Genomic DNA, 128,850 nt, shown 5'->3' with positions numbered 1-128,850 from the left:
ATACGCTCCAGTTTCTCAAGCATAAGATCAAAACGTAGTAGTATGAAATTTTTATATAAATTTGGAATCATCATATTCTTCCATAATTTGTGTGATGCTCCCGTTTCTTCTCCTTCCTTATTACTACAAACAATTTTGTCATCACTAATTGTGGAACTATTCCTGTCACTGTCAAAACTTTTTTGCAGGTTAACTTCACTAACCCTGCCAGAATCACCAGTTTAGTTATAGCACAATTATTCTCCGGTCAGGCGTTTTTATATATTCGAACAATGCGTCTTCCGCGCTACTTCCAGAATACAACTTAAGCAATTGCTAACTGGGGACTGTGCAACTGGCCCTTACTAATGTAGCGATCTGACCAAAAATTTGTCAACATTTCATTTTCTTGGTTACATCGAGGAGATAATACGTAATCTTTCTTACCTGTTAGACGTTCATTTCCACTCTGGTAGTTTGAATCTACAGATTTCGCTAGTAATTATAACAACACTGGTCACTCGCAAATCCAATCAACCACATACTCAGTCAGTGATTGGCATTCACCTGTTTGGCTTTACTCCGCTCGGCTCGTATAGCCCCATCCCCTTCTGCCTGCAGGAAAGTTTATATCTAGATACGACGAGGATTCCCCTGAGATAGACATCACGTACACTATGCACACATTCAAAAATCAACTTATGATTCAATCAAAAATCGGCTTAGAATGTGTTCAAAAACCAACAGGGATGTGTTTCAAAATCATATGAATAATCGATAGCGATAGACCAACGTGCGCTGGACGCTTTATGAAACAAGGTTTTTTTTCTTCAAGAATATTAATTGTGCTGTGACTGCTTACACAGCCAACCACCACATTTCTGTAGTCCCAAGTGGGAGAAGGTGCTACTCACCTGGGACTCAACTGCGCATGTGCATGAGCCCACTCGTAACAGCTAAAACGAATCTAAATGTAAACAGTTGTGATGTCAAGCTCATTGGAAGCAATTTGTTGTTATGAAGCATTGCATAGTCTCCCTAATGGTCCAGTGAAAATGTCAGAAAAAAAGCCTGTACCTTGCAAAAGGTGGGGTAGAAGATTTTATTTTTTTAACTCGTTCATATTGTTGGAAAGGTTACAAAACCAAGTTTTGCCAACAAAATTTCTCTTGGGAAAACTTTCTGCAGTCAAAAAGCTTAGAAAATTTCGGACTTTTTCAGTTTTTTCAAAATATCTCAGTTTCATTTGCTCCTATCACTTTAACGTCTATTTTCTTTTTTAAAGAGCACAAAATTCTCTACAAATTTGATTCTTACAATTTTTTTCTATTCCCAGTATCTAAGGCACTGCAGCGCGTCAAAAAATGCCAATTTTTCAAATTTCGAGCAAAGTGGTAAATTACCTAATTTTTGAACTCTGTTATTTCAGTTTATATTTGTGTAGTATAAACATATTACTCATCATGTTATTCATTGGAATTTACCATCTCACTCTGCTGCAGGGCCAGGACAAACAGCATCATATTCAGTAACTACGAACACATTCACGTCGGATTGCGTGAAGTTTATTTATGTTACAATATGTAATACGATTGCATGCAGGTGCCGTACATTTTCTACAGTTGATTGACGTTAATGATCAGTTATAAGAAAAAGTATGTAGGAATTGTTCTTTAGCGGACAAAAGCGTATTTATTCTTTGGCGGGCGGAAGGCGATTATCTCTGGTGATTGTTCACAGCGCGCTGACAGCTATTAGCACACAACAATAAGGGTCCTACAGTTTGGAGTTGCTTCCATTCAGTATATGTTGTGGTGCTGAAAATGAGTATGTCTGACATGAATTTGTGTTTCATTTGCAAAAAAAAAAACTGTGGTGAGTGGTGGACGCAATGTGAAAAAGAAGCCGGCCGATGTGGCCGTGCGGTTCTAGGTGCTTCAGTCTGGAACCGCGTGACCGCTATGGTCGCAGGTTCGAATCCTGCCTCGGTCATGGATGTGTGTGATGTCCTTAGGTTAGTTTGGTTTAAGTAGTTCTAAGTTCTAGGGGACTGATGACCATAGATGTTAAGTCCCATAGTGCTCAGAGCCATTTGAACCGTTTGTGAAAAAGAAAGGACTGAGCACACTTATCGATTGTAGTGCTAAACGCAGGGAGTCTGCCCACGCCCGTTTTTTGAAAACGCTCAGTGAAGTGATGTTGCATGAAGCATGCTACAAGAAGTACATTAATGAGAGAACGATAGCAGCTAGCCTCCGACATCCTCAGGAACCAACAGGCGTGCTACGTCGGTCGCAGGAAAAAGGTCAGTTCAATTTCAAGGAGAAATGCTTCTTATTTGCAAAAGGGAATTCTGATGACTTTTTAACCAAGCAGTTAAGATTGCCATATGCCAAACGAAATTTTGTTTACAAAGTAATGAAATTGGAAGTCAATCGACAGTATTAGAACAGGCTAAACGATGTGGTGATGAATTTGGTCAACAAGTGATAGAGCGGATTCAAAATGTAAATGATTTGGTTGCTGCAGATGGGTGATACCACAGATTTTGCTACAAAAAGTTCTTTCACCGTGTTTCAGCTACTGGACAGAATCGAGGTTACCGACCTGCAACACAAGTAGATGAAGGCATGGAGGCTATATTTGCCTACCTGGAAACCAATACGGAAGAATGTCAGTTTTCTATGGCGATCTGTTACAGCAAATACTCGCATCACCTCGTCCTGATATTCGAACTGTCAAGGCTCGCCTTTTCCAGAAATATGGTGACGATGTGGTGATAGCTGAAACAGCTTCAAAGCCTGGCACAAGAAGATGCTGACATTATGATTATAACATCTGCCATTTCAAGAACCAAAGATTTTGGAAGTGTTGTCATTGTAGGAGATGATGTTGACCTGCTTTTGCTCATGACTAGTTTGGGGCAAGGCATTGAAAACTTATTTTTCTTAAAGCCAGGAAGAGGAAATGCAGAAGACAAGTGTTTTTCCAGTGCATCTTACAAGTTTGACAGTGAATATATTCTGTTCACTCACGCCTCAGCGGATGCGATGCAACATCCGCTTTTTTTGGTCAAGGAAAAATTAAGTGCTGCAATATTGTTGCGAAAAATGAACACCTAACCTCAGCGCTTTGCACGTGCAATAAACCACATGCTACCCGTGAAGAAATAATAACAGCAGGAGAACAGGTTACTATCGCATTGTATAGTGGAGGTGTCAGCAGTTCCCACACACTAGACCATTTGCGGTACCAGCTATTCGCCAAGTCTGCCACAAAAAGCAAACTGAATCTTGCACGGTTGCCACCTACACAAGATGCTGCACAACATCATTCGTTGCGGAGTTACCAACAAGTCCAAAAGTTGGATGGGAAACTGGAAACCTCCTGAGAAATGGGGCTGGAATCACAGTGACCACGGTCCAATATTCGTTATAATGAGCCAAGATCCAGCACCTGAAGCACTTCTTCACATTGTTTCATGCTCATGCAAGCTGAACTGTGGCGGAGTGTGCTCCTGCAGAAAAGCAGGTTTGAAATGTTCTTCAATTTGCAAGAAATGTATTGAGGTCAACTGTGAAAATGTGCCAAAATTTTTATATGAAGACAGTGAAGAAGATGTTATGGAGGATGTTGAGGAAACCGCTGACGAAATCAACGAACTTGCTGAGGCTGACTCGCTGTTTAAAGAAGAGGTCAATCTGCGATCAACTCTATGTACAGACCCTGAATCCGTAACTCAAGGTATTTCTGGTGACACTGAGGAACCTGGCCCATCAAAATGTTGGAAGTGATGCTCATACCTGTCTCAAGTGCGCTAAAGTGCGGTATTACAAGTATTACACACGCAGAACTGTCAACATTTTTTAGTAACTGACAATGCATTTTAATTGTAATAAAGCTACTTATTTTTAATGTCAACTATGTGGCCTTTATACACAAGAATAATTACCTACCTAATTAGGTTGCCTATTGCACTAATAATAGTTCAGTTTCCTGAGACAATTTATTGTGTGTGTGTGTGTGTGTGTGTGTGTCTTAATGATGTATTTTATATTTATAGTCTTACAAATACCAGGGCTGAGGTGGCCCATAGTGAACTTCAGGTAGTGATGTAAGAATCACAATAGTTGGGTGCCCAGCAATCCTCATGTTGCATACAGAGAAATTGAATACCTGAAAGTGACGTGGTAAATTCCAACATATAGCATGATGTAAAAAGTATTTATACTACACAAACAGAAAAAATAGTGTTCAAAAATAGGGTATCTTGCCACTATGCTCAAAATTTGAAAAATTGGTATTTTTTGACGCGCTGTGGCACCTTAGATACTGGGAATAGAAAAAAATAGTAATAATCAAATTTGTAGAGAATTTTGCGCTCTTTAAAAAAGAAAATAGATGTTAAAGCGATAGGAGCAAATGAAACTGAGATATTTTGAAAAAACTGAAAAAAGTCCGAAAATTTCGGAGTTTTTTGACTGCAGAAAGTTTTCCCAAGAGAAATTTTGTTGGCAAAATTTGGTTTTGTAACCTTTCCAACAATATGAACGAGTTAAAAAAATAAAATCTTCTACCCCACCTTTTGCAAGGTATATCTGCAATTTGACTGGACTATAATGCCTTTCACACATTTTGCTGTTGGGAGACCCTTGTATGAGCACTGTGTTTTGTTGTTTTATATGGCGCATTTCCTTTGCAATTTAAGTTTTATTTTTGTATTTTTTTCCTAGTTTATGGTTTACTGCTGCAGTATTATTCTGCAGTAGTGGGATTCTGTAATATCCTTTGTTAGAGTATTGTTTCTTACCAGTCAAAATTACAAAAAATTAAAACAATGAATTATTCCCGGAATTCTAAAAAATTCCCGGATGGAAAAATTCCCAGGTCTCCCGGCTGTCCCAGGTTGTATACTCCCTGCTGATGCACACACTGTATACAGAAGTGTCAGAGAGTGGGCGTAGACCCCCACGTAGTTACTCCTGTTGGTCAAGTACCATAGCATCCGCCGGGTGGATAAAGATGGAGTCATCAGATTTTAGGGAGCAAAGTGCCTTTAATTCTGAAGGGGACAGGTTAGTAGGGTACTGAAGCAATGTTCAATGATAGGAATTATTAGACAGCTGGCAAGGAGAGATTTTGAGGTAGTGGTGTCGGATTAAGTTTGGATCCTGGTGGGAAGTGATTAAGTCACGGTTCAGTGTCAGGTGCACTGTTGAAAATATTCTAAGAATATGTTGCAAAGGTCCATAACCAAAGCAGCATAATTACCTACAGTTTTATGACAAAGTGAAACCTTTGGATAATACTGGTAATTCGAGAGGCTTAGAACACAGTAGTGTTGTGGCTGTTCTTGTGTCTTGGAGCTGACACCACTCTGGGAGGCAGTGGTGAAGGCTGAGAGATGTTAAAGTTGGCTGAGATCTGTCTGTAGGAGAGGACTGGTTGTTGATGGAGTGGCTGATTTGTGAGCTAGAGTGAGACAGGGATGTGAACACCACTGTTTAGGTCATTTTGGAGAAGGTAGGATAGCTTTTTGAGAGGAGGTCTGGCCTGTTGTTGCAGTTTCTAGTTGTTTCGGTATGTGATACCAACTAAGGAAACACAAGTCACAGATGAATTTAGGACTTTACAAAAGATGGGATGTCTAGTGGAGTGAAAATTGGGGGATGAGATGATAGACAACAGATTAGCAGTGTAAGTGCAAGAAACTGCTTTATTTGAAACTGTGAAAGGGGTTGGTGAACAGCGAGATTATATCCAAAATCATGGACTTTCAAAGCTAGGCTTTGGATTGAAATTCCCACAGACAAGCAGATTATAATTAACAGAATATGGGACCTGTTTACAGTGCAAAACCATGTTTTCAAAAGGACCAAATATTTAGAGTATCAGAGATGATAGGAGTGGTGAAAAACATATGGGGGCCGGATACTGAGAAAATAGAGGAAAAAAAGGAAGACAAACAAGGAAAAAGATTGGAAGAAAAAAAAGAAACGGAAAAAGATTGGAAGAAAAAAAAGAAAAGAAAAAAGGAAAGAAAAGAAAAAAGGAAAGAAAAGAAAGACAAATCTGAATGAAAATCACGAGAATATACAAGAGCTAAGAAGAGGCATTAAGTGTGTGAGAAGAGGCAAGTTCCTCATGCAAAAAGTGGAAGACATGACAGAAAAAAATTAAAACAGAAAATCTTGATAGGGAAAGTTTGTGAAAAACATGTGGAAATGGACAAAAGCCCCCAGACAGAGCCAATGTAGAGGGAAAATGGAATCTACTACAATTGTGAAACCAAATAATGCAGAATGGCAGTAACAATGGATCAGAGCGATTTGGCTAAAAACAAACGCACAACACTGTGAAAGAATTGTATAGAAACAAGGTGATGAGGAAAGAATAGTGTCGTCTGTTTCCTAAATGAATCTATAAAAGATGATCAGGAGATGGTCCTGCAGTGTAAACTGTAAATGGAGTTTAGTATCTGCAGTAACTCAGGCCAACAGTGACTATGTAGCAACTGGGGAACAAGAACAATGTGAATTGAACAAACTCGCCGTGCAAATTGAACTAGAGGAAGTGGTGCAACCGTACCCAAGGAGATATGTGCACAACAATAACACAGCATGTGGCTGCTGTGGGTTGCTAACGAATGTGCACATGACAACTCTCGGCATGAGCGCTATGCGAGGTCTGCAGCGGTCTAACTCTGCAAGAGCACTGCCCACTGCTTCCTGCCACTCACAAATAAACACTGACATCAGTGAGTCTGCCCATATGACACAATACGTGCGCCCTCTGTGGAAGGGTCCTAAATTTCTCAGCTGTTCTACCCACGCCAGTTCATCTGTCTCCATCAGGACGTCCACTGGCGGAGATACTAAACAAACTGTTATACGAAAGTTCATAAACAACACTGGACCAACCAAAGTGTGCAGAAATCAGCACTAGAAAAGATAAGGGCAAGATGTTGCTTAATCGTAGGTGTTACAGATAAATAAATGAATGAACTAGCACAGAAGGTTGAAATCAGATGGCAGTTTGAAAAGATAAGACTGACAAAAGGGGATAAATATGGGGGATTACTGGCCACAAGAGCTAATACATCAACAAAAAGTAATCAGTATTTGAGAATGTAAAATGGACAGATAAAAAATCCCCTGCCACCACATGGTTAGTAGATTTTCTATCTACCCATATTATAATCTCAAATGCAGACATTATTATAGCAAAGGTGTAAGAACAGGAAATAGAAAGTGTAAAATAATATATTCCATTTTATGTAGTGAAATATTTATTTGGTCACAATTTAAGTACACTGACTTTCTTCACAATAATTTTAGTTTGGCAAATAACATCCAGTTTTATCAATTCATTTTGCTCAACATCAGCAAATTATTGCTACTACAGTTGTCATTTGATACTTATCCATAAATAATAAAAATGTCTTTTTATCCTTAGTGTAGATTTAATCTTACCACTTAAAATAGTATTGAAAAATTAAAAAGTTGTTAAGTACAAATAGCCAAGTACATGCCAAAAATAGCTTCATGCACCTCCCAATAAAAACTTTGGAATGTTGACAACGCACAAAAATAGTACCTAGAACAATATGTTTATCTATTACTAAGATGTACAAAAATGAAAGCTGGAAGAGATTCATTCTACAACTGTTGGTAGCTGTAACTGTGATAAGGAAAATGACATACTGGAGTTATGAGAATATGCAGTAAATACTGAAGGTTACCAGTGTAGAACAGATCACTCAGAACTCCAAAACTATTCAACCATATTTGAGCATCCTTAACCAATAATGACTACGGACTTCAATGAGCTACTAAAGCATCATTACCACAAGCCTACTGGAAGAATATTGTACTATTTTTGTAAGAGAGAGTATTTTGTAAGCTTTACATCAAGCCCAATATGCTTGCTAACCACAGAGCTGAAAAAATCAGACTGATATTTTTTGGTTGTTGTGTCTTTTCTTTGTAATGACTCAGGAAAGGAAATTACAAAATTCATACGAACTATTGATCCCTTATCTCACATTCAATACATCTCATGACTGGCAATGTACTTTCTTCACTCACCAAAGAACTGTTTGAGAATCATCATTTATTATGTTACATTCAACAAAGATGAAATAAGTAGCTCCTCTTAAAGAAACTACATTCACTTGTGTGTTCCTGAAATGCAGGCTTGATCTGCCTATATTCTGCTATTTTACTCAGAACAACACACACAGGCTGATAACTAAGTCCACCTACTAGTAGGGATAGGGACAGCAGAATACTAAATTCTATAATGGCATCATCATAAAAAGTAAACTGTACTTATTTGAAAATTTCATCATTCCAAAAACAAAAGAGAAAAAACAAGTATGAAGTTAAAAAAGTAATATAGAAATTTTCTGCAACACTGAAAATTCAATTCTGATATGAGGCAGTCACAAAACACTACAAAATGAAACTAAAAACTATAATTTTCTTGGTTAGTATATGAACAACTCTTTTTAATGGGGAGAGCAGATATGTATCACATAATATGTAAGGAGAGGAATGCGATATTTCTTTCATATAACAAAGATATAATGCTTATGTCTTCTTCCAGCCTTCTCCTTAGAAGAGGATATAAAACTGAATCCTCAAAGATCATTTTGGTTTTCTATGACAATGTATTGCCTCTCTAGTAACATCAAAATTTTCACAACGGCTGTACGTCAGCATCTCCATAGAAACAAAAAAACTTAATAGAACTTTATCATGAACAATAAGTAACATTGGATAACACATAAGTATTAGGTATCACATCAAGATAACTTTACTTCTTAAACAGAAATAACTGAATCACATGAGAGATGAATGGGCTTAGATTCAATTGTACGAAATAACAGCCATTCTTCGTGTCATTCAAAATCTTTAAGTACCATAATTTTCAAACATAAGGATCCTCTACCAGTGAAACAATAATATGAACTTATTCATACAAGAACTTAAGCCTTGCTTTAAAAGCACAGGAACTTTGTGGGCATGTACAGAAATCTTTTAGAAACCACCCAGTTAAGTACCACATTTTTTACACACTCTGGTCACTTGTTACTTGGAATGTACGTCAATTTAAAGGGAATCTATCCTCCAAAATTAAAAACAGAAACATTATTCTGTGGAGCTATGTACTGCAAAACATACAGCTATGAGATTAGCTACCAACAAAGATGCTTGGCATCTATTTACAAAATAACTACTACACATTCACAAAGAGCTATATGGGATGCTGCTTTCAGCTCTAGTTTCTGAGAATTACACAAATCATGTACCTAGTGCAACAATGGATTTCAAACATATATTTTGAACTTAAATAGTCATAGATACAAACATAATGACAAAATATTTGCACTCAATGAATGAGCAACCTTATCCACGATTGGCATCCCACAGGGACGATTCAGCCAATCAATTTAGAATATGCCCATAAATGGCGATTTCAGAGGTCCACTATCACTACTACATCATCATCATCATCATCGTCATCACCACCATCACACTGGATGATAGGAGTTATCACATGGTATTCACAGCAACAATAAAAGCAATTTGCTGACAATTATACAGTCATTAATAGCCCTGAAAATTGGATTTTGATGTTCACATACAGACCAATATTGAAACATTAAAATCCAGTTATGAGATCTGAGAAGTAAGCACCCTATAATCACAGTACACAGATTGTGTGATAATAAGCCAATATAATTGACAAATTCAGTGACAACAAAGTTGGAGCAGAGCACGTGCAGCAGATTGTTGCTTGGTGTACAGCTCACAAGACTGCAACTACTGTACATAAAACAACATGCTAGGTCAGAATGCTGTCACAACCACTGACCAGGTTGCTCAGTTGCGACAATGACAACCATATAAGCACAGACAGTGGGTGGCCCAAATTATAGTAAATGAACTATGAAACTGATTCACTACACTGACATTTTTTGAAAAACATTAGAATATGATTCTTTGTTGCTATGTCTTTATCATTTTATGAAACTTTACTTTATTGCTGTATCTTTTTGCTGTCTGCTTTTCTGTTGTTTCTGCCTTTCATGGTTGCATTTTAGGGCCTCATTCTTAGCTTTCCACTTTCTTTCAAGGCCAATTCAGTATCTTGAGGCAACAACATATTTGTTTCAACAACTAAGGAGCTTCTTGCATGGTGCCAAGAACATTACTATGTTCTTAACAGGTCTCTTTCTGAGAGCCAAATGTCACATTAAACAAAGCTACAAAGTACATTTGGAAATTTTCAAGAAGTCTGAAGAATATATCAGCTCTTGTGAATCACATTATCAACCAACCATGTTAATGCAGTCACACACGCAGAATTCATTGTCGCAAAAGAATTAACGCATTTGCCACCTCAATGTGACTGGTAAAGGCACACCCAACATCACTGCAGCTCAGTCCAAGTGTATTCTGCATACAAGATTTTTCTACAATAGTAATATATTTGCTAAAGAAACTCTTAAGGCACCTAGATTTAAACTTATATATATATATCGCTATACATAAATAATAATTATGATGTGTTGGTGAAAACTGACATACTTTTCTGCAGGTGGGGAAAACTACTGCCAGAAAATGAAGGCATGAACTGTTACATACACTAAACAAAAATATAATTCTGTCCATGTTCTTGGTGAAACTGTAAAAGAAAATTACAGTCCACAAAATTAAAGAAAAAAATAAAAATAAATATGTTTACAGGCAATGTGAAATAATTACACTAATACTAAAAAAAAGGCACAAAACAGCCACATTGCTTTTGGGAAGACCTGACAATTTTTATATTTAAATCAAATAGGTAACCAGTGCCATAATCTCATACACAACAGAATTGAAATAGAAAGCTACTCCTGAAACATGTTGTTTGATAAGAAGTGACAATTTTTTTATATGAATGACATAGAAAAATTGTCTGTTAGAACTCTTAAGACTACAGTGTCAATATACAAATATAAAATTAAACATGAACAAGTGTAAAACGTTCTGAAATGTTCGAGCATTAAAAAGTATGAGCCATGACTGAACAATTTATTTTTAAAAACATTCTAATTACTCTGCACTGAGGATTACAACAGTGTACATAGCTTTTCAAAACTAGATAAGATCTGTGTCTACTAATTCTTAATGTTGCATACACATTTACTTATTAGTGTGCAACTTCAAACAACATGGCTTATCCAAGCAAACATTTAAAATTTCAGAAAAATGTTTTATTAACATTACCTGTTACATTGACAATCTATACACAGATTGTCAAAATGCCCCTAACTATTATGATAGTAAATTTGGTAAAAATGAGACACAGATCTAAAAAATATGTCCCATCCAGCAATTTTTGGTCACTGTCATGCACAGACATAGCACCAGTAAAACCATGTATTATTTTGTTACCTATGTCTAAACAAACTCTGTACTACATTTCACAACTGCAAGCAGAACTCTTCTCCGAAACTATTCCTCCTCGGTGACACCAGTATCAAAACCACAGTCTCAAAATACATTATAAAAGAGAATTTTAAATGCCACAAGTAACAAGGCAGCTTCTTGCAAGAGCACTTCTGGTTCTGCAGTATCAAGTACAGATAACAGAAAATTTAATTCTGTTGTTGCCTATATTTAGCCCTGTAATATGCACAGTAGTAAAAAGCTATTTTACATTGATTCTCAGATTCTTAGGCTTGTAATGTATTTCAAACTGACCAGAACTTTTGTGCTGTAAGTGTGGTGTGTCCAAGCTAATTAACATAATTTAAAAAAATATATTTATACCATATATAAAATATTTTCACACTCATCAAGGGTCCTAACCTGTAAAAATATTTACCTTCCTAAACCATTTTTCTTGATTTACATGTTCACTCGTCCAGGAAGGAAATAATTTGTCGAAATACATAAAGAAAGTGATCAGTATGTGCAATTGACTGTAAAAATTCAGCAATGATGTTCCTGTTACGCACACACACACACACACACACACACACACACACACACACGACAGACAGAAAATACGTAAGTGCCATCATACAGTAGGTAGAATATCCTTGTGAACATTATAGTCTGACTGGAGCAACAAAACCAATGGAATGATTTACGCAGTTACTCTACAAGCACAGCAGAGCATATTAACAGGTCTTTTACAAATTTAGCATGTGATTAGGAACAAGAGACCAGCTCACCGACCACAAGCTCCAGTACTACTTCCGTGTGCATCACAGGACTAAACAGAGAAGCTCCAGCACTTAAAACATAGTCAATTAGCACTAAAAATGACTAGGGCTAGCTAGCCTTATTGTTGTAGCACGTACGCCCCGCCAGTTCAAGCAGGTAGCGGTCTGGATGGTCCACCCATTCGGCGGCACTCAGTTTCACAACACGTTGCTTTTCTGCCTGTTTGACCTGCCACTTCTTAATTTCCAACTGAGACTCCCTGCAAGAAAACAAAGTTAATTACAGAGATTGCAGCATATGATGAATTGCTATGTACAATTAACTAAAGAATACTGATCTGTATAAATTCTCATTCTAAATAAGAGTGTGAATTTTATAAATAATTAAGCTGTAGAGTAAATGTGAAACATTTATTTTACAGGCTAAGATAGGCTGTATATATATCTCTCTCTCTCTCTCTCTCTCTCTCTCTCTCTCTCTCTCTCACACACACACACACACACACACACACACACATACATCCATGACATCCACAGCCTTCAGTTTCTCAATTGCCTATCTGTCCAATTTTCTTCCTGAAGCCCCTTGAGTCCACTGAATCCATCTTCAAGGTGGTCTTTCACATTTTCTTCACTCAGTTTGTGTCCATTCACAGAATATTTCTGGTCACCAGATACCATCCGTTCATTACAGGTGGCCATCCAAGTCAAGAACAGAATTCTTTTCTTCTGTAACTTCCAGTGTTCTCCCATTTGTGGTGTGTTTCAGTCTGGAGATGCAACATTATCTTCACCAAAAATCTACTGCAAGGAACATCAATATTTTTTTTTTTTCTTTTTTGTTATGTACCATATTTCAGCACAACACACGGTGATGCTCTATGTGACTGACTTGTACAGCAAGAGCATTTTCTCTTATTTTGTCACTCCATAGCAAGGAGTTAAGTTTGCCAATTACTTGTTTTCCTTGCCCAATTTTACTAGTGACATCTTGTGTGCTGCTTCAATTGGTTGCAAAAATGATGCCCAAGTATTTAAATGCAAAGACATTTTTAATTTTACAGGATCCTACATTAAAGTGCTCTCATTCATCTTCACCCAGTACAATGTATCCGATCTTTTTTGTGTTCACTGTCAGGCTCCATTTTGAGTATCCTTCATCCAGTTCCTTTTACATGTAACTGGAGTCATCTGTCTCCTCCTATCACGACCTGGCCGTTGGCGAAGAGTACAGTACACAACATTTCTTGTCCTACAGGGACTCCCATGCCATGACACTTCATTAAAAAAAGTCTACTTTAAGTATACTTAAAGAAGGCAGTTCTCATGAGCACCCTTGTCTTAACAGCAATTTATGGAGAATTCTTGGGAAATTTTGTCACCTACTCCAACAATTATGTTCAACCCTAATTTTTAAGTTAAGCCTTATTTTCTTAATTTCTCATTACTGATACCCAAATTCTACATTGCTACACATAACTTACTTGTATCACATGCCTCCTGCAGATCGACGAATGTTTAATCAATCATCATCCCCCATTCTGAACTCTTATGAATGAAGTGTTTAAAAGATTAAATATGCCATTTGTACATGAACGTCCCACTCTAAATGTATTTTGCTCCTACGACGCCATTATATGTGCTTCTGTTTTATGCTTTATTTCTTTACTATACAATCAGGCTGTTGTACAAGGGTGTGCTGCAAAGTAATGCCCCCGGGTTTTTTATGTGAAAACTTTAAAAAACATTATTAACATCCTACATCTTTACTTTCAGTCAACATGTTTATTTCTCAACATAGTCATCCTGGCGATGGACACATTTCTCCCAATGAGAGACCAGTTTGTTGATACCACCGCTGTAGAATTTTTGGCTTTGCTGATGGCGCCACAACCTCATTTCCACTTGCGCAGCTTCAATGCTATCAAAGTGAAGTCCTTGAAGGGATTCTTTAAGTTCTGGAAACAGATGAAAAGTGTATGGGGGCCGTACAAGGGCAATGGATGACAGTGAATCCAAGGCATCTGATTCTTGCAGATGATACGGTGCCCATGTGTGGTCTAGCATTGTCATAATGAAGGAGAGTGTGCTCCACATGTGGACAAACTCTTTGAATTCGAAATTTGATTACAGTACACTGTTTCTCACGCACTGACATATAAATTACATGCTACAATTTGGAGACCTATCGACAGGCATGAAAAATATGAAAAATAATAATGTAGCACATTAATAACATTTGTTTTATTTAAAAACATTTAAATTTAAAAGAATTTTCACATAAAACATTTAGAGGCATTAGTTTTCAACAAACCCTTGTACAAATAGAACTAATTCCTCTATCATTTGAACAATCGCACTGGCTTCCTGTTTTAAATATGGATGAAACAACAGGGTGTATACGTGGACAAGGAAAAAAAATTCCCAGATTTCTCCCGCATTTCCCGGTTAAAAATATACTTTCTCCCGTGTCAAGTGACAGTATACTTTTCCTCGGAACTGTAAAACTTATCAATTTATAGAGATTGCAACGCGCTTTTGTAAGCCAGTCGTAGTTCAAGTCACGTGATCTCGCCAGCCGATACAGCGGATATTCAAAGAAAAGGACACGTCATGTCGTCAGCCAATAGCATTATCATTGTTAAGTAGCGCGTACACACAAATAGGAAAAGTTAATGGTTTAAATTAATATACATAGTGTTGCTACAAGAAAAGCAAAGCTTTCACATACAATATTGATATCAACGATTAATAAGCTGCAAGAGAAGCTCAACTTTCACGTATAACGTTGATCTTCTTTGTACGTGTTACACTTTTAAGATACATCACACAAATGTGCCAGTAAAATTTTTAATAACGACATAAATGTATGATCTTCTGGGCTCGGAATTTTTCTAAATGGTCATCCTCAAAGAGTTGATTTTTAAATGAGAGTCAAACGCTCTGTGATTAAAGAAATTCATCGCACATAGTTCATCTTGGGGAAAAGGAAGTTGACTTTGAAAGTAACGCTTTTCTCCATCATTCGCAATATTTTCCAGCGACCTGTTAGAAAGAGGTTCGTTTCAGCAGTTGCCAGAGAGCGCCAATTACAGGCGTCACACCGATTGTGCAGCTACGATGACGCAAGAAGCCCGTATGTTTGTATGTGTAAAACATTAAAAACTTACGTTGCGTCATAAAAGAAAAAGACATCAGAGAGTATTCCAAGAGCATTGGAATTTTGTGAACCATAATAACATGCATAATTCGGTTTAAAGTGTACATTCGTACGTCCAGATTCGGTTGTAAATTTTCTTGGCATACCAGTACTGTATTATTTCATTTTTGGTTCTTTATTATGGCATAATGCCATACTTGCAAGAAGACGAAAACATGCTCTTTTGAAATGCAGAGAACAGTTGAAACTAGCCAATAGTGTGGAATTAAGCATTTCGTTACAAATAAATTGACTGCCTCAGTGGGAAAGATTAATAAAATCCAATTTTCTTTAGCAAACAAACAAAAACAACAAAATTGTTCTGCAAGGCGATTAATGCTTGACTGAAATTGCTGCCCGGGGCAGATACCCCAGTTCGGTCCTAGTGAATATGGCAGCTTGCGCGCGACAGTAAAATTTTTCCAAATAGCATCTTGCTGCTATTGATATATAGCTAACAGACACACTTTAGTAGCCAGAAGTGGGAGAAGGTACTACACACACGTGACGCAACTGCGCACGCGCATGGGCCCGCACGCAACTGCTCACACAAATCTAATGTAAACAGTTGCGACGTCACGCTCATCGGAGACAATTTATTGTTATGATGCATTGCATAGTCTTCCTAAAGCCTCTGACACATTTTGCTGCTGGCAGATGCTTGTATGAGCACTGTGTTTTCTTGTTGTACATAACACATTTCCTTTGCAACTTAAGTTTTATTTTAGTTTTTTTTCTCTCGTTCGTGGTTTATTGCTGCAGTATTATTCTGCAGTAGTGGGATACAGTAATATCCTTTGTTTGAATATTATTATTACCAGTCAAAATGACAAAAATTTAACTGAAAACTAAAACAAAAAATTCCTGGAATTCTAAAAAAATTCCTGGAATTCTAAAAAAATTCCCGGGTATTTCCCAGTTTTCTTCCGGATGAAAAAAATTCCCGGGTTTTTCCCGGATCTCCCAGGTCATATACACCCCGAATAATTGATTTTTATCATTCATTTGCCAGTTCCTCACCATTTATACATCTATTGAATATTTCTGCCAGCATATCTAAAATTCCTGAGGGGGCTGCTAAGGAGGAGTCACAGAGTTAAATTTCCCAAGTATGTAGCTTTCACATTCTTAATACCTTTATCAAGAGAATATCTTCAAAATCTTCAGATTGAGCTTGGAAATATCTAACATATTGTTAGACAAACATAAATGTCGGAATTTTGTAATTGTAATATTCATGAGAAAAAATCTATTAAGTAATGGAGGGAATACACAGAATAACATAAAGAAAGGCAACCATTTATAGAACAGAGGGCAGAAATGAACAAGACAATGGCAATTACAGATTCTGGAAAATTTCATTGCATCTCTGACTTGTAGTGTAAGTCAGCTTGTAGCACACAGTATAAATACAAATCACGCTTACTAGTTAAATTAAGTTGAAGAGCAACTATGTTCTTTTCCATCCCGTGTACACTGCCACTTTCAATCTGTGGCAGTGACATTTGCAGACAGAAAACAGCACAAATTGTTTTAAAGTTGTTCCACAAAATTCGGGCAAACTGAGGATGTCTGCAACTTCCTAACACTATATTTCGGCGAATAATCTTCTGGCAATCTTCAGCTGAACACTGATAAAAATGCATTGAGCTCATGTATTTTAATACCCCATCAGGACATTCGTGTTGTGTCCCGTGGGCATTGTGCATGCGATGCTTGAGCGCGGGTGCTCCTGTAGCAAGATGGTGTGCTGTGTCATACACCATCAACAATGAAAGCTCACCTCATTTATATCAAATCAATTTACTTCATCCAGTAAAATCACAGAATGACACTGGCTACACATAACACAAATTCTTTGTATGCCAGGATTCCATGTGGAAGCTGCCACCTTGATTAGTAAGGGACACTTGACAGTCTTATTTCCGCTGGTCCCTTGATTATGGAGCTCCAAGAGTTTGGCGAAGGGGCACAATTTTTGTTTCACTGCATTTCATAAAATTACCAGTGGAAATACACTATTTGGCGATAGAGTTATTGATTTGCAGAAAGCGATATGCTGCTGCTGATGTACAATGTAGACCTGCACAGTGTGCGTCTTTTGCCCTACATAAAATTTGCCTCATTTGCACGGAATCCTGTAAACACTTGCCTTTGCAACAAGTCGTCTTTAACTGATCCCAATTGTGCAGAGATTTTGGAAGGAGTATTGAAGATTACTTTAATTTCATGTCTTCTTAATATGCTGCATATTTTTGCTGAAACATTTCCAATACATGGTAGATAAGCAGTTGTTTTGAAGGTCTCAGCCTCTCGCTTGTTCTGACATTTGTACATTTGTAGTTCTCTCTACCAAGGTAAATATCTGTTGTTCAGGAACACAGTCTGCAGATGTTCCAGTTTTGTCTGAACAATGGATATTTGTCTCGGCAAGTACAGTGAGCACCACAGACATACAAAAGACAGTACTAGAATAGGATCAGGTCTTCTAAATACTGCTTATCTACCACATATTGGAAATTTTTTGGTGAAAATGGGAAGAATGCTAAGAAGACAAAGTTAAAGCAATCTGTCCTCCTCTTTCCAAAATCTTGGCACTTCTGGGATCTGTTAAATATGACTTGCGCACAGCAAGTTGCGCACGGAAGGTGTTTCACAATTCCACGTAAATGTGGCAAATCTTATACAGAGCACATGACAAGCACTGTACAGAACATCAGTGGCGTATTTGCTTCCCCAAGCGCATAAGACCACTATTGCTGAACACTGTATTCTACTGTCCATTTCATAAAATACAATGAATCAAAAATTGTGGTTCACTTTTGTAGCTACATCGTCAATGAATTAGAGGAAATAGGACCGAGTTTCTTACAAATCAAGACGGCAGCTTCAGTTAAATTCCGAATGGAATCCTGTCACACAAAAACTTCATGCTCTGCGTACCTGGTGGTGGTCAAACACACATACTTGCAGCAGACGCACATGCGCTCAAGTGGTCCATGCGCAATGTCAACTGGATGCCCAATGCAAACGCTGGCAGGGTGTTAACATCTCAGGAGGCGCTCTGAGTCAAGGAGAAAAACAAGGAACCATTCAGTTTTGCACAGCATGTGTAAATGTTGTGAACTGCCCACAACTAGGGGGAAAAAGACTACAGCTAAATAGCTCATATCCATAAATTTTTCATTTTTTTTATATTTTACTTTTACATGTAGATCCAACTTCAATGACTCAGTCTGCTGTATAAAACTTTCTCAATATTTCCTTTTTTATGTTATCTCACGTATATGGTAGCTTCGGTTCTGAAGCAGCAGTTTTATTTGTTATTTATTGCAATGTTTGTATCATCTGCAAACAAAACTAACATCTTGTGCTGTTACTGATGGAAGGACATAACATACACGAGAAAATAAGGACTTCAAGATCAAACCTTGTGGAACACCATGTATAACAAGTTCCCAATCAAGTGAGGATTGATAGCTTGATAAGGAACTCATCCTACTGACACTCTTAATTTTCTGTTAGTAGTTGATGACGATGATGATGTTTGGTTTGTGGGGCTCTTACTCCGCGGTTGTCAGTGCCCGTAAAAATTCCCAACCTTTGGTCAGTCCAGTCTCGCCACTTTCATGAATGATGATGAAATGATGAGGACAACACTAACACCCAGTCATCTTGAGGCAGGTGAAAATCCCTGACCCCGCCAGGAATCAAACCCAGGACCCCGTGCTCGGGAAGCGAGAATGCGACCGCGAGCTGCAGACTTCTTTTAGTGGTACTACACTGACACTACACTCTACCATCTGGTGAGCAAGATGTGTGAAACAGGTGAAATACCCTCAGACTTCAAGAAGAATAAAATAATTCCAATCCCAAAGAAAGCAGGTGTTGACAGAGGTGAAAATTACCGAACTATCAGTTTAATAAGTCACAGCTGCAAAATACTAACGCGAATTCTTTACAGACGAATGGAAAAACTGGTAGAAACGGACCTCGGGGAGGATCAGTTTGGATTCCGTAGAAACACTGGAACACGTGAGGCAATACTGACCTTACGACTTATCTTAGAAGAAAAATTAAGGAAAGGCAAACCTACGTTTCTAGCATTTGTAGACTTAGAGAAAGCTTTTGACAATGTTGACTGGAATACTCTCTTTCAAATTCTTAAGGTGGCAGGGGTAAAATACAGGGAGCGAAAGACTATTTACAATTTGTACAGAAACCAGATGGCAGTTATAAGAGTCGAGGGGCATGAAAGGGAAGCAGTGATTGGGAAAGGAGTGAGACAGGGTTGTAGCCTCTCCCCGATGTTATTCAATCTGTATATTGAGCAAGCAGTGAAGAAAACAAAAGAAAAATTCAGAGTAGGTATTAAAATCCATGGAGAAGAAATAAAAACTTTGAGGTTCACCGATGACATTGTAATTCTGTCAGAGACAGCAAAGGACTTGGAAGAGCAGTTGAACGGAATGGACAGTGTCTTGAAAGGAGGATATAACATGAACATCAACAAAAGCAAAACGAGGATAATGGAATGTAGTCGAATTAAGTCGGGTGATGCTGAGGGAATTAGATTAGGAAATGAGACACTTAAAGCAGTAAAGGAGTTTTGCTATTTGGGGAGCAAAATAACTAATAATGGTAGAAGTAGAGAGGATATAAAATGTAGACTGGCAATGGCAAGCAAAGCGTTCCTGAAGAAGAGGAATTTGTTAACGTCGAGTATAGATTTAAGTGTCTGGAAGTCGTTTCTGAAAGTATTTGTATGGAGTGTAGCCATGTATGGAAGTGAAACATGGACAATAAATAGTTTGGACAAGAAGAGAACAGAAGCTTTCGAAATGTGGTGCTACAGAAGAATGCTGAAGATAAGGTGGGTAGATCACGTAACTAATGAGGAGGTATTGAATAGGATTGGGGAGAAGAGGAGCTTATGGCACAACTTGACTAGAAGAAGAGATCGGTTGGTAGTACATGTTTTGAGGCATCAAGGGATCACCAATTTAGTATTGGAGGGCAGCGTGGAGGGTAAAAATCGTAGAGGGAGACCAAGAGATGAATACACTAAGCAGATTCAGAAGGATGTAGGTTGCAGTAGGTACTGGGAGATGAAGAAGCTTGCACAGGATAGAGTAGCATGGAGAGCTGCATCAAACCAGTCTCAGGACTGAAGACCACAACAACAACAACACACTGACCACTTCACAGAATTCTCAGGGACATCAAAATGTTGTAACTCACATGAAATGGTGGTTGTTACATGGTCAAAAACCCCTGGCAGCTTATACACTATACATGTATGTTCAATAAATTGTCTAGCATAAAAAAGTGAACCAGGCAGAAGACATGGTCAGATGTCAATATAACTTTGTAACATACAAATCATCAACGGGCTTGTAAATGATTAGAGTTGCAATTCTACATGACTGATAGAACAATCATCAGAGTGCATTAATGTTGTTCATGTTCAGTGTTGTTACCAGGCACTGTAGGGTATATAAGGGCTGCGAACAGCATCAGATATCGAGTGATCGTTACGAAGTACACGAAGATACCACATACTCGTGTGAGACATCAGTATCAGCACCTGAAAGGTGTTTGAAAGGGGTCCCAATTTGGCCAGCTAGCCAAATTATAAAATACCTATATTTGCAAGGCACTCAGATTTAGCAGTAGTCCAATGTCAGACTGAATAGGAATGTGGATGCAGGCATATTCGTTCTCAAGGTTCAATCACTCACTTCTGACCACCACTAGGTAGGAATGCTGTAGTGTGTGCCACGCACATCGTAACCCCTTCACATCTGCACTTGCCATTCAAAAACAAGTAGTTGACTCCCTGCAACATTCTGTGCATTCCTGCACCATCAGTCAAAGACCAGCAGCAGCCAGAATAGGGGCTATCGGCCCATACATAAACTTCCATCAACACCACAGCACAAACAACTGCATTTGGAGTGGTGTCACGACTGGGAAGCACCGACTGCTGGGGAACGGCATTGCACTGTGTTCAGTGATGAAGCACATTCTGCACCACCCCAGATGACAATCGTCGGTAAGTACGGTGGCGGCGCAGGGAGAGGTCCACCTGCTCCAATGTGGTGTGGTGTTTTTCCTATGTCACAGGGAGGGGAACCGTCTGGTACGACTTCAGGTCACGGTTGTTGGAGGTTGCGAGTACTCAGATGGCACGACAGTCCATCAGGGACATCCTGCGTTCTCGTGTTACTTCTCGTGCAACTGTAAAGTGCTGTTTTTCAACAGGACAATGTTCGTCCACATGCAGCACGTGTGCAAACTGTGTGATGTTGGGATACCCCCTTGGCCAGCACGATCACTGGAACTGTCTCTGACAGAATGTCTGTGGGACCAGCTCAGACGTCAACACTGTACCACTACAACAATTTGCAGCACTGTCCCCAGAACTGATCTTGGAAGGACTGAACCACTGACTTGTGAAAGTTCTGTGACAAGCTGGGCTGTGACTTCTTGGATTTGTGTGATAGGGTTGAGAACTGTAGTGTCGCCCTAAATGGGTCAGGTGTGCACTACACACCGGAGGTTGCTGCTCAGGTAGCTGACTGTGTGGGGTGCACACAAGATTTTTTTTTTTCTAATTATTTTTTTCATTTTTAGTTTAGATGACTCTCCATCCAATCTAGATAATGATAGCTGTAGGAAACCCAGAAGTATCAGTGTAAGATCAAAAGAAATGCCTACCACTGATGAGAATATTAAAATCCTAATGGTAATTGTTGATGCATTCACAACAAGGTGCCAGAGTTTGGAGCATTAATGAAAAGCAGTGAAACTCACCTAACACTAGGTACAAAAAGCTGGTTGAAGCCTGAAACTGATAGCACTGAAATTTTTAGGAAAAATTCAAGTGTATATTGAAAGGATAAGCAAATGGGAAATGGAAATGGAGTATTTGTTGCAGTAGACAAGAAACGCAAATCCACCGAGGTAGAAATTGAAGCTGCATGTGAAGATTGTTTGGGCAAGACTCAGCAGCAGGGGTGGGTGCAAAATAATAATTGGATCCTTCTTTTGCCCACCAGACTCTTCTCCTGATGTGACATAACCTCAGTTCACATGTACACAAGTCCCACAATCATATTGTAATTGTCAGTGCCGGCTTCAATCGTCCAAAATTTTAATGGGAAAATTATAGTTTTGTTAGTGGCAGGTGTGATAAGACATCCCGTGAAACTTTACCGAAAGCTTCTCTGAAAACTACCTAGAGCAGATAGAAAGGACACCACTCATGATGGAAATAATATTGGATCAAACTGCAACAAATAGACCTTACCTCTTTGAGAATGTCCATATAGAAACTGGTATCAGTGGCCATGATGCGGTTGTGACAACAATGATTACTCAAGTACAAAGGACAGCGAACACAAGAAGAACGATATGTATGTTAAGTAAACTAGATAAAAATAGAGTAGTGTCACATCTCAGTCAGGAACTTTAAACTTTCAGCACATGGCAGGAGCATGCAGAAGAATTCTGGCTCAAGCTTAGAAGAATAGCTGACCATGCAATGGGTAGATACGTACTCAGAAGAACAGTTCATAAAGGGACGAAACCTTCACTGTACATAGGCACTGTAAAGAAACTTCTAAAGAACCAGAGGTTACTGCACAATAGGTGTAAAACATAGCATAGGGCTATAGACAGATGCTGAATGAAATGTGTTTGGCTGTCAAGAGAGCAATGCATGATGTCTTCAATGACTACTGTAGCAGAATATTGTCAAGTGATCTTTCATGGAACCCAAAGAAATTCTGGTAATACGTAAAGGCCGTTAGTAGCACCAGATTCAAGTGTCCAGTCCCCAGCAAATCAGACAGGAAATGAAATCGAGGGTAGCGAAGCAAAAGCTGAAATCCTTAACTCTGTTTTCAAATGTTGCTTTACAAAGGAAAACTCAGGAGAACTGCCCCTATTTAATCCTCGTACCACTGAAAAGATAAATGAAATATATATTAGTGCCAGTGGTGTTGAGAAACAACTGAAATCGTTAAAACTGAAAAATCTCCATGGCCCAATGGAATGTCAGATTCTATATTGAATTTGCGACTGAGTTGCCCCTCTTGTAACTATAATCTATTTTAGATCCCTTGACCAAAAAACTGTGCACAATTCCTTGAAAAATGCACGTCACAACCACCTACAAGAAGGGTAGTGGAAGAGACCCACAAAACTACCGTCCAGTATTGTTAACATTGATTTGTTGTAGAATCTTAAAACACATTCTGAGCTCAAACATAATGAGATATCTTGAACAGAATAACCTCCTCAATGCCAACCAGTGTAGATTTGGAAAACATCGATCAAGTGAAACCCAACTCACACTTTTCTCACATGACATACTGAAAGCATTGGATCAAGGGTATCAGGTAGATGCTGTATGTCTTGATTTCAATAAAGCATTTGACACACCTACACTCATTGTCAAAAGTATGATTATCTGGGGATCAAGTGAAATTTGTGACTGGATTGAGGACTTTTTGGTAGGGAGGATGCAGCATGTTATGTTGGATGGAGAGTCATCGTTAGATGTAGAAGTAACTTTGGATATGCCCCAGAGAAGTGTGTTGGGTCCCTTGCTATTGATGTTGTATATTAATGACCTTGCAGATAATATTGATAATAAAATCAGGCTTTTTGCAGATGATCCAGTTATCTATAATGAAGTACTATCTGAAAGAGCTGCATAAATATTGAGTCCAATGTTGATAAGATTTCGAAGTGGTGCAAAGATTGGCAACTTGCTTTAATTGTTCAAAAATGTAAAATTGTGCACTTCGCAAAATGAAAAAAAATGTAGTGTCCTGTGGCTTTAATATCAATGAGTTACTGTTGGAATCGGCCAACTCATACAAATACCTAGGTGTACCACTTTGTGGGGATATGAAATGGGATGTTCAAATACGTTCAGTAGTGGGTAAAGCAGGTGGTAGATTTCGGTTTATTGGCAGCATACTGGGGAACTGCAATCAATATACAAAGAAGATTACTTACAAATCACTTGTGCAACCAGTTCTAGAATACTGCTCAATTGTGTGGGACTGTACCAAATAGAACTAACAGGGGATATTGACTGTATACAGCTAAGGGCAGTGTGAATGGTCACAGGCTTATTTAATCCACGGGAAAGAGTCATAGGGATATTGAAGAAACCGAGATGGAAGGTTCTTGGAGACAGTCCATGCCTATCCTGAGAAAGTCTATTAACAGAATTTTAAGAACTGACTTTAAATGATGGCTCTAGGGACAAACTCCAACCCTGTAAATATCACTCACATAGGGATCTTGAGAAGATTAGAATAATTACTGCACACAGAGAGACATTCAAACAATAATTTTTCCTGCACTCTGTATGTGAATGGAACAGAAGAAATCTTGATTGGCACAGTGGGCCGTACCCCCTGCTGTACACATCATGATAGTTTGCGGAGTGCAGATGTATATGTAGATGCAACCAGTATCCAGGATGTCAAGGACCAGTTACCAATAGTTACAGGACAGCTTACCTCAAGAAAGGATTACAATGGCTTTATGAGACCCTTCCCAACTGAACAGTGCCAGCATCTAGACCAGAGGTAGCAAAACATGATACTAATAAGTGAGCTCATGCTGCCACATTCTCTATGAATATCTTATAATCACTGATTTGACTTCACATACCCTCAACCTGTGAAGTATCATTTCATTTCCTCCTCTCCTTGTGGGTATTTCACACTCCTTGCCATGCAGCATATATTTTCTAATGAATTGCAAACATTAACCTGTGTTTGTAAATAACATTCTCAATAATGGAACACCCGCGAAATCGAAATGTCGAGTTTGAAAATATTCACTGCAATGAAAGACTTAGGAAGTTACTTATTTATTATCATTTTCTATAGTTCCTGAGAATGTTGGCAAAAGTGGAACTGGAGGGAAGTTTGATGGCAGAAATCTTATTCAAAAATTAAGTCTGATAGCCATGAAAGAAAACTGTCTGTACTTCAATGTCATTGTGGGAATGTTTTCCTGTCAGGAACTCCTTAAAAGGCCCGAAGTCACTTGGGTTGATGTCAGGACTGCCAAGCGGATGGTTAAGAGTTTCCATCCTAACTGAAGTAACCAATTCCGTGTGGTGTGGGATGCTCGAGGTAGTGCACTGCATTGCAAAATCATGAAGCCTCCACTCAGCATTCCACGTTCCTCATTCTGGATCTACATCTACATACATCGACTTTTGCGGTTTTAGCAATGCCTGGCAATACCAGTCAGCATTTACAGACACCCCTCACAATAAAAACGTGATAAGGGCACTTATGTTGATTGCAAAAGGTAGTACATATGACTTCTGACAGATATTGTCCAGCTGAATTTGGTCTCCACAAGTGAGCTACTTTGTTCCCAATGCAACCTTGTTTCTAGCAGGACAGGCAACATCCACATTTTATTCCTGATGACAATATGGACGAGAAACTCTTCATACTGCTAGAAGAATGACAGCTGCAGCCAGATGCTTAGTTTTGAGTTCATCTTTTGTTGGCCTTGGCAGCAACCTTTCACTCTTTTGATGAAAACCAAACAATGAGGTGACAATTTGTGCAACAGTTAATTCTGGGGTAGTTCACCCAAAAAAAGTGAACCTCACATTCTGCGAGACTGCTTGCTGAACATTTTCCGTTATGTCTGGTGTCACCAGCAACGGTCAGTCACCATGGTGACACTACACGCACTCTGGTTGACAGTGGGTCTCTTAGAGGATTAGGCTCCCATGCATACGTAACTCAAACAGCTTCCTGTAGCTTGCAGCTGGTGTAAGATAATGTTAGTGCATCCACTTTCTCGCAGTGCTGTATAATAACAACTGTGATCCCAACACAAACCACTTCACATTATCGCCTCGCACATTCTTTCTAGTATCACATGCACACATCCAGTATTTTACTCTCTCTGAATGCAGGCACTTACATTCTGCATATGTCCCATATTTCTTCATCCCTTTTCTTATTCAGCAGGTTAACTTCAGCATACCTCAGATATTCGAAGACTTATTGAAGTAATACATGACTGGTTACAAAGATAATTTAGGAAGTTGTTAAACTAACAAGAACACACTTCAAACACCTCTGTTGATATTTCACAATAACTACGAAATTTTATTTTAAATATTTTACGGTAAACATAACTTCTCGTGTAGGGAGGCTCATATCCGTGTTACTGAAATTACTTGGAAAGGTTAGACTCCAATTTCAGAGCTGCAGCCACTGAGTCTGACAACCCCATCTTCTCCATTACAGATGTAAACTGTTTGTTAAAGAGCTTTGTCACACTACAAACATCTGTTATCAGGGTATCATTTACTCTCAAAACTATTTGCTATTTCACATATGGTTCTAATAATCCCCACTCCCCTTTTCTGCGTACACCAAGAAGTCTTTATTTTGTTGTTCTCATTTCACTGGCCTCTTCTCGCAAATTTTGTTTGAAAGTCTCTATGACTTTCTTCAATACTCTGCAACATGCCTTGAAACAAGTTCCAAGTCATGATAAGCATCAACACTTAACATTCAGAAATGTGTGCCAGAATCTCAGATGCCACTATTAGTTTCGTAATATGATTTTGTTTCTTAGACCTGTCAATAAAAACATTTTCAGTGGTTGGTACTGTACATTAGGCTACATAGCTGGAAACTTGGCACTAATTTTATGCTTATAATTTTCATAATTTGACCCCCCCTTCCCCTCCCCTAGAAAAAAAATAAATAAATAAATAAAATTTTAAAAAAATCATATACTCAACTAGCAGTAATAGCTTACCTAGATTGCTGAGGTCCACAGCCCCACACCTCAACATCAAGGAGGCTATATGGGATGTCACAAAATTTGACAACAGAGAAATCTATATCAACCTCGAGGCTGGGTTTCCGGGGATCCTGCCCTGCTCGCAGTGCTACTGGGTAGCCCCGTATTGAGGTGTTCAGGTACAGAAGTTTGGGACCCTCTGCAACAACATCAAAATTAAGTATGTTATAAGGTTTATCACTCATTCTTCAAGAAAAATAAAATTAATCAGTCAAGTTCATAAAACATTTAGTACCATTGGTTCTTTTAAAATAACTTGAGGCTAAAAGTATAATCAAAAATAAGAGAGTCTAGAAAAATTATATCATCATTTAAGATTGATACCTAGTTTATATCGAATGAAACTGAATGACAAATGAAACGTTCAGTCACATATTTTCTACGGGATCAATCATGCAGAACACATGCAATATAGTACTTTCAAGTTGTTACGTTTTTCTACAAAGAAGCAATAGAAGAATCAGTTAACATGAAACTGAAAGATACCAAATGTTATCTGTATTTGTATTATTTGGAAACTAAAGCAGCAGAAATTCAAGAGATCATACATAATGACGATGTGCACTGCCTGTATCTGCTCAGAATTTTGGGGTGTTAATTGTAAGCTCCTTCAGAGTTGAATGTTCCTATAATGAAGAGGAAAACAACTTGATAGGACACAGAATCATACAATTCTTCTGTGTAAGCTAGAAGAGTACAGGTTGAGAGGACTAGCATTGAAACTACTTCCCTCCTATTTGAAAGACAGGAAACAGTGTGTAAAGTTAACTTACCAAAATAATGAACAGCTCCTAACGACCAAATCAAACTTCAGGACACTTCAATGTGGTGTGCCTCAAGGAAGCATACTAGGGCTTTTTCTGTTCCTTGTATATGTAAATAATTTATTTGAACCCCAAAATTGCATGGTTGTAAGCTATGCTGATGACATATCCTTCATCAGCTGTGGCAGTGATATGCAGTCTGCAGCTAACAGTACCGAGATCAGTTTCAATACTCTGTCCGCATACCTTACAGCAAACAAGTTTCTTGTAAATAAAGACAAAATGGTAATAATGAAGTTCATCCACAGTTATGATGCTGCCATAACTGATACTGTATTTACATCCCCATTGGGTCTTGCATATGCAAATTCACATAAATTTTTGGGCATCATTGTTGATGAACACTTATGATGGAAAGACCATGTAGGTAATATTTGCAAGAAAATCAGTAGAAATATGTATCTACTGAAACGGGTCTCGGTCTTCTTGGACCATGATACTTTAGGGCAAATATATTTTGGGTTAATTCATCCGCACCTTCAGTATGGTATTGACATATGGGGTGGGGCATCAGCAGTTCATATAGATAGACTTTTTAGATTACAAAAAAATGCAGTAAGAATGGTAGCCAAGGTAAAGAAGAGAGAGCCTTGTAGAGACATCTTTAGAAAATATAAAATTCTTACGGTGTACTCCATGTATATACTGCAGACAGTCATGTTCGTGAAACAAAATCCTGAATTTAATATGAGAAACAGTAATGTACACAACTATGATACACAGGGGGGGGAAAATTTTCACAGAATTGTGTGACCAATAAAAATGCAACGGACCACAGCCCACACAGAATGGGAGCAATTTTCTACAATGCACCACCCGGTGAACTCAAGAAAGTAAATCTAAATATGCTAAAGAGTAGACTGAAGCAATTATTAATAGAGAAGTGTTGTTACTCTATAGAGGACTTTAAGTTGTAGTGACATCTTGGAAAACAGAGTATACAGACAATGTCTCCGGTCTGTCAGTGGTATGAAAGAATGAAATTATACACTGTATTGTGTGTACTGTACTATTATAAATATAAGCTAAATTGTGTTACACTATAGAGGAATCTACTTTTAGTGCCCTTTTGAAAAATAATGTGTACAGACATGTGTCTGATCCGTATGTTATGAAATAATGTAAATATTTTACTGTGTATGTGTAGTGTAATCTAAATTTTCCTGACAATGTTCGAAAACTTTTTGTTATATGGACACTAAAAAGAAAAGTTTTGTTTTGCATGCAGTGACAAGTGATCCGGCAATGCCGAGCTCTGGCACTGTCACCTGTCAAAGTTATTTTATTAAACCTATAGATAAGATAGCCAAATTCAAATACTTAGGTTTGAGCACCTGTTAAAATGGGAGGATAAAAGATGAAATTAGTAAAGAATCAGAGCTGCCACCTGCCTGTTTGTTAAAATCAATGAACATGTTTAACAAAAGAGACAGCTCTAACACGATAAGATAAATACCTATAGAGTTAACTATTCTGTAATGCTGACCTTTGGATGCTGATACTCAACAATAAGAACATGAAAAGCCGAATCCAAGATCTCTGGCAACTAGGAAAATACAGACAGACAGATAAAATTCAGAAAACAGAGAAATACAAGTGAATAAGACTGCTCTAGAGTAACAACAACAACGTTTTGAATGTCTCCAGTACATCAGTATAGCTACATACAGCTACAATGAGTCAATTACTACATTTGCACAAAATAGTCCACACCTGATCTTTTGACACAAGATAATTGTAAAAAATAAACCTCCAGTATGGGCCACACTAATAAACCTCCAGTATGGGCCACACTGCTAAATTTATCTCAAATCACGAACTACTACTACTACTACTACTACTACTACTACTACTACATTTTTGGTGCAGGCACCAAATTGATGGCAACCCTACATAACTGAGCAGCTACATGAATGTGTGGTTTCTGTCCTTTCTGACATGTATGAAAGAACAGACACCACAGGGAATCTGCAGCTGTGAAGCTGTGATACATTACATGTAAATTGTAGGGGAAGGGGGGAAGGGAAGGGAAGGGAAGGGATTACTGATCATTGCATTAACCACTGCAGCATCTGGGACACAGTGCTTCTTGCAACTGCGAAGACTACCTTGGAAGGCCTCTCAGCTGACCCACACTGCCACCAAGCATCACTTATCCACAGCCCCTGCCAATTTCCTCCATGCTCGCTACTCTGAGATTCTTTCAGGTCGGACGTACTTGTGAATCTGCACTGGAGAAGGTGGGTCTATTGCCCATCTAGATGAAACAATTAAAAGTGGTTAACGCACCTGCCTATTAACCAGGGGATCTCAAGTTCGAATCCCGGTCTGGCACACAGTTTCACTTGTCGCCGCTGATTCCGAGTAATGTCCCAATGCAACTGACATCAGTAACCCCTTTTCTTTCCTCCCTCCATCTTCAATTTACATACAACTGAGCCCGTTATCAGCTATGCATTATGCAAAGGAGCATGGAAAGTGGAAAGCTGAACAAATTTCATTCACATGAAAAACATGTTTGTCAGGAGCAAATACCTAGACGTGGAAAAAGATATAACTTGATTTTGTTGGTCAAAACAGAAAATGTGGATATGCCACTACAACTGAAATAACTTAAATTGATGGATGTTAAATAGCATGTAAAACAATGGAATTTGAAGTTTTATTTGGTTAACTTTGGCAATTTATGCAACAAAATAATGTATCCGTTTGTTGTAGAACTACAATTGTGAAAAAACTGCCTCAAACTTGCGAAAATTGTTACATATGTTTCTGTTGGTACATGATCCAGCTCCAATGCAAAAATTGTTATATATATATTCCCAAATAGGAAATGCAGACCACACACTAGTCTGTTTTGATATTCTCAACAGCACTTTTCAGTAAATAATGTAGGGGAACGTAGTGTTCAAATACGTACATGTGCCGTTGAAAAGCAGCAGTGCCGTGGTTTCTTTTATCAAGAACAGCAACTACATTTGCAAACAAGGAATATGTTTTTTGCTGTTTTCTTCTTAAGTCTTTGATGGTTTACAAGTAACTGCCATAACTTGTAATGGTATTAATTTCAACCCACAAGGTAATTGTGTACATGTATACTGAAACTGGCGCTGTATGATACGAATGTGGGGGAAAAAAATTAAAAAATAAAAAGTGAGGCCTATATATATGCAAATAGGATGACTGGATTTGTCTGTAATTAATTTAGTACTCTTGTGGTGTTAAAAAATATCCACACTGCATAAACATAATTTGTGCAGAGAATGTCAAAATGTCACAAGTTTAGAGATCAACAGACAACAACGTAGCCACAGCTGCAGACAGGAAGAGGTGGAGATTCCTCATATTGTCTACAGTTTTACAGAGAGGAGGCATTAGGTAGACAGTAAGTAAATTAGTACCAACACACAGTAATATTTTGTTCGCAACTACCATAATGTCACATTTGAGACTGAAAAAAAGACTGCTGGCTTTGTATGTAATCACATTATGGGCCTACTGTATAAACATCACTGACTGGAGATCTATTTTGATGTTACTTCAGAAACTGAACTCTATTCAGCTCTCCACTCAACTGTATAACAGTAAACTTGGATCCAGCGAGGGAGGTTCACCACTGATCTACGTCAGCGCAAAACATGTTTGGCAACACTGCTACAAATCGGCTATTGACACAATTATTGTGCTTCAAATGCAGACATTAACTGTATATCGTGGATACATGATATTTATAACTGAAGATTCATGCTACACAGATGGAGAAAAATAAAACTGTAAAAGGAGAAATCTTTTAACTTCTCCCCATCTAATAAATAAACACATATACTCTTTCCTAGGCGTTTCGATGAATTCTTCCTTCAGTGAGGCAACATAGGCTGATACGTGTGCACGGCTCCGCAAGCTGTTGTTACATCTGTTTTAAACAAATTGCCAACCACCATTTGCAAGCATCCTGTAGCATAATATCTTCATTGATATATTTTGGATAAATGGCAGCATCAGTCATCAACACTGAAATCCTTTATTTTACAAATTGATTTTGGTCGCTGTGTGATAATCTTCAGTGAAAATTATCTTGTAACCTTAGCAGTTGGATCGGCAACTGCTAAGGTTACAAGGTAGACTCTTCTGTAAATTTAAAAATTATTGTATGCAGTAAAAGTGAAGATATGTGTAGGAAGTAATCATCACAGTACATGTTACACTTCATAGAAAATGTTATGCTGTTATGGTATGGGCCTAAAAAGTTCGAATAATTTGCACTGACAATGGTCACACAGTGACCAAAATCAATGTGTAAAATTAAGCATTTCAGTATTTACGACCGATGCTGCCATTTATCTGAAATATACTGACGATACGGTCGTGGTGCACATTTTTCCCAATGGAATTATACATCAGTAATACCTTAACTTTAAATGTACCATTCACACTGGAGCCAGTGGCTGGTTTCTTTTGCTCGGTTTCAGCAGATACTGTCTTGACGTTCTGTGCTCTCAACCTTAGATTAACTGCTGCACAATATTTTTGGCCAAGAGAAACATCAGCTTAAATGATTTCTCATTTCCAAAAATTGGTTCATCCTTTTTTGTCATCACAGACATTAGAATACTCAGATGTCAGTAAATAAAATGATGATGATTATTGGTGTGATGGATGGATATGGTGTTATGGGCGCTCAACAGTGTATTGGTGTGAGGGGTGCTCAACTGTGCGGTCATCAGCACCCATACAAAGTCCCAATCTTTACACAGTCCAATTTTACCCACTTTCATGAATGATGATGATGATGAAATGATGAAGACAACATAAACACCCAGTCCCCAGGCAGAGAAAATCCTCAACCTGGCTGGGAATCGAACCTGGGACTCTGTGGTCCAGAAGCAGCAACACCAGCCACTAGACCACAAGCTTAAATAAAAGGAACAATATAATTCGCATCGCTTAAGAACACAGAATGCTGCTGCCCATCTTGGTGGCCCACAATGTTCAGTGGTTGTGAGGATTTGGGGGGGAAGGGACCAAATAGCGAATTCATCGGTCCCATGATCTGGACGTCATGAATCAAGGGAGGAACTACACAAACAGCATAGCCCAGCCAAGGGGAAGGAATAACATGCAAACAAAGAGAAGAAAGGGATGGCAGAGCAGCAGGAAGAGGAAAACAGGAACGGGATGGGTGGAAACAGGGAGAGCAGGGGCTGCCCCAGAAATGCTATGTGCCATGGGGTACCAGCACTGCCACTGACCCATCCCAACACCCACAGCATATAATATCATTATCATAATACAATGGCAACACCACCAGGGGAAGAAGACACAAGCAAAGGAGAAACAAAACAGCCTAACAGACCAAACAATACGTACGGAAAATGCAGAGACAACCTGGCCTGTATGGAGACGAGGTCAAGGCCTCCGTAACCAACATCTATGCTAACTGAGGGACTCAAATTCCAGAGGAAAACTGAAGGACTTGTACCTGTGAGGACAAACCACTTTCAAGAACGAAACCAAGGGCAGGCGTAACCATGAGAGCATCGTTCGCTAACACACGAGACAAGGAAGGTGGGAGGGCATATTTAGTGCAAAGGGCTAAAAGGCAGAGGCACTCCAGCAAAATAAGGATCACTGTGAGTGGAGCCAAACTATAACAGGGGAGGGGAGGGGAGGGGAGGGGAGGGGAGGGGAGGGGAGGGGAGGGGAGGGGAGGGGAGGGGAGGGGAGGGGGGGGGGGAAAGCTCACTGCAGAGAAAAAAACCATGGGTCAACCTAGCATGGCCTATACAAAGATGGTAGAGGATGTTAGATTCCCATCAGAAGACACAGAGGGAAGAATGACACATGGTGGTAGTCCCCTTGATAGTGAGAAGTTTATTAGACAAGAGTGGTAGCCTCCCGAGAGTCAGCTCATGATCGCCAATCAGCCCCTGGGGAAGTCATGGGAACGGAGGGGTAGGTGACCGCCCCTCCAGACAGATGATCAGCAAGTTTATGATCCATGATACCTACATGACCAAGAACCCAAAGGAAATCAACCGAACAAGCAGCATCACCGAGATAAGCGAGGTGGTCACAGAGGGTAGACACTAAAGGATGGTGGGGTAAACCCGAGCGATAGCCTTAAGGCCACTCACTGAGTGCATTACATACCAAAACTTAGGTGAGGGAGGACTGTTTAAAGAAGCAGAGGACCCGATAGATGGCCATCAATACTGCAATAAACACCGCACAGCACACGTGGCAGGTGAGACATGGTTTTCCATGCCAACATAAGGCATATAGGCATATCCCACATGATCAGTGGATTTACAGCCATGGGAGGGAGAACAGCAGCATCCTGAAATTTACATAAGAGCATTCTGAACAAACAACAGAACACCACCGGCATGATGGAGTCTTTCGGACTCTAGAAACGATCCATCCAAATTTGGGGCCAAAGAACTAACCAAGGGAGAGTGGTCGGGTGAGTGGGGAAGAGGGCAATGAGCAGAGACTGAAGTCACAGCACAGAGTAGCAAGGCAGAGCCCAACCAGTAAATTCACCAGAGGGTGGGCAGCAGGTGGGTGACAGCCCGAAGCAGCAAAACGGATAGAATAGGAGGGGAGAGCAGGGAAAGAGCAGACAGCGATGGCATAGGAAACAAGGAGCTGAGACTGCCGAATCTGAAGAGGAGGGATTCCAGCACCAACCAGAAGACTATCGACAAGGCTAGTGCATAAAGGAACAGTGGATAAACGGATGATGAACAAGGTCCAAGGGGGAGCAATGTGGAAGGGGCAGCTGATCCATAAACTCTACAACCATAGCCCAGATGACACACAACTAATGCCTGGTACAAGCAGAGAAAGGTCAAACAATCTGCACCCCAAGAGGTGTGGGCAAGGAAGTGATGAACATTGAGTAAATGAAAACAGTCAACTTTCAGATGACGGTCAAATAGAAGATCCAAGAAATGGAACAGGAGGACAATGGTCAAGTGTTGAATGTCAAGGTAGAGCTCCAGATTGAGATGGACCACAGCACAGCGACAGAAACGCACCACCATTGAACGAAGGGGAGAGAACTGAAAACCGTTCAAGTGTGTCCACATGCAAGCAGGCTGGTTGGCACCCTGAAGTTGTCGTCCTCCAGATGCCACAGAGTGGGAGCTATCCCACATTCAGAAACAAACCACATACATAGCAGGGGTGATCAACAGTCTGGCAGAGGCTACAGTTCCATTAATAGAAATTAGGAAAAGAAGGAAATTTAATATAGAGTCCTGTGGAATGCCATTCCCCTGAGACGGCGGAGAGCTGAGAACAGTACCAACCCAGACACTGAATGACCAGTAGGAACAGGTGAATAAAAATCAGAATGGGGCCCTGAAGCCCCGATTCATGGAGCGTAAGGAGGATGTGATGGCACCAAGCTGTGCTGTAGGCCTTATGAGGATCAAAGAAAACTGTGACAAGATGACAGCACTTAAAAAAGGCCTGGCAAACTGCAAATGGTTCAAATGGCTCTGAGCACTATCGGACTCAACTGCTGAGGTCATTAGTCCCCTAGAACTTAGAACTAGTTAAACCTAACTAACCTAAGGACATCACAAACATCCATGCCAGAGGCAGGATTTGAACCTGCGACCGTAGCGGTTTTGCGGTTCCAGACTGCAGCGCCTTTAACCGCACGGCCACTTCGGCCGGCGCCAAACTGCAGTTTCCAGTTGAAGCAGATGATCAATCGGAAACCGTCCATCCCGAAAGCTGGACTGGTAAGGAGATAAATGGTCCCAAGATTCGGGGACTGAGCTGATGAGCCACTATCTGTTCTAGTAACCTGCTGGGGTTACTGGCCATGCTGACTGGCTGGTAACTATCAAGGGGTGACGGATCCCTGCCAGGCTTAAGGATAGGAACCAGAATACTTTCTCTCCAATGTGAGGGAGAAAATGCCTTCTTCAGCTGGGGAAGGGGAGTGGCACAAGGGGGTAAGGGTGTGGGAACTGCAGGAGAGGGGCAGGGGGAAAGGACATAACAGAGGTAGAAGCAGAAGTCATCGACTTAGGATGAAGTCAGTCGAATTTCCCATCAGCCTCAATGGAAGATAAACAATCCAGGGATTATTACCCTTTTACCTTCTTTCTTTTCTTCTAAGGTGGGCAATCTGCTAAGTGTGGAGAGAGATGGTCGCGACAGGTGACACACATCGGTGCCGGAACACAGGGGCTCCCCACATGGAATGGGTGTCCCCAGCCACCATATAGAGGGTCCGCTGTATGTCGGGAAGATGTGCCTGAAGCGCAAGCACCTAAACCACCTCATGGGTGGCAGGATATGTGGCTTCACATCACACCGATAATACATAACTTTGACCTCCTGTGCAAGGTTATCTCCCTCGAAAGCTAGAATAAAGGCGCCAGCATCTGTGCAACTGTCCTTATGACCTTCCTGCACACAACAGACAAAATGAACACCCCATTGTTCCACATTGGTTCAGAGTTCCTCATCTGTCTGAAGGCTAATGTCCCCATGAAAAATGACTCTCTGGACCACATTCAAAGACTGGTGACGTATAATGGGCACCGGGACATTGCCAAGATGATCACAAGCATAAAGAGCAACAGAAGTAGTTTTGATCATCAACAGGGAACCCGGCCACATCTTACTGAGAGACTCCACTTCAGCAAACTTGTCTTCCGTATTTTCCACAAAAAAATAATTGCTTCGTGGTGGCGAATGTGTCCCTGCCTGTCCTAGTACAGACCAGGTAGCGTGGAAAGTACATCACCTCAAGCTGACGAACCTGGCCCTCCTCCGAGGGTGTAGCAAGGGAAGGGAAGGGAAGGGAAGGGAAGGGAAGGGGCAGGGTCATAAGCAGCAGCATTCAGTTATCCATTATCAACCAAAGATATGGCCATACAAGAACAGCCAGATTTTTGGAGCTCGCTATGTTTCACACACATAGCATCTACCCTGATACTATCCACTCTGATCAGAGGCTCTTCCCATGCCTGCCCCCAGCCATACCAAGTGTTGTCTGGCCTGGTGGCTGTTGCTGGGAGTTCCAGTGTTCCAAAACAATGAGCAACCACTCCTTGGCATACATAGGGAGGCAACAGCTTAGGTATCAGAAGTGTGATCCTTGTGCCGTCAAGGGGCTCAGCCAGGTGGGTACGTAACAGCCACACCACATGGAGTGGCTACACATGTTGGTGACCTACCAAGGCAGAGGGGGGCTACAGCAGGCAAGGAAGTGGGAGAGGAATCCATGTTGTAGATGCCAGGGAGGGTGCTCTTCCCCAAATGGCTCACACTACAGAGAGAAAACTTAGAAGTGAATGTCAAAACCCAAAGAGTGACCAAAAATGCCAAAAAGAAAGGATGAAAGATAGAAGGCAAGGAGAACAAAACTGTAAGGAATACAGGAAACCACATGGGTAGCCAGACTGACATAAGTAAGAACACAGAGAGAGGGGAAGGAGGGGACTGTGTGGAAGGAGCAAGATTGGGAATGGAGGAGCACATGGAAGTAAATGCAACCCAAGGAAAAAGAATGGGGTGCAACAGCTCAGGTGCCCTTGGGTGCCACGAACAAACTCACAAATAAACAGTGAGCCCCAGGGGTCCCAAACATTCAGAAAACGAAAGTATAGTATGACTTAAAAACAGAGTATCGTTATAGTCATCTTTATTATCAGTACAATAGAGAAAGTAGTATCAAATGGAGGGAAAAAAATCAAATAACTGGTGAAGGTTCAAACGTGGTGACCTCTGTACTGCACGCTACCAAAACAATAATGCAATCATCCTCTGAAACATGTTGCTAAAGAACTTACTTGCGTTTCATTCATCAAAGTGCATCCGACTTACAACAGTTTATGCACGCCTTTTTTTAACACACATGCATGCATTGTGTAGTTGCTGCTACTCGAGCTGAGAGAGCACATTTAAGAGACGTTCAATCATTATTGGCTGCTTCAAAATCTACATACTTTTCATGGCAAATACTTAAAATTTTACTTTCTTACTGTGCCACTGAATGTCTATAAAATTGCGAGACGTCTCAAAGTATTGTTATGAGAACAATTATTATCTGCATTCATTACACACATAACAAATGATTTCCTTAAACTAACTTTACAGATCGAAAAATGTATTTCCAGATTCAGCAATGTGTAGTGGTGTAATCACATATGTAAGTGCCAACAACAGCATTTTTATTATTTCAATCTCCATTTGTGCAAGACTGAAGCACTGTTCTGTAATGTCACTATAAAATGCAACTGATGATTACATTTGAACCTGGTTTTTATCCATGAATTTTTGACAGTCAAAGATGATCGTACTTCATGCTGACACAAGCTAGGATTACTACACTGTGTGGTCAAAAGTATCCGGACACCCCCAAAAACATACATTTTTCAAATTAGGTGCACTGTGCTGCCACCTACTGCCAGGTACTCCATATCAGTGACCTCAGTAGTCATTAGACATTGTGAGAGTGCAAAAGGGGGTGCTCCGCAGCACTCACTGACTTTGAATGTGGTCAGTCTGTACACAAGATTTCCACACTCCTAAACATCCCTAGGTCCACTGTTTCTGATGTAATAGTGAAGTGGAAACATGAAGGGACACGTACAGCACAAAAGTGTACAACAGGCCTACCCGTCAAGTCTCTCGACTGACAGAATGCCGACAGTTGAAGAGAGTCATAATGTGTAATAAGCAGACCACCACACAGGAACTCCGAACTGCATCAGGATACACTAGAAGTACTATGACAGTTAGCCAGGTGAGAAAACTTGGCTTTCATTGTAAAGAGGCAGCTCATAAATCACACATCATGCCGGTAAATGCTAAACGACGCCTCACCTGGGGTAAGGAACGTAAAAATTGGAGATTAAACTGTTGTGTGGAGTGACGAATTCTTGTACACAATACGGCAATCTGATGGCAGGGTGTGGGTATGGCGAATGCCCGGTGAACATCATCTGCCAGCGTATGTTGTGCCAACAGTATAATTCAGAGGCAGTGGTGCTATGGTGTGGTCATGTTTTTTGTGGAGGGGGCTTGCACCCCTTGTTATTTTGTGTGACACTATCACAGCACAGGTCTAAATTAAGGTTTTAAGCACCTTCTTGCATCCCACTGTTGAAGAGCAATTCGGGGATGGCGACTGCATCTTTCAACACGATGGAGCACCTGCTCATAATGCACAGCCTGTGGTGGAGTGGTTACACGACAATAACATCCCTGTAATGGACTGGCCTGCACAGAGTTCTGACCTGAATCCTACTGAACACCTTTGGGAGGTTTTGTAACACCAATTTCGTGCGAGGCCTCACTGACCAACATTGATACCTCTCCTTAGTGCAGCACTCCATGAAGAATGGGCTGCCATTCCCCAAGAAACCTTCCAGCACCTGATTGAACGTATGCCTGTGAGAGTGGAAGCTGTCATGAAGGGCATGGGCCAACACCATCTTGCATTCCAGCATTACCAATGGAGGGCGCCATGAAGTTTTAAGTCATTTTCAGCCAGGTGTCGGGGTACTTTTGATCATGTAGTGTATTTACACAATGTAGATTTCCAAGTTAAGCTTGACCTGAGGTCAATTTCTGTGTCAATCTAAGATCAAATACTTTATACAACTGGCCCTATGAGTAAACTAGACTCTAATTCCGCCATTCCTGGCACATGCGGGTGCCGGATTAGCAGAAGTGCCAGATTATTGACTGTCTGAAATTTATTTTGAAAACTTAGGGGATATAGTGTACTGTACTTTATTAAACTGAAGGATACAATTTTAAAACATGGAGGATATATTTTATTAAATCCAAAAATACATTAATTTTCAAAGAAATCTTAGCCTCTGAGTTTGTACTGTACATAATTACACAGTCTTATCACTCACTATGAAACATGGTGCTAATTTTTAAGTGTTGCAATGATGATACGGGACGGTGGCATGCTTTATCACGCAACCATTTTACAAGCATTACATCGGTACTGCATGTATCTGCTTGTTGCGTAACGTACTTCAGGAAGACCTCGGCAGCTTCAGCACCAGCAGTGTGAGAAATCTTCATGCTCTCTCCTCATGTGTCCTCTTCTTCATCACTTTCTTGCACGCTTTTGATTATTTCTTCATCTGTTAAAAAGTTTGATCCGTATCACAATTTTCCTCATTCAGCCACTCAGTAACATTATCATCATCAATTTCTTCTCCTCCTAGAAGGTTGTGGAACATATCAGTGCACAAAGTAATTGATAATTCTGAATTGACTGGCTCATCGGTGTCACTCACTACCGGATCCAACTCGGCACCAATGGACGGCCACAATTTTCTCCAGCTCTTCATTATGGTAGTGCACTGCACTTTATCCCAGGCTTCAGCTGCTTGGAAAACAACATCACATATGTTAATTGCTTTCCACGCCTTCAACATAGTCTCGAAAGAGTAATTTTCACTTTTGTTCAGCAAGAAGACGAGAAGTAAATGTCGATAATGACGTTCAATTGATTCCAAAACTCCCTGGTCCATGGGCTGAATTAGGGCCGTCACACTGGGTGGGAGAGAGAGTGCTTGTATGCCATCAGACTTTAGAGAAACATCTGAAGAATGACTGGGAGCATTGTCAATTATAAGGATAGCTTTCAGTTGAAGCTTTTTCTTCTTTAGCTCTTTTCTCACTGCTGGTACATATGTTTCATGGAACCACCAAGAGAATATTTGTCTGTCCATCCATGCTTTCTTCTGAGCGCAATACTGCACAGGTAGAGTAATTACGTCCGTGTGTCGAAAACAGCGTGGTCCTCGGGATTTTCCAATCACCATAAGCGGTAGTTTGTGTCTCCCATTTGCATTACAACACGCCATTAATGTTACACGCAGTTTCTGTTGCTTGTAAGCATGAGATTCCTTCTTGTTCTTGGCAGCTAATGTTTTTGAAGGAAGCACCTTGTAAAAGAGTCCTGTTTCATCAGCATAATACAAGGCATCAGCAATTAAATCTTCTTCCTCCATTATCTTCGGTATCTTGCTTACAAACTCATCAGCATCTTTATTGTTAGCTGAGTGACTTTCCCCAGTGACTGTCAGCTGCCGAATGCCATGTCATTTTTTCCAGTTTGATAGCCAACCTTCGCTCGCTGCAAACAAGTTACTATCGCCAAGTTCTTTGTTAAATGCAGCTGCTATTTCCTTTATAATTGGGACACTAACTGGAATTCCTTTACTGCGTTGTTGTATGAACCATCTATAAACAGCTATGTACAATTCTTCATTTTCATTCTTTCGCATAACCTTCCGTTTTCCCCACTCACTATCCATTTGTGGTGAGTAATGTCAAATAGCATCATCTTTCTTTTTGATGTCATAAATAGTTGCTCGTCCAACACTGAACTCAGCAGCAATGGCTTTCTGCGAAGAACCGTGATTTAAGTTATCTAAAACTTCGAGTTTCTGCTTGAGGTTTAGCGTAACATGTTTCCTTTTAGAATGCATGATTCCGAACTGTAAAGAAAGCTATAATTTTAAATACATTATATAAAATTGTGCACGTTTTTTTTGGATGTGCGCCGGATTACCGAGAGGCCGGACTACTGAGGGCCAGATTAGCGAAAGTCTAGTGTATTAGCAACTGACAGTGCACAGGAGAAAAGATTTATAGATGAATGTCAATTATGGCATCACATTCCTATTAGACTGCAAAATAAAACTTTTCAAGCTACTGAAATGTACAACACCATTTAAGAAAAAAAATTGCACAGTGGAAGTGTGAAACGCATAATCATGAAATGGAAGCTATAGGAGAGCACACACACACACACACACACACACACACACACACACACACACACACACTGAAAAGTATGGGATGTGAAAGTGGCTCACGCAACAATATTTTATAAACCACTTGCCTACATCTACATTTATACTGGACAAGCCATCTTACATTGTGTGCCACAGGAAACATTATATACCACCGTCAGCTCTTCCTGTTCCTCTTCCAATTGAAAATGGTGCGTGGGAAGAATGACTCTTGGTAAGCGAGCATTTGAGTTCTAATGCCTGTAATTTTACCTTCACTGTCTCTTCATGAAATGTATGTAGGAGGAAGCAATGTAGTGGCGGTCACACTCATAGAAACTTATTCTCTAACGATTTTAATAGTAAACCACATTGTGAGCATAACAGCTCTCTCGTAATCTCTGTCACTGAAGTTTAATGACCATCTCTCTGATGCTTATCATTTACTAAACAAATCTGTGACAAAAGATGCTCCTGCTCTTAGAATCCACTCCACTTCCTCTATCAGTCCTATCTGGTAAAGATCGCAGACTGAAGAGTATCAGTCAAAAGACGGTTCTGTACGTTACCTTCTCCATGTGTGGATAACACTTCTGACGGGTTTTTCTGAAGAATCTCAGTCTGGTGGTCGATTCCTACAACTGACTCGTATGTACAAGGCCATATTCACATTATAACAATTCTACACTTAATTGTAAGTGCATATTCCTGTGTATATCATTGATTGTCTTTGATACTATCTGGATAGCCTCTTACAACTACATTCTAGTCCTTTAACACCACAAAGATGGTCATATGCAAGTTTGATGTATTCTGACACAGCATTTACGAGATGCTACTTTACAAACTGATTCAACTGGGCAAGGGGAGTGAGTGAGTGAGTGAGTGAGTGTGTGTGTGTGTGTGTGTGTGTGTGTGTGTGTACAGGTAAGGTTACCCTGCTGGCCAAGGAGTAATATCAACAAAATGAGCTGGATAATGATCTGGATGTCTCCTGCACTGGCCAATACTCCCTGATTATACACCTAAAATGTACATCAACTGTAGACTAGGGTTCCCCACACCATAAAACACTGAGACAGTCCTACATAGGCTCTGGTAGCCGACATTCTCCTGGTCAGTGATGACCATCGTTGATGCAAAAAGCAGAATTTTCTCTCACTCTAACACCATGTTGCCCCCATTCATACCTACAGGTTAAATATAACTGAGTAAAAAGTCCCTTAATGGTCTTGGCTGACTCACCAACGACAGCATCAGTTTCAATGGGTGCTGTCGTAGACGCAAGACAAGTACTGCTGATCAGATGCAGTGGTAAAGGTGTGAATTTGTATGCTGTCACCATCCAAAAACAACTGAGTAGTACACACACCTTTCTTCAACTACCTGCATTCACACTGATACGCAGGGGACAATTCACAACATGGGTAAATCTGATTAATTTATCAGCACACTGACTATAACTGGTCTGTTCACAGTGTTTCAGTGCTCAGTTCCAATTCCTCCTTTACTCCACTGTTAACCATGACGTACCATGGATCCCTCAAACAAACCAAAAAAATTGCCTGCAGCTGCAAGAAAGCACAGGCCACAACTACCTACAACATGCAGTTCCAACACTGCTAAAACAGGACAAGGGAACCCCTCAGCTGGACAGTACCAAGGTGCAGTTCGTGTAAGCTACCTGCCCGGTGGATATATCGCACGGATTCTGCCGTATGCAAGTCCTCTCTCCACCCCTGCCAGTGGGCTCTTGGCCAGGGCAGCTACATAGAGTAGGCTATGGCCTGGTCACCTGGCTGTCCACATGTAACCAATTTACCCACTGCAACTGAACTAACATTCAATATTGTCCATCCACCTGTTGTATAATCTTTGAGCATATCCTAAGCTTATATATGAAGTATCTCAAACAAAATGACCTTCTCCATCCCAGCCAGCGTGAATTCTGATACCCAACTCGCATTTTTCTCAAATAACATCTTGAAATCCACAGATTAACGTAATCTTATAGGTGAAGTATTTCTCAATTTCCAAACAGCACTTGACTTGATACCACGCCACCACCAACCAACGAAAGCACAATTACATCGGGTGTCAAAATTTGTGACTGGATTGACAATTTCTCAGAAGGTCTCACAGCATCTTAGGGCGGAGATTCGCTGGAAGGTGTAGAAATAATTTCAAGTGTGTCCCAGGGATGTGTGTTACGTTCCTGGTTGGCAATATTGTGTATTAATAATCCTGCAGAAATTAATAATAGTCCCAAGCTTTCTGCAAATGATGCTGTTCCCAACTATGAAATCCCATACAAAAGAAGCTGCAAAAAAGTTAATACAGATTTTGAAAGATTTCTAAGTGGTTCACAAATAGCAGCTTGCTTTAAACGTTCAGATATTTAAACTTGTGTACTTCTCAGAATGCAAACTTAATAGTCTATGACTACAAAAGTAATTAGCCATAATTGCAATCACTGAATTTGTACAAATGCTGGGTATATGAAATGACTTTTGATTCCCTGGCAGTCAGTTTGCAAAGGACGTAGCTTATAAGTAACTTGGGCTTATCATCTTAAAGATTAATGCTCAAGTCTAAGTGATCTCTACTACCAAATACTACAAAAACAACATTTTTAAATTCATAAAGAAAGGCAGCACAATAGGTCACAAGGTTGTGTGTCCAATGGGAGAGTATCACTGAAATGCTGAAGAACCTGAACTGGCAGACAGCTGAAGACAGAAGTGAAATGTCACACAAAAGACCACTCATGAAGTTTCAGGAAGCAGTATTAAATGAGTAATCTGGGAATATATCTTATCCCCTACATATCATTCACATAAGAAGCAGGAAGACAAGATTCATAATAACAACACATGCAGAGAAAATAAAGCATTCATTCTTACCAGACAAAAGGAATGGAAAGAAACTCTTAACACTTGGTACAGTGGAAAGCACTCTCTGCCATGCACTTCACAGTCATTTGCATAGAATGGCTGCAGATCCATAGAACAGAGACTTTGCATAATTGTATTACCTACAGTCTATCAGTATTCATAGCGTATTTGGTATTTCTCCACCGGGTCTTTATCAGCGTTTTCAATAATTTGTCAATACAATATGCAACACGAGTGTGTTGTTCATTCTGTCTTACAGCCTACAAACACGTGACTTTCCAGCACCAATGATAAACCGCAAGATGTGTTGCAGCAACAGAAGCTGATGGGTCGAACTGATACATTACCCACACATAGTTCTCACTATTAACACACAAGTGAGTTATCAGGAACTGGAGCAGTCATCACCCTGCACAGCTGCTAAATAAAAATGTCATGTGACTAGGGCCACCCTTCGGGTATTATAATGTCATAAATGCAAGAAGGTGAGCCAAATTTTGATTCATCAAGATAAAAATGGCCTCCATAAAACCATGCAACGAGGCAGTTACATAGTTTTTCTGAGATAAGAGTGTTTTCAGAATAAGAATAAAAAGATTTTACTAAACATTTAAAAATTAAAATCTCACTCCATACCAAGATGGATTTCCAGCAGTAATTTAGTACCATACATTTTTATTGTATACATGTGAACATGTAATGTGATGCAAAAATTTTAACAAGTAACTGGACAGAACAGCACAATACTTGTTTGTTTCCTAAGATAGAGATTCATTGGTACAAATCTAATTTACTTCAGGAGGTACAACGCCTTTTAATGCCAATAAAAACACTTATAACATCATCATTTCTCCTAGCTTTCTGAACAAATTTCCTCCAGTGAAAGAAGAAGAACTGGTTGAGAGAGACTGGAAAGAAGGATAGAACAGAAGTTACTCAGACACTACATTATTGGATCAAGAAAGTTGAAAGTGGATAGAAAAATTAAATTTAGATAAAGGAAGGAGAAAACAGGGTGAAGATAGATAGATAGATAGAGAGATAGGACTGAAAAGATAAATAAACCATACAGGGAACAAGAGTTGAGGGACGGCAGGGGTGCAGTGTTCAGAGAAACTATTCTTGGTCTGGGAGAATTCAAATGGCCTGTATGGTACAGGCACACACTGATATTCCCTCCCCACAGTATTATGTTCTTCACATCCCTATATCTTTTCTCCATTTTCTTCCTTTCTTTCTATTTTTTAATTGTCTTGCTGTATCACTTCTATCTTCTCTGAATTGAAATTTGTATGGTGGTTGTCAATGTATGGGAACAGGAAAAACTCATTTTTTATGGCCAAATTTGGGGTTTTCTTTTGTCGAATCAGTGCAATATTTCTGCCAATTTCACTGCTATTTTTGAATTCACGCCATAGTTTATTATATGGGAAATGGACTGTCATTTTAAGATTATACACGAACAGCAGCCTCGACGAAAAAAGAAGGCAAAACGTAGTTTCAAAGTTCAATAATGATCAGTTACAGATATTGGTAAGCTGTCGTCCTCAGGGTTAAAACTTTTTTTATACTTAAAAATGATAAATGTCCTGATATTTTGTAAAAGTCACCATTATTGTTTTTCCACTAAAAACTGTAAATTTCACATTATTGATTTCATGAAATTTTCCTGTCCCTATCAAGCAACTATATTTAACTTCCTCTGAAAACCTTTCCTTCATCTTTGCTCTGTTCTTGATCGTAATGTGAGTCCCTGATAATCTATTGCTCAAATGACCAGCCTCTCCCACTTTCTAGCAATCCGATTCCTCTTTCCTTCCCGAAGCTGGAACATGTTGCGTCAACAGTAAACACCATTTTATATTTTAATAGTTTCTATCAGAAGTTATCAGAGCTGGAACTCCTGAAGGTAAATCACCCTTACTGATTTTATTATAATTTTCCGAACTGAATTTTTCTTTTGATTTGGCACAAATGTTTTTAATGCAATTTATTTTCATGTTTCTTACAAAAAATGAGGTCCGAAACAATAATAGTGGAAACAGCAGAAAAAGTGTGTGGAAGAAGCAGTGATAAGAGAAGGTAGAAAGATAGACCATGTGGAATGATAAAGAGTAAGGGACGAAGTGGCAGTGAAAAACAAAGCATTCCATATATGGTTTCAGAAGATAACAGTGGAATCAAGAAAAGGGTACACTGAGGAGAAGAAGAAGAAGAAGAAAAAGGAGGAGGAGGAGAAGAAGAAGAAGAAGAAGAAGAAGAAGAAAAAGAAGGAGGAGGAGAAGAAGAAGAAAAAATGGAAAAGAGAGTGGACAAAAACGATGGAAGAGGACAGTGAAAGGAGAAAGAAAGTCCTCTATGAAATAATTAACGCTAAGAAGAGAGGTGTGATGATAACATCAGGATGACCAATACAGAAGGTAAGGAAGCTCAGAATGTACAGGAAATCAACTGATATGTAGAGGGGATATTTTGAAAAAAGAAAGAAGTTATTAAACTCTAACGGACATATGGAAGAAGAAAAGGGAATGAAGATGATGTCAAAATGGAGCTAACCTGGACAGAAGTTCAGGAAGTGATATAGACCTCAAAAAGAGAAAAAGAACATCTGAACTGCTGGATGAAGTAAGTATGGAGATTGTGAGAGCAGCTGGCGTTGTTGGAGAGCAGTGGCTCTGTCGGATCATGAGAATGGTATGGAAAGAGAGGAGAACAGCTCAAGGATAGAAAAAGGAAATCATTAGTGTCAAATTTTAAGAAAGGTTACAGGAAACTACGTCAAATTTATAAGGGAGTTACTTTAACATTTCATGTTGGGAAGTATTTGAGAAGATTCTGGAAAAGAAAGGTTGGAAGCTAGCAGGACAGAGAGCAACAATATGAGTTTAGACAAGGAAGGTCAACAGTAGAATCTAGCTTTTAGTGCAAGGTGGCTCCAAGAGAGGCGTTGCATATATGGTAAGGATTTAGTAATGGTGTTCCTGGACTCTAAGAAGGCATATTATAGTGTGAAAAGAGGAGCTGAGAAACCTTAAAAAAGGGAGATTCAAAAGCTGAGCTTGAGGAGAATAAAGGAAATTTGTCATGGAAGTGTAAGTTGTGTGAAAGTAGGAGGAGGAGGAGGAGGAGGAGGAGGAGGAGGAGGAGACAAGACAGACTGATGAACAGAAAAATGGGCTAAAACAAGGGAGCAATCTATCCCATCTACTTTCATCGCTGCTATGCATGAGGTAATGAGAGGGACAGCTCTGCAAATAGGAAATGAAAACAAGCAAGCAACAACATTTGCAGATAATTTAATAGTGTGGGGACATTGAGAAGGACAGGCACAAGGAATGATAAAAGTATGGTAGGAAGTGGTGGGACAATATGGCTTGAAATTTAATGTAAATAAGTGTGAAGTGAGGGTGACAAAGATTAAAAGGTGAGTAGCAACACATGTAAGTATTAAGAAACCAAGAAAGTGGAAAATTTCAGGCTCGGGTAGCGTAACAGCAAATCATCAGAGGAACAATAACGAGGTAAACGAAAAGGTGAGGTGAGCTATTGTTTCCTGCAGAATGTAAGAAGTCTTATTTGAAGCAAGGATGCACTGCCAAAAATAAGTGAACAATATACTAAGCATACTGTGTTCCAGTGCTCACATACGCATCAGAAATGTGGGTGCTAAGAAAAGACAGACGAACAGGATATGGACTTGTGAGATGAAATTCCAAAGAAGCAGAATAAAACTTAGCAAACTTCATGGAGTAAGGAATGAGACAGTGGAAGAAAGTGTGAAAAAGAAGCCTATGCAAGAGGCCACAGATAAGACGAGATTAAGGTAGTAAGGGCATGCTGCAAAATGGGAGTTGGCAGGATATCAAGACAGGCCCATGAAATGACAATGCAAGGAAGAGATCTAGATGAAGACCAAGAGATAGATGACGCATGGTTGAAGTGAAGGAATGTGTAATGAAGGGAGGAGAAGACTGGACAGAGTGGGGAGAGGAATCTGGTGGGAGTATGGAAATATTGAGGTTTGTGTTCTAAATATACCAAGCCAGGCGATTGGAACAGCTGAAGATGATGATGATGGATGATTTCTTACAAAAAGTAAGATTGCGGGAGAATAGGTAATCTCTAACTGAAATAAAAAAGTATTAGGTTTATTACAAATGAAAGGAATCGCAAAATAAGAATAACTTCTCAGGCACCACTACATTCAGCCACAATTTGGAGTTTGTTCTTACTCATTGAACATATGGAGGTGCGCGCATGTGCGCACATGCACACTCACAGAGAGACATTTCTGGGCATTATGGACTTACCAAGGACAGCAGCCATATCATGTAGTCTGGGTAGTGAGAGCAACAGAAAAGGTGAGGGGAGGTGACGGGGAGGGATAGCAGGATAGGAAATGAGGAAGATGATGTAGAGCTAGTTTTTGTTCTTAGCTCATTTCATTTCATAATGAACATTAATTTTATACAACTTAAGCACTTTTTAATTATCTGTGATTTCCCATCTCTTGCAAAGTGAAAACTATTAGGTTGGTTGGTTGGTTGTTTGGGGGAAGAGACCAAACAGCGAAGTCATCAGTCTCAACGGATTAGGGACGGAAGTCGGCCGTGCCCTTTCAAAGGAACCATCCCGGTATTTGCCTGGAGCGATTTAGGGAAATCACGGAAAACCTAACTCAGGATGGCCGGACGCGGGATTGAACCGTCGTCCTCCCGAATGCGAGTCCAGTGCGCTAACCACTGCGCCACCTCGCTCGGTGAAAACTATTAGACCTAATGAAAAAGTGAACAGGACTTTCTTTTTCTGGGAAATTTAATTTTGTATTTGGGAACACTTTTCCTAGAAGCGATGGTTTTCGATTTATCTAAGGAAAAACGAAAAGTGCCATTTAAATTCCACCCCAACCCCATGTTCACACCGTCACCGGGTCAGGATTTTCAGGATGTGCTCTGTAGCACTTCCTCCTAGCTAGGGATGGGCTATGATCGCGCTCGAGAAACGCGCGACGCGAAGGCAATTTCTCGGGTACGCCCGAGAAGTTGACAGTGCTGCGCTCTGAGAAATTGCGCAAACCTTCAGTACACGAAGCACTGAGCCGCAGCAGTCATACTTGTCGTACGTACGTGCTCGGAAAACTTTGAAATTCTATGATTGATATCAACTGTAATACCGTTATTAATGTGTACTGAAGTATTAGTATATGTCTCATAAGACAAAAATCATAGAATTGTTGTTTAAAACAAAGCACAGAATTCGCATAAAACAGAAGCTTTATTCTTACAAAGTAAATTACATTGTACATTCTGCATGTATGCACGCGTGCATGTATGCATACGTGCATGTATGCATACATGCATGCATGCATGCTCAAACGTAAAAGAAAAGTGCTATAGCCTTTTATATACAGAAACTGCACATATGCGTTTACTTACTGAAGAAAGAAAGGAAACAAAAGTTGTTCAGCAGAAGGCATTTTTACATCCCATTACTACAATGCTGTCGATTTTTGTTTAGAAATATGATGTTATTAACCAATTGGCCTTTTAGTCTGCTTCTTTGTTTGCTTATAAGTAGTCCTGTTTTCGAAAATATTCTTTCACTGGGAACAGAAGTTGCAGGTATTGCAAGATATTTTTTTGACACGACAGCTAGGCCTGGGTAACTGTTTTCATTTTTTTTCCCAGTAGTGTAAAGGATTATCCGTGCGTTGTAGGTACGGTTATTCCAAATATCGTTGTACCTCCAAGTCTATGCTATCGCAACCGCTTTTCATTAGATTTTTATTGGAAACCTCTTCATCGAAAAATGCCAATAAGGAACTACTGGCGTTTTGTACGAAATGGTACTCGTGGCTAGTGTCGTTAACAGCCGAATGAGTAGATCATATGGTCTCTACCATGTTCGTGCACTCTGCAATTAGGATTGCAACGGCATGTTTTGAATGAATGGGATTCGTAAATGGTAACGTTTTGAATCTTGGGTCGAGAACTGTGGCAACGGTATGTACTTTGTTTCTATTAATCCTAGCTGGGCTATTAGTGAGTTGTGGAGAAGCTGTAGCTCTTGCAATGTCGTGGTAGCCCACTTCCCATTGCATACGATTATGATTAGCTGTCTGATTATTGGAATAGCTTTCAAAAGAGAGGTATAGTTTTCAGTTGAGATTTCACTTCTTACCACTTCAAATGGCTCTAGTACACAAACATTCGCTCAAAATTTGCCACTCGTCAGGTGTAAGGTTCTCTTCACCTGAATACAAAGATGATAAACAGGCTGCAATGCATTCCTTTTGCTCCACTACACGTTGTAGCATATAAAACGTACTGTTCCATCGGGTTTCGGTTTCCTGAATCAATTTATGAACAGGATTTTTCCATTAGATCCTGGATCTCATGGAGTTTTTCATTAGCATTGCAACTTGTTTTAAAATAGCTAACAATTTTTCTGGCCTTTTCCCGCATTATGCAGAGCTCACTGTTGCTGTTCAAAGAACTTTTCACAACTAAATTGATGGTGTGTGCTAAACAAGGCACATGTTGCATATCTATGTTGCCACTGTGAATAAGTTGTACGGCCGCCGTCATGTTACTGGCGTTGTCAGTTGTGATGCTTACAACTTTGTTTTCAATGTTCCATTTTGAAATCACGTTATCTGACGCCTCACTAATATTTAGCGCTGTATGCTTTTCCGGGAAACGGAATGTCTCGAGAGCTAAAGCTTTCAGGCACCAATTAGTGTTAATGAAATGACCAGTTGCAGCAATATATGCCTCACTATTGAGTGAGGTCCAAATATCGGTCGTTAAAGAAACACAAGTAGAGTCTTCCACGACCAAGTTTACAGCCTCTTTCTGTTTATAGTAATCGTCCTCAATCATGAGGCGCAACTTTTTTCGATTTGGTATCGAGTATTGTGGGTCCAACAGTGAAACAAAACGTCGAAAACCAGTGTCCTCGACGACTGAAAGCGGTTGAAAATCGTCTGTTATCATGGCCACTAGCGCTTCATCTAGCTGTTGTTGCCATTTACTTCCCTCTATGAAGAGAAACGTAAGATTTAGATCAGTGTTCCTGTGAGGGTATGCGTTATGCTCGAAACTAGTCCAATAAAATTACATATCGTATCGTGCAAAAGCTAGGATAGTGTAGGTTTGATTTTGGTGTATGTTGTATGTTATTGGAGTACGACTAAAAAAATCGATGTTTTTTTAAGTGTGGCGGACAGCTTCAGACACTATCCGAACTTTTGCACGGAATTCACCTCTTGTACCATATGTACTCTGATATTTTGTCTGCCTCACACTATTGGAAGAATGAGCCTCTGCATCCACGGACATCGCTGTTTTATTGCTCGATAAATTGTGCAGTTTAAGATGTCTAATGATGCCCGTTGTATTTTTTGACACATTACAGAGATTTTTACAACAAATGTTGCAAGTAACGTTATCTCCATCCTCCGTACAGTATTGCCAGCACTATGACGTTTGTTTTCGAGTGTCCATATTGATTTGAATAACAACTTTACTCAAATGAAACCTGAGACATACTAGTTACGAGCACAGCGAGCGTGTTTGTCTAGCGGTGGCATTCAATTCTTAAAACAGCGGCAAGGCATATGTTGTCGCAGCCAACTGGCGCGCAGCGGCACACGCCGCCGAGCCGTTTCTCGTGAGCTTCTCGAGAACTAGAGGCCCGAGGAATTCCCGGTGCGCTCGAGTCGCCGCGCCTCGCCATCCCATCACTGCTCCTAGCACAATACAAAAATTCGCAATTATATGAATCCTCCCCCCCCCCCCCCATTTGATCGTCTCTGCTCTTTGTTTACTGTGCTAAGACAGCTGCTTCTACTGATCACATGTCTTCATTCTTAAAGTATAGCCCATAAATACTGACAGTCAAGATGCTTTATCAAGAAAGCTAAAAAAATGTACATCATATTCAATAATGTAGCTGTGCTAAGTAGAGAAAAAGGAATTCACGGATGTCAGTAAAAAGCTCATGCACAGCTGCTAATTTTAACAGAATGATGCAGCACTGAGGTAAGTAAACCACCACCCATTATTCACTCAGTACAACTGTCTTGATCATCGGCACTCCTAATGGTACAATTATATTTTTGTTTGAGCCATTTCTCAGATCAATGTAGTCATGAGTTCTATACATGATGTTCATGACAAACATACTGAAATAGTATGTTCAATTTTAAGAACAACTACACACAAATGCATTTAAAAAGATAGGCTGCCTGGCCATTCACAGATGTGTTACAACTTACTCAAGAATTTACCTATGAAATGGAAGAGTTGTCAATGAGAAACAACTTTCAACTGTATTTGTTACTGCCACTAGATATTTCATTTCTATGTTTCTACTGCCAAATAGCTTTATAATTATGTATTTCACTTCTTTCTGAGTTGAAAGAATATTGATCAGAGAACAGCGAATGCCAAATGAGCTGTTAACACGGCAACTGTGAATATAAATCTTACTCTACAACCAAAATGGTTAAATTAGGAAAAATACCATCGGCAAATTACAATTTAACAACATGTACAGGTGTGAACCCCACACACGGTATACTCTGGACATGACCTTCTAATAGATTACGAAATGAAAACGGTCACAATTTTGTAGCCACAGCAAACTAACCTGTAACTTGCAATTAATCTTCCCTATCAATGTGCAAGACTAATTCACTACTTCTTTTACTGGACTACGAAATAAATAAAGACAAAGAACAGTATCTTTGCTCACTTTCCACAACGTGGTAACGAGGAAGCATCTGCAGGAGGACGCAGTCTTCATCCCCCCAGTACTGGTGGGACTCCCGCCACTCGCTGCTGGCCGACAAGCAGAACTGCGTATCCTGCTCACCACGCACGAAAATCAGCGTCGGCCCTTTATAGCCCAGCACGTGATGCATGAACCTGATGAAAAGGACAGTTTGCAGCTACAGACCTATGCAGTTTATATTTCCATACTGTTTCAAGAGCAACAATGACACATCTTTTTCATATTTTATGGGATTTTAAAATCACCCAAAATTGTACTTTCTGAGAGGTCATTCCTTTCTTTTGAAAAGCTTAAATAGTACTATAGTATACCACAAAAAGAAGTATGATCACCATAAACATATTGCCAATCACAAAGCCAATAGGAGTGGAGGACACACTCAGCTAGGATCAAGGGAAGGAAATTGGCGTTGGTTACGAATCATGTTAAGCGCTTCCCCCAACCCCAGTCACTTATAATTGAGGTACATGTATTTAACATCCACCAAAATATTTAGCAGAAATTTCTTTGTTAAATAATACAGCTTCTAAGAGGTTCTCCTGCAAGCTTAGTTATTTATAAAGAAAAGTACATTAAACAAATGCAACCAATGACACCTCTGTTGCTTTCTTTCTCAAAATGGCTCTGAGCACTATGGGACTTAACATCTATGGTCATCAGTCCCCTAGAACTTAGAACTACTTAAACCTAACTAACCTAAGGACAGCACACAACACCCAGCCATCACGAGGCAGAGAAAATCCCTGACCCCGCCGGGAATCGAACCCGGGAACCCGGGCGTGGGAAGCGAGAACGCTACCGCACGACCACGAGATGCGGGCCTGCTTTCTTTCTGAAATTAGGAATGGCTGACCCAACTGCCAAGCAGGCTTCACTTATTACCACAAGGACATATACTAAAAATATAGCTGGGCAAACGTAGGCAACAACTAACATAAGCCTTGTGCTGCACTGCATCCACATGCCGAAAGCCACTTTATGGTGGGTCTAGGAGAGTACTTTGTGTACCACCATCACTTCCCCCCTTTTCTGCTCCAGTCACTAAAGGTCCACAGAAAGACAGCTTGTTGGAAAACCTCCAGTGAGCTGAAATCTCTCTAATACTAACATCACAGTCATTTTTGCAAAACAGAATGAGCACAAAAAATTTGATGCTTTCAAAAATTCACAGAAACAAAACACTACAATTTATTCACTTTACACTTTGACCTGTTAGCAGCGTTTCTAGAAGTTTTTTTTTATGTATGGGCAAAAGTCATTTGTTGCACTTTGCGGGCCCCAGAGAGGGCTAGTGTAGAAAATGGCGAGTACACCATAACCGAAGAGCTGGTGTGTTCTTCAGTTTCTAAAAGGGAATCAGTAACAGTAGCTCCCACGAGAATTTCGACCACACTTTCACGAACCACGCCCTGGCATAGTTTCCATTTATGCCTGGTACAAACAGTTTGAGGCAAAAGGTTGAATTTGCGAAGACAAAAGTCATGGTTGGTCTTGTGTGCTTCCTAAACAAACCTGTAACAAAATGTATGGCTCTTCTTCGGATACTTTCTATTTTCTCTATCAATCCAGTATGGTATGGATCCTAGACTGAAGAGCAACGTTCAAGTATAAGCTGACTGAGCACTTTTTAAGTTACCTCCTTCTGGATGTCAACTGACATGGGATCAACCTGGATGCCAATATCTACTTTTCTTTGTGTCTCAACAAGGAACAGAGCAAGCTGGGTTTCACAGAGTTCTCCCCCTCCCCCCCCCCCCCCCTCCCAGAATCTATATGGATTCCAACAGTTTATTTTATCTCTCATGCTCAATTTCTTCTTTGTCATTTTGACTTTTGATTAACAACTTACAAGAGGAACTGAAGTACCATCTCCCTCACTGAAATGGTTTCGAAAAATTAGTTTTAACATTTTGGCCTTTTCTCTGTCATTATGGCCACAGTGCATCTGGACACAAATTTCAGTCCGCATTTGCTAAATTAATGTAAGACTAAAACTTTTTTTAGGATTTTCTGTCAGAAAACTTTCAATTGTCACCTTCTGAACTAACCTAGACCTCAAGCTTCTCTACAGATCAGTCTGCAACCACAATCAGAGACAGGAATAGGCATGACAATATTTGTGAAGTCCTGGCTGTGTGTTTTTCAAAGGCATCCACAAAAAATCTAGATCTGAGTTAGTTGGCAGGGATTTGAACTTCAGTCCTGAATGCAATTCTAGTTTTTTAACCACATCATAGCTTGCTTTTTTTTCCCCAAAGGGTATAAAATTCATTCATCAGATACTTACATTTTCTTTCAACATCTATATTTCACATCTCACTACATAAGAACAATTGGGATACAAGTGCTGCCCCTCAATTTGAACGTTCAACAGCATAAAAATTTTCAGTCTTTAAGAGAAATTTCAACTTTCAACAAGAAAAATTTGAAATAATAAATTACAATCAACACCACCTCTCAGCAAATGTTTAAATCTCAAATAAAGTATCAGCTGAAGCATTGTAATCAGGTATGGTTAATTTTTTTGAGCTGATTAAATTCGGTAAGTTTAAGCCTTATATACTTTATTCATTTATTTTCTTCGCCCCCTTGTATTTTGGTCTATATTCAATTTGTGCTTTGCTGATACTAGAAAATATCATGTGGGGACACTCAACAGACAGGCGAATAAACAACATCCCTTTCAGATTTGAACACATTTTGTTTTATTTCAAGGAAGAGCATTGCATGGAGGGAAGTCCAAGCTGATCTTAGCAACTATGGACACAACAGTACAAAAAAATTCGGTCAGTGATAGCAATAACTACAACAAACACTAACTAAAATATTGTTCATTAGGACAAATGACATTTCAATCAAAATGCTGTTTAAACCACCACTGACAAACAGGCAAAGAAAACTACAAACTGTGATTCACTATTAGTGTGTAACTACTAAATAGTGCTACAGACATATCATTGCAACCCCTACTTACCACTATTGAAGTGTAAACACAATACTGTAAGCAATGCCAATAGGAGACTTCTCAAGAGTTTCAATTCTTAAAAACAGATCCAGATTTTTTGAATACCATGCATCATTACTTACCTCCAAGGCAGGACATGTTTGATAGGAAAAAGGTACTTATTATAATAATGCTCAATGCGCATGCTTAATAAAAGTAAGTTAGGCACTAGAACCAAAGTAATTGCAAATCCTTTACACAAAGAAGCCATTAATCAATGTGAATTTTATCTTCAAAAATTTTCATTCACACAAATGCTTAGTCCAGTCACCATCTGTCACACACCTGTTTTTACAAGTAGGGAGAAAATAGCACAGTAGTCACACTGCTATAATGTTCATCTATTTAATTCACGAATTTAGAAAGATTAATGCCCTAAACAGATAGTGGCAATGAAAATACATGGCCAAAGGGACCACAAACTGACTATGATGCACAAGGTGATCACACCCGCAGTCTAATATAATTCTAATGAGATAGGCAAGTCAAAAGAAAATGAAACAAATTTCTAAAATTACATGGAGATAGAATCACTGGCCCTTCTATATGAAAAATTTCAGTGCTAATGATAAATACAAAAGTAAAAGAAACTATTCCTTCCTCTAGGATGTAAAAGCGTTGGTCAGGGAAGGAACACACAATTCCAAAAGCTACGAACAGATTACTTTTAAATGAGTCTGGTGGCAGTATATGAACTTTGGCTCCAGAAGGTAAGCTCTGGCCTAACATTCAGTCTCCTTGTAATTCTACATTCTGCTGAAGCGAATTCTCCTTTTTATGCAAAAAATTAAAAAAAAAGTAACATTCAATACAGTACAGATAAACAGATATAGATAGATAGATGAGATGAGATGAGATGAGAGAGAGAGAGAGAGAGAGAGAGAGAGAGAGAGAGAGAGAGAGAGAAAAGAAAAAAGAAGAATAATCCCTTTTCAGCTATGTTAATCTAACAAACAACTTGAAAAGCAAAGAAGCATACCAGCAACTAATGGTCTAAACAGCAAAGTTATAAACATTCACAAGTGAGCACCAGAGAGAGAGAGAGAGAGAGAGAGAGAGAGAGAGAGAGAGAGAGAGAGAGAGAGAGAGAGAACTAATACAAGCATGAGACACACACAGTGGCAAACACTGTGTGAAGTGCTTTGTATTCTGACCTGTTGGCTCCAAGTCCATGTTGGCTGCTGTTGTACAGCAGGACCCAATGGGACGGACAGATACAGCCAAGCTACAAGAGAAACTCAACTTGAGATCTCACTAGGAAGAGCAGGTATATATTTTACTGTAGTATTTCCCAATGACAGCAGAGTCTGAAAATTCACACGCTTCCATAAAGATGAGCTAAATGTTTCCTCACCATTTTGGCGATGAATTGCTGCGAAGAAAGGCCGTTGGCGGACGAAGCGGGAGAGTGGTGAGGTGATGGGCGAGTGAATACTGCAGGCAATGTCAGTGACAACAGCCACACCTCTGACACTGGAAGCATTTCTTCTTCGTCATCTTTAGGTGCAAAGCTTATTTCTCGTTCCAGCACTGGGGTACTCAAGTCCAGCTCCTGTAAAGACAATAAATTAAATTTAATGAACCAGTCAAACAAATAAGAAAGCAATGGTCAAGCGTACCATTACAACTCCATGTGTATGATTTAGTCACATTTAAAAAGAAAACAAAACTGAACAAGGGAAGCACAAAGAAAGAAGCTCTTCAGAACTACGTCTAAAAACTAAAGCAGCACACTACTGTATTCATTTTCTTAATGTGGTAACATTAACCAGGTGAAACAAGGAGAAATTTGTATGCAGAGAACAAGGCTTCACTCCAGTCATTAGGTCCAAGTGGATGGGGTTGCAGCAGTTATGCAGTGATGAAGATACTTTCACAGTGTAACCTCTTAACTGCTTATCATGGAAGTACAAATGGATCCACATGACCTACCAGTAAGCCCATTTAACTGTCCACCTGTTAGGTGATGGCATACACAACATAGGTACTTTCTCAGTCCACATTAACATTCATCTTTTTCCATGCAGCGAGGTTATGAAGTTGCCTTCATTGTCAAGATTGACACGTGATTTTCAGTCGATTTGTAGACTGACAGTAGTGTAGTGTTGACAAAGAAACCGTGACTCACCAGGTGACAATTTTCCAGTTTCCGACACTAAAGTTTCCCTGCTTACTGCAGTCAGTAATATTACTTTAGAAGACTGTTTTCCATGCCACACAGAGAGGTTCCTGTGAAGATTTTATGGTGCCGTCTTCAGAACCGAAAAGCAAAAATACATAAACAAAGAGCACTTGCAGAAAAGGACTGAATAGTAGACAATACAAGAAGACGTCAGGTACTTCAAGAATGGATAATGAGAGAAAGGCACCAGGAAGAGACACCGTACCCGCACAGATGCTGAAAGAGGGAAGAGAGATCCTAAAAAACAAGAGCGTAAAACCTAATCTGTTTAATTTGGAGGAGGGAAAGGATACTGGCAGAATGGAAACAGTCTATCACCTGCTCAGTAATTAAGAAAGGTGACCCAATGAGCTGCAGCAGCTACAGAAGAATTACCTTACTATTTACAGCTTATAAGATTCTGAGCAGCTGAAGTGGCTAACACTATACATCAAGGAGGTATTTGGATTCCTACAAGCAGGGTTTAAAAAGGGAAAATCAACCACAGACCAGCTACATATAAGAAGGCAGATGCCAGAGCTGGGAATTTCACAGAGATCATCACTGTCTTTTGTTGGCTTCCAAAAAGCATATGGTAGTGTGTGCAGGCAAGCAATATGGTAAAAGCTTGATAGGGCACAGAAAACTAATAAACCTAACTCAAATGCATACAAGAGACAACATGCACAGTGAAAGTGAATGGAAAGATGTTGCAGAAGTTCAAGGCGAGGAATGAACTGCGACAGGGAAAATATCTGCCCCCACCCCCGTTTAATCCAGTTCCCGAAAAGAGCAGTGAGAAAGGTAATAAGCACTGAGAAAGGAATTCAATGGCGTAGGGTGTTCAACACACTGGGCCTATGCAAATGATGATGATTAATTAATAGCAAAGAATGAGCAAAATCTCATTCAGATGGCAAGAATGTTAATGGAAGAAGCAGTGAAAGCAGACTTGAAAGTGAATATGTATAAGACCAAATACCTCGTAGTGAGTAGGGAGAAAGACGACATACCTTGAGATGTGGATGGCAAAAATCTTTGAAAGGGTAAGAGTGTTAAATTTTTTTCTGGGACAGTACTCAGTGGAATGAATGCGTTACACCAGGAAATAATAGCAAGAATCCAAGCAGGGAACATGTCAAGGTTTGTGCCCAGTAAGTTGCTCAAGTCCTGGTTTCTACTGAGATCCACCAAGATTAGGACCTGCAAGACAGTAATACAACCTATTGTCTTCTAAGGAGCAAAGAGCAGGCTCCGACACAAAAGGTGGAAAGAAAACTCCTGAATTTGAGAATGTTGTCCTGAAACAGATTTTTAGACCAGTGAAGGATGGAGATGACTAGAAAACAACAAACAAATGTAAACTGAAGTAGTTGTAAAAATTGTTTGGCACTGTGGCTGTTATTAATTTGAGGAGACTGAAGTGGTATGGGAACATGATGTGACAAGGAAGTCAGATTACTGGGCACTGGTGGAAGAAGACATCAGAGGCAACAGATCAAGGGGAAGACCACAGCTGAGATGGATTGACAAGATTACAAATGATACGAGTACAACGGGAACAGCTGGAGAAGAATATGTGGTTCAAAGAAGATGGGGGAGGCCGATTGGCTTGGCCAAAGACTGACTGCAATTTGTGTGGTCTACCTAAACTGAAGTACGTAATTCTGTATCTATATTCCAGCTAGGCAAATGGCAGTTTAGGTCAGAACAGGTCACCACTGTGACTTGTGAGAAATCCCGATACATGTTTGATTTGGAATTGAAGTGCTCCACACTTTGACCTCAATTCGCATGCACTGAAACCTGGTACCTTGGCCGTCTTTTATGCAAAGTCACAGAGACCGTTCAACAGTAGGTCTAACAAAATTAATGGCACATACTACTCATTACTTCACCAAGACAATAGGATAGCTATTCTTCCAACATAAAAGTTAACTCTCAGTTACTCCCACAGCAGGTAGCATGTCCCCGAGACTGCTTGCTGCATCTAGAATTGAGGAAAATATAGAAATGTGGGTAAAGTGTAGTTCTCAATCAATTTTCCTCTGATGTGTGTGTTCTTGAAGTCCACAGCACAATGTGTGTATTGAGATATCCCTGGATACGAGCCAACGTTTTACCTCAGGGTAAGGTAGTTGTATGACTTGGCCAATAGGAGCTTATATTTTCAGGTACTAACTTGGTGGTTGCTACAAAAATCTGGGAACTGCAATTATACATGCACTTGCAAAAACAAATGGCAAAAGCATCCTAGCGGATTAAAACTCTGTGCTGGACTGGTACCTTTGCCTTTTTGTGGGCAAGTGCTCTACCGACAGCCATCCAAGCATGACCTGCCCATACCATTTTACTTCCACCAGCACCTCTTCTACATTCCAAACTTCATGGATGTTCTTCTGCATACCTTGCATTATTACTACTCCCAAAGGAAATGATATTGCCAGGAAAATAGCTTAGATACAGCCTATGGGGGCAGTTTCCAGAACGAATTTTCACTCAGCAGCAGAGTGTGCACTGATTTGAAACTTCCCAGCAGATTAAAACTGGCACAAGTAAAACTGCCAGGGCAAGCTGTGCTCGGGTACATCATTCAGTAAAGCGCTTACACGCGAAAGGTATAGGTCCGAGATCTGAATCCCAGTCTGGCAGACAATTTAATGATTTTTTGAATCGGTGCAGAGTGAAAGTTAATTCTGGGAACAAATGACAAGTTTGTCAAATGTCAGTGTAAACATTATGTCTTTCCAAATGTTAAGGCCGAAAGCTAGTTATTTCAAGGACTCTACTAGCAATGAATGCCAGTACCACCACATGACAACTTTATTTATTTATTTTTTTTTAAGGTAGGAAGAGTAAGATTTAATGTGTAATTGTCGAATAGGCCAATCGTGACAGAAAGCAAGATCAGAATGAGGAAGAAAATTGGCTCTACTCTTTATGGTGATTACCTTACACAATTTATGATAATTCCTGGATAATTTTTTTCCCCCCCTACATCGAAGTAACAATATTTTTAGTTTTCACATCTCCAAAATCATTTTCAAAACAAAGACTTGCTGACAAAAAATGTGTATCATGCAACACGTTAATACTTCACCTCTTTCTGGTATCCATTATCATTGCAAGCAGCATGCAGCAAAAGAGAAAGAAATTAAATCATTGTCCCGTGACATGAAAAAACATTGCCCAAAAGCAGAATGACACATACAGAATCATCAAACGAGAACCATTTAAAGAACAGCAAATACACGCGGGGAGGGGGGGGGGTAACACAATTAGTGAAAATTTTGAACACTGCAAAAGAGAACCTCAAATTTTTCAATTCATAAGTGTATAAATAAGTGATTAACAATTTCCAGGCAATCAAAAGTGATCGCAGAATATTGTAGGTTTCAATTACTGACAACACAAATACACAAATGTAGGTGCTGTCATGCTTTGTTTGCCCCAAAGCAATGTGTGCTAACCTCATTGTGAAAAACTATACTAGATTAGATACCCAAAGAGGTAAAATACACTGCAAAGAAAAGAGGATAAGAGGAAACACCCAGACAAGTTAAAAAAGAAACAAAAAAGAGAGTAAGAGAAAAAATGAGAGGGATGTGTTATGGCCATAAAATGATACAGTGAAAGAAAAATAAAATTATCTCAAAATGGAGAGATTTATATATAAGTATTGCCAGTAGATCCTGGTTGAGAGGGTTCCACCAATTTTATATCTACTTACGCAGTGTACAAGCCACCATACAATGCACGGGGGAGAAGATCTTGTACCACTTTCTGTAAATCCCTCTCTAGCTCTAACCACAATTGGAGTGGAGGAAAACCGACTGTCTATGTGCTTCTGCACGAGCTTATCTTCTCTTCAAAGTCCTTACGTGAGATGTACGACTGTGGCAGTACAATTGTTCTGCAATCCATTACATAACATGGTTGTGCTCTAAACTTTCTTAATAGAATTTTGCGAAAAGAATGCCTTCTTCCCTCTAGTGATTCCCCATTTCAGACCATAAAACAGTTTCTAATACTCGGTCTCCCTTGCAGATTAGCTACACTTTCCTAGAATTCTTCCAATAAACTGAAGTTGATCAATCGCATCCCCTACAAAAGGCCTTATTAACACGATCCATTTTATATTGTTTTGCAATGTCACACGACAATATTTAATCCACATGAGGTGTGTCAAGTAGCACACTACTAACAATGTATTCTCCACCTACATTTATATCCTGCAAATCACTCTGTGGTGCACATCAGGAGGTACATTCTAATCACTGTCACTTCCTTTCTTTCCCATTCCAATCACAAATAATTAGCAGGAAGAACAGTTGCCAGTAAGCCTTCATGAGGGCTCAAATCTCTCTACTTTTATCTTCAGTCTCATCATGAAATATATAGAGAAAGAAGCAATATGTTAGTTGACTCTTCTAGTAACTTAAACTCTCAGAACTTTAACAGTAAACCACATAACTATGCAGAATGTCTCTCTTGTAGCTTCTGCCACTGCAGTTGGTTGGTCACCTCTGAGACGCTTGTGCTTACTAAACGAAACTGCAACAAAACACACTAATATCCTTTGGGTCTTCCCTATTTATTTTAGCAATCCTATCTGGTACAGATGCCAACCAATGAGAAATAAAGTATTATCAAATGACAGTTTTGTAAGCAAACTCATTTTGTTGATGAATTCAATTTCCCGAAGATTCTTCTGATAGATCTCAGTCTGACATGTCTTTCCTACGATTAAATTTCTGTGGCCATTCCATTTTAAACTGTCCACACACATGTTGTTGTTGTGGTCTTCAGTCCTGAGACTGGTTTGATGCAGCTCTCCATGCTACTCTATCCTGTGCAAGCTTCTTCATCTCCCAGTACCTAACTGCAGACTACATCCTTCTGAATCTGCTTAGTGTATTCATCTCTTCGTCTCCCTCTACGATTTTTACCATCCATGCTGCCCTCCAATACTGAATTGGTGATCCCTCGATGTCTCAGAACATGTCCTACCAACCGATCCCTTCTTTTAGTCAAGTTGTGCCACAAGCTCCTCTTCTCCCCAATTCTATTCAATACCTCCTTATTAGTTATGTGATCTACCCATCCAATCTTCAGCATTCTTCTGTAGCACCACATTTCGAAAGCTTCTATTCTCTTCTTGTCCAAACTATTTATTATCCATGTTTCACTTCCATACATGGCTACACTCCATACAAATACTTTCAGAAACGACTTCCTGACACTTAAATCTATACTCGATGTTAACAAATTTCTCTTCTTCACAAACGCTTTCCTTGCCATTACCAGTCCACATTTTATATCCTCTCTACTTCGACCATCATCAGTTATTTTGCTCCCCAAATAGCAAAACTCCTTTACTACTTTAAGTGCCTCATTTCCTAATCTAATTCCCTCAGCATCACCCGACTTAATTAGACTACATTCCATTATCCTCGTTTTGCTTTTGTTGATGGTCATCTTATATCCTCCTTTCAAGACACTGTCCATTCCATTCAACTGCTCTTCCAAGTCCTTTGCTGTCTCTGACAGAATTACAATGTCATCGGCGAACCTCAAAGTTTTTATTTCTTCTCCATAGATTTTAATACCTACTCCGAATTTTTCTTTTGTTTCCTTTACTGCTTGCTCAATATACAGATTGAATAACATCAGGGAGAGGCTACAACCCTGTCTCACTCCCTTCCCAACCGCTGCTTCTCTTTCATGCCCCTCGACTCTTATAACTGCCATCTGGTTTCTGTACAAGTTGTAAATAGCCTTTCGCTCCCTGTATTTTACCCCTGCCACCTTCAGAATTTGAAAGAGAGTATTCCAATCAACATTGTCAAAAGCTTTCTCTAAGTCTACAAATGCTAGAAACGTAGGTTTGCCTTTTCTTAATCTAGCTCCTAAGATAAGTCGTAGGGTCAGTATTGCCTCATGTGTTTCAATATTTCTACGGAATCCCAACTGATCTTCCCCGAGGTCCGCTTCTACCAGATTTTCCATTCGTCTGTAAAGAATTCACATTAGTATTTTGCAGCCGTGACTTATTAAACTGATTGTTCGGTAATTTTCACATCTGTCAACACCTGCTTTCTTTGGGATTGGAATTACTATATTCTTCTTGAAGTCTGAGGGTATTTTGCCTATCTCATACATTTTGCTCACCAGATGGTAGAGTATTGTCAGAATTGGCTCTCTCAAGCCTGTCAGTAGTTCTAATGGAATGTTGTCTACTCACGGGGCCTTGTTTCGACTTAGGTCTTTTGTGCTCTGTCACAGCACTCTTCACGCAGTATCATATCTCCCATTTCATCTTCATATACATCCTCTTCCATTTCCATAATATTGCCCTCAAGTACCTCGCCCTTGCATAGACCATATATATATATATATATATATATATATATATATATATATATAAAAAATCACACACACTCCTTCCACCTTTCTGCTTTCCCTTCTTTGCTTACAACTGGTTTCCATCTGAGCTCTTGGTATTCATACAAGTGGTTTTCTTTTCTCCAAAGGTCTCTAATTTTCCTGTAGGCAGTATCTATCTTACCCCTAGTGAGATAAGCTTCTACATCCTTACATTTGTCCTCTAGCCATCCCATTTTTGAGATGTTTGTATCCCTTTTTGCCTGCTTCATTTACTCCATTTTTATATTTTCTCCTTTCATCAATTAAATTCAATATTTCTTCTGTCACCCAAGGATTTCTACTAGCCCTCGTCTTTTACCTACGTGATCCCCTGCTGCCTTCACTACTTCATCCCTCAATGCCACCCATTCTTCTTCTACTGTATTTCTTTCCCCCATTCTTGTCAATTGTTCCATTATGCTCCCCTTGAAACTCTGTACAACCTCTGGTTTAGTCAGTTTATCCAGGTCCCATCTCCTTAAATTCCCACCTTTTTGCAATTTCTTCAGTTTTAATCTACTATTCATAGATTTTGGCCAGAGTCCACATCTGCCCCTGGAAATGTCTTACGATTTAAAACCTGGTTCCTAAATCTCTGTCTTACCATTATATAATCTATATGAAACCTGTCAGTATCTCAAGGCTTCTTCCATGTATATAACCTTCTTTTATGATTCTTGAACCAAGTGTTAGCTATGATTAAGTTTTGCTCTGTGCAAAATTCTACCAGGCAGCTTCCTCTTTCAATTCTTACCCCCAATCCATATTCACCTACTATGTTTCCTTCTCTTCCTTTTCCTACTGTAACTCCAGTCACCCATAACTATTAAATTTTCATTTCGCTTCACTATCTAAATAATTTCTTTTATCTCATCACACATTTCTTCAATTTTGTCGTCATCTGCAGAGCTAGTTGACATATAAACTTGTACTACTGTAGTAGGCGTGGGCTTCGTGTCTATCTTGGCCACAATAATGCGTTCACTATGCTGTTTGTAGTAGCTTTCCTGCACTCCAATTTTGTTATTCATTATTAAACCTACTCCTGCATTACCCATATTTGATTTTGTATTTATAACCCTGTATTCACCTGACCAAAAGTCTTGTTCCTCCTGCCACCGAACTTCGCTAATTTCCACTATACCTAACCTTAACTTATCCATTTCCCTTTTTAAATTTTCTAACCTATCTGCCCGATTAAGGATCTGACATTCCACACTCCGATCCGTAGAAAGCCAGTTTTCTTTCTCCTGATAACGACGTCCTCCTGAGTAGTCCCCGCCCGGAGATCCGAATGGGGGACTATTTTACCTCCGTAATATTTTACCCAAGAGGACGCCATCATCATTTAACCATACAGTAAAACTGCATGCCCTCGGGAAAAATTACGGCTGTAGTTTCCCCTTGCTTTCAGCCGTTTGCAGTACCAGCACAGCAAGGCCGTTTTTGGTTAGTGTTACAAGGCTAGATCAGTCAATCATCCAGACTGTTGCCCCTGCAACTACTGAAAAGGCTGCTGCCTCTCTTCAGGAACCACACATTCGTCTGGCCTCTCAACAGATACCCCCCCTTGTGGTTGCACCTACGGTACGGCTATCTGTATCGCTGAGGCACACAAGCCTCCCCACCAACGGCAAGGTCTATGGTTCATATGGGGGAGGGGGGGGGGGGGGGGGGGGGGGATGTCCACACACATACTCTTAGATAATTTAAGGAAGTAACTTCCTCCAGTGACTGTTCTGTAACCACGTAAACATCCAGTCAAGGGTCTTACTGTCTTATGTAGTATGTTACATTTCTTTATGTTGAGGTCAACTCAACTGCCACTAGCTGCACCAAGCACAGATCCTATGCAAGTGTTCCTGCATTTTACTACCTTCCTGACAACAGGGATGAACTCCACCTGTTTCAAATCATCAGGAACACTTCGTTCCTCCAAAGACCTACGGTACCAGGGAGGGAAGGTCTTTCACATGCTCCGTGCAGAATTTTAGGCATCCAGCAGCCTTTCCTGTCTCGAGTGATTTCAGTTGCTTTTCTGTCCCATGGACACTTATTTCAATATCAGCCAATTTTGTCGTTCGTGTGACAGTTTACATGACGCACTACAGTGTGATCTTCTTCTGTGAAACAGTTTTGGAAAAAGACATGTAGTATTTCTGCCTTTTCTGTTACCTCTGTTTCAATGCCATCGTGGTCACAGAACATCCGGACACACGCCTCCCATCATTTACTGATTTAACTAGAGGACCAAAACTTCTTGGTGCTTCTGTCAAGTCACTAGACAAAATTTTACTTTTGAACTGCTCAACATTTCTCACACAGCATTCCTTACGTGAATTTTGGGTTCACAGTGAAGATCTTTTTGTTTTCGTAGCAGCTTTCTAAGATGGCTGTCAAATCACGATGGATCTTTTCCACTCCTCACAACTTTGCTTGGGACATACCTGTATAGATTGTACTGCACAATGCTTTGATCTTTGTCCACTGATACTTGATGTTGTCAGTGCGGGGGATGAACTTTTTGAGTCGAGCACCCATACAATCTGAAATCTCTCTCGTCCCTCTTGCTAAGCAATAAGAACTTCCCATCTTTCTTTGTATTCCTATTCACAGCCATATTAAGTGACGGTATAATGGCCTCATGACTGCAGATTCCCTGTCCTACACTAACTGTGTCAGAAAGTTTGGGTCTGTGTCCCCAGCAGATTTAAGATGTTACCGTCATGAGCTGGTTCTCTGATTAAGATAATTTTTAGGTAAGACATTGAAAACACTATGACACAATTCCCTGTCCCTGCTAGCAACCCAAAACACTCATATCTCAAGCTATGGCTCATAAGTGGATGACTCCACCTAATCCCACAAAATGACCAAGAAGTTTACATGAAATTTTCTCCGAGTTTCGCCTCATCTGTCCCGCCAAAACTCCTGAGGTAGGAGGTCTATAAAAGCATCCAATGATTATGTTTGATCAACCTTTAACACTTGTCTTCATCTAAATTATTTTGCATTTGAAATCTCTACTAATCTCACTAGACGATATTGTGTTTTTTATGGCTATAAACAAGCCTCCACCACCAGCACTCGGCATATCTTTGCAATATGAATTCCAATCAAAATTTAGAATTTCATTCCTGTTGACATCTGGTTTCAGCCAACTTTCTGTTCCTAGTACCACATGGGCACTTTTCTGTTTCTAAGCGAGATAGTTCCAAGATGACTGCTACCCCGCCTGGAATCTGAACACATCCTACTGGGCCTATGGACAGATTTCTCTATACTAAAAACCCACATTTGCATCCCACATGTGCTCCATTACCCTAGTAATCGCTTTCTGCATGTAGTGTTTACCTGGCCTATTAAGGGACCCTACAACTCTTCGCCTGAACGAGGAGGGCAAGAAATTTGCATCCGATACCATCGCAGATTCGTCAGAGCCTCTGGTTTAAACCTTCCACTTTGCTCCAAACTAGAGGATCACAATTGGTTCTGAGAATGATGCTGTGAACCAACAACTCTACTCCCACCCCAAAGTCAGGTCTAATTGTCTTCACCAAATCAGCTAGTCGCCTGTAAAAACGGATGATGGTCTCTGAACCCAGGCGGACCGTATCCTTATAGCCGACATGAGCCACAATTTGCACCCAGTGTGTTCAATTGCTGCCATCAGAGCCACCTCCACATCTCTGATGAGACCCCGTGCCTTCTTACCTGGCCTGCCAGTTACATTCCTGGGGCGTTCCATCAGCCACCTAACACTGGAGCTCCCAATGACAAGCAACCCCACCCTTTGTACTTGTCTGGACCTCTCAGGAAGGTTGGCCACAATACCAAGAGGAGAGGCATCCTGTGCTGCCTCAAATGTACTTTCAGCAGCAGGCAATACCACCCATATTTTTTTAGGGAAGAAGAAGAAAGATGTAGTAACGGGACAGCAAAGTGGCCAGTAGCCACTTTTGCTTTCCACCCAGAGATCTGTGATCCCTTCACTTTTCATCAATTGCCGATAGGTACTGGCTGCGATGTGCAAAACTGAAGATGCAGTGGCAATGCTGTAGGCTCCAGAATAAGTAAAGCATTCATCTCAGATGCCCCAATACCACCTCAACCCAGTAGCTTGAAGACTGTCAAACGAGGCCAACAACACCTCCAGTGACTTACGGGCAGTGGCCATTTTCACCTGCATCCATACACAACAAACTTATCCATCATCGACTATGGTCTAAACTACAGGTAGTGAAATATTAACCCAAGTAATTGAACTAATCTAACACAAACAATCTAACAATACACAGACTCTTACAACAAAAACAGATAAATAATAACCTACTGTTCACTTCTACTCTGAAGTATGTAAGAATACCATCGAACTTAAAGATATAAACAATCCGTGTACAAACAATGAAGTGCTGTCAACTCTACTCTGCTTAAATGCTGTTTTTCCTACCCATATGATTTTAATTTACAAAACTTCACACTAAGAGAAATCTGACATTCGTCACAGCATACAGAATGCTATCTAAGTCATCCTGTATCCTCCTACAGTCACTCGACGACGACATCTTCCCGTACACCACGGCGTCACCAGCTAACAGCCATAAATTGCTGGTCACCCCGTCTGTCAGATCATTTATGTATATAGCTTGAAACAAAAGCAGCCACATCACACTTCCCTGTGGCACCCTCCAACATGAGCCGTCCAGAACAACTGGGTCTACACTGTCCAGTCACATTAATGTCACTACCTGTCAAAAGCCTGAATAATTATCTTTTGCAGTACAGACCGCTGCGAGATGTGCTGGAAGAGAGTCAATGATATTCCGGTTGGTCCCGACAGGGATGTGGAGCCATGCTAACTACAGTGCCGTGGCCAGCTGGGCTAGGTTTCTTGGGTGAGGATCCACAGTGCAAGTAGCAGGATCGAGGTGGTCCCACAGATTCTCAACTGGGTTTAAATCAGGTGAGTTTAGTGGCCAGGGGAGTATGGTAAATTCATCCTTGTGATCTCTGAACAATGCACATAACAGAGCTGTGTGACACACTGCACAGTCCTCCTGGTAGATGCTATCATGGTGAGGGGAAATAAATAGATGCATACTTGTGTTGATCCATTAAGCCTACCAGAATGATATCATCTAGGGAATGCCATGAAAACACTCCCCATGTGATAATGCTCCCTCTCCTGACATGGATACTTCCAACAGTTATTGCAGAGCGTCTGCTTCTAAACATTTCATGCCTTACGCACCAACGGCCATCAGTCCAATAGAACGCAAATGTGATTCATCTGAAAAGGCTACCTGTCACCACTCACCGGAAGTCCAGTCGAGGCACTGGCTAACAGATTTCAGCCGCTGTCACCGATGACTAGCAGTCAACCAGGGTGCCTTATGTGGGGGAGCATTCACAACAATGTTCACTGAAACGTCATTGAGAAGACACTGTTGGTAGCCGCTTGGTTCATATACGCAGTCAGTTGCTCATCTATTCACCGGTATACATCCTTCAGACAACGTTCATTCTTGTCCTCCATGACCCACGATGCACTGCAGTGCTCGGCGCCGGTTTTTGATAGTGCCATTTTACTATGCATAGCACACTTAACCATGGCGGCATGTGAACAGTTTACAAACTCAGCTGTTTTGGAAAGGTTTCCACCTTATACTTGGCCCAAGGGGCAATGATCATGACATTCTGGATGTCACTTAAATCACTCACTTTCTGGACGACGACGATTACACATCTACAAATGGTTATTGCATGTTGACGTCAAACCTAGGCAGGTTCACATTACTGTGACTGGACTGTGCAACACTGATTTTTGTGTGTATGTGAGGAGACCACTTTTAGATGGTCATTTACTGGCAGTCACCAAAATTCCAAACAAAACACCTGCATTCAACCAACGTCATTTTACATCTGTTTCTTTGCTCTTTCTATAAAGTAACCACTGTATTCTTATAGATCTTACAATGGGCAGTTTTGGCTGAAACTCATTTTCTTTGGAATATTTTGCAGTTGCATCAATAGACACTGCAGCTTTTACCATTGTAAAGGACCAAATGAAAGCAACAAAAATGCCAAAGAATTATTTTTACCATTTATACTGCACGTACTACTGAAATGTTGCTTCAATCGCCATTCATTAACCACTAAAGCACTGACCCATTAACTTCTGCAGCACCAATGATAAGGTATAGGTGCAGAAAAATGGACAATAGTTTTACACTGCCAATACTGATTTGCTACAATAATTTCAAAATCTTATGATCGCACTTTAACAATTATTTCAGAACATTTCTACTTCCTAAAGCAGCTCATATCATGAACAGAGTGACTGTGCTCAACAATTCTTGATTAGAAAACTGTTGAAAATAATGAGGAACTCAAAGTCATAATAATATATTTTTGAGAATATACTGCATTGTATATCCTGTTGCCTCTCACAACCAGCCTTTCCCTCCCCCTCCCACTACTACACACACTGTCACATGCTACAATCAGCAAAATTTACAGCACCTAACAAAGTGTGCTTGCCCTTGGTAATACCAGTGTTATTACATTCAATCACAGTGTTTCTTAACTGGTTTTATACTACTACTTTTATAACAAAACACTGCATTACATTCACAGACATACTGTGGTTTAATTTCCTAGAGACATTTGAACAACAGAAAACAAGTATATTAATAGTTTTTAAACAATGCTAGAGATTCTATACACTTGCAAATTAAATGCAAAAGTTATGGCCACATATTTAAGCAGGTACAGTGGATGTTGACAGGAACATAATTGCTACGGAGGGATCTCTCAGATAGCCGCCTCCTCCTCCTCCTCCACCACCACCACCACCACCACCACCACCACCTATGACATCTTCATCACTTTCAGTTTTCTTCTCCCAGTTAGTATCGTGATCACTAAATACTCAAAAACATTATTACTACCATCAAAATCTTCATCTGAGAATTCACCAAGGCGTTCTTGAATGCCTGCATCTGTCTCACACAGAAAACGTTGCATAGAATGTCTTAAACTTCCTCACCACAGAGAAACGGTAACAATCAATAAAAACGCAACACGCAAACACTATGGTACATCTGAGACACCTCTCAAGGTCCAAAAATAAGAAACAAATTGAAATGACAATGCCAGATTTCGAGCACGTGTAGCTTGCCATCCAGTAGGAAGGTACATATGAGTCTACTTCACCTCATAGGGGTGTGTGAAACATCACAAGACAAAAAAACTGTAGTGGTCTGAGAGACCATCCATAGTAGTTAAGGGTTAATAATTAACAATAACAATGAAGAGAAGGAATGAAGACAACTGTCACCATGCATTTGTTCTAACAGATACAGAAATGGAAAAGTTAGCATTACAAATTTCTTCATAAGTTGAAACCTTTATGATCCTCTATGCAACAACTATAAGTACAAAAGCAAAAAACCCTTTAAAGCAACAGCATAAGAAAGGAAAGTTCTTGATAACATCAATTTACTTTAAAAGCCCTACACACTTCTTACAGTACCTCAAGTTGCTCACTTTCATATCCTTGACTTACAATGGTGAATGACAACTAACCGCTGGTCCATTGTTGTCTTGACCCAGGGACCTGTAAGCTGTACTGAGGACGTGCACCACGAAGCGGAACAGCCCCACAGTCAGGCGAGGACAGTGCTGTTGTATCCAGTGCGTCAGGTATGTCACCGACAGTGTCTTCTTACGATGGAACTTTTCAACAGAAAGAAAAATGGAACAACTTATCATTAACATGAAACTCAAAATAATATTTTCAATATGCACAACATGTGACTAAATGATAGTACTTTGGCAGATATTACTGTGCATACTGCAGCAAGTGAAAAAAGTACACCATCTTACGCAGTTTGTGTGTCAGTAACATGTACACATGACATATCATCCTTTCTAATGGCACACAATATGACATACAGAACATGCATAAAAACTGCTGATCATCTGCATGAGTGCAGACAAAAAGAAATGTCATCTACAGAATTGTGACAACACAGAGGCTTTGACACAGTTTACAAAATAATGTTACATTAAGCTGCTGTACCCAGCCCACTGTAACTGTGAGGGAGTAGCCTACACCAACTGAACTATAGCTATTCTCTTTGGATATAATTTATTATTGTTAGCACTTCTAATGAAAGTAAGCAATAACCTTCATGAGTAATAGAAACAGTAGCTGAATCCCAATGATTGACAGCAAGCAACATAAGCTTTTTAAACTGATATTAATGGCACAAACTCTTTGGTTATCTGTGATCTGAATAGACTACCCTCACCCCCAACAATGAGTGACATACGAACACAATTCCTCTTTTAACGATGATATACTGAATACAAGCTGTGAAGACATTGTCTCTCTCTTTAGGATTCATAGTGCAATTATGTACTCTGGAAGGAAGATTCTGAACAAGCTCACACCTAACAAAGCAAAAAATATGGAATCCCTTGCAAATCAAAAGAAAATTAAAAACATGTGTTAAATTATCTGAATGTTTAAATTCAAGGACTGAAAAGTTTTATTAGTAACTTGACAAGTAGCATGGCTCACTGTAAATCTGTACAGCAAGTAATATTGTACAGAAAATATGAGAGTATTTACAGATACAGGTAAACAGAAAAAGGATAGAGCACTACTCACAAGATGCGAAGTTGAGCTGCAGACAGGCGCAACAAAAAGACTGTTACACATTGCAGCCTTTGGCCAAAGCCTTCCTCAGCAAAGAAACACACACACACACACACATAAAAAGCAAGTATACCTCATGCACACATGTCCACTACCACCAGCAAGTGTGCTTGCTTCTGTGAATTGTGCATGTTCTTTGGTGAGGAGGGCTTTGGTGGAAGCCTATAATGTGTATCAGTCTTTTTCTTGTGTGTGTCTCCAACTCAACAGGTCATCTATAGGTGAATAGCAATCTAGTCTTTTCCTAGTTTTGGTTATATTCCAACCTGGAGTTTCCACTGTTAGATATAGGGAAATATTCTTTTCAAATACAATAGTCATCAAATAAATGTTAAGATTACCAATAGCAGATAAACAGCAGCTATATAACTAATCAAAGTGAGGGGCGGCAGTGTTTTTCCCCTGAGTATCAGCTTCCTCACTAATTTACTAGATTAAATTTAGGTTGCATAAGCATGGATAGCATTAATTATTGAGTGAAGTGAGGAAAATTTTGAAAACATCAAGTGTTTGCTTTAAGAAGTGTTACAAAATTTGTAGCAGTAAATACCATTACTCAAAAAACACAACTTTGCAATATCCCCACCCCACACACACACACACACACACACACACACACACACACACACACACACACACAGTCATTTTTAATGTGATCTCTGTTTACCAACATTTAATTTCAGTTGAAATGCATAACTGGATAAATTCACACCATCTACAATAGATTTTTCTTTATTGATATCCAAACTGTAAAATAAAAACAAAAACATTGTATTGTGTAAGGTAAATCTGCTAACTGTCAAAAATACCAGTAACTTACAGCAGAATCAATAACAGCCTGCAAGGTGTGGTAGAGTCTCTTGCACGTAACAGAGCCTTCAGGATAATGATCCATTGCTAAACGATATGCAGCCATAAGCAGATCTCTAAAATTTTCTTGTGTCACCTCATTGCCATCGGATGAATACATCTGCACTTCAAAAGAACAAAATTCATTTCACTGAAAATGTTAGTTACACATAACAAGCATGAACATAAAATGTGTATCACAACAGGATTATATTTCACCACATAGGGAACTACGGGGTGTTTTCTTTCATCAAATTTTTTATCTCAATGTTTGGTCACTCCTGACTGAGTCCACAAACTTTACCATCCACTTGAAAAGGTTTTAACTTTACCTTCGAATGGTTAGGGTACTTCTCCTCATACTATTTTATTGTCTTGATTAGACTATATAAAATTTCAAATGATCAAAGCCATTTCCAAAACGGCTCAAAGAAACATGGTTCCTTTGTTGATTAAACATAAATATAGTGGCTATTTAAATTATATTAATATGAGCTTTACAAAAGATAAGTGGTTTACTGACACACAAAATAGAAGTAATAATGGCTTATAATTACAGAACCACACAGAAATTTCTAACAATAGTTTGAGGCAACTGCAAGTAAACATGTCACTAGAAATTTCCGTAGTGTAATATTGGGAAAAGGGAGTTTGAAGTTGGGAAACCACTTGTTATCTGATACTAGCGACAATAATATGAGTCAAACAAGCCAACTTCTTAAACAGGAATTGAAATCCCGTCTGTCTAGTTATTAACTAGCATTCAATCTCGTGTTTTTCTTAGTTTGCACTGAGTATTTAATGTACATTAAAAATTATATCGATCATACAGACAACACACTTGGCATGCAATTTAAAACACTTACGTCTTTACATAAATTAGAAGTTACTCACCTTGACATATATCTCAATCTGTCGCTCATCAGCCAGAACGCCAAGAAATCTTTCGGCCTGTTGTTTGAATGTTGTTTGGCTAAGCCACTCATGTTTTTGGGGGCCAGCGGAGGAATGGAAGAACAAGAACAGCCGTTGGGATAAATCTGGATATCGCGGGAACACATATTTCTAAATTTAAAAACAGAAAAAAGTACAGACATTACAATTAAAGGCACGTAGCGACTGGTGTAGTTTTAAAAATGAAATAAATGCTTTAACTGCAAGCTAAGTGTCTAGCGCTGCTAGTAGTTTGGTATTATGTTGTTGTTGCAGTCGCAGTGCAAAACAAGCAGCTCTACAAAAAACATTACACAAACTTGACAACAAAACAAAACACGCTTGGGACACGGGATGAAAAAAGGAAAAAAAATAATTACATACAAAACAAATATATTTCATTGAGAAAAATGTTAACTTACAGTGAATATTCGGCTCGTAATTCCTTGCACCGAATCTTCTTCTAAACTCTTCTGGGCAAGAATCTAAAAATTAAAAAAAATTAAAATTAAAAACCACATTCGTTAGCACAATTCAGTTGTGCACATCTAATAACCACGAAGTAGGTACAACTCTCTTGCGTAGCCTTGAGCTGGATTCAAAAGCACACGCCGTAAACCAACGCGTTATTCCTCACCCAGCACGAAACAAATTAGAAACTTTCTCCCACGTAATCAAGCGTCCCACAGCTGTTGTCCCACTAAGGCCACATTTCACACGTCGCAGAAATCATTCACTTCACACTCACGTTTATACCTTCACATTCATCTCCAGTGTTGTGGGTCGCGTTAAAAACCATTATCTATATGACGGGAAAAACACACGAGACGCATGGGTAACAAAGCCGTTACGTTTGAAACCAAACCACTAGCGAGAGAGTATTCGCAAACAAAGAAACAGCTGTTTGAAGCACTTCCTTGAGCTTTACCTTAGCTAATTTGTCAATGGGCACTAATTGTGTCGGGGTCTTGTCGTGAAGATCAGATCCAGAGTTGTTCCTGGGGAGAGAATTTTGCAGGAGGACGTCGTGGCTGTGATGGTTCCCCATACCCCCGCTTGCTTCTGCTGCTTCCTCCCGCCGATGTTCCCTGCCGCGCCGCCGAACTCCAACTGCAAGCGTTGGTTGGCAGAACAAGAGCTACAGCGTCGTCACCTGTGGAGAATGAACGAACTACGTCAAAAAGATTGCGGAACCCACGTACTGCGGAGCGAACTCGCAACACACTAACGGTACATCTGCATGGATAGCCATAGGACGCAGCGTGATGAACATGGACAATAAAAACTAACACCGAACGTTCAGAATGTCCCTGGTAGGATCATATCTACTGTAATTCGAAACCGCAGCAAAATAATTTTCAAACTTGAAAAAGAAACCGAGCAAGTCTATTAACCGACTTACACACTTACCGGTATTCTGAATTACATTCGCTACACGCCGATGAATTTCGGGTTTTAAGCTGTGGCTTTCGGGGTTCGGCACACTGTAAGTATCCCGAATTTTAACTCAGCCTCTGTTTGACAAGTATTCTGTATCAAACTTTATTGTTCTCAACATCTTCATTCTGTTTCTATGCTCTGCAACATAGATTATACACTAACAACTGGAAATAGGATATTTCTAAGTAGCCATTCATCAGAAACCAGCGTGTGATTATTGTGGTGTACGCTTGTTCACACTTTGAGCATTTCCGTGACACTTTATGCTTCCTTGTTAGCACTCGCGTTACCTTCCCCTACGTACGTACACTCCATTGTTAAAATCTGATGCTGATCCAAAGAAATATCTATTGTGTGATCATTCAGATGCTTAAATCAGAATTTCTGTCAACATACATTGTCAAGTGACCTCGCTATGACGTAAGGTTTGCCCTTAAGAGCTCTGTAGATTTTGGATGTCTAGTACACAACTATCGTACAAAAGCACCGTCGATTTCTGTACACACGTTTCATAGACACCTTGTTACCCATCGGATATCCGCAATGAATTTGACTGAAAACTTTGCAGAGATGAATGTCAGGTCATTTCACTATTTTGTAGCTAGCGCAACAAATCAGACGTGACTATTTTTTTGTACATTGTTGGAAAAGATGGGATTAAGAAACTAACTTTTAGGTTTTGTACTGCACTTGATCGTACTGACAAGCCTGTTTCAATCAATTATGCTGCGGCGTCGTTACAATATGGCTTCCTCGTACGTCAAGCAGGAAGTACTGAAAGACATTGAACTTCGAGTTGAAGCATGCAGCAAGTCAGTTTGTCCATTTTTTTTACTTTTCTTCTCTTTATAACCGGCACACCTATAATAATATTTTACGGTACCCGTATTTATTTGCCGCCTTTTTGACATAAGTGTCCACTACATTACAGAGTATCACCTGAAAAATTGAGAGCTGAATAAATACAGGAGAAATCCAACTCCCGACACACGCACTAGCAGATTTCTCCGTATCAAAACATTCTCCCGTAAAGTGATTTGAGTATTCTGACGAAATAAGAGAACATTTATACATTAAAACAACTGCAAACGCCAATGGCAAAGTTATCATAGAAAGTGGGCAACTTTTCGACTGTGTTACGACACATGAAAGTTAAAAATATCGAGAAGAAAGATTATTAAACCCATAAGAACTCTTTATAGCAAATACTTTTGCTTGTAGGCATTGAAATTAAAATAGGCAACTTTAAATTTACACATTCCGGACTTCTAAGAAAATTCTAAAATTTTCATCGGAAATGATAAAATTCCTCCATATTTCATTGTAAGTAGTGCTACTTATTTACACACTATGCTGTATACTGAAGAAATGTTCATCAGCCATGTTTGGGACGTATAAACTTTTCCCTAGATCAGTTTTTCGAAACTGAAACCTCGGACACTCCACAGAACCGCGTGAGCTTGTTTCAGCTTTCTGCTCAGGGCAGTCAGCACTCTAATGTCTTTTATTTGAGGCAATTTTTTCGCATGTCAACGGCTCTAAACGGAGTAAAACACGAAAATAATGACCAGTAAATATGGGCTCTACAATGCACTAGTTGTGAGCCCTTGTACATCTTCGTTACTGTGAAACACATCTATTCTACCGAGCAAGTGCTCACAGCTCTTAAGAAATGCATTTTAGAGCTCATGTTTACTGGACGTTTTTCTTGTTCCCTAGTACCATCTCTGGAAATTTGTCGGTGGAGTTCTTGTTCACCCTGTTTGTCTATGGGACATGACTTTTGAATCACCCTTCAATGAAGTAACTAGAAGAACACCCTCACACAACCGACTTTATCTAGAACTTGTCTCATAAATAAACTACTGGCCATTAAAATTGCTCCACCGCGAAGATGATGAGCTACAGACACGAAATTTAACCGACAGGAAGAAGATGCTGTGATACGCAAATCATTAGCTTTTCAGAGCATTCACACTAGGTTGGCGCCGGTGGCGACACTTACAACGTGCTGACATGGGGAAAGTTTCCAACCGATTTCTCATACACAAACAGCAGTTGACCGGCGTTGCCTGATGAAACGTTGTTGTGATGCGTCGTGTAAGGAGGAGAAATGCGTACCATCACGTTTCCGACTTTGATAAAGGTCGGATTGTAGCCTATCGCGATTGCGGTTTATCGTATCGCGACATTGCTGCTCGCGTTGGTCGAGATCCAATGACTGTTAGCAGAAGACGGAATCGGTGGGTTCAAGAGGGTAAGACGGAACGCCGTGCTGGATCCCAACGGCCTCGTATCAGTAGCAGTCGAGGTGACAGGCATCTTACCCGCATGGCTGATTCCTGAGTCAGCAGATGGGGACGTTTGCAAGACAACAACCATCTGCACGAACAGTTCGACGACGTTTGCAGCAGCACGGACTATCAGCTCGGAGACCATGGCTGCGGTTACCCTTGACGCTGCATCACAGACAGGAGCGCCTGCGATGGTGTACTCAAAGACGTCATCGCCATACTGGCGTATCACCGGCGTGATGGTATGGGGTGCCATTGGTTACTCGTCTTGGTCACCTCTCGTTCGCGTTGACGGTTCTTTGAACACTGGACGTTACATTTCAGATGTGTTACGACCCGTGGCTCTACCCTTCATTCGATCCCTGCGAAACCCTACATTTCACCAGGATAATGCACGACCGCATGTTGCAGGTTCTGTACGGGCCTATCTGGATACAGAAAATGTTCGACTGCTACCCTGGCCAGCACATTCTCCAGATCTCTCACCAATTGAAAACGTCTGGTCAATGGTGGCCGAGCAACTGGCTCGTAACAATACGCCAGTCAGTACTCTTGACGAACTGTGGTATCGTGTTGAAGCTGCATGGGCAGCTGTACCTGTACACGCCATCCAAGCTCTGTTTGACTCAGTGCCCAGGCGTATCAAAGCCGTTATTACGGCTAGAGGTGGTTGTTCTGGGTACTGATTTCTCAGGATCTATGCACCCAAATTGCGTGAAAATGTGATCACATGTCAGTTCTGGTATAATATATTTGTCCAATGAATACCCGTTTATCATCTGCATTTCTTCTTGGTGTAGCAATTTTAATGGCCAGTAGTGTACAACATGAGACAGCATCTTATGACCGTCTGATTAGTAGCCTGTTGGTCCACCTGTGGCGGCGATTCTGTGTACCACGGATTCGACAAATGCTTGGTGAGTTTCCGAGGGTATGCGGCACCAAGCGTCTACGCACGGGTCACGCTGTACCCATACAGTACAGGCCGTTGGTTTGCAGGTTCGAAGCTGGCGTCCGATAGCGTCCTTGATATGTTCCATCGTGTTCAGATCGGGCAAAGTTGGTGGCCAAGAGATGAACGTGAGTTCACTACCACGATCCTCAAACCAGAATACCAGGATTGTGGCCTCGTGACACGGACAGCTAGCATACTGGAAGTTGCCATCGCTGTCGAGCAGGACATCGAGCATGAAGGGACGTAGGTGGTGTGCCAATAATGTTTTTATTTATTTATTTATTTATTGTTCCGTGGGACTAAATTAAGGAGAAGTGTCCATGGTCATGGAACGAGTCAATACATGAAATTATAACACGATAGTAGAAACAGATAAAATGAAATATAAGAAACATATTCAGGCGACAATTTGTAAGTTTAAATAAAGAAAATCAACAATGTAACACTGGAATTTGCTTAATTTTCCAGCTCTTCCAGGAGCTCCTAGACAGAATAGAAGGAGTGAGCCATGATGAAACTCTTCAGTTTCGACTTAAAAGTGTTTGGGCTACTGCTAAGATTTTTTAGTTCTTGTGGTAGCTTATTGAAAATGGATGCAGCAGAATACTGCACTCCTTTCTGCACAAGAGTCAAGGAAGTGCATTCCAAATGCAGATTTGATTTCTGCCTAGTATTAACTGAGTGAAAGCTGGTCAGAATTCCCAGACTATTGAATAGGGGTCGACAAGAGGTTCTCGAACTTACACCACACACAGCTCGAACAGCCCGTTTTTGAGCCAAAAATACCCTTTTTGAATCAGAAGAATTACCCCAAAAAATAATACCATACGACATAAGCGTATGAAAATATGCGAAGTAGACTACTTTTCGTGTTTCAGACACTGTTCTAATGGTAAATAAAGCAGCATTTAGTTTCTGAACAAGATCCTGAACATGGGCTCTCCACAACAGCTTACTATCTATCCGAACGCCTAGGAACTTTAACTGTTCGGTCTCGCTTATAATATGCCCATTCTGTCTGATCAAAATATCGGTTCTTGTTGAATTGTGAGTTAGAAACTGTAAAAAGTGAATCTTAATGTGATTTAGCATCAAATTATTTTCCACAAGCCGCGAACTTATTTCATGAACTGCATTATTTGATACTGTTTCATTATTACACACAAGATCCTTCACTACCAAGCTGGTGTCATCAGCAAACAGAAATATTTTTGAATCACCTGTAATACTAGAAGGCATATCATTTATATAAATAAGAAACAGCAGTGGCCCCAGGACCGACCCTTGGGGAACGCCCCACTTAACAGTGTCCCATTGTGGATGTGCGGTGTGGTCTCGATGACCCCGTGCAACTGGTAACTGACGATGTCGCTGGGTAGAGATGGGACCATTTCGAGAGTCGTCTGCTGCCGAGTCCCGAATCTAACGGTGTGCGCTGAACGGTGTGCTCCGAAAAAAATCTGCCCGCACCAGCACTGAATCGCAGACTGAACTCTGTCGTCATTTCCGCCACAGGTCGGCGTCTGTTCTGCCTTAAAGAGCCAGCAGCAGCCAAACCTCGACTTGCGCATGCGCGAAGCCAGCACTCCCCTATGGTTGAAGTGGGGCGGATAGTGACAAACAACTGGTGCGACCAAATATCTGAAAGTAGTACATTCAAAAGGCCGTAGCTGCACACTTGTTGGTAGTATGACCCAAATTTTCACGGGGGGCGGTTGCTGGGGTGATATCTTGCAAGTGCGCATCTTTCTCCTTAAAGTATGTGTGGTGTGCGTACTGTAAGACCTTCGGTACACACACCATCAAATTATGTGACTTGTCGCTCTAACGAAGTAGGCGAGTGTCAGCAATATGTCTCGTGGTCTTATCGTGGCGTGTTTATCTTCTAAATGGTTCAAATGGCTCTGAGCACTATGGGACTCAACTGCTGAGGTCATTAGTCCCCTAGAACTTAGAACTAGTTAAACCTAACTAACCTAAGGACATCACAAACATCCATGCCCGAGGCAGGATTCGAACCTGCGACCGTAGCGCTCTTGCGGTTCCAGACTGCAGCGCCTTTAACCGCACGGCCACTTCGGCCGGCTGTTTATCTTCTGCCGTTAGAACAGACAATAGAAATGCCACTTGCACGCTTAGAGTAGCAGATTGACGGAGACCAACTTTAAACAGAACTTGATTAATTTTCACACACATTTATTAAAATAATAAAAAACATAGATATTACGTAACTTGATTCTGGATGCTGTTTACAATTGACAGTCTGAAGTTCCTTTGGCCTTAGTACGTTAATCTTATTCTCACATATCTCTGATACTTGACAAAGTGTCTATACATTTCTCTTCATGGCTATGTAGAGGAATATGATAATCTTATTAGGCGCAGACTGAAACTTGACTATAGACAAATGCAGACTGACTAATCGGAGGTCTGTACACTCGTTATAATACCTCGCGCGTTCAGGTATCACTGCGCGAGTGTGATCCGCGAGGAGAAAAGGTTCTACGTTAGCAGCATTCTCATTCACTGCGTTACATATTAATATGCGGATCGGCGGAATCAGAATTTGGTCCGTCTCTAAGGCAGCGCCATCTCGTAGTGCAGAGGTGGACGAGCGCTGCACATGCGCCGTTGTGCTTAGCGGGGCGCGCTCTAGTGGGAAAGTTGTGTATGCGCTGACTACGCGGAACTATGTACACAACAGTATGAGGTTCAGTTGGTGGTGTTCCCGTGCGTCTTATGCAAATAATCACTAACAACTCAAACGAATAGCTGGCACACTTTGGGAGGACTCTGAGCAACTGCAGAAGCTCGTGCTATCCTAAATAATATAAAAACAGTAGAAGAAGTTAACATATATTTAGAAAAAAAAACTATCGATTGTCCTACCCATGTTGCATGCTACAAGACAAGGTCAGAGGTTGCAGCGACCTCCCCAGCGGGAATGTAATGACAATATGAACATTGAAAACAAGACACGCTTTGTCGTGGAAAAAGAGGAAAAAGGCGCGCAAACAGGTACTAACACATGCAGGCTCATTGAAGATTGCTGTAAACACACTGCTCGAACCAGTCCCTTCGGGACATGAAAAAAAGGCCCATGCTACTCCACTAGAAGCTACAAGTAATTAGTGTAATGAATATAGTGCTGTATCTAGTGAATGAACACAGCGTATGTTTGATAACGGCTTTTAAACTAGCTTTCGGTTTGTAAGCCTGTTAAAATTTACTTGAAAGTGAATAGTGATGTTGTACCACTTTATGGATAGTCCTGATCAGCCGATTATATTTTCGAACCAGTCCCTAGCGCAGCAGGAAATCCACATCGTTATGTTCAGGTTTTTGTGTGCATTGTACATTGAACTGGGGACCCAGAAACGACGGAGAGGCTTCATTCCGCCGTGGTCCACAACCCCACATCAGGGCACAGCAGTCCACCAGTCCACCGCCCCCCACCCCCCCTCCCCCCTCCCCCCCCCCCCCGCCGGCGTACCCAGGGTTATTGTGCGATTCGGCCTCCAGTGGATCCTCCCCCCCTCCCCCCCTTCCCCCCCTCCCCCTCCCCCTCCCGGGAACGTCTCATACCAGACGAGTGTAACCCCAAATTTTTGCGTGGTGGAGTAATTATGGTGTACGCGTACGTGGAGACAGTGTTCGTGCAGTAACCACCGACATAGTGTAACTGAGGCGGAAAGAGGGGAACCAGCCCGCATTCGCCGAGGCAGATGGAAAACCGCCTTAAAAATCATCCACAGGCAGGCCGGCACACCGGACCTCGACACTAATCCGCCGGGCGGATTCGTGCCGGGGACGGACAGGCGTTCCGGCTCGGGAAGCAGCGCGTTGGAAAATGGTTCAAATGGCTCTGAGCACTATGGGACTTAACTTCTAAGGTCATCAGTCGCCTAGAACTTAGAACTACTTAAACCTAACTAACCTAAGGACATCACACACATCCATGCCCGAGGCACGATTCGAATCTGCGACCGTAGCGGTCGCGCGGTTCCAGACTGAAGCGCCTAGAACCGCTCGGTCACAACGGCCGGCCCGCGCGGATAGCCGGACGGGCTAGAATGTTACATTTTTATTTTAATATGGTGTTATTTGCGTAAGTTTATTTGTTTATGTTTCATTTTACAGAAATATTCATATTATCATGCTGCAGAATACGCTGTCTCCAAAATAGCGCTAAAATTTTAGGAAGAGTGAATGAATGACATTTCATACCAACACGTGTTTAGTTAATGTGGCGCTTTTGTTCCTCGAATCAGAGCGAGAACGCAGAGGCATACAGCCTACACTGTAATATTTTTAATAACAAATGACATAACAAAATAACAAGAGAAAATAGCACATCTGTATATGGGATGTTCATGTACGTATTTACACAGCTAAATGCAAAACCGAGAGCAAAATAATAATACCCCCAACAGCCGCGAGAAGAGGAGAGAGCAGGCTTTCCGCATGCGCAAGTCCACGTGTGGCTGCTGGACGTCCAACACGTTGTCCCCTACGGCAGGGTTTCAGCAACCACTGCTCAGAGCCGCTCACAACAGTGGCACGCGAACAGCTGACCACCCCCGTTGTTAGCGAGATTGCTCGTTCCCATGCGACGCACCATAACAATCCGCCGGCCTTTGTCAGAGTCTGCCGTGTAGGTGTATTTCCCCTCATGAGACTCCTGTTGTCGCTGCAGCGATTCCCCATTCACCTCTGCTGCGCTGATACACCTTCCTTGCCGCGTCGCTTTCCCGCAACCATGCAGGCGGCATTCACGGTATTAAGTGTATGCGGTGGGCAGTGGTTGTAATGTTTTGGCACACTACAGTATATGGCTACACAGTCACATCAACTACCTCTAAGATGTCAACTCTTTATTGCTTCGTATCTCGATATTTTTCAACACACAATACGCCTCGACTAGTGTAATTCACCAAATAATAAACTCACCAAAGAAGAGGAAGTAACTATTCCAGAATTAGAATCAAGAACAACTGTCAAAGTGCAACGAAGCAGCTTAAACCTTTTAATAACGGCAAGCTTTCCGGTCCAGACTGTAGATCAGTCAGATTCCTTTCGGAGTTTGCTGATGCATTAGCTCCATACTTAGCAGTCACATGAGGCCGCTCGCTAGTCGAAAGATTCGTATCCAAAGACTGGACAGTTGTAAAAATCACGTCAATTAGAGACGCATATCACTAATGTCGATTTGCAGTAGGATTTTGGAATATATACTCTGTTGGAGCATTATGAATCACCTCGAAGAAAACGATTTATTGAGAAACAGCCAACACGATTTAGGAAATATCGCTCTTGTGCAACACAACGAAGTCTTTATTCTGAAGAAGTAAATAGATTTACGACAGGGGATATCAAATTGATTCCGTATTTTTAGATGTCTAGGAGGCTTTTGTCAACGATCCTAATAAAATTGCGTGCCTACGGAATAACGTCTCACTTGTGTGACTGAATTCGTGATTTCCTGTCAGAAAGATCATAATTCGTAGTAACTGACGGAAAGTCATCGGGTAAAACAGAAGTAGTCGTTAGCGTTCCCCAGCGAAATGTTATAAGCGCTCTGTCGTTCTTTATCTATATAAACAATTTAGGAGACAATCTGAGCAGCCTTCTTAGTTTGTTTGCAGGTGATGTCCTTTCATCAGATGATCAAAACGAAATTGCGAAACGATTTAGACAAGTTATCCGTATGGCGTGAAAGGCGGCAATTGACTCTAAATAACGAGAAGTATGAAGTCATCCACATGTGTACTGCAAGGAATCCGCTAAATTTCTGTTACACGTTAAATCACACAAATCTAAATGATGTGAATTCAACTAAATAGTTAGGTATTACAATTAGGAACAACTTAAATTCGAACGTGCGCATAGATAATGTTGGGAAAGCAAACCAAAGACTGTGATTTATTTGCAGAACACATAGACGATGTGACAGATCTGCTAAAGAGACTGTCTACGTTACACCAGCCCGTCCTCTGCTGAACTATTGCTGGGCGGTGTTGGATTTGCGTCAAGCAGTACTGACAGAGGGCGCTGAAAATGTTGAAGAAGGGCAGCTCATTTTGTATTACCGCGAAATCGGGGAGAGAGTGCGACGGATATGATAAGCGAATTGGGGAGGCAATCATTAAAGCAAAGGCGTTCTTCGTTGCCGCGTGATCTTCTCACGAGATTTCAATTACCAACTTTCTTCTCCGAATGCGAAAATATTTCGTTGGCGCCCACCTACGCACGTAGAAATGATCATTCTAATAAAATAATAGAAATCAGAAGTGTTTATTTTCCCTGTGAGCTCTTCGAGACTCGAACGGTTGAAAAATACCTCGAAGGTGGTGCAATGAACCCCTCCCCAGGCACTTAATTGTGAATCGCAAATGCAGATGTAGATAATAACTTCAATTTAATCGTCATATTAGTAAAAAGCAAGTTCACGTCGTTTGATGTATTCCGATTTGCATCTGTAGCAGCAACAAATATTCGTTATTGGTGTTACTAATAAATAACTTCGTAAAAACAGGGGAAATACGTGTGATGTTGAATTCCAATCTTAGCGCTAAATGTAAACCCAAAGCGTTGTAGCGTGGTCATGCGACAGTCCCTTTGTCTTGGACTCGCTTTTGCTGCTGGTGACATCACAGAACACTGTCCTCCCTCCATAGATATTCCTATTCTTCATTTATAATTTTTGGCCTTCCATCGGCGAATGACACAGCCAGTTCTTCCTCTGTGTGTCGATCACCGACACTTAACGGTATTTCAATCCGTCTGCACAAATAAGTATCTTTTGTAGTCAGACTGCATTTTATCGGTTTCCTATTGATGAACTGAAGCATCTCTTTTTGCTTTGCCCAAGAGTGAAAGTATTTGAGAGTTTATCTTTACTCCGACAAGCTTATTTGATCCCGCTGCCTTCAGACGTCAGTTTATTATTCGTGTATTGTCACGCCAACACACTTCGTTTTCGCATACTGAAATGTACGACTGTACTTGAACAGCTAATTGCCTGTCTTTACAGAAGACTTATATTTTGCAAAAACTTGCCTAAATATTACTTAATTTTTGTTGATTAACGCTTCTTCAGAGATAGTCGCACCATATTTACATATTCGAGACTGTAACTGACATTATCCGCTAAGTCACTGATAAATAACACGTGCCCTACATTTCAAAAAATGGTTCAAATGGCTCTGAGCACTATGGAACTTCTGAGGTCATCAGTCCCCTAGAACTTAGAACTACTTAAACCTAACTAACCTAAGGACATCACACACATCCATGCCCGAGGCAGGATTCGAACCTGCGACCGTAGCGCCTACATTTCAGGCTGTCTCGTTTGTGACGAAGAAACACCCAGATGAACAGGGCCTGTCTAATAATATCTGAACGACGCGAATAAAGCGAGTAACTGCAGTTCTAAGAATGTATTCATATTCTGTTTCTTTTAATCACTCCTTTCCGCCAAGACGCGTGCAGTCGTACTATCGCAGATTTTTCAGCGGAGTGTGCTGGGTGAACCCGGACACCGCCGAAAAAGTTTCGGTTATTCAGGGACATTTTCTGAGTTCTAATAACGAAAGGATGGTCAGCATTGGTGGATCTTTACAGAGGAACTACAATTTGTTTCATTTCTCACGGTCCGTTTACCTTTACTTGCATCTCACTGAAAATATCTCCATAACAGTGCAAATGTCGATAGTATGCACTTCGTGGCTTGTCTGGGAACATACGTTTCCCATTCACTCACAGTACCTATTGTTGTTACTGGTGCTGCTGTTACGGTCCTAACACTGCTACTCTATCCATGAAAGACTCATCATCTCTGAATAACTCCTGCATCTTACAACCCTCTGTATCTGCTTATGTTTTCGTCTCTTGGTCTCCCTCTCTCCCTCTACAATCCCCCCCCCCCCCGCCTCCCCTCACCACACTTCCCTCCAATACTAAATTGACGATTCCTTTACGTCTCAGAATGTGTCCTGCCAACTGATCCCTTCTTCTAGTCAAGTTGTGCCACAAATTCCTCTTCTCTCCAATTCTATTCACAACCTCGTCATTAGTTACTGGATCTACCCATCTAATCCTCAGCATTCTTCTGTAGCATCACATTTCAGAAGCTTCTATTCTCTTCTTGTGTACACTGTTTATCGTCCATGTTTCACATCCACACATACACTCCTGGAAATGGAAAAAAGAACACATTGACACCGGTGTGTCAGACCCACCATACTTGCTCCGGACACTGCGAGAGGGCTGTACAAGCAATGATCACACGCACGGCACAGCGGACACACCAGGAACCGCGGTGTTGGCCGTCGAATGGCGCTAGCTGCGCAATATTTGTGCACCCCCGTCGTCAGTGTCGGCCAGTTTGCCGTGGCATACGGAGCTCCATCGCAGTCTTTAACACTTGTAGCATGCCGCGACAGCGTGGACGTGAACCGTATGTGCAGTTGACGGACTTTGAGCGAGGGCGTATAGTGGGCATGCGGGAGGCCGGGTGGACGTACCGCCGAATTGCTCAACACGTGGGGCGTGAGGTCTCCACAGTACATCGATGTTGTCGCCAGTGGTCGGCGGAAGGTGCACGTGCCCGTCGACCTGGGACCGGACCGCAGCGACGCACGGATGCACGCCAAGACCGTAGGATCCTACGCAGTGCCGTAGGGGACCGCACCGCCACTTCCCAGCAAATTAGGGACACTGTTGCTCCTGGGGTATCGGCGAGGACCATTCGCAACCGTCTCCATGAAGCTGGGCTACGGTCCCGCACACCGTTAGGCCGTCTTCCGCTCACGCCCCAACATCGTGCAGCCCGCCTCCAGTGGTGTCGCGACAGGCGTGAATGGAGGGACGAATGGAGACGTGTCGTCTTCAGCGATGAGAGTCGCTTCTGCCTTGGTGCCAATGATGGTCGTATGCGTGTTTGGCGCCGTGCAGGTGAGCGCCACAATCAGGACTGCATACGACCGAGGCACACAGGGCCAACACCCGGCATCATGGTGTGGGGAGCGATCTCCTACACTGGCCGTACACCACTGGTGATCGTCGAGGGGACACTGAATAGTGCACGGTACAACCAAACCGTCATCGAACCCATCGTTCTACCATTCCTAGACCGGCAAGGGAACTTGCTGTTCCAACAGGACAATGCACGTCCGCAAGTATCCCGTGCCACCCAACGTGCTCTAGAAGGTGTAAGTCAACTACCCTGGCCAGCAAGATCTCCGGATCTGTCCCCCATTGAGCATGTTTGGGACTGGATGAAGCGTCGTCTCACGCGGTCTGCACGTCCAGCACGAACGCTGGTCCAACTGAGGCGCCAGGTGGAAATGGCATGGCAAGCCGTTCCACAGGACTACATCCAGCATCTCTACGATCGTCTCCATGTGAGAATAGCAGCCTGCATTGCTGCGAAAGGTGGATATACACTGTACTAGTGCCGACATTGTGCATGCTCTGTTGCCTGTGTCTATGTGCCTGTGGTTCTGTCAGTGTGATCATGTGATGTATCTGACCCCAGGAATGTGTCAATAAAGTTTCCCCTTCCTGGGACAATGAATTCACGGTGTTCTTATTTCAATTTCCAGGAGTGTAGTTACACTACATACAAATACTTTTAGAAAAGATTTCCTGACACTTAAATCTATACTCGATGTTAACAAATTTCTCTTCAGAAACGCTTTCCTTGCTACATCTACATCTACATATATACTCCGCTAGCCACCAAGCGGTGTGTGGCGGAGGGCACAATTCGAGCCAAAGTCATATTTCCCACCCTCTGTTCCACTCGCGGATCGCACGAGGGAAAAACGACTGTCTGAACGCCTCAGTACGAGCTCTTATTTCCCTTATCTTTGAATGATGATCATTACGCGATTTGAAACTTGGTGGTAATAATATATACTCTACATCCTCGGTGAAGATTGGATTTCGGATGAGCAGCCCCTTCTGTTTAGCGCGTCGTCTATCTGCAAGTGAGTCCCACTTCAAACTTTCTATGAGATTTGTAACGCTCTCGCGATGGCTAAATGTACCAGTCACGTATCTTGCCGCTCTTCTTTGGACCTTCTCAATTTCTTGAATCAGACCCAGCTGGTAAGGGTCCCATACAGACGAACAGTACTCTAAGACTGGACGAACTAACGTATTGTAACCGGCCGGAGTGCCCGTGCGGTTCTAGGCGCTACAGTCTGGAGCCGAGCGACCGCTACCGTCGCAGGTTCGAATCCTGCCTCGGGCATGGATGTGTGTGATGTCCTTAGGTTAGTTAGGTTTAATTAGTTCCAAGTTCTAGGCGACTGATGACCTCAGAAGTTAAGTCGCATAGTGCTGAGAGCCATTTAACGTATTGTAAGCTATTTCCTTTGTTGAAGGACTGCATCGCTTCAGGATTCTACAAATACACCGAAATCCAGAGTTCGCCTTACCCGTTACTTGTGTAATCTGATCATTCCATTGCAAGTCTGCATTTTATATCCTCTCTACTTCGACCACCTTCAACTATTTTACTGTCTAAACAGCAAAACTCATCTACTACTTTTTAGTGTGCCCACCCGGCTAGCCGCGCGGTCTAACGTGTTGTTTCCCGAGTGCGAATGCGTGCTGATCCCCGGCACGAATCCGCCCGGCGGAATAGTGCCGAGGTCCGGCGTGCCAGCCAGCCTGTGGACGGTTTTTAAGGCGGTTTTCCATCTGCCTCGGCGAATGCAAGCTGGTTCCCCTTATCTACACCTACATCATACTCCGCAAGCCGCCTAATGGTGTGTGGCGGAGGGTACTTTCGGTACCACTATTTGATCCCTCCAACCCTGTTCCACTCGCGAATAGTGCGGGGGAAGAATCATTGTCGGTAAGACTCTGTATTGGCTCTACTTTCTCGAATTATCTCCTCGTGGTCAATACGCGAGATGTACGTGGGGGGGGGGGGAAGTATCATGTTGTCTGACTCCTCTTGAAAAGTGCTGTCCCGAAATGTCAGTAGTAAATCTCTCCGTGATGCACATCGACTGTCTTGTAACGTCTGCCAGTGGAGTTTGTTTAGCATCTCCGTAACGCCCTCTCGCCAGCTAAACGATCCCGTGACGAAACGCGCCGCTCTTCGTTGGATCTTCTCTATCTCCTATATCAGTCCTACCTGATTTGGGTCCCAGACAGATGACCAATACTCAAGAATCGGGCGAACAATCGCCTTATAAGCAACTTCTTTCGTGGATGAGTTACACTTCCCTAAGATTCTTCCGATGACTCTAAGTCTAGTGTGTGCTTTTCCCACTATCTGTTTTATATGGTCATTCCACTTAAGATCGCTCGAGATAATTACGCTTAGATATTTTACGGCAACCGCTGTCTCCAGCTGTTTGTCATAAATAGTGTAGCTGTACAGTAATGGATTTCTTTTCATATATATGCGCAATATGTTACATTTATTTACGTTCTGGGTCAACTGCCAGAGTCTGCAACATTCCATAATTCTCTGCAGGCCGTTCTCCAAATTCTTACTATCTTCTGGCGTTGCTACTTTGTTACAAACGACTGCATCACCTGGGAATAGCCTTAAAGAGCATCCGACGCTTTCTACTACATCATTTATATATATTGTGAACAGCAACGGTCCTATCACACTCCCCTGTGGTACTCCGGATATTATCTTTACATCTGTCGATTTAGTTCCGTTAAGGTTCAAATGGCTCTGAGCACTGTGGGACTTAACTTCTGAGGTCATCAGTCCCCTAGATCTTAGAACTACTTCAACCTAACTAACCTACGGACATCACACACATCCATGCCCGAGGCAGGATTCGAACCTGCGACCGTAGCGGTCGCGCGGTTCCAGACTGAAGCGACTAGAACCGCTCGGCCACCTCGGCCGGCTGCTGTGGCCTGTTGTGGTGCACGGCGGGACGAAGCTTCTTCGTCGTTTCTAGGTCCCCGGTTCAATACACAATACACACACACACACACACACACACACACACACATACACACACACACACACACTTTTAATGCATCATTTCCCAAATCCACCATTACCCTAGTTCAACTTTGTTGATTTTCATCTTATATCCTCTTTTCAAGACACTGTATATTCCGTTCAACTCTCTTCCAATTCGTCTGATTGAATTACGATGTTATGAATTAACCTCAAAGTTTTTATTTACTCTCCTCGAACTTCCATTCCCTTTCCAATTTATCTTTGATTTCCCTTACTGTTTGCTCAACAGACACACCGAATAACACCGCGGAGTAAACGTAGATCTGCCCTTCTCCAGTCCGTCTTCTAAAATCGTTAGCATGTTCAGTATGGTCTGGCATGTTCTCTCAGTTCTTTGAAACCCCAAGTGATGTTCCCCGAAGTCAGCTACTACTAGCTTTTGTAGTCTTCCGTAAACAACTGTGTCAGTATTTTGCAGTCATGACTTATTAAACTGATGATTCGGTAATATTCAAACCTGTCAGCACGTGCCTTCTTGGGAACAGGAATCATTTAATTCTTTTTGAAATCTAAGGTCATTTCGCCTGTCTTGTATTGCTTGCTTACAAGGTGGTTTATTTTTTTCATGGATGGTTCTCTAAAGGCTCTCGGTATTTCACAGGGAACGTCGTTTACTCCAGGGCACTTGTTTCGGTTTTGGTCTTCCAGAGCTTTGCCAAATTATTCTCGCAGTATCATATCTCCCATCTCGTCTTCTTTTAGTTCCTTTTCACTTTCTATAGTACTGTCAGCAAGTAAAATTTTGTGGTAAGGTCTTATGGGACGGCGGAGTCAGGGATTTTCTCTGCCTCGTGATGGTTGGGTGTTGTGTGATGTCCTTAGGTTAGTTAGGCTTAAGTAGTTCTAAGTTCTAGGGGACTGACGACCATAGATGTTAAGTCCCATAGCGCTCAGAGCCATTTGAACCATTTTTTTTTATAGGACGAAACTGCTGAGGTCATCGGTCCCTAACCTTACGCACTACTTAATCTAACTTAAACTAACTTACACTAAGGACAACACACACACCCATGCCCAAGGGAGGATTCGAACCTAGGCATTAGGAATGATTTAAAATGGAATGACCATATAAAATTAATCGTCGGTAAAGCAGATGCCAGACTGAGATTCATCGCAAGAATCCTAAGGAAATGCAGTCCCAAAACAAAGGAAGCAGGTTACAGTACACTTGTTCGCCCACTGCTTGAACACTGCTCACTGGCGTGGGGTCCGTACCAGATAGGGTTGATAGAAGAGAGAGAGAATATCCAACTTAGAGCAGCGCGCTTCGTTACAGGATCATTTAGTAATCGCGAAAGGGTTACGGAGATGATAGGTAAACTCCAGTGGAAGACTCTGCAAGAGAGACGCTCAGTAGCTCGGTACGGGCTTTTGTTGAAGTTTCGAGAACATACCTTCACCGAGGAGTCAAGCAGTATATTGCTCCCTCCTACGTATATCTCGCGAAGAGACCATGAGGATAAAATCAGAGAGATTAGAGCCCACACAGAGGCATACCGACAATCCTTCTTTCCACGAACAATACGAGACTGGAATAGAATGGAGAACCGATAGAGGTACTCAAGGTACCCTCCGCCACACACCATCAGGTGGCTTGCGGAATGTGGATGTAGATGTAGATGTAGAGCGTGACGCTGTTATCAGAGATATCACTTACGACTCCTCTCCTGATTTCATTGTGCGTATCGTTTTCAGACTGTGCTGGCACCAAAACAAGACAAGTGATTCTATGGAGTGCGAACAATTTAAAAAAGTGAAACGAAGTCCTGTCATCCCACCTGGAAGGTGACAGATATTTGTAAAACGAGTGTGCGCGCTTGTTTGGACCTTCGTGGCAAATTAGAACTGTGTGCCGGAGCGGGATTCGAAATCGGTACCCTTGCCTTTCGCTGCCGACAGAGCTGAGCCGCCCAAGCAGTACTCGCGACTCGACATCTGAGGGCCGGTCATGAGCCGAGCCCAGCGAGGCCTTGAGTCTGCAGGGTGCAGTTCACGCCGGAGGTGGTTCTGTGGCGTTTTGTGGGCGTATATGGTGCCGTAACATGACTCACTCATACTAGGGTGAACGGCATATTCCATGGGCAAGTGTTGTCCTTTCTTCTGCATGTTCATCGCGAGTATGCCGCAGATACCCCCTTCTACGAAGATGCCAATGCTCGTGTTCAAACGGCAGCATGTGTGTACTCCTGGATAGGCGAACAGTGAGGCACCCTGTCCCATCTCGACTAACCTACTGAGCCACGCAGTCCAGTTTACGAACACCGTTTTGACCTAGAGGCACGGGGACTTTTGCGACACAGTGTAGGATTTACTAACGCTAGAGCGAGGTGGCGCAGTGGTTACCACACTGGACTCTCATTCAGGAAGACGACCTGTGTCCGGCCATTCTAATTTAAGTTTCCCGTGATTCCTGAATTTGCTTCACGCAAATGCCGAGGTGGTTCCTTTGAAAGGGCACTTGCGACTTCTGGCGTTCCCCAAGGCAGAGCTGTAGGCCGTCTTCTATTCCTTATCTACATAAATGATTTAGGAGGCAATCGGAGCAGCCGTCTTGGGCTGTTTGCACATGACGCCGTCGTTTATCGAGTAATAAAGTCAGCAGAAGATCAAAACGAATTGGGAAACGTTTTAGGAAACGTATCTCAATGGTGCGAAAATTGGCAATTGATGCTAAATAATGAAAAGTGTGACGTCAGCCACATGACTGCTAAAAGGAATCCGCTAACTTCGGTTTCATGATAAATCAGTCAAATCGAAAGGCCGTAAATTCAACTAAATACCTAGGAATTACAATTATGAACAACTTAAATTGGAAGGAACACATAGAAAATGTTGTGGGGGAAGGATAACCAAAGATAGCGTTTTATTGGCAGGACACTTAGAAAATTTAACCAGATCTAGTAAACAGACTGCCTACACGACGCTTGTCCGTCCTCTCTTGGAATACTGTTGTGCGGTTTGGGATCCTTATATGTTGGGAGTGACGGAGTATATCGGAAGAGTTCAAAGAAGGACAGCACGTTTTGTATTATCGCGAAGTAGGGGAGAGGATTTAGGGTTGTGAGAGTGTCACTGAAATGAACAGGATTTGGGCTGGACATCATTAAAACAAAGGAGTTTTTCGTTGCGGCGGAATCTTCTCACGAAATTTCAGTCACCAACTTTTTCCTCCGAATGCGAAAATATTTTGTTGACACCGAACTACATAGAGAGAAACGATCATCGTAACAAAATAAGGGAAATCAGAGACAGCAAGGAAAAATATAGGTGTTAGTTTTCTCCGCGAGCTGTTCGAAATTGGAATAACAGAGAATTATTGTGAAGGAGGTTCGATGAACCCTCTACCAGGCTCTTAAGTGTGATTTGCAGAGTATCCATGTAGATGTAAGTGAATCAAAAATGCTTTCTTATCTATTTATGTTCTTAGGCCCGTTTCACACTGGGACAGTGGTGAGGGTCGCCGGTAATTGTGGTGAACACTGCCGGATCCCCGGTGTCTGACGCTGCAGTGTTGCCAACTAATTAGTTAGTGAAATGGACTAACGTTTATTACACTTACATCCACTGCTACATGATCGGCTGGAGAAAAGATTGTTTTATACTCTTTGTGTCGATTGAGGATGCGTTAACTATTCAGCGATTGCAGGACATGTCACCTTGTTCAGTACGCGGAGGAAATATTGCAAACTACTTTGGTAGCCCGGAAGGTGAAGTGCATTGGCAGCTACAAAACATGTAATTACTAGAAATGTTACGTGAACGTTAATGTGGTTAGGCCTCATTGTTCATCTGGCACTGTATTTCTGATGTGCCTTGTGCAATTATTACTATGTTCACTGTAAGAAGTCATATTATTGTTTTCACCGAACTGATTGGAACTTACAATTAAAATTCTATAGTGTCAGGAATTTATACTTCAATAATATTATAATAAATAAATGAAATTCATTACTGTACTAGCCACATATGCGTAAATAACTGTAATTAACAATAATATTTTAACTCTATTTTTTGGACCATAAGGCGGAACGCCTTAAGACGGCGATAAGGCGCACCCTTAATTTTGTTATGAACATTTTTAAATATGAGTATTGTTCTAGACTTTCTCCTCATTCACCCTGTAGGGATGAGTTCATGATTTCCACGCTCATACGTTTTGTCCCTACTTAACGGTTTAAGACTGCATAACGGTATACTTGATACTGGTAAACGCAAAAGAAAGGGGGGGGGGGGGGAAGATGCAAATGTGCTTGAAGGTTACTACCATCCTAGCCTCCTACAGAGGTAGCGACTAAATTTCGCTAGTCTTTTATGGTCCGAAAAGTACGGTGTTAAACTTTAAAAAAGAACATACAATTTACCAATTTTTTTTCCATCCATGCTCTTCTCATTGAAATCAGGCACAAACTTCGTTATAATTTCTTGCCACGCATTCGTTCCCACCACTTTGTTGCTACAGTCATCCCTTTTGACATCCCAAATAGCAGAGGGACTTTTTACTTCACTTATAAAATCTTCCGTGTTAGTTATTTGTACAAGGTCTAGGATTTTTGATCGTGTGGGAATTTTAAAACTTACGCAACTTATTGTTTTCAGATATTTGGTCTGCGTTTTTGGAGATCACTCTTAGGATAAATACTAAGTCCTCATTCAATCTTCGTAGAATATCTCGCAAACAATGCAGATAATAACAAGCAGATTAAGAAGACACTAAGGCGCAAAATCCACTCTTGCAACACGAGCGAGCGGCGCGAGTCATTTGTTGGTTAACTTGGCGACGTCAGCAGGTAGGCGGGGCGCCGCCCCCACCTCGGCGCATGCGCGGTGCTCGGCATACTTTCGACTTCAGCGGTTCAGCCCTCGGTAGTCAACCCATCTCTGGCGCCAACGACCCATTCCCACTGTGTACAACACTGGAGAGCCCGTGTTGTTAAGTAGAACGGTGCATTGTTCCTTCAGACATTCACAGAGGTTATTTGGTGCACATGATTAGCGAAATACCTCTAAATCTCGTTTGTCGACTTCGGCCGCTCACAGAAATACGTAGTTGGACAACTAGAATACATTCAAAGTCTGGCACCTGTTGGTTTTTTATTAGGGCTCGTGACAGTTCAGCTCATTTGTTGCTGCTTTCGATCATGTTGCATTTTCCTTTCGCTAATTTTCAGATCAGCGACAGTGCCTCTTTACTGTGTGTTTGTCAACCAGTTTCATCGCGCTTCTGTAAATTTTTCCGACCCTAATTTAATGTTTAACACATTCATATACTCCGAAGTGCAGATTTTCTCTTGTCGAATTTCGCAGTTTAGGATTTTTAGTTTGTTAGGCTAAGCGCTACGCACGGTAAGCTTCATTAAGCGGTGTGTCTGAATGAATTACTAGGAGTCATAGTCAATGGAATATCGCGGAAAATTTCGTTGTGCCCAGAGGTTTAATCCCTACAAGTTTATGACACAATGCTTTTCAGTTTTTAGCGTGAGCTCTGGTAATTTGTAATTAAGGTTGAGATAGTCAGCGCAAGTCGGCGGGCGACTGTTCTGTTCCGTTTACCCGTAATTAGTGCGACGGTTTCCTCACTGCTCCCCTGTAGTGAAAACAGTGCACTTACTGAGAACACCGTTGTTACTCTGTCGGTTTCAGTACGCAAATTACGTGGCCTAAGTACTGTAAGTAGTGGTCCAAATATAGTATTTCAGTTTTGCAGAGACTCATTATTGCTAAACAATAGTTTTTCCCACAACGTGCACGATGCTGGGGTCTGTGATGGGTCTTTCTAGCGTTTCGAATAACGCTGATTACGTTGAATAAGTAACTCAAGGGGTTCTTCTTATGGGGCAGCCGCAACTGTGTTAAGTCTAGTTTGTATGCCGAAGAAACCGCACAATAGTTGCTGAATCAACAATCTGTTATTGTCTACACGACCGGTTTGGGAACGTGTTAAAGTTCCTTCACCTGATGTAAACTGTAACAATGAAAATATGGTGATACAAGACAACGGGAGGGGATCTTCAAGACTAAGCCATCAGATAATGAGCTATGGGGTAAAATTTATAAAATGAATTAAGTAAATTAAAAGAGAGAACGGGACGATACTTAGAAATAAAGTCACTTAACCATCTCAGATCGTTCTCGGACCAGTGTTGTCATGGAACGGGGGGGGGGGGGGGGGGGGAGAGAGACCTAGAAAAAGCCGACAGACCAAAGGTCGCCAGAATCTTGAAACATATGAAATGCAATAAAGAGGGGAATAGAAATCGCATATTGGGTGGAATTACTTACGTGAATTCCATCAAAACCGATCCCCCGTGCTGCCCGACCGGGAACACTAACAAGAAAATTATGTAGCAATAAATACTAGCCGTGAATATTGAGATCGCACACGAACCATAGCGCAGGCGCGGTGTGAAACAGGTACAGTGTATGACTGGTGAACTGTTTAGACTGAAAAAGTGAGCAGTAACAGCAGAAACGAGACGGAACCACTAGGAGGGAAGAGAACTTGTACATTTACAAAAACACAAGGAATAATATTACATTATATGCACATCTTAAACTGCCTGAATAATGTCATAATTAGCTAAAATATTCATTAATTTTATCAAGAGGACAGGAATGAAGAATTCTTAAGATTTGAATTTCTTCGAGGACATTGAGTATCCGACCTTTAAGTTATCGTTGCCCTGCTCCAGCTGGTGATGGTTATAAATGAAATGCACTGCAGGAGGTGACTGCGAACTGGCCAGTTATTTGTGTTCTTTAAATGTCGAATGAAAATTCGTACCAGGTGGGTATCTTTATTTTACAAAATGGTTAAATAATCTTTCAAACATCAAAGTGCATAGCATCCATTAGTACTTATATATACGAAATATAGTTTATTACATCATATCGGCCGGCCGTTGTGACCGAGCGGTTCTAGGTGCTTCGGTCCGGAACCGCGCTGCTGCTACGGTCGCAGGTTCGAATCCTGCCTCGGGCATGGATGTGTATAATGTTTTTATGTTAGTTAGGTTTAAGTAGTTCTAAGTCTAGGGGACTGATGACCTCAGATGTTAAATCCCATAGTGCTTAGAGCCATTTGGGCTATTTTGAAACAAATATTGCTTTATTCAGCTGTACAAAGATGGACGTAACCTCAAAAATCGTTAATATTATATTAATATCAACTGAGGATTAATAGATCTTGAACATTAAAGACGCTTAAAAAGTCTCTACAGCAACAAAAATCACGTTACAATTTTGAAACTGAGAAATGGTATAGATTTGTGCAGCGTCAAATATCGGCTCTAAATTTTAATTACGAGCGAAGTTACGTTTTTTTCCGGGGAGGGAGAAACTGTCGCACGTGGAGAAGTGTGGTGCTTCATGTTCGGCTGGCAGAGTGCCTCGTGCAGCGACAGTGGCCCCCAGGCCAGGCTACTATAGAACTAGCAGTGAAAGCGCAGCCAGTTAGAAGCACGAGTGATAGTGTGAGCTGCTACCGTGTGTAACGTCAGCGAGACACTGTATAACGAAATTACGGTCTGAGATGTGAGAAAGTTGCAAAACAATGCACATTCCGCTGTAGAGTGAAAGAGCTACGTCGGTAACAGCCGGCAGGTTCCGACTGAGCCATTCCTCCGTGATGTCCTCTCTTTCAGGAGCGTTAGTCCCGCAATACTCTGTAAACAGGGGCGTTAGTTCAGCAGTAAACTGTACACAGCAGCGTTAGTTCAGCACTGAACTGTACACGGGAGAGTTAATCCTCCAATACACTGTACACAGGACCATCCATCCACCAATACACTGCACACAGATGCATTAGTCCAGCAGTACACTTTACACAGCAGAGTTGTCCTGCACTACACTGTCACAGGAACGAATAATTGTGTGGCGTTTTACTGACTGTACATCATTATAAATGGGGAGCAAGGAAGCAAGGAAGGTGCCACCACGTGTGCATTTTACTTACATGCTACAAAGAAGAAAGTAAAATGCCGGCGCTCCCCGGAAACGTTGCCCAATGGGACAACGGCCAAACCTTCCACCACCGGAAACCAATGCAAACGGGGTGCCAAACCTACCGTGGTCAGAACTTCAGCCCAAGCTTTGTGCTTCTCAACTGCCGAATATGCCTGCCCGGTATGGTGCAGATCCGCCCACGCCAAAAAGGTAGGTATTAGCTTGAATGAAACATGCAGGATAGTGACAGGCTGCATGAAACCTACCCCCATAGAAAATCTTTACAGGGCCGCAGGTTTCACAAACCCTGACTCACGTAGGAAAGCCCATGAACATACCGAGAAGCTAAAACAAACTTTTGATGCTCGTCACTCAATATTTGGCCTAGAGTGTGGCCCCAGCAGACTCAAATCCAGACGCCGTTTCCTAAGTTGCGCCTTAGATGAACCCCCTCATCTACTATCCACTAAGAGAGGACCCACCAAGCGGCGTTTCTGGTGATTGGAAAACCTGGAGAATGCTTAACCGCATCAGAACTGGGGTGGCTTCTGTGAAATCTAATCTGATCAAATGGGGTTTGTTGGACGAAAATGACGACAAATGCGACTGCGGCACTCGACAGGACATGGAACATCTCCTACAATGCCCAGCCTGCCCGCACAGATGAACCCTCGACGATCTATGGCTGGCTAAAGAAGAAGCATTGGATATTGCCCAATATTGGGCAAACAAATTGTAGTTTCCGGACACGAAAAAGTACAGTAAGTATAAATAACTTGCAAAAAAGTGTGAGGTAACAATTCGTGTTGATATACATTAATATGCAACATAAACAGCAAGGTTCCCAATGTGCTTCCCTAGGGCACATTTGAAGCTTCTCTAACATCTCTCGATGATTTTCCATGCAAGGTAACCATTTCTTATCCATCTAGCAGGAAGTCCATAATCTAGACACAGATTTCATCTGATATATCATATGATTTTTTTCCAGTAGTTTTGTGACCCGTTTGCGGAGCCTGCCAGGCATTCCTCTCTTGTGCCGATCTCTTCATCCCGGATTAGCTCTTGCACCCTACGCACTCAATCAATTGTTGAGTGTATTCCCATCTCTGTCTTCCATTACAGTTTATAACATCTAAACTTCCTCTTGTGCCACAGAAGTTATTCCCTGATGTCTCAACACATGTCCTGTTATCCATCTCCTTTTTATGAGTGTTTTTTTCCCCACATGTTCTTTCTTCGCAGATTCTGCGAACCACTTCCTCATTCTTAACTTATAATTCCACCTAATTTGAACATTCTTCTGAAGCACCACATTTCAAACGCTTCCATTCTTTTCTGTTCCGGTTTTCCCACAGTCCAAGATTCACTACCCTACAGTACTGTGCTCCAAACGTATATTTTCAGCACTTTCTTCCTCAAATTAAGACCTATGTTTCATAATAGTAAACTTTTTTGGCCAGAAATGTCCTCTTTACCTGTGCTACTTTTTATGTCCTCCTTACTTCATCTGTCACAGATTATTTTCCTTCCAATATAGCAGAGTTCCTTAAATTCCTCTACGTTGTGATCGCCAATTTTGGTATTAAGCCTGTCACTATTCTCATTTATGTACTTCTCATTATTTTCGTCCTCCTTCGGTTTACTCTCAGTCCATATACTTTAGGCTGTTCATTCTATTTAACAGATTTTTTAATTCCTCTTCATCTTCACTGAGGATAGCAATGTCATCAGTGAATCTTATTACTGATATCCATCGCCGGCCGAAGTGGTCGTGCGGTTAAAGGCGCTGCAGTCTGGAACCACAAGACCGCTACGGTCGCAGGTTCGAATCCTGCCTAGGGCATGGATGTTTGTGATGTCCTTAGGTTAGTTAGGTTTAACTAGTTCTAAGTTCTAGGGGACTAATGACCTCAGCAGTTGAGTCCCATAGTGCTCAGAGCCATTTGAACCATTTTTGAACTGATATCCATCCACGCTGAATTTTAACGCACTCTTGAACTTTTATTTTCGTCATTGCTTCCTCGATGTATAGTTTGAACACTAGGGGCGAAATATTGCATCCCTGTCTTGCACCATTTTTAATCCGAGCACTTTGTTCTTGGCCTTCCTGTCTTACTATTCTACGTTGGTTCCCGTACATATTGTGTATTACGCGTCCTTCCCTATAGTTTCCTCCTATTTTTCTCAGAATTTCGAACACTTTGAGCCATTTTACATTGTCGAAAGCCTTTTTGAAATCGACAGATCTTATGAACGTGTCTTCATTTTTCTTCCCTATTGCACCCATTACCAAGTACAACGTCAGGACTGTCTCTATGGTGCACTGACTCTTCCTAAAGCCAAACCGATCATCCTGTAACACATCGTCAGTCTTCTTTTCCATTATTCTATTCTTGTCAGCAACTTGGATGCATGAGCTGTTCAGCTGATTGTCCGATACTTCTCGCACTTATTTGCTCTTCATTTTGTGGGTGACATTTTTCTGAAAGTCTTATAATATATCGCCAGTCTCTTAGATTCTGCACACCGACTTGAATAGTCGTTGGGTTCCCGCTTCCCCCAATTACTTTAGAAATTCCGATGAAATGTTATCTGTCCCTTCTGCCTTGTTTGATCTCACGTCTTCCAAAGCTCTTTTAAATTCTAACTCTAATGATGCATCCCCTATCTCTTCCTTGTCGACTCCAGTTTCTTCTTCTGTCACATCATCAGACAATGCCTCGCACTCGTAGCAGCCTTTGCACCTGTCTGCCCTGTGCTCTGCGTTTAACAGCGTAGTTCCCGTTACACTCTTAATGTTTCCGACCTTGCTTTTAATCTCGCCAAAGTGTTGTTTTGACTTTTCTGTATGCTGAGTCAGTCCTTCTGACGATCATACCTTCTTAGATTTCTTCACACTTATCCTGCAGCCAATTCGCCTTGTCTACCCTGCATTTCCTCTTTTTTTTATACTAAGCGATTTGGTGTATTCCTGTCTTTTGCTGATCATTTTTATACATCCTTCTTTCGTTGATAATCTGAGTATTTCTTCCGTTATCCAAAGTTTCTTCGCTGTTATCTTTCTTGTACCTATGTTTTTCTGTCCAACACCTCTGACTCTTCCTTTTAGAGATAGCCACACCTCAGTAACAGGACTGCCAACTGTGGCATTCCTCATCGCAGTATTCATAGCCTCAGAGAACTTCAAATACATCCCACCATTTCTCAGTATTTCTGTATACCACTTCCTTCCACAATGATTCTTCCAGACGATTCTCTTAAACGGCAGTCTACTCTTCATCATTACTAAATAGTGCTCCGAGTCTATATCTGCTCCTGGATAGGCCACACAATCCAAAATCAGATTTCGGAAACACTGTGTGACTGTGATATAATCCACAAGAAATTTTTACATCTTTCTGTCTGACTTTTTCCTTTTTTACCTCTTGCAATTCTTGAACAGAATATTCACTATTAGTACCATGCCCATGTTGTCCCGTAAGCCTATCTTCTGCTACTTCCTATTCAACCGCATTCCAGTCCTCCATGATTATTAGATTTTCATTGCTCATTACAAACTGAATTATCCTCATACACTTTCTCTGTCTCTTCAGCTTCATATCTGAAGTATTGTTGTTGGGATCATCATAATTTTTTTTTCCAATTACAGGCGAGATGTCCTGTGGAAACATATTATGTGTCTTTCATGCACTGGTTTCCATTGCCTTTTGCATCCTTTTACCGTTGGTCATTGCTGTCCGCTCCTCCGTCCTTCTTTGACAAGGCTGTTGGCTGAACGAGGGTGACTTACCCATAAGCCTTCGGCCGCCATTGCTGACGATTTTTATTCGACATTTAAGCAGTGTCTGGATTTATATCGGGGCCCAGGATGCTACCTGTACAACGCGGGTCCTGTTATATGATCGTACTTTCGCTATTAAGCTTCGGTGTGATACTAGGTCAAAAGCTTTTTGGGAGTCAAGAAATACTGGGCCTATATGATGGTTTTGTTCCATGGTTTCAGCATGCCATGTAAGATAAGCTGAAGTCGGTTTTCGCATGACCACTAGTACGTTGGAAGTACACGAAGTTAGGCATCCCGCTTGTCATCATGGCTCCATCCAGATAGATGGTGGAGGTGTTTCGGTTGGGTTGGTTGATTTTGGGGAGGAGACCAAACAAGCGAGGTCATCGGTCCCATCGGATTAGGGAAGGATGGGGAAGGAAGTCGGCCATGTCCTTCGAAAGCAACCATCCCGACATGAGGTGGTTCGGTGTGACGGGGGGATGTTTACAAGGCACAAAGTACGGCCTCTGGTAATTCTGCCAACGTATCCCACTGGGGAACGATACAGGGACCCCACTTTCCAATCACGTGCATCCATTTCCTCGCATGTTGAGTCCTGTCGGCGATTTGTACCTTCAGGAAGTCAATGTAATACTCTCAAAATTGTGTCCCATTGGTTGCGGGACCTTCGACGAAAATTGTAGTGTTCGAGTGTAGATCGCATAAAATATTTCTTTATAAAGAAGATTCCGATCTTGGTTGTTGAAAGGTTTTTACAATTAAAACTGATCGCCCTTCAGGACTCTAAAAATGAGAAAATTCAGTCAATTTCTCTGAGTTGTGGGCGTGCCTCAGCGTTGATGCCCACTGCTTTCGTTCTCCATGCTACCTGTATGCCCAGACCCCACTTTACTGTTTTTCGATTAATACTAGTGGCAGCAAATTTACACTACTGGCCATTAAAACCGTTACACCAAGAAGAAATGCAGATGATAAACACGTATTCATTGGACAAATATATTATACTAGAACTGACGTGTGATTACATTTTCACGCAATTTGGGTGCATAGATCCTGAGAAATCAGTACCCAGAACAACCACCTCTGGCCGTAATAACGGCCTTGATACGCCTGGGCATTGAGTCAAACAGAGCTTGGATGGCGTGTACAGGTACAGCTGCCCATGCAGTTTCAACACGATACCACAGTTCATCAAGAGTAGTGACTGGCGTAGTGTGAAGAGCCAGTTGCTCGGCCACCATTGACCAGACCTTTTCAGTTCGTGAGAGATCTGGAGAATGTGCTGGCCAGGGCAGCAGTCGATCAGTTTCTGTATCCAGAAGGGCCCGTACAGAACCTGCAACATGGGGGTCGTGCATTATCCTGCTGAAATGTAGGGTTTCGCAGGGATCGAATGAAGGGTAGTGCCACGAGTCGTAACACATCTGAAATGTAACGTCCAATGTTCAAAGTGCCGTCAGTGCGAACAAGTGGTGACCGAGGCGTGTAACCAATGACACCCCATACCATCACGCCGGGTGATACGCCAGTATGACGATGACGAATACACGCTTCCAATGTGCGTTCACTGCAATGTCGCCGAACACGGATGTGACCATCATGATGCTGTAAACAGAACCTGGATTCATCAGAAAAAATGACGTTTAGTCATTCGTGCATCCAGGTCGTTGTTAAGTACACCATCGCAGGCGATCCTGTCTGTGATGCAGCGTCAAGGGTAACCGCAGCCATGGTCTGCGAGCTGATAGTCCATGCTGCTGCAAACGTCGTCGAACTGTTCGTGCAGATGGTTGTCGTCTTGCAAACGCCCCCATCTGTTGACTCAGGGATCGAGACGTGGCTGCAAGATCCGTTACAGCCATGCGGATAAGTGACACGAGGCCGTTGGGATCCAGCACGGCGTTCCGTATTACCCTCCTGAACCCACCGATTCCATATTCTGCTAACAGTCATTGGATATCGACCAACGCGAGCAGCAGTGTCGCGATAGGATAAACCGCACTCGCGATAGGCTACAATCCGAACTTTATGAAAGTCGGAAACGTGATGGTAAGCATTTCTCCTTCTTACACGAGGCATCACAACAACGTTTCACCAGGCAACGCCGGTCAACCGCTGTTTGTGTATAAGAAATTGGTTGGAAACTTTCCTCATGTCAGCACGTTGTAGGTGTCGCCACCGGCGCCAACCATGTGTGAATGCTCTGAAAAGCTAATCATTTGCGTATCACAGCATCTTCTTCCTGTCGGTTAAATTTCGCATCTGTAGCATGTCATCTTTGTGGTTTAGCAATTTTAATGGCCAGTAGTGTAAGACGATCGGAAAGTAGTTATTTCGGTGGGGGAGAGAGGGTGGGGGTGGGGGGTGAAGAAGTCACGTGTAGCATACAGGTCAACAAGGGAAGGTTAAGATGGTTGGGTTGTTTGGGGGAGACCAGACAGCGAGGTCATCGGTCTCATCGGATTAGGGAAGGTAGTCGGCCGTGCCCTTTCAAAGGAACCATCCCGGCATTTGCCTGGAGCGATTTGGGGAAATCACGGAAAACCTAAATCAGGATGGCCGGACGCGGGATTGAACCGTCGTCCTCCCGAATGCGAGTCCAGTGTGCAGAAGGCTAAGAGCTATGATATTGTCCCTGTTTCGATTTTAATTCAGTCTGATAATATCGCTTTTTCACAGATAGTTCGATGAACTTGGATATTACTCTGTAATTAAGGAGGAGGAAAGTGTGTAAACATGGCCGCTGTTTTTCAGCAAAAGTTTCGTGTCTAACAATATTCGGTCCATAGCCACACTCGGCACTACTTTTACAATAATATTTCACTGAGGTTAGTCTCATTCTAGAAATTACCGCATGGAAATTACTATAGCTTACATGAAACTTTGTAACGGGCAATTACTGTTTCTGGTCGTATGCAGGTGACTGTTAACATTTACCAGAAGTGCCACTTAAACCCGAATGCAACTTTCTTAATAAAATCTTATTGCTGTCATTTCCCTTCAATTTTGCAATCAGCGCTCTTTCTCTCATTCCACTTCTACCGCTTGTCTATCGCCGACATTTATTTCACCTTTAATATTTCCTAACGTCAGGTAAAACTATTTCCCACTCGAGATTCTGCCTGTCTCCAACGGCGACCCACTAACTCACTCGACTTACTGGAAAACCACTCGAAAATGCTCGCGCGCCCATCTCGAAGAACTCGCAATGTCAGCACGACGATGGGCGACGTATGTGGATCTGCCAGAGAACTGGGGCCCCGGCAGATATGACACACCACGTGCCGCAGCTGTCATCTCGGAGCAAGGGGATGCTGTGGAATTAAACTGCTCTTGATTGTACGATGTGTGTTTTCTTCGAAATAAATTTGTCATCCACGTGCTACGATACGTCAACTGGCCAACCGGATATTGATTTTCAAATATGACATCGTGATTTCTCCGTGCCTGTAAAGTTGTTCTGAGTTGCAGCAAGCAAGAATCACGACAGGTATTCAGCTGAGTTGCAGATGTCGCCGAGCACTCCATCATGTATAGCCACGAAATAAAATACAACGAGTATAAATGCCAAATTTCTGTGTCGGCGTAATTAAGGTGACTTTCAAAATTCAGAAAACCAAATAAACCGAGGTTTCAATTAGAACAAGAGTTAGGATCCTGGATTTAAAAAAAAAATGTCGTATGACTAGGGCCTCCCGTCGGGTAGACCGTTCGCCTGGTGCAAGTCTTTCGATTTGACACCAATTTGGCGACTTGCGCATCGATGAGGATGAAATGATGATGATCAGGACAACACAACACCCAGTCCCTGAGCGGAGAAAATCTCCGACCCAGCCGGGAATCGAAACCGGGCCCTACTCAGCTACTGGGAGCGGACACCTGGATTAAATTTATTACAAACTCGCTGGCCATTTCAAGCATCAGAGCTGGGAAACGTGGAGAGAACATGCGTTTCACGGAATATTAGAGCTCAAAATTTTTGGAAGATGACTGCCAACAACCGTTAAGTAACGTATAAGATGCATATTTGAACCATCAGCTGTTTTTTATTTTAAACCCAAATTCTACCGGTTTCTGTCTTGGACCATCTTCGCGGATGCTACACAAAGATACAAATAATTATATGCAGTATGAGGGAAATGTTAAGTTTTTTATAAAGAAGTGCAAAATAACATGAATATTTTCAAGTATTAAAGTGGTTTAAGTCGCCACACTGCGTTATTCATTACTTAAAATGTGTAGTGCGTTTTATGAATATAAATGTATGACATAAGACTTTAAAAGCAAATATCCAAATACAAATTGTATACAGAGCGATACTCAAGATAAGGACTTTTAAGTATTACTTATACAAAATATTGAAAAGCTGGTCAAAGAACTTTAAAAGAATATTTTGGTGATATGGTATAATATGTCGATAACGCATTACTTGGTAATGTAGAGGACTAGACTATCTTTGATGAATATCTTTGGTACAATATCATATGTAAACAGAAAACGAATTTGCTATCTCCAAACTATAAGATAACATAGATGTTAGAATATAAGGTAGAAAACGCTATAAAATCCTAATGTTAAATGGTATCATATTCATTGCATATACTTGATGAACCGTATATAAACAAAAGTCAACGTTAGTGCGATCTCTGGAAACAAATGAGCACTGAAAGCAGCAGCGGACGCTGGGAGTCGAATCGTTGGCCGTAAACAGCGGCGACACTGCAGAGTCGCTAGTCGAAATATCTTGCAGGAAACTGGAAGCAACGGATCTGAGGAACACACGAGAGCTTACCGCAGAGAATGACCCCGATAAAACCTGAGAGAGCCGGCCGAAGTGGCCGTGCGGTTAAAGGCGCTGCAGTCTGGAATCGCAAGACCGCTACGGTCGCAGGTTCGAATCCTGCCTCGGGCATGGATGTTTGTGATGTCCTTAGGTTAGTTAGGTTTAACTAGTTCTAAGTTCTAGGGGACTAATGACCTCAGCAGTTGAGTCCCATAGTGCTCAGAGCCATTTGAACCATTTTAAAAATAAAAATAAAAAAAAAAAAAAAAACCTGAGAGATCGCAAGAATCGCGACACTTTTACAGGGCGCAGTGTCGGTGACAGGGAGAGGGTTTTGTAATGTCGGCCATTGTCTCGCACCTCACGTTTACGTCAGTGTCGCCAACGACGCGGCGCACGCCCACACACAGCACATGCGGAGGAAAGCGAGAGGCGGGCGGGGGAAAGCGTCCGGAAGCAAGCGTGGCACCGGCGGGAGTCGGGCGGCGTCGTCCCTGACACGATAGCCGGCAGCTTTCTACGGTGGCGCTGTGGGGACCCCAGCTGCTGCTGGTTGCCCTCAGCTGCGGCTCACAGCGTGGACTGCCTGACATGCGACGGGAAGAACGACCAGCTGACACGTGTACACAGGCTGTTTCAAATTGAACGTGTGGGTTGTAACACTCCAAGATGCTACTCCAGGCGGGTGTAAAATAAATGTGCGCAACGGAAAATAATAAACGCCAAAATGAAGATTTTTGCCCTGTCTGACTACCCCCTGAAGCATATCTTAGGATCTCTTAATTCTATAAATTACAACCTAAACATAAATGAATGATTAAGCCAACTAATACTACTAAATGATAAACGTTATTCCTGCTTATGTATTTATTATAGATTAAAAAAACCTGTATATATTACAAAGTTTATATTTCCTACTTAAAAATTACTAATCAATTGCCCAACTCTGGCCATTATTATGACTGCGCGATCTAATTTCAATAAAGCGAAATGACTGACATCATATACGTACCAAACACTAGAAGACACAACTTTCAAAGATGATCTACGGTGGTGTGGAACCTAGGTGGAAATAAACTAACGTGATCACAGCTGTTTAGCTTATAGCCCCAGTAAGCTCAAGCAACTTGTGATATCACTGTATGTATTGCATCCGGGGCATCAAAGTGATGGTTGTCGTACTCGTCTGTGACAATGGAAGAACTCCAGCCACAAATAAACTCTCTCAAACGCTAGGATGTCAGGAGTCGGTCCTCTAAGTAATATACTCTAATAATGTCTTCTCCTCTCTGTGTTTTACAGACGAGAAACGCGAACTCCCAGTCACACGGACGGAGTTCAGATAACGTCTCAACGTAAGTATAGGCAGAGGAAGTGCTGTCAATTACTGAATGCTGCGCACTCAACGACGGCTTCCAACCCGGAGGTGAAGTTCAGAATTGTATAGGTTCGCAACAGTACAGAACCTAACTGTTCTAACTATAAACTCTCCTGAGAGCAAAGACAGCAAGTCTGTCTGTACCAACACAGCTGATATCGAGCGACCGTCACACACTGGCTATCACAACGGAAGACCACGTCTCTCCACCGCTGGCCTCCCAGCAAGGCTCGGCCCCCCACCATCGTAATTCCGAAAACGAATCATATTCTCGAAACCACGGAATATTTTCCCTCTCTACAGATTCTTCCGAACGCCGACCAACCATATTTTAGTCTTTTGTCGTCCAGCGCGGAAAGTTTGCGAGGAAAAATCTATACTCGTACAATCGTACGCTTCTGAGTAAAAATCCTTGGAAACAACCCAGCCTACGTGATTTCCGAGGTGCTGCTTCTTCGTTCCTCGCACCTGCGTCCAAAATTTGCAGAGTTCGGAAGTATTATCCGGTAATCCTACCGGCCCTACTACAATAGCGGCCGATAGCGGCCGGTCGCCCCGGTATTGTGTCTTCATGCTCAGGTGTGACAACGTCTGTCTAGCTACGTCCTGTGTTTAAGCAGGACCAACACAGGGTTTGAGTTACGCCTGCCGTTTCATCTCCACTGGCGTTCCAACCTCTACTAGTATAGGCAATGACTCATTACGCCGTTCTGATAATAGATACACTCCGTCACCTTTCATGCAATAAGCGTTAACAATTATTTACAAAGTGTACGTGACAATGTCAGTTTCCTTTATGTATTCCCATATACGATGTACAACCTATCAATTGGTACCTAGTTGTGTGTGTAGATCACGGCAAAGTATGTGGATGGGTGCTTGTAAGGTGGGAAATTATAGCTACCTTACAACGCTTGTAAGTAGGCTGTTTAGGTTTTTATATTGGTAACGCCACGTAGCGCTCTGTATGAAAATCACTGGCTGTGTTGTGTGCAGTCTGTGGCTAGTTTGCATTGTTGTCTGCCACTGTAGTGTTGGGCAGCTGGATGTTAACAGCGCGTAGCGTGGCGCAGTTGGAGGTGAGCCGCCAGCAGTGGTGGATGTGGGGAGAGAGATGGCGGAGTTTGGACATTTGTAAGACTGGATCTCATGAACTGATATATATATATATATATATATATTATGATTTTTCAACACTATCAAGGTAAATACATTGTTTGTTCTCTATTAAAATCTTTCATTTGCTAACTATGCCTATCAGTAGTTAGTGCCTTCCGTAGTTTGAATCTTTTATTTAGCTGGCAGTAGTGGCGCCCGCTGTATTGCAGTAGTTCGAGTAACGAAGATTTTGGTGAGGTAAGTGAATTGTGAAAGGTATAGGTTAATGTTACTCAGGGCCATTCTTTGTAGCGATTACTGAAAGTCAGATTGCGTTGCGCTAAAATTATTGTGTGTCACTTTAGTGAATGTTTGAGTACGTTCAGTTTTGCTCAGCTGTTTGAAAAGCAAATAATGTAAGAGGTTTCTCAGCACAGTAATTCATAAATTTTTCTAGGGGAACGTTTCACGCTTTATAAACATTTATGACTGACAATTGTAAATAATATAATGAATGAAAGAGCAGCTCAAAACAGAATGAAATTTTCACTCTCCAGTGGAGTGTGCGCTGATATTAAACTTCCTGGCAAATTAAAACTGTACGCCGGAAGGAGACTCGGGACCTTTGCCTTTCGCGGGCAAGTGCTCTACTATTTTTTTTTCTTCATCGTACTTTGTTCTACATTGTTCGTTCAATTTGTTTGAGGCGGACGTCCGGTGACACCCCTTTAGGTTCTTCGTTGATCCATTCACTCAGTTTTTTGTTACAGAGGGTAGCTAACGCTGTGGCCGAACACGCCGAGCTACGGTGCCGGCGCCATCTGAGCTACCCAAGCACGACTCACGACCCGTCCCCACAGTTTAAATTCCGCCACTACCTCGCCTCCTACCCTCCAAACGTCACAGAAGCTCTCCTGCAGACCTTGCAGAAGTAGCACTCCTGCAAGAAAGGTGTTTGGAAGGTAGGAGACGGTGTACTGGCGGAATTAAAGCTGTGAGGACGGGTCGTGAGTCGTGCTTGGGTAGCTCAGATGGTAGAGCTCTCGCCCGCGAAAGGCAAAGATCCCGAGCTCGAGTCTCGGTCCGGCACACAGTTTTAATCTGCCACGAAGTTTCAACTCAAAACAGTTTAGTTTGTATACCTGTGCGCAAAGGGAAGAGTACGGAACGAGCAATAGTGACTGCAGCACGTGCTGAACGAGTGAGAGTCTTCCACGCGTAGCCCCAAGAAATCAGTTCTGAAGGCTAGTTGTGAATTAGCAGCTAAAGAGACCTCTGTGTGGAGATTTTTCAGGAGACGCTTACAACCACGTCGTTATCGTTTGCAGTTGTTGCGAACTCTAAAGCCTACACACTACGGTTTACGTGCCAACTTTGCAGGCGATATGTTCCTGCGTGACGAGGAAGGCTTTCTGGAATGTGTCGCATTCAGTTACGAACCGATATTTCACTCAGTGTAACTATGAACGCGCGCATCTGGTGGTCAGCAAATCCCCACGAGATGGTAGAGCTACAACAAGACTCTTAAACTGAATGTTTTTTTTTTACCGTATTCCGACTGAAAGGTTATTGGCCATTCTTCTTCAGCGAAGCAACTGTAACTAGTGCATGTTACCTTGATGCGCTGGAAGCACCGCTGTTTCCTCAACTGGAGGAAACTAAACCATAGAATATTGTTAGGCAGCATTGTTAGAACATTGTTAGACTCAGTACGCGACTGGTTGAACGACGCTTAACCGACCGCTGGACTGGCCGCAAGGAAGCGGGTGACAGAGTTTGTTTTTACGCGACCTCCACGTTCACACGCCTTTGGGGGCTCATAAAAGATCGTGTGTACGTTCCTCCGCCACCAGCTCATCTACCCGACTTTAGAAACAGCATTGTTGGAACTATTACTCCAAACACATCGATCAAGGTGCTGAAAGATATCGCTTATCCGTTCGATACATGATAAATGGCGCTCGACCAAAGATCCGTACCCAAAGACTGCAAAGTGGGACAGGTTACACCAAAATTCAAGAAAGGTAGTAGGTCTAACCCACTAAATTACAGGCCCATACCGTTAACGTCGATATGCAGCAGGATTTTGGAACATACATCGTCTTCAAACATTATGAATTACCTCAAAGGAAACTGTCTAGGCCCGGCCGCGGAGGCCTAGCGGTTTTAGGCGCTTCAGTCCGGAACCGCGCGGCTGCTACGCTCGCAGGTTCGAATCCTGCCTCGGGGATGGATGTGTGTGATGTGCTTAGGTTAGTTAGGTTTAACTAGTTCTAAGTTCTAGGGGACTGATGACCTCAGATGTTAAGTCCCATACTACACAGAGTCATTTCAACCATTTGAAACAAAACTGTCTATTGACACACAGTCAACATGGGTTTAGAAAACGTCGTTCCTGTGAAACACAACTAGGTCTTTATTCACGTCAAGTGTTGAGTGCTACTGACAAGGGATTTCAGATCGATTCCGTATTTCTGGATTTCCGGAACTCTTTTGAGTCTGTACCACACAAGCGGCTTGTAGTGAAATTGCCTGCTTACGGAATATCGTCTCAGTTATGTGACTGGATTTGTGATTTCCTGTCAGAGAGGTCACAGTTCGTAGTAATTGACGGAAAGTCATCGAGGAAACAGAAGTGATTTCTGGCGTTGCCCTAGGTAGTGTTATAAAAGTCATCAGAAGATCAAAACAAATTGCAAAACAGATTTTGGTAAGACATCTGTATGGTACGAAAATTGGCAGTTGAACCTAAATAACGAAAAGTGTGGGGGCATCCACATGAGTGCTAAAAGGAACTCGTTAAACTTCGGTTACACGATAAATCAGTCTTATCTAAAAGCCGTAAATTCAATTAAATACCTAGGTATTACAATTACGAACAGCTTAAATTGGAAAGAACACATAGAAAATGTTGTGGGGAAGGCTAACCAAAGGCTGCGTTTTGTTGGCAGGACACTTAGAAAATTTAACAGACCTACTAAGGAATACTGCTGCGCGGTGTGGGCTCATTACCAGATACAACTAACGAAGTATATGGAAAAAGTTCAAAGAAAGGCAGCACGTTTTGTATTATCGCGAAATATGGGAGAGAGTGTTACAGAAATGATACAGAATTTGGGCTGGAAATCATTAAAAGAAGGCGTTTTTCGTAGCGACGGAACCTTCTCACGAAATTCCAATCACCAACTTTCTCCTCCGAATGCGAAAATATTTTGTTGACACCGACCTACATAGGGATAAACGATCACCACGATAAAATAAGGGCAATCAGAGCTCGTACGGAATGATACAGGTGTTCGTTCCCTCCACGCGCTGTACGAGATTGGAATAATAGAGAATTGTGAAAGTCGTTCGATGTACCCTCTGCCAGGCACTTAAATGTGATTTGCAGAGTATACATGTAGATGTAGATGTAGATCGAACACTTGTAAGAAAAACTGTTTGCATTGCTCTATCATTTAATGTATTATTTATAACTAAGTCGAATGTAATCAATGCTAAAATGCCTTAAAATCCGCATATTCCTTTTTAAGCACCGTGTATGAGAAACGTAAATGAACGGACCCGCAAAATTATACACCAATACAGGGAATGGACAAAAATGTGGGAACAGCAAAGACGCAACGCATTGTCAGCCTAACACAGCGTTGGAAAACCGTTGACATTCAAATCAGCTTATAGTAATCTGGCAAGTGGATAAACACAGTCCCTGTCTTGTACCGAACTTCCTGCAAAGCAGTGCCCAAGTTCACGTCACTAAGGGGGGGGAGGTGAATAGCGCTCACCCACCCTCCTCTGCAGAGTGGACCACGATGGCTGAATAATACTGACATCTGTCGACTGTGGTGGCCAGAGGAGGTGTGGGAATCCATCTTCATCCTCACAAAACCACTCCTGGACGCTGCGAGATCTGTGGACACGGATCCTGTCGTCTTGGATCACGGCATCACCGTTGCGAAACAAACACTGTATCATGGGGTGGACCTGATCACCCAAAAATGTCACATAATTTGTTGGCATTAACCGGCGTCGAGGAATACCCACGGATCCCATAGAAAACCAGGATATTGCTACCCAAACCATCAAGGAACCCCAGCCATGTTTCACTGTTGGAACGCAAACTCGGGCATAAGTTGGAAACAGGGCGAAGCAACTCTCATCCGACCAAATGACTCTTCTATTGCTCCACATTCGTGGGTTTGTGGTGTTGACAGCACGTTTTCCTGTCACAGACACTTGCATTACTGACGAGCAGTTTCAGAATACCAATTTTCCCTTTGATTCACTACTTATTGGGCTCCCTCCCTTCGTGTACTTTTGGCGTCGACATGCATCGCGAGAGCGACATCTATATCTACACCCATACTATGCAAGCCACCTGACGGTGTGTGGCGGAGGGTACCTTGAGTACATCTATCGGTTCTCCCTTCTATTCCAGTCTCGTATTGTTCGTGGAAAGAGAGATTGTCGGTATGCCTCTGTGTGGGCTCTAACCTCTCTGAATTTATCATCATGGTCTCTTCGCGAGATATACGTAGGAGGGAGCAATATACTGCTTGACTCGTCGGTGAAGGTATGTTCTCGAAACTTCAACAAAAGCCCGTACCGAGCTACTGAGCGTCTCTCATGCAGAGTCTTCCACTGGACTTTACCTATCATCTCCGTAACGCTTTCGCGGTTACTAAATGATCCTGTAACGAATCGCGCTGCTCTCCGTTGGATCTTCTCTCTCTCTTCTATCAACCCTATCTGGTACGAATCCCAAACCAGTGAGCAATATTCAAGCAGTCGGCGAACAAGTGTACTGTAACCTACTTCCTTTGTTTTCGGACTGCATTTCCTTAGGATTCTTCCAATGAATCTCAGTCTGGCATCTGCTTTACCGACGATTAATTTTATCTGGTCATTCCATTTTAGTTCACTCCTAATGCCCACTCCCAGATAATTTCTCGAAGTAACTGCTTCCAGTTGCTGACCTGCTATATTGTAGCTAAACGATAAAGGATCTTTCTTTCTATGTATTCGCAGCACATTACACTTGTCTACACTGAGATTCAATTGCCATTCCCAGCACCATGTGTCAATTCGTTGCAGATCCTCTTGCATTTCAGCACAGTTTTCCATTGTTACAACCTCTCGATATACTACAGCATCATCCGCAAAAAGCCTCAGTGAACTTCCGATGTTATCCACAAGGTCATTTATATATATTGTGAATAGCAACGGTCCTACGACACTCCCCTGCGGCACACCTGGAATCACTATTACTTCGGAAGACTTCTCTCCATTGAGAATGACATGCTGCGTTCTGTTATCTAGGAACTCTTCAATCCAGTCACACAATTGGTCTGATAGCCCATATGCTCTTACTTTGTTCATTAAACGACTCTGGGGAACTGAATCAAACGCCTGGCGGAAGTCAAGAAACATAGCATCTACCTGGGAACCCGTGTCCATCGCCTTCTGAGTCTCGTGGACGAATAGCGCGAGCTGGGTTTCACACGATCGTTTTTCTCGAAACCGATGCTGATTCCTACAGAGTGGATTTCTAGTCTTCATAAATGTCATTATACTCGAACATAATACGTGCTCCAAAATTCTACAACTGATCGACGTTAGAGATATAGGTCTACAGTTCTGTTCGACGCCCCTTCTTGAAAACGGGGATGACATGTGCCCTTTTCCAATCTTTTGGAGCGCTACGCTCTTCTAGAGACCTACGGTACACCGCTGCAAGAAGTATTCCGCTCTGCAGTGACTCTTAAAGCTGTCGCTCTGTTTACTTTTCGTCAAAATTCTCTCCAATGGCCATCTGTGATGATGATTCAACACGCAGTTTCGTCCACCTAGGTACTTAGCGCATGATGTTTCTCCACACTCCCTGTATGCGGTAAAACTCTTCGATGCGGTGCCTCTTGAAACACCAAACGGTTCGCCTACCTTGGTTACTGCAAGCTCCCAGCATACGAGCACAAACAGTGCGCCCACGGTGAAACTCACTCACCTCTGGCTTAATGCACTCACAACTACACAGAACACTGTTCTGTCTATGACTGACACATGAAACGTATTCGAGGATGTTGCACAGGAGCCGTCTGTGGTCAGATGGAATAACGCAGCCGTTGGCTTACCTGCATCTGCATTTACGTTTTACTTTCCATTCCTCGCGGCGTTTCCATCTTTTTGTCCAGATCCCATATCTTTAACATCGGTTTGCTACAGAGTTCTAGAGCGTAAACCAAGTTCGAATATAATAAATTTCCTTGAGACAAAAATACTTCTGAGGCAAATAGGCACGGATTTAGGGAGTATCGCACCTAAATGTCTACATGGATGCTCTGCAAATCACATTTACGTCCCTGGCAGAGGGTTCATCGAACCATCTTCACAGTTCTCTATCATTCCAATCTCGTATAGAGCGCGGAAAGAACGAGCACCTGTATCATTCCGTACGAACTCTGATTTCCCTTATTTTATCGTGGTGATCGTTTCTCCCTAAGTAGGTCGGTGACAACAAAATATTTTCGCATTCGGAGGAGAAAGTTGGTGATTGGAATTTCGTGAGAAGATTCCGCCGCAACGAAAAACGCCTTTGTTTTAATGATGTCCACGACAAATCCTGTATCATTTCAATGACACTCTCTTCCCTATTTGGCGATAATACAAAACGTGCTGTTCTCCTTTGAACTCTTCCGATGTACTCCGTGAATCCTATCTGGCAAGGATCCCACACCGCGCAGCAGTATTCTAGAAGAGGACGGACAAGCGTAATGTAGGCAGTCTCCTTAGTAGGTCTGTTAAATTTTCCAAGTGTCCTACCAGTAAGACCCAGTCTTTGGTAACCGTTCCCCACAACATTTTCTATGTGTTCCTTCCAATTTAAGTTGTTCGTAATTGTAATTCCTAGGTGTTTAGTTGAAATTACGACTTTTAGATTAGACTCATTTATCGTGTAACCGAAGTTTAACGAGTTCCTTTTAGCACTCATGTGGATGACCTCACACTTTTCGTTATTTAGGGTCAACTGCCAATTTTCACACCATTCGGATATCTTTTCAAAATCGTTTTGCAGTTTGTTTTGAACTTCTGATGACTTTATCAGTCGATAAACGACAGCGTCATCTGCAAACAACCTAAGATTGTCTCCCAAATCGTTTATACAGATAAGGAACAGCAAAGGGCCTATAACACTACCTTGGGGAACGCCAGAAATCACTTCTGTTTTACTCGATGACTTTCCGTCAGTTACTACGAACTGTGACCTCTCTGACAGGAAATCACAAATCCAGTCACATAACTGAGACGATATTCCGTCAGCACGTAATTTAACTACGAGCCGCTTGTGTGGTACAGTGTCAAAAGCCTTCCGGAAATCCAGAAATACGGTATCGATCTGGAATCCCTTGTCAATAGCACTCAACACTTCTTGTGAATAAAGAGCTGGTTGTGTTTCACCTGAGAAACTCCATTTGGCCTTTCCTCGCACGATTTCTTGCAAGCCACGGATGAAGGGGAACAGACACATTTCATATTGCTGCAGATTTCCGGAAAACTTCTGACAAGGTACTCCACTGCAGATTCTTAACGACTGTCCGGGCACACGGTGTAGGTATGTAAGCCAGCAGAAGTGTTGTTAAGCAACAGAACCCAGTGCGTTGTCCCGGATGCCGAATGTTCGTCAGAGACGAGGGGTTGAGGTTGTTTGGGGAAGAGACTAAACAGCGAGGGCATCGGTCTCATTGGATTAGGGAAGGATGGGGAAGGAAGTCGGCCGTGCCCTTTCAAAGGTACCATCTCGGCATTTGCCTGAAGCGATTTAGGGAAATCACGGAAAACCTAAATCAGGATGGCCGGACACGGGATTGAACCGCCGTCCTCCCGAATGCGAGTCCAGTGTAGAGACGAGGGAATCGCCAGGAGTGGCCCAGGGAAGTGTGACAGGACGGTTTTCTTTCTCAATATACACTAACGATCTCGCGGACGGCATGAGCGGCAGTCTGCGATTGTTTGCTGATGATGCCGTCGTGCACGGGAAGGTGTGATCTAGTGACTGGAGGAGCATATACTAGTATGAGTTGGACAACTGCTGTTTCGTGTGACGCAGGTCAGCTTGCTGTAGGTGTAGAAAAACACAAGTTAATGCACATCAGTAGCAAAAACTTGAGATACTTAAGTCTGTTAAATATTTAAGCGAAACGTTGCAAAACCAAATGAAATGGAACGAGCACGTAAGGCCGTCATTAGGGAAGGCATGCGCGAAGCCATCGGTGACCACCGGCGCAGGATAGTATTGAAAGATCTTTCACAAAAAGCAAAAAAATGCTGGTGATGTGTAATGGCTGTTAATGGCACTAATGTCAGTGTGCAGACACTCGTGGACGAGAGAGGAACTGAAATTGTGGGTAGCAAAGCAAAAGCAGAAATGCTTAACTCCATTTTCAAATGTTGGTTAAAAAAAATAATCGCAGGAGTACCGCCCCACCTTAATTGTCGTACCACTGAAAAGGTGAGTGAAACACATATTAGTGTCAGTGAGGTTGAGAAAGCTGGTGTTGTTGAAAGCTCCAGGGCCCGACCGAATCCCTTGAGAATATATACTGAAAATGTGGCTCAGTTAGCCTCTCTTCCAAACATGATCAACCGCTGATCCCTCGAACAAAAAAAACATGCCCAGTAACTGAAGAAAGTCACACAAAACTACAGTTCATATCTGTGACATCCCTTTGTTGTAGATTCTTTAAAATATTCTGAGTTCAAATGTAAAGATGCATCTGGAACAGCATGACCTCCTTCATGCCAAACAGAATGGATTCCGAAAACATCGATCATGTGGAACCCTACTTGCACTTTTGTCACATGACATACTGAAAGCTTTGGATCAAGGCAGTCAGGTAGAAGCAGTATTTCTTGATTTCCGAAAAGCATTTGACCCGGTACCACACCTAGGCTCAATATCAGAAGTGCGATCGTATGGGGTATCGAGGGAAATTTATGACAGTATTCAGGATTTTTTTCGTAGGGAAGAAGGAGGAAGTTATTTTGGATGGAGAGTCACCGACAGATCTGGAAGTAATTTCAAATGTGTGTCCCAGAGAAGTGTATCAGGACACTTGCTGTTCGTGTTGTATGTTAATGACCTTGCGTACAATATTTATAGCAGTCTCAGACTTTTTGAAGTTATCTATAATGGAGTACTGTCTAAAAAACTCTGCACAAATGTTGAGTCAACTCTTGGTAAGATTTGCAAGTGGTGCAAAGATTGGCAGCACGACACACAACTTTACGCCTTGCCTGGGCCCGTCAACACCGACATTCGACAGTTGATGACTGGGAACATGTTGCCTGGTCGGACGTGTCTCGTTTCGAATTGTATCGAGCGGATGGACGTGTACTGGTATGGAGACAGCCTCATGGATCCATGGACCCTGCATGTCAGCAGGGCACTGCTCAAGCTTGTGGAGGCTCTGTAATGGTGTGGGGCTCGTGCAGGTGGAGTGATATGGGACCCCTGATAGTCTAGATACGACTCAGACAGGTGACACGTACGTAAGCATCCTGTCTGATCACCTGCATCTATTTGTGTCCATTGTGAATTCCGACGAACTTGGGAAATGCCAGCAGGACAATGCGACACTCCTCACGTCCAGAATTGCTACAGAGTGTCTCCAGGAACCCTCTTCTGAGTTTAAACACTTCCGCTGGCCACCAAACTCCTCAGACACGAACATTATTGAGCATGTCTGGGATGCCTTGCAACGTGCTCTTCAGAAGAGGTCTCCACCGCCTCGTACGCTTACTGATTTATGGACAGTCCTACAGGATTCATGATGTCAGTTCCCTCCGGCACAACTTCAGACATTAGTCGAGTCCATGCCACTTCGTGTTGCGGCACTTCTGCGTGCTTGCGGGGGACCTATACGATATAGGCAGGTGTACCAGTTTCTTTGGCTCTTCAGTGTATATAATTAAGGAAATGACGGCCAGTCATTTCTTCAGCGCAGATGCACACCAAGCTCGAATTTTTACAGAAATCGGCGAGATGCCGCAACTGTTGAACCTAATGAGCGGGGGCACTACATCAGTGGTTGTGGTACATAAGTATAACATTCGGATCTGAGGGAATACTTGCAAGGGTAGTCGGTGAGGTTGTGGCGAGCACTGTGTCCAGATAGCACAGTGGTCAGCGCATCTGCATAGTAAACAGGAGCCCTGGGTTCGAATTCCGATCGGGTCCAAATTTTCAACTGACCCCGTTATATGAATCGATGCCCAGTGGCAGCTAATGTCCTTAATTCCTTTGCGTCTTGAGACTACCGATCAGTTTGAGTGTTGAGACGTTGCTCGCCTTCAGTGGTCACGACCAGTGCACAGGTCTGCACGGTCACACTTTCTTACTGATGCCCTCCGATCTCTTTCCGTTGGCCTCGTAGGATCGGGTAAAAAACTGTCCTATCGTCAGAACGTCCCCTAAGCGGAACACCCAATCAACAGTGAATCCCCGAAAAAGACGTCGGCTGTGCCAGGTTCTGCACTGCAGAGAGAATCATCATGGAACGTGATGTATTTGTAACGACCCTGTCGGACAGTGTAGTAACAGGGCACATATGTGCATGGAATCGCCGCCGCCGAGTCGCACTAACAACACAGCTTACATCGGATGTGTGTTGATAACAGACCAGCGGTTCGTGACTGTTCTAATCAACAGGCAAGCGCCGCACGGGTGCCAATGCGCCATGAACGTGATGCGTCGTAATGGCAGAGTCCTCTACCGAGAAACCCACAGCCATGCAGAAAATTCTAGAAGCGTTCAACAAGTGACATAGAATGTATGACAGGTACCGACAAAGCTTCGTAAAACGAACCAAGAAAGAATGTACGACGAGGTAATTAGAGGCGTAGCTTGCATAGGATAAGGATGAACAAGTAAATGACTCAGCAGGTGTTATCGCGATGCGCTGAATCACAGGTTTCAGGTTCCACTCCCGGTCGGCCGTCTCTAGCCGAACTGATGCGCAAAAAGCCTGAGATAGGACAGCTTTATTTTTCCTTTTTTGCGATTACATTACCTCAGATCCAAAGCTATATTTAAATAATTTAATAGTATAATACCTTCCTTCTTCGTAATGCGGATGAAGCACTTCATTCAGTGCAAAAAATATGGCCGGATCTTCACTGGGAGACGATCAGTTAGAATTTGGAGGGTTAAGTGGCACTGTGAGACGTGAGGTGGCAATGGAGTAGGTTGGTTGATGTGTGGGGATGTGCAGTGTGGAGGACTGAGTGACAGGTGACACTGCTTTCGGGAAACTGGGGCATGGTTATGGAGAGGGAAGGAAGCGATAGGATGTAAAAGGAGAAGGCGGTCTTAGTGGCGGAAATGATAGATAGGAGTGGGTTGGATGTGACAGGGAAGGATAAAGTTCAGGGTTTGTACCATTGTCTGGGAGGGGAAGGCAGTCGAAAATGCGCTGTGGGAGGATGTGAAGGCTATTATGTGTAGGATCGGTCTGATGTATTGGTACCCATCCAGCAGCGAGTTAGAATGCCAAATTAGGGGATTGCTATGGGAATTTAGGTGTTGAAACTTTGGGACCTACAGGATTAACAAAATTTTTTGAAACAAATTTCCGCCATTTGACTGTTAATTGTTCATTCATTTTACACAATCATGATTCCGGCTTTATAGCCATTCTCGAGTGAATGTTGAGCTGAAAATTAATAAAGGCTACATACCACAGATTGCAGGACATAGGAACACGAGGTCGTTACGTACTTGAAAACATTACATACATGTTAAAATATGTCTGACCCTCTTTCTCACTTGTGATCGTGGAAAAGACATATTACTGCTCTTATAGATCAATTATCGTATTGCAGGATACGAGTACACATCGAAGATACGTAATATGGCTGACACCGTGCACTGTGGAAAAACCATTAACACACGTTTCTAACAGCCAGTATATTCCTTTGTACCTGCGTTCGTCACTGGCTGTTAAGTACGGCATACTGTGTTTTAATGGTTTTTTGACTGTGCACGGTGTCAGCAATATTATGTATTTTCGATATTTACTCATATCCTGTAATACTACAACTGATCTACAACACCAGAAATATGTTTTTTCGACAAAAACATGTCACAGACAGGTCAGATACGTCTTAACACGTGATTACAGTTTTCAAATACGTAATGACTTCTTGTTCCTAAGCCCTGCATTTTATGATAGGTACGCATTATTAATTTTGAGTTCAACATGCACTTAGGAATGGCTATAAAGCCGAAATCATGATTGTGCAGAATGATGAACAATTGACACTCAAACGGCGGAAATTACTTTCACAATATTCTACGTGACTGTGGTCCCCCACGAAGGATTGACAGTGTTTTACAGTGGGGATGAAGAGGAAAGGAAGCTTGATGATTTGGTAAGGCAGGGGGGGGGGGGGGGGAGAAATAGGCGGTTTGCCCAAAACGGGACAGAATGTATGACGTACATAGATCTGGAGGGAGATAAAACTGTATGGGGCGGATGTCCAGGGGACGCTGCCACTGGAGAGGATAGGTAGGACAAGACTTTGGGGGAGGGGGTTGAAGAGATTGGTAGAGGTATGCAATCCCCATGGTCGGCCAGTAAAGTGTTTTAGTTTATTATGTGCTTTCTGTCGTATGGTTAGTACGTACTGCTTCCTAATACGACAGTAATTAATAGTAGTAAATCGCCATCAAAAAATGCGTTGAAAGCAGAGCGTTTGCGACAGCGAAAATTGCTCCTTGCATTTGACTTTCCTCCAGATTTGTGATCAAAGTCCTACGAGGTGCGAGTATGCGCAGCTCCCTCTTATAGCCCCACGTCCGTTGCTCTCTGTCGTTCCGCCGAGGTTCTGTGTCGCCGACTTGTCTGCACCTGCTCCCCATCTGTCGACTGCCTTTGCACAGTAGCCCGTGTTCTCCTACTAGCTGTAACGCTGTATAACAGCAACGCACGTTTCCTAATTTACAGAGGTTGTCTACTCTCAGTGCCAGAGTCTGTAGTCCCCCACGCAAGAAATTATAGGAAGCCTGATGAAGGCCGGCTACAGTAGCGCCTGAAACGTTGCAATATTTTACACGAAGACACTGTTTCTACTAGAAACTGTTCCAGGGACAAGGTGGAAATAACCCGGCAGTGAAAGAAACTCTTCTTTCGACGCAGTCGCCTTTTTGGTCAGTTCCTTCGGTTGCCGTTTTGCGCGCGGCGTGAAGTGCGCGCATCCGCCATCCAGGGTAACAAACGGGAGCACAAAAGCAGTCGCGTTATTTATAAAACGGTTCAAACATTTCTGAGAAAGTCGTCTTCCACGCTGCACAAAAGTTTCCCACGGTTAATTCTACACTACGGCGTGTGGTACTGTTTCTCTTCTGACGTGTGCACGCCATCAGGCGTTTCATAAACCTTCAATCGCCGATCACCCAATACTACATTGTACACTTTCTCGATATTTTCGTCAGTGGTTGCAACTTTAATGTCATTTTCAAGGCAAGTATGACCACGTTTGACGTCAGCTGGCCATTTATTGATATTATTGTTGCATTTTCCACGTATCTCTCGTTATGATGTCGAAGGCGTAAGTTTTACATTTATACTACTCTTTGTTAGCGAAAAATATATAAAACGCTGGCCATTTGCATAATCATCTTACGCTATTACACCGATTAATATGTAATTATGTTCAGACTTTCTTTCTGTCTTTCTCTCTCTACAAACAAACATAGTAAGAAATACACACACACACACACACACACACACACACACACACACACACACAAAAGTCAAACAGATATGATTTCAGTCTGCGTTTGAAGTCAATTTATCATGTAGGAAGTTCTTTACGTGCCTCACTCCATCCATTCTGTGCCATACTAAGGTTGAGTAAAAGACAGTGTCAGTCATTTGTCCTTCCAACATCGTACAGGGTTTCCCTAAAAAATGTGCATACTTGCCTGCCGCTGTGGCCGAGCGGTACTAGGCGCTCCAGTCCGGAACCGCGCTGCTGCTACGGCTGCAGGTTCGAATCCTGCCTCGGTCATGGATGTGTGTGTTATCCTTAGGTTAGTTAGGTTTAAGTAGTTCTAAGTCTAGGTGACTGATGACCTCAGATGTTAAGTCCCCTAGTGCTTAGAGCCATTTGAACCATTTTTGTGTACTCTTTTTGCAGCTCATAACTACAATATATATATATTTTTTTTTAGTTTTCAGGTGTGACGGCTTGAAAAATGGCTGAAGAAGGCAGGCTGGAGCTCGAGGAAAGATAGTTCAGAATGAAGTGCTACTGGAAGTCTGAGAAAGTAAGTGAAGTGCAAAGACATTTCAGAATGAAGTTTCAGCGAGATGCACCGAAGTGACTCAGCTGCGAGGTAAGTTTGAGGAAGATGGAACTCTCCACCATGCCCACAAGAACCACTACGATAGACCACTATCGTCCAGCGACCCCACAAGAGGAAAAAAAGTCATCGAAAGGTTGCAGCAGTGTCCTAGAAAGCTTGTGGGAGAGCAGTTCAAAAACGAGCATACGTAGCACTTTCAAGCGCATCCAATGGAAAAGTTTTGTTCCTCGATTACTCCACATTCTGACTGAGAACGTTCATGAGCGGAGAATTGAATTTTTTGTGGGGTATCAAGCAGGATTAGCACAATTCCCATACAAGTTTGTTTGGAGAAACGAAATCACTTTTAAGATGAATGGTTGAATTAATCGTCACTGTTGTACTTACTGGGCAGCCGGGAATACTCACGTGACAGTGGAACACCTGTGTGTGGAAGACTACCGAAAGTGTGGTGTGGTTTATCAGCATTTGGCTTGATTGGTCTTTTCTTTTTTGAGCGTACAGTGACTGGTGAAAGTACCCGAATTTACAACAGGAATACGCCGTGACATGAATCGAAGAGATGTTTCGGGATACAGAATGCTATTTCCAGCACGATGGAGCATCTCCACACTAGTATCGTGGTGGAAGACCCTACCTTTAGGAACACCTATGGGACAATTGATGATTTTACTGTGGTGTGGAACCACAGTCATATAAATTTTTTAGAAAGACATAACCACCACTTGACTGCACAACTGGTTTTATTCATATGTAAGTGTTACAAGCATCAAAAATCGTTAGATCTGAGTATATAACAAATCATCGTCAAAATGTGTATGTATATTCGCTTATATAAACCAACTTTGTCAAAAGTAAATGCGAGAACATTTGTGTACTAGGTTAATTTACTGGCAATTACCGTAACTTACTCACTTCATATGGTTGTTGGTTTACAAGTTAACAGTGTAGCGAAATTTAAACCTGTGATTTTGTTGTCCATTTTATTCCACAACCATATAAAGTGAATTAGTCATGCAAAATTGGTTGATATAACCGAAGATACATATTTTGACGATGACTTGTGTTCTACTTAAGTCTAATGATTTTTAAAACTGGTAGCACTTGAAAATGGCTAAGGTCGAAACGTAGGTTGTGGAATGAAACCTGCTGTACAGCCAAACGGCGGTTGTATCTTTCAGAAAGTTGTAGGGCAGATGGATAAGACGAAGAGGCAGTAATGGGTACGCTCCACTCTCACCGGACTTAAACTCTACGGATTTTTTTCTATGGGGGGGGGGGGGGGCGCATATGAAGCACAATGTTTATAGCACAAGGCCAACTACAGTATATGATTTTAAAGCAGCCACTGAAAAAGAATGTGGCAGAATACCAACTTCAACGATTAGGATCGTGTTGGATTCCATCGGTCAGCATTATCAGCTGTGTGTGGTCCACAATGGCCAACACTTTGAACACTTTCGACGAATAGCTGGTTTCTATATTTGTTCATATTAGTTTGAATTTTGAAATTTTTTCGTATCTTAATAAATATTAGTATTACAGTCATAAAATGGTGTATACATTTTTTTGGGACGCCCTATATTTATTAATGTTACTGTTGGTTTCCAACTGTGACTGATTGTACGCGACCAATGTACTGTGAGGCTGTTGTTAGTATGCCTAACTGTTCAAAAAGCTGTCTCCACTATGGAAGAAGCACGTCTTTCCTCAATGTCGAATTTTCCGAGAATATGGTGCCATAAGAATTTAGGGAACAGCAATGCAGACAGAAAGTCAAATTTTAGACATTTTCAGTACGCGTTGTGTAAAAGCTGCAGAGCTTAAGACATTTAAGAAGATTCCTCAGAGGTGGCTTCAAGTTCTGATCAATACGAGTCCCTAAAAATTTAAAACTGTAAACATCTTTCTCTTTACTTTCATTTCATGACTAGAAAGAGGGGAAGGGCCAGAAAAGAGTGTAACTGCTTTTCACCTGTACAAGTTTTTTAAAGAGCATCTTAGTTAGAAATAATTAAAAGGTGATAATAATGTGGTGTCACCGCCAGACACCACACTTGCTAGGTGGTAGCCTTTAAATCGGCCGCGGTCCGTTAGTATATGTCGGACCCGCGTGTCGCCACTATCAGTGATTGCAGACGGAGCGCCGCCACACGACAGGTCTAGTCTAGAGAGACTTTCTAGCACTCGCCCCAGTTGTGCAGCCGACTTTGCTAGCGATGGTTCACTGTCTACATACGCTCTCATTTGCAGAGACGACAGTTTAGCATAGCCTACAGCTACGTCATTTGCTAGGAGCTAGCAAGGCGCCAAATTCAGTTACTATAATCTGAACAGATAATATTGTGAATCATGTACCATCAAGAGCGACGTTAAGAATCAAACTAATTACGTCCGCTTTCTGAATTCTAATTCCTTGTCATGTTCCAGACCTCACGTCAGTATAGTTCTTCCCTCCTCACGCCAGCCTGCGTGAGCTGAAACGCGTGCGTTCCGGCCTCCAGTTGCAACACGGTGTTGGCTCATCTGCCAACACAACAAATAATACAGTTGATATTCCTAAAATAGATGATATCAGTGCGCTGACGGTTACTTCCAAAGTGAACGCTGGAGTGTCGATGTCAGGGTGGCTATGACGACTTTGACGCTTTTGTAGGGTAGCCCTAGCTTGATGTTTTGAGGTTCGGTGACTGGCTAACGCAGGGCGTTCCGGAATGTAGTATGTCAGATTCTAATCCGGGGGTTGCGGCTACGGCGAGATAACCTGGCTGCGTTTGCGTTAAGTATATGGTGCAGTAGGACGGCAGAGACAAGCTTCCACAAGGAGTGTTTTTGCTTAGAGATAACGCCCGCCCTCTTACAGTTCGGAAAAGAATGCAGTGCGGTCTTTGATCTGCTGCGCCTCCCACAGTACGGTCCTGACACAACTAAAACTGGTTTACGAGTTTCTGTCGGGTGGCGAAGTTGTGGAGACGTTGTGACAGCGGATGTACTGTATACATGGTGCCACACAGCCTCTCGCAGGACAGGCGTACGATGTGTGCCTACATGGGGATCAACAGCGTAGAGGCTGAGGGAGATAATGTGGAGAAGGGATGCTACTTGCAATGCTGTTG

The 128,850-nt window shown here is 41.8% G+C and overlaps 1 protein-coding gene across 1 annotated transcript; it reads right to left on the bottom strand.

Moving 5' to 3' along the window:
• Window positions 1–7,249: 7,249 nt before the first annotated feature.
• LOC124711171 (restriction of telomere capping protein 5) lies at window positions 7,250–76,818 on the bottom strand. Its single transcript, XM_047241095.1, has 10 exons — window positions 76,609–76,818; window positions 76,103–76,165; window positions 75,642–75,812; window positions 74,719–74,868; window positions 72,761–72,910; window positions 57,941–58,138; window positions 57,741–57,811; window positions 53,544–53,716; window positions 27,228–27,411; window positions 7,250–12,459 (listed from the first exon to the last, which is right to left on the bottom strand). Exons 1-10 carry the CDS (start codon window positions 76,726–76,728, stop codon window positions 12,309–12,311), a joined length of 1,431 nt encoding a protein of 476 aa, XP_047097051.1. The 5' UTR covers window positions 76,729–76,818; the 3' UTR covers window positions 7,250–12,308.
• Window positions 76,819–128,850: the final 52,032 nt, after the last annotated feature.

Source organism: Schistocerca piceifrons, chromosome 8 (genome assembly GCF_021461385.2).
Source record: "Schistocerca piceifrons isolate TAMUIC-IGC-003096 chromosome 8, iqSchPice1.1, whole genome shotgun sequence".
In the NCBI taxonomy this organism is placed as follows: Eukaryota; Metazoa; Arthropoda; class Insecta; order Orthoptera; family Acrididae; genus Schistocerca; species Schistocerca piceifrons.
Note: the sequence above shows the minus strand (reverse complement) of the source record. Positions and strands in the feature narration are given on the sequence as shown.

Coding starts and splice junctions, on each gene's coding strand:
- LOC124711171 (XM_047241095.1), bottom strand. CDS start 76,728: ATGGGGAACCATCACAGCCACGACGTCCTCCTGCAAAATTCTCTCCCC. Junction 76,166..76,608: donor CCATTGACAAATTAGCTAAG/GTAAAGCTCAAG, acceptor TTTAATTTTTAG/ATTCTTGCCCAGAAGAGTTT. Junction 53,717..57,740: donor CATGGACTTGGAGCCAACAG/GTCAGAATACAA, acceptor CCTTTTCATCAG/GTTCATGCATCACGTGCTGG.